Source organism: Crotalus tigris, unplaced genomic scaffold, assembly GCF_016545835.1.
Source record: "Crotalus tigris isolate CLP2741 ecotype Arizona unplaced genomic scaffold, ASM1654583v1 scf7180000024386.1433019, whole genome shotgun sequence".
NCBI lineage: Eukaryota > Metazoa > Chordata > Lepidosauria > Squamata > Viperidae > Crotalus > Crotalus tigris.
This window is the reverse complement of record NW_024100556.1, coordinates 1,327,630-1,433,019: the sequence shown is the minus strand read 5'-3', so window position 1 is coordinate 1,433,019 and position 105,390 is coordinate 1,327,630. Positions and strand designations below refer to the sequence as shown.

Below are 105,390 nucleotides of genomic sequence, written 5' to 3'. Positions count from 1 at the left end.
CACCCTGAGGGATTCACCTGGGGCAGGGCGTTTCCCATCAGAGAAACTGCTGAATTGAGAGGGGGAGCAATTGTGGTACTTCTCCTTTTGGGTTGGGTTTTTTTAATTCCGCCTGCCTAAATCAGGGACACTTTAAAGTGTTTGGATGTGATGCCACCCCCCCCCCAAGATTTGAGGGGGCTAGAAAAGGGCTCTTGAGGGGGGGAGGGGGCCCATGAGAGAGAAGAGAGGGAGGCCTAATTAGGACTCAGACTGAAAGGAGTCAGGTCCATCCTTGGGAGCCCCAGAACCTCAATGGTGGTGCTTCCCTAGGGGGACCACTTTCCCCTCCCCCCAGCCAGCAAAGAGGCTCCTCTCACCCCTCCAAGGACTGCCTTTTCCTGCTTCACTGGAAGGGGGGGTGTCAGAAGAGGAGGGGTTTTGCAACATCCTGCCTCACCCTCAGCCTTTTCTCCAACGTCTCTTCGGGAGAGGGGTCGCAGTCCCTTTCTCCCCCCCCCCGGACCCCCAGCATCAATGGGGCTTTCCCCCAAGTGTGGCCCTGCTCCTTTATGAGTTGGGGGGGCTGCCTGAATCGGAGACACTTCAACGCCTTTGGACAAAATGGCCCCAAGAGTCACGAGGAGGCTGGAAAAGGATTCTGAAGGGACCCCTGAGGCAGAGGAGGGGCCCAGAAGGAGACCTAATCCAGTCCGACCAAGAAAGAGAACTCGAGGCCATCTCTGAGGCGCCCCGAAGAAGCCCGATGGCTGCGCTTCCCTCATAGCCGCGTCTCTCTTTCTATCAACGGTTTTTCCCGCCTGAGGGACTCGCATTGGGAAGGCCGTGCCCAGAAGGGGGAGGGGGGTCTTGCAACCTCTCGCCGTGCAGCCATTTCCCCAACATCTCTCTGGGGGGTCCCAGCCCTCTTCAGGGGGAAGCTGTATGGGGGTGGAGGGAGCCCCTGAAGGATAGGAGGGGCTCAGAAGGAGGCTTCATCCAGAGTCCGACGGAGAAAAAGAAGTCGAATCCGTCTGTGAAGAGCCCCGAAGAAGACCGAAGGCAGCTCGTCCCTCAGATCCGCGGCATTTTCTCTCAACGGCTTTTCCCGCCTCGCCGCTTGAGGGAATCGCACTGGGAGGGGCGTGGCCAAAAGGGAGGTGGGGGGAAGGGAGGAACCTTGCACGGTCCTGTCTCCCTTGCCCTGCAGCCTTTCCCCCAACGCCTCTTCTCGAGGTCCCAGCCCCCTTCTTCCTCTTCTGGGGGAGTGTCTCCTTCCTCCCTTCCCTTCCAGGGACCCTCGCCAGCTGACCCACCAGCAGTAACAGGGGCACCCCAGCAGAGCCCATGGAGGCTTCCCACAAGCCCCCTCCCAAGAGAGAAGGGAAGTGGAATAGGGAGGAGGGGTGTCTTGACAGGGATTCCTAAGAGTTGGCCTACCAGGAATAAGTTGCGCCAATGGGAATCCTCCCTTCTCTTGAGTCATCAGTCTCTGGGTAGAATGTCTCGTCATTTCTCCTTATTGGAGAAAGCCTTTGGAGCCCCCAAAGGCCCTTTTTTTCAGAAGGCAATTGGACTTTCCTTGAAAACCTTCAGCTCTCACTGGATGGTGGGGAGTAGTCAGAGCTGAAGAAGCTTCTTGGATGAGAAACGTCTTCAAAGGAAAAAAGAAGTAGAAAGGCCAGTTGCCTCCTGGAAAAGCACCTTTGGGTCAACCATAGCTGGATGACTGGGAGACTCCATAGTTTCTTTGGAGCAGAAGCTGAGAAACCGGGACGCACCATTTTGTCTTACCCACATTATGTGCAGCCACAACTGGAGGGGACCTTGGAACTGCAGTGATTCTGATTCTTATATTATTTCTATCTTCTAGGCAGTGGCTGCCCTTTTCCCCTCCGCATTTTTCTTACGCCCCTTAATTACATAATTATTACAAATTATATAAATACTGAAACTCGATTGATCCATGACTGAGTCTGCATTCCCATTTTTTGGGGAAATATCAGCAGGTGTCAAGCTCTCAAAATATACCAAAAGCAGCACCAGGTGTCAAGTTCTGCCAGAACGTTTGTTTGCTTGTTTGTGTGTGTGTGAGTGAGTGAGTGCGAGAGAGAGAGAGAGAGAGAGAGAGACTGACAGACAGACAGAAACACACACACACACAAACATAGTCACACAGAGAGGGGGGAGATGAAGGGAGAGAACGGGAGAGGAACAGAAAGAGCAAGAGAGGGAGAGACAGAAGGAGAGAGAGAGAGAGGCGGAGGAAGACGAAGTGGGAAAGAAAGGGAGAAAAGTAGAGGAAGACAGTGCGGCAGGGAGAGCGAGTGGGATAGAGAATCGATCGGCTCCCAAAAGGACAGAACCGGCATCCCCTCCGGGTGACTTTCTGCAAATCGGCATTAGCGCAAGGGCAAGGGGAGGCCTGTTACCTCCCCGTGGCATTTACCAGAAGCTAAATGGCAGAGCTCGTCCTCCAGGGCAGATCCGGCGCCGATCAGAGGGTTGGGCTGGATAGCCTCCAAGTTCCTCCACAGCCGTGATATCACCGCAGCTCCCGGCAGGGGGCGCTCGCTGGACTGCAGACTGACTGTATGCCACAGCGCATGCTCGACTCTGTCTGCATGGTCGGGAGACTGCCGCCTCTGAGTTCCTCGGGAATTTGGGGGAGGGGGGTGGGCAAGGGGGGGTTCCGCGACTCAGATCCTTCCCAGGGAAGGAGAAACAGACTCCGAATCCCGAGGCTTGGAGGGAGCGGGGAATCCACCCGTTAACTGCTCCGGGCTGTGCATGCAGAAGATCTAACAACGGAGGAGGGGAAGAGAGTTGGGGGGGGGGGGAGAGGGAGCCTAAAGGGACCACTTGCTCAAGTCTCCTTCAGATTCAGCTTCCAAGACGGGAAGGGTCTTCGGAGAGCCAGCGGAGACCAGTTGCCGGGCGGTGCCAGTGGCTGAGAGATTCCTGGTGAGCGTGGCAGAGGAGAAGCAGGAATAGAATGAAAGGGACCTTGGAGGTCTTCTAGTCCGACCCCCTACTCAGGAAGTGCCCCAGGTGAGAGATGCTTCTTTTGGGAAATATGAAGGGAACTTTGCATGCTTGAATTCTTAAATACCTTCCTGATAAGAGTTTTGGGTGATTGATAATGCAAGTAGATCATTTAAAGAGCCTCATTAAAGAAATTGTCCTTGCATTCTTCCAAAGAGTATCTCATTTGGAGCAATTCTCCCATGGGCCTCCATCCATCCCCACCGATGGACAGGAGGGTTTGGCCACCTTGTGGAAAGAACATAAAATCCAGATCCTCTCATGTCCTGTATCTTCAGCCCTCTCCATTGCTTCTATTTCACGTTCTGAGGTCCTTCCAGGAATGGGGACTAATTGGGTGGATCCCACAAATCTTTCTCATGATCTGTCTTTCAGAGGGATCCCCAAGGAGAAAAGTCAACATCAGGAAACCTCACTAGGTAAGGGAAGATCGTTCCACTGGATTGGAGATTTTCTGGAAAGATTCTAGTTATTGTTAATTCTCTGTGTCTTCTCATGTCTTGGCCATTGGATTTAGTAGAAGGTGACCCAATAAAAAAAGCAATAACTCCCTCTTCAAGCTAGAAGACTTAAGGCGCACAAAGGAATTTCCATCCTTAAGATCCACTCTATGGTTTCCCTTTTGCAGAAGACCCACTTTTCTAGGGACCACCTTGAGTTGTAGTCTGGCTCCTCCATCATGAAAGATTTCTCTTTGTTCTCAATGATGCGGAAGACAGCAAACCTGTTTTTTGGCCTTCCTCAAGAGATAATTTCAACTCAATTCCTACACAGATCCCTGCTGGACCATTTCCAACTCCAGCTGTCCTTGCAGGCATGTTCCTGGGTTGCTAGAATTTCACAAATTGCTCTTCCATGATGGTTTTAAGCCGCAGGGAATTGGAGGGAGGGAGAGAATTTATAGTGATTGAGGAAATGCTTTGGTTGCCAAGAATGTACTTCCATATGTTGTTCCAGAAGGTCAGGAGAACAATCCAATTGAGGTTTGTTCTTCAGTATGTGGTGGGGTTTGGTCTTCTCTTTTTCTTCTTGGCTCCCATGATGGTGCCTATGAAAGGCCACCAAAAGGAGAGTGTAGAAGAGCCCAATGGAGGTTTCCTGGGCAGGTCTTCAAGCTAGAAAAGATGAAGTTGCAGCCTTTCCTGTTTCCATCCTGTCTCTCTCCTTCCTAGTGAACGAAATGGAGTTGCCATTAACTGAATCATCTCCGTCTATTAGTGGAGCTGAAAGAGCAGCAGGATTCTCAACTCAGGTAGGAAGGAAGAGATCAGCAACTAATATGGGGGAGCAGTAGGGAACCTCTAGTTTCCTTTGGGGACTCAACATATGATATTGCTATTCCTAAGCAAAACACAACAAGAAAATTAGAAATCTAAATTCATGATCAATCAAACCAAGCCTACCTCTCAACATTTAAGATTTAAAAATGTATGGAATTCCTTAGTAGTTATATCATTCTGGTTTCACAAAATGCCACCTGGCAGGTCATGTTGTCTATCATCAAGAAAAGCAGACAGGAGGCACGAATAATTAGGCTAAGTCTGCTTTACTTAAGTATTATCTGTTTTCCAAGCAGCCAAAGTTTAACATGGCAATAGCGTAACAATAGCATTTTATTTATTTATTTATTTATTTATTTATTTATTTATGAGACTTATATACCACTTTAAGTGCAAGCACTCTCTAAGCGTTGTACACCAGTAAGCAATGTATATATATATTTACATTGCCCCCAACAATCTGGGTCCTCATTTTACCTACCCCGGAAGGATGGAAGGCTGAGTCAACCTTGAGCCGGTGAGATTTGAACCGCTGACCTGCTGAACACAGTCAGCTAAAGTGGCCTGCAGTACTGCACTCTAACTACTGCGGCACCTCGGCTCATTGGTTAAACTCCTTACCAATCCTTAAGAATAGAAAGCCAGGAGGCCCAAAACAAGGAGCAGTTTGCTGCAACATCCTGTTGGTGTAAACTAGCTGATATCCGGCAGGTGAGGTCATTGTACCAGCCTGCTGTAGTTTCCCACATCGCCATGGTGATGTGTAGGGATGAGATCGTGTAGAGAGAAGAGGCATGCAGGCTTTGGAGGGGCAGTTTGCTGCTCACGACCTCTACCTGGCCCCCATCTCTACAGGATTCTTCTTTGTTCAGGGTCCTGTGTCCTTTGAGGAGGTGGTCGTCCATTTCAGTGGCGAAGAGTGGTCGCTGCTGGATCCCAGTGAGAAAGCCCTGCATCGAGAAGTCATGTTGGAAATGTCTGGGATGGTGGCCTCTTTAGGTAAGCGTTCCTCTGGAGGAAAATTATGTCAGACCAAGGGGTCACTAGACATTTTAGTCACAACTTACATCTATATGTATCTTGTTAAAAATGATTTCATCTCTTCTTTTGTCCTCTTACGTTAATTCCAGACTGCTTTCATGGTCTTCTAAGTAGCACGATTTCATTGAGAAGAAAGAGATCAGTGGGGTGATCAGTCATTCTGGCAAGGGTTGACATTTGGTCTTGTGGTCATTCTGGGCCCTGTGTCATCACTGCAGAGCTATTGGGAGAGGATGTTTTTGCCTATTGCAGTTGTCCTAATCGGGAACAAATTTTGTCTTGCTTCATGTTGCAGTGACATATCTTTTCTTATTGACTGTAACTTAGGTGCATCATATGTGAGACAATATGTGTGCCATGTCCTGATGTCACGACCTGTTCTTGCTTTAAATTTTTAACTGCCAAGAATGAGGGTTAGGTCAGCAGTCACGGTAGTCTTTTAAGTTAATAACTAATATTCATGCTGTCCTTTCCCCCGTTTCTTTCTCCGCAGATTCCCAGTAATAGATAAATCTATGCACTGGGACTGCAAACTGTACGTTGTGTATTATTCTAATTTATTTTTCTTCCCACTCAAGCATTAGATGCGCAGAAGGAAAATAACCAAGAGCCAAATTTAATGCCGTTGCAAATCATCCAAACTGAAATACCTGAAGAGACACCTACAAATCAACGGGAGAGGAGGAAACATGAAAAGAAGAGAGAAAAATCTATTCTTGAATGTGTGGAAATCGATTGCTTGCTGACCAAAGGTGACTCCAAAGAAAATACGGGGAAATATCAAAGTAGAAAAAGATTCAACGCAAACCCCAATTTTAGTAACCACTACAAAACTGGAAAGACCTTCAGCAGTAATAAACTTACTCCCCATAAAAAGACCCAGGCAACGGAGAAGCCCTACAGAGGTGTGGACTGGGGAAAAAGCTTTGGATGGAGAGGTAATCTAACTTCCCATAAAAGAATACAGTCAGGGGGAAAGCCCTATAAGTGCACGATCTGTGGGAAAAGATTCCATTCAAACAGTTCCTTTACTTCTCATAAAGAAATCCACACCAGAGAAAAACCCTATGAATGCCTAGAGTGTGCAAAGAGGTTCAGGAACAAGGAGTGTCTCAAATCCCACAAAAGGATGCATACAGGCAGAAAACCTTATAAATGTGTGGACTGTGGTAAAAGGTTCAATGTGAAGAGTTCCTTTACTTCCCATAGAAGGATCCATACTGGAGAAAAACCATTTAAATGCCTACAGTGTGCGAAGAGCTTCAGTACTAGTAGTTACCTGATATGCCATAGAAGGATCCATTCAGGGGAAAAACCCTATAAATGTGTAGACTGTGGAAAAACCTTCAGGACGAATACTGCTTTTACTACACATAAATTGATCCATACGGGAGAGAAACCCTTTAAATGCATGGAGTGTGGGAAGAGCTTTATCCAAAGTGGTGTCCTTGCTTCCCATACAAGGATCCATACAGGAGAGAAACCCTATAAATGCCTTGTGTGTGAAAAGAGCTTCCGTGAAAAGAGTTCTCTTACTTGTCATAAACGGGTCCACACAGGAGAAAAACCCTATAAATGCCTGGAATGTGGGAAGAGCTTCAGTATAAAGAGTTCTCTTACTTCTCATTTACGGGTCCACACAGGAGAAAAACCCTTTAAATGCATCGAGTGTGGAAAGAGTTACAAAAACAGCAGTCACCTGAACCTCCATAAACGGATCCACACGGGAGAGAAACCCTATAAATGCATGGAGTGTGGAAAGAGCTTCACTATAAAGACTTCTCTTACTTATCATGAAATGATCCACACTGGAGAGAAACCTTACAAATGCATGAAGTGTAGAAAGAGGTTCAGGACCAGAAATTGCCTGAAATCCCACAAAAGGATCCATACAGGGGAAAAACCTTATAAATGTGTGGACTGTGATAAAAGGTTCAGTGTGAAGAGTTCCTTTACTTCCCATAGCAGGATCCATACGGGAGAAAAACCCTATAAATGCATAGAGTGTGGAAAGAGCTTTAGCCAAAGCAGTGGTCTTGCTTCCCATAAAAGTATTCATACGGGAGAGAAACCCTATAAGTGTATTGAGTGTGGAGAGAGCTACAGAACTAGTAATCAACTGACCTCCCACAAAAGGATCCATTCAGGCCAAAAACCTTATAAATGCACGGAGTGTGGAAAACCCTTCAGGACATGCAGTTCCCTTGCTTCCCATAAACGGATCCATACAGGAGAGAAACCCTATAAATGCCTGGAATGTGGGAAGAGCTTCAGTGTAAAGAGTTCTCTTACTTCTCATTTACGGGTCCACACAGGAGAAAAACCCTTTAAATGCATAGAATGTGGGAAGGGCTTCACGCAAAGCTGTGCCCTTGCTTCCCATAAACGGATCCACACAGGAGAAAAACCGTATAAATGCATGGAGTGTGGAAAGAGCTTCAGAAACAGCAGTTACCTGACCTGCCATAAAAGAATCCACACAGGAGAGAAACCCTATACATGCCTGGAGTGTGGAAAGAGGTTCTCTATAAAGAGTTCTCTTACTTCTCATGAAAGGATTCACACAGGAGAGAAACCCTATAAATGTCTAGAGTGTGGAAAGAGCTTCACCCAAAGCAGTCAACTTAGTTTCCATAATAGGATCCACACAGGGGAAAAACCTTATAAATGCACAGACTGTGGAAAGACCTTTGCTGGCAGTGGTTATCTGACTTACCATAAAAGGACCCACACTGGTGAGAAACCCTATAAATGCCTGGAATGTGGAAAGAGCTTCTGTGATAACCGTGTCCTTATTTCCCATAACAGGATCCACACGGGAGAGAAGTTGTATGTATGCAATGAATGTGGGAAGAGTTTGAGTTCAAGCAGCTCCCTTACTTACCACATTAGTTCCCACACACGGAAGAAATTGCATCTGTGCACAGAGTGTGGGAAGAGCTTCAGATTAAAAAGACACCTTACTTCCCATAAGAGGATCCACAAAGCAGGGAAATAGAAATGTATGGAATGTGGAAGGAGCTTTTGTGATAGCTGCACCCTTACTTCCCATAACAGAATCCATACAGGGGAAAAATAGAAATGTTTGCAATGCGGAAGGAGTTTTGGTGAAAACAGGATGCTTCTCAAGAAAGAATCCATAGAGGGCGGAAAAATAGCCTGTGTAAAGCAATCAAATTATTATTTTTATATCAGGGATACATACAGGATGAGAGAGATCCCTTTAGATCAGGGCTAGGCAATCTTGCTCTTTTATGACTCGGGGACTTCAACTCCCAGAATTCCTGAGCCAGCCACACTGAGGGGAAAGGGATTCTGGGAGTTGAAGTCCACGAGTCATAAAAGAGCCAAGGTTGCCTACCCCTGCTTTAGAGCAAGGGATCCTAATCTGTGGGCTGTTTCCGACTGTTGGTCATGGCCTATTGGCCACAGGTCTACCTGATGGCTGGCCATTGTGTATGTGTGTGTGAGTGTGCGCCCATAACCCCACTCACGTGAGCATTTTGAAAGTCGGCGTTTGTGGCCACACTCACACAAGCCTTGTCACAAGCTTCGCAGGTGTTTGCCGCACCAGTCGCACAAGTGTCACCACAAGCATCGCAGGCATTTGGTACCCCACTTTCAAGAATGTCATCTCGGGCACTCAAAACTGTACCCAGAAAAGCAGTGGGTGTTTTTGTGCATGTACACCCAATGTTCATCCCCCCACAAAACCATCCTTTTCCCCTCTGAACTCTGCTTTAGGGACTGAAGTGTCCTTAATTTGCATAAAAGGATCCACTATGACGTGAAACCATCTAAAAATATGGAGTGTAAAAAGAATAACATTTGTGTAAAAATGTGGAGAACACTCTTCCTTCTTTCAGAGAATTGCCATAGGAGCAGTGAATAAATGTATTTGGATTTTGGAAAGCTGCCAGGATAGATTTCTTAATTTCAGAGGTATTACCCATTTGATTAATTTTCTCAAGAAAACCTGTTAAACAATTGCCCCTCTCATTACTCCAAAACCTCTACTTGGTCAAGCTGCTTTATTTAGGCAGAAGCAATCTGAAGTGAGTCTGAGATCAACCTCCCGGCATTGTAAAGATGTAGTGCAGTGGTTCTCAACCTTTTTAATGCCACGACCCCCAACCGGCCGTACATCGAGGACTACCCAACCGGTCGTAAGTTGAGGACTACCCAACCGGTTGTAAGTCAAGGACTTTCCCTGCCCGGGAGCACCGCACATGCGTGGTGCCGCCCCCTGCGCCGGCCGAGGCGTAGCTGGCAAGGAGCAGCGATGGGGCAGGGCGATCATCGGCTGGGCCACCAGCTGGCCCAGCCAAAGGGAGGTAAGGCACCCGCCGGGCCCCATGCGCGCCAGCAACCCTCCCTGCGCCTGCCGGCCTCCCACCCCTGGCCCTCTTTTACTTACATTTTTAGTAGTTGCTCAGCAGGGAGGGGTGGAAACTTCCAGACAGCTCACCTTCGCTGTAGACAACTTGCAGTACCGTTTGCAGAATGGGACTTTTGGCGGGCTCAGCAGGGCAGAGACAGCCTGGACAATTCCTATTGGCTTTTCAAAGCCAATAGAATTAGACTCTATTCAAGAGACTCTATTCTATTGGCCTTCAAAAGCCAATAGAATAAAAGGGAGTAGCACAGCTAAGGAAAAGGGGGGGAAATGGCGGACTGCGCTGTTTGGCAATCCCCATAAAATGGTCGTTCGACCGCAAATGGGGTCGCAACCCACACGTTGAGAACCGCTGATCTAGTGTATGCAAGCGAAAAAAGGGAAAGTGTGTCTCTGTGTGTTCATTTTTGTTCCAATTGGGTTAAAAATACTGGCTTTCTTTAAACATATAGTTGTCAAATTCACAAATGAGCCTAGCTGCAGCCATTTCCCCCCTCATTTGAAGTTGCCACATGAAACAGGAAGGGGGACTTGTCCAGGTGTTTTGCTAGTCAAAACAATCAGATGTCCCATGGGAATCAAGGTCATCTATTGCTCCCGCAATTGGGGATTAGGCGTAGTATAAGAAAGCCCACCAAACTATTCTATTGGGAAATGTAGTTGATTGCATAATACTGGGGTGGGAACTTTAACTTTGTAATAATGTAACTTTTTGGAGGGAACTTTACTGTTGGTTTCACTTTTGACTCTTTATAGTCTGTAACAATAAACATGTTTTTTGAGGAAATTGCTCTGCTTTATTCCTCTTTGTTGGAACCATGACAGTAGCAAGGTATTAAGCTTTTTTCTTCATATACGTATGGGTACAAGTTTGGTTTACAAGTGAAAATGTCTCCCAAACGTTTATATGTACGGTCTACTCTGGTTCAAAATTGCATTAACCCAGCTGAAAGGGACTTTATAAATGGCTTTATTGATCCAACAGTGTACTATATGAGCAATGTTTTTTTAAATATTTCCTGATTATTAACAAGGTTTCTAATTTTGAAAGGCTAATAAATTATTGGAAACAATTGTGGCACATTGTAAATCATGCCCTACTTAATACACATTGAACAAAAAAGCTAAACGAAGAAAACAGATGAATACATAGAACCTATGGGGGGAGGGTGTGTGTGTGTAATAAAAAGTTATAAAGTGGTAGAAGGAGGTGGAATGAATTCAGATTTGATTTAGTTTCACATTGCACAATGATGCGTAGAAAACCATGGAATGACAAAAGCATTAGCAAGGTAGATTTCTCTATGAAAAGAAATTGTAGTCTATAAAATGTGGGAACATTCCACATTCTAAAATCTTGGCATTTTTTAGAATTTTCCTAATTGTACAGTTTTACATCTGTGGAGATAATCCATGCAGCATTGATAGTACTTCAGTCAACAATATCTTCTTCCTTTACGTCGAAGGACCTAAATGGGAATTAGAGAACTGAAATCCTTTTGCTGTTTTCTAGTCTGAATGGACATTTGGCTTTTGAGTGGTAGGCAAGGATTTGTGTTTCAAGAGTGTGTATGAGTATTAAGTGAGAAGACATTTATTTTCCCATTCTATACAATTAAATAATATATAAATTTAATAAATCAAATAAAAGCATTTCTTATTCTCCAGCCAGCAATTCCACCTTCTCTTTGAAGACCTGTAAGAGATACCATTATTATTTTTTTGAAGGGTTTTGAGGGGCAAATGGAAGCCAAGGCCTTGAATGGGATCATCTCCCGGGATCTGGGGATTCTCCCAGTCATTCCGCCTCAGCCATGGGGTGGCCCCAAGGGATTCACGGGGGGGGGGGGGGGAGGTTTCCCATCAGACAACTGCTGAATTAAGTAGGTGAAAATTGTGGTAGTTCTTTTTGATTGGGGTTTTTTAATCTGGCCTGCTTAAATCAGGGACACCTTAAAGTGTTTGGATGCGATGCCCCCCCAGACATTTGAGGGGGTAGAAAAGAGCTCTTGAGGCAGACTGGAGGGGGGCCCTGAGGGAAAAGAGAGGGAGGCCTAATTCAGAGTCAGACTGAGAGAAAGGAGTCAGGTGTGTCCTTGGGAGCCACAAAGACCCCCAATAGTGGTGCTTCCCTAGGGGGACCTCTTTCCCCTCCCCCCAGCCAGCAAAGAGGTTCCTCCCACTACACAAGGACTGCCTTTTCCTGCTTCACTGGGAGGGTGGTGGTCAGAAGGAGAGGGGTCTTGCAACCTCCTGCCCCTCCCTCACCCTTCAGCCTTTTCCCCAATGTCTCTCTGGTAGAGGGCTCGCAGTCCCTTTCTCCCCCCCCCCCCGGCTGCCCTCCCCAAGTGTGGCCCTGCTCCTTTTTCAGTTGGGCTGCCTGAATCCGAGACACTTCAACGCCTTTAGACATAATGGGGCCCCCAAGAGTCTCGAGGGGGCTGGAAAAGGATTCTGGAGGGGGGCCCTGAGGGAGAAGAGGGGCCCCGAAGGAGGCCTCATCCAGAGTCTGACCAAGAAAAAGAAGTCGAGGCCATCTCCGAGGAGCCACGAAGAAGTCCGATGGCGGGTCTTGCTTCAGAATCATGTCTCTCTTTCTCTCAACGGTCTTTCCCGCCTTTTCCCACCTCGCTGTCTGAGGGAATCGCACTGGGCGGGGCATGGTCACAAGGGAGGGGGGAGGGGAGGAGCCTTGCAAAGTCCTGCTCCCCTTGTCCTGCAACCTTTCCTCCAACGCCTCTCCTGGGGGCCCAACCCCCCTTCTTGGGGGGAGTTCTCCTTCTCCCCCCCTTCCCTTCGAGGGATTCTCGCCAGCTGACCCACCAGCAGCAACAGGGGGACTTTGGAGTTGGCTTGCCAGGAATAGGTTGCGCCAATGAGAATCCTCCCTTCTGTTGAGTCATCTGTCTCCGGGCAGAATGTCTCTTGATTTCTCCCTGTCGGAGAAAGCTTTTGGAGCCCCAGAAGTGCTTTTTTTCAGGAGGCAACTGGACTTTCTTTGAAGAAAAGCTTATTCAGCTCTGACTGGATGGTGGGGAATAGTCAGAGATGAAGAAGCTTCTTGGATGAGAAGCAAAACGTCTTCAAAGGAAAAAAAAACCCAGAAGTCCTTTGAAGCAGAAACTGAGGAACTGGGACTGGGGTGGGGGAGTCTTACCCTCATTATGTGCAGCCAAAGCTGAAGGGGACCTTGGAACTGTGAGTGATTCTGATTCTTATATTATTTCTATCTTGTAGGTAGTGGCTGTCCTTTCCCCCTCCTTAATTACAAAATTATTACAAATTATATAATTACTGAAGCTGGATTGATTCATGATTTGAGTCTGCATTCTCATTTCTTAGGGAAATATTGATGTATCGCCTGGGATTTTTATATGGATAGGTATAAAAAATGATCTGGGTGAAATCTGTCACTTCAGGCAGGCTTTTATGGGATGTTTGGATGGAAATAGGGATTGCTGCTCCTGGCTTCTTCATCTGGTCTGGAAGGTGAAGGAGGAGAAGACGAAAAGGATGTGGTCCTGACAACTCTGATCACAGTTTTATGAGGATGTGGTTACAAAAGAGGGAAACATCAGCAGGCATCAAGCTCTCAAAATATATCAAAAGCACCACAAGATGTCACGTTCTGCCAGAGGTTGTGTGTGTGTTTGTGTGAGAGAGAGGGGGGGGGAGAGGGAGGGAAAGAGAATGGGAGAGAGTTAGGGAGGGAGAGAAAGAGAGAGGGAGAGAGAGAACAAGTGGGAAAGAGAGGCAGAGAAAGAGAGACAGACAGACAGAAGGGAGGGAGAGAGGGAAAGAGAAAGAAAGTGAAAAAAAGTGAGAGGAAGAGGGAGAGACCAAGAGAGAAAGCTAGTGGGAGAGGGAGAGAGAGAGAGAGAGAGAGAGAGAGAGAGAGAGAGAGAGAGAGAGAGAGAGTTACAGAGAGAGGAAGCAAGAAAGGGAGAGGAAAAGCAAGAGGGAGACAGAGGCCTAGCGAGACACACAGACAGACGGAGGGAGGGAGGGAGCGAAAGGGAAAGAGAGAGAGACCGAGAGGGAGGGAAAGAGAAATGGAGAGGAAGAGAGCGCGGAAAGAAGGGGGGACAGAGAATCGATTGGCTCCCCAAAGGACGGAATCCCTATCCTCTCCGCGCTCGATTCCTTCTGCGTGGTCCGGAGACTGCCGCCTGTGAGTTCCTCCCTGGGAATCTGGGGGCAGGGGGGAGGGCAAGGGGGGAGGTCTAGTGACTCAGATCTTCCCCAGGGAGGGAGAAACAGACTCCGAATCCCGAGACTTGGAGGGAGCGGGGAATCCACCCCATAACTGCTCTGGGCTGTGCATGTAGAAGATCTAACAACGGGGGAGGGGAGAAAGTTGGGGGGGAGGGGAGAGGAAGCCTAAAGGGACCACTTGCTCACGTCTCCTTCAGATTCAGCTTCCAAGACGGGAAGGATCTTCGGAGAGCCAGCGGAGACCAGTTGCCAGGCGGTGCCAGTGGCTGAGAGATTCCTGGTGAGCGTGGCAGAGGAAAAGAAGCAGGAATAGAATGAAAGGGACCTTGAAGTTCTTCTAGTCCGACCCTCTGCTCAGAAAGGGCCCCAGGTGAGAGATGCTTCTTTTGGGAAATGTGAAGGGATCTTTGCGTGCTTGAATTCTTAAATGCCTTCCTGATAAGAGTTTTGGGTGATTGATAATGCAAGTAGATCATTTAAAGAGCCTCATTAAAGAAATTGCCCTTGCATTCTTCCAAAGAGTATCTCATTTGGAGCAATTCTCCCATTGGCCTCCATCCATCCCCACCGATGGACAGGAGGGTTTGGCCACTTTGTGGAAAGAACATAAAATCTAGATCCTCTCATGTCTCGTCCTCTTCAGCCCTCTCCTTTGCTTCTATTTCACGTTCTGAGGTCCTTCCAGGAATGGGGACTAATTGGGTGGATCCCACAAATCTTTCTCCTGAACTCTGAGAGGGATCCCCAAGGATAAAAGCCAATGTCAGGGGATCTCATTACATGAGGGAAGACCATTGTGCTGGACTGAAGATTTTCTGGAAACATTGTCGTTATCCTTAATTCTCTGTGTCTTCTCGTGTCTTTTTCACTGGATTTAGTAGAAGGTGACCCAATAAAAAAAGTAATAACTCCCTCTTCAAGCTAGAAGACTTAAGGTGCCCAAAGGAATTCCCTCCATGATGAGAGATTTTTGTTCTCAATGAGGCAGAAGAGAGCAACCTGTATTTTGGCCTTAAGAGATAATTTTGACTAAATTCCTACACAGATCCCTGCTGGACCATTTCTAACACCGCCTGTCCTTGCAGGTATGTTCCTGGATTGCTAGAATTTCACAAATTGCTCTTCCATGATGGTTTCAAGCTGCCAGGAATGAGGGGCGGAATTTGCAATGATTGAGCGAATGCTTTGGTTGCCAAGAGTGTACTTCCATGTGATGATGATAATGATGATGATAAAGTTGGAAGGGACCTTGAAGGTAATTGGGTCCAATCCCTTGCTCAGGCAGGAAACCCTACACCATTTCGGAGAAATGTTCTAAAAGGATAGGAGAACAATCCAATTGAGGTTTGTTCTTCACTGTGTGGTGGGGTTTGGTCTTCTCCATTTCTTTTTGGCTCTCATCATGGAGCCTATGAAAGGCCACCAAAAGCAGAGTATAGAAGAGGCCAATGGAGGTTTCCTGAGCAAGACAGGAAGAAATCTTCAGTTGGGTCTTCAAACTAGAAAAGATGAAGTTGCAGCCTTTCCTGTTTCCATCCTGTCTCTCTCCTTCCCAGTGGATGAAATGGAGTCACCATTGTTCAGCGAATCAAGCAATTTAAATTTTAAAAAATCCTTTAAAAAAAAAAAAACATTGTTCATATGGTACACTGTTGGAGCAATAAAACCATTTATAAAGTCCTTTTCAGACGGGTTAATGCAATTTGGCACCAGACTGAACTGTACATATAAACATTTGGGAGACATTTTTACTTGTAAACCAAACTTGTACGTATACAGTATATGAAAAAAAAGCTTAAAATTCCTTGCTACATGATTAATGGCCAGTATTTTCAACACAATTAGAGCTAAAATGAATATACGCACATACATTTCCCATTGCTTTGCTTGCATACACCAGCTCTTCACAAAACGTGGAGGCTGATCCCAGACTCACTTTAGATGTTGCTTCTGCCTCAATAAAGCAGCTTGACCAAGCAGAAGTTTTGGAGTAATGAGAGGGGCAATTGTTTAACAGATTTTCTTGAGCGGGACCTTACCTCTCACTAGATAATACCTCTGGAATTAAGAACTCTATTCTGGGACCTATCCAAAATCCAAATACATTTATTCAGCTGCTTCTACAGCAATGGCCTGAAAGGAAGACTGTTCTCCACAATTTCTCACAGATGTTATTCTTTTTACAGTCCCATATCTATAGATGGTTTGATATCCCTCCCGTCCTGTATGCATCCATGATGTGGATCATATTAATACAGGAAATAAGTTGATTTCTTAATTTTCCACCCTCTGGATTCTTTTTTGAGAAGTATACTGTTTTCACCAAAAATCCTTCCGCATTGCAAACATTTCTCTCCTGTGTGGATCCTCTTATGGGAACTAAGGTGTTTTTGTAATCTGAAGCTCTTCCCACATTCTGTGCTCTGATGGAATTTCTTCCGTGTGTGGGAACTAATGTGGTAAGTAAGGAAGCTGCTTGAACTCAAACTCTTCCCACATTCATTGCATACATACAATTTCTCTCCCATGTGGATCCTGTTATGGGAAGTAAGTGCACGGTTCTCACTGACGCTCTTTCCACATTCCAGGCATTTATACAGTTTTCTCCTGTGTGGGTCCTTTTATGGTAAGTCAGATAGCCACTGTCAGGAAAAGTCTTTCCACACTCTGTGCATTTATAAGGTTTTTCACCTGAATGGATCCTTTTGTGGGAGGTCAGTTGATCACTATTTCTGTAGCTCTTGACACACTCAATACACTTATAGGATTTCTCTCCCATATGAATCCTTTTATGGGAAGCAAGGTCACCACTTTGCCTGAAGTTCTTCCCGCACTCTAGGCATTTATAAGGTTTCTCTCCCGTATGGATCACTTTATGCTTAGTAAAAGAAGTGTTAATCCTGAAGGTTTTTCCACAGTCTACTCATTTATATGGTTTTCCACCTGAATGGATTTTTCTATGGCATCTCATGTAACTACTACTGCTGAAGCTCTTCCCACAATGTATGCATTTAAAGGGTTTTTCTCCTGTTTGGATCCGTTTATGTAAGAGAACACTTTACACGGAAACTCTTTCCACACTCCATGCATTTATACCGTTTCTCTCCTGTATGGATCCTTTTATGGGAAGCAAGGACACCACTTTGCCTAAAGCTCTTCCCACACTCTATGCATTTAAAGGGTTTCTCTCCCGCATGGATCAATTTCTGCTTAGTAAAAGAAATGTTTGTCCAGAAGCTTTTTCCACACTCTATGCATTTATACAGGTTTTCCTCTGAATGGATCCTTCTATGGCATATCAGGTAACTACTAGTGCTGAAGCTCTTGCCATGCTCTATGCATTTAAAGAGTTTTTTTCCAGTATGAATCCTTCTATGGGAAGTAAAGGAATTCTTCTCACTGAACCTTTTACCACGGTCCACACATTTATAAGGATTTCTGCATCCTTTTATGGGATTTGAGACACTCACTGTTCCTGAAGGTCTTTGCCCACTCTAGGCACTCATAGAGTTTTTCTCTGGTGTGGATCGATTCTTGGCAAAAAATTTAAAAGCAAGAACAGGTCTTGACATCCGGATGTGGCACACAAATTGTCTCACATATGATGCATCTTAGTTATATTCAATAAGACAACGTATGTCATTGCAGCATGGAGCAAGACAAAATTTGTTCCTGATTAGGACAACTGCAATAAGCAAAAACATCCTCTCCCTCAACATCTTCTGCTCTGCAGTGATGACACAGATCCCAGGATGACCACAAGACCAAATGTCAACCCTTGCCAGAATGACTGGACACCCCACTGATCTCTTTCTTCTCAATGAAATTGTGCTACTTAGAGGACTATGAGCACAGTAAGGCTGTCACTAAAGTGTCTAGTAATACCTTGGTCTGACTTAATTTTCTTCCAGAGGAACCCTTACCTAAAGAGGCCACCATCGCAAACATTTGCAACATGACTTTTCGATGCAGGGCTTTCTGGCTGGGATCCAGCAGCAACCACTCTTCGGTACTGAAATGGACAGCCATCTCCTCAAAGGACAAGACCCTGAACAAGGAAGAATCCCTGTGAGCAGACTCGATAGAATTTGCGAGATCTCCTTTCATCCGCAAATCCAACTAGCACAAAGGGAAAATTCTTCATTGGACATTTCCCTAGCCGGACTCAATGTATTACATGCTAATATAGGCAGAATTCACAGCCTACCCCAGACAGCCAATTAGGGCATGACTGACTCTGCGGACCTTGTGTTATCAACCCGCCTTGATCAAGTGGCAGAGTGTGCCTTAGACACACCATCTACCAATGGCTCCACCATTTCATGATATTTGCAAGAGATTCTGTGGGATTTCCGTCTGACACAGTAACCAAAAGGTCTTTGTGGTTCTTTGAAGGATCAGCCTTGTTCCCAGTCGTGAACATTCATGAAAATACAAGGAAGGCACTTTTGGCCGTCAAGATGCAGATGATACACAAAGTGATTTCTGCTCCTCCTGTTTTTATCGCTTTCCCCAATGATACGAAAACAAGATAATACTTAAATAGGTTTAACCTAACTATTTGTGTGTCCTATCTGCTTTACGTGGGTTAGACAACATGACCTTCCAGGTGGCATTTTTTGAAACCAGAATGATATAACCACTAAGAAATTCCATTTCCAAAATTTAAATGTTGACACATGGGCCTAGTTGACTGATCATGAATTTACATTTCCAATTTCCTGCTCAGGAATAGCAGTATCGTATGTTGCATCCCCAAAGGAAACTAGAGGTCTCCTACTGCTCCCTCATATTAGCTGCTGATCTCTTCCTTCCTACCTGAGTTGGAAATCCAGTGACTCTTGCAGCTCCACCAATAGAACAACACGACTCAGTGACCAACAGTGACTCCATTTTGTCCACTGGGAAGAAGAGAGACAGGATGGAAATAGGAAAGGCTGCAACTTCATCTTTTTTAGCTTGAAGACCCAACTAATCCGTTTCCATCCTCCAAACATCCCATAAAAGCCTGCCTGGACTGACAAATTTGACCCAGATTATTTTTGCTATCCATACATAAAGCCCAGGAGATACATCAATATTTCCCCCAGAAATGAGACTGCAGACTCAAGTCATGGATCAATTGAGCTTCAGTATTGATATAATTTGTAATATTTATGTAATTAAGGTTCATGGGGAAAATGCAGAGGGGGAAAACGACAGTCACTCCCTAGCCTAGAAGGCAGAAATAAATTTTCAAAACATCCTCATCACCTGATTCTTATCAGAACAGAACTGGAAGGGACCTTGGAGGTTTTCTATTCCAGCCTTCTGCTCAAGCAGATCTTATAGCATTTCAGATAAGTGGCTGTCCAGTCTCTTCTTTAAAATCTGCAGTGATGGAGCGCCCATAATTTCTGAAGGCCAGCTGCTCCACTGGTTAATTGTCCTCCCTGTTACGAACATTCTCCCTAATTCCAGATTGCTTCTCTCTTTGATTAGTTTCCCACCCTTGTTTCTTGTCTAGTTTTCTGGTGCTTTGGAAAATAAATCAACCCCCTCTTCTTTGTGGCAGCCCCTCATATACTGGAATACTGGCTATCATGCCCCCCCCCCAGGCCTTTTCTCTAGACTGGACTAGACTTTTCTCTAGACTTTTCAGACTTCAAATTTCCCAGTAGGTCAGGGAAACGGGCTCCCCATGAAGCAGAAGATGTTGCATTTGAAGGAGGAGAAGCATACAGATAGTCCTCTAGAAAGCCAGAGTTGATCATGCACTGGAAGGTTGGAGATAGGTGTCACGGAAAGGTCTTGTGAAAAACAAGTGAGCTGTGTCTAGATGAGACTGCTACATTCTGAATCGGCTAAGAATGGGATTTCCACATCTCAGCAATTGTTGTCTCCCGTAGAGATTGCTTCACTCAGGGCCCATCTGTGTTCTCTTTGGGACAACCTAGTTCCAAAGTCCCCTCCAGTTGTAGCTGCACACAACACACACACACAGACACAGACACACAAACACACGAACTTTCTCATTTTCTGTTCCAAAGGCTTTCTTCAACAGGGAGAAATCACAAGAGATTCTGCTCAGAGACAAATGACTCAAGAGAAGAGCGGATTCTTATTGGCGCAACGTATTTCTGGCAGGCCAACTCCAAAGCATCCCTGTTAAGACCCCCTGCCAATTTCATTTCTCCCCTTCCTCTCTTGGGAGGGGGCTTGCGGGAAGCCTTCATGGGCTCTGCTGGGGTCACCGTTGCTGTTGGTGGGTCAGCTGGCAAGGATCCCTCGAAGAGAAAGGGGGAAGGAGAACCCCCCCAGAAGGGGGCTAGGACCTCGAGAAGACGCGTTGGGGGAAAGGCTGCGGGGCAAGGGAGACGGGACGTTGCAAGGCTCCTCCCTTCCCCCCGCCTCCCTTCTGGCCACGCCCCTCCCAGTGCGGTTCCCTCAGGCGGCGAGGCGGGAAAAGCCGTTGAAAGAAAGAAGGACGCGGCTCTGAGGGAAGCGTCGCCATCGGGCTTCTTCGGGGCTCCTGAGAGACGGCCTCAACTTCTTTTTCTCAGTCAAACTCTGGATGAGGCCTCCTTCTGGGCCCCTCCTCTCCCTCAGGGGCTCCTCCACCCCCACACAACGTCGTCCCCAGGAGCCCCTTTCTAGCCCCCTCAAGGATCTTGGCCCATCACATCCAAATGCATTGAACTGCCCCTGATTCAGGTAGCCCCCAACCGAGAAAAAGCAGGGCCACGCTTGGGGGGACAGCCCCATTGAGGCTGGGGGGGGGGGGGAGAAGAGGACTGGGACCTCCCCCCCGCGGAGATGTTGGGGAAAAGGCTGCAGGGCAAGGGAGACGGGACCTTGCAAGGCTCCTCCCCCATTTTCCTTCTGGCCACGCCCCTCCCCGTGCGATTCGCTCAGGCGGCGAGATGGGAAAAGGCGGGAAAGGCCGTTGAGAGGAAGATGCGGTCCTGAGGGAAGAGCTGCCATCGGGCTTCTTTGGAGCTTTTCAGAGATGGCTTCGACTTCTTTTTTTCGGTCAGACTCTGGATGAGGCCTCCTTTGGGGCCACTCTTCTGCTTCGAGGCTCTTAGGGGCCCATCATGCCCAAACACATCGAGGTGTCTCCAATTTAATGCATAGAGTGTGGGAAGCAGGAAAAGGTAGGAAAAAGTTCCAAGAGACGTGGGAGGAGCCTCTGTTGGCAGGGAGAGGGGAGAGAGAGAGACACACACACGGCTCTGAGGGAAGCACCGCCATCGGGGCTCTGTGGGGTTCCTCAGGACTCGACTCTTCCTTTCTCTTGGCCTGACTCCGAATTAGGCCTCCTCCATCCCCTCTTCTCCCTCAGGGGCCCCCTCCACCCGCACACAGCAAAAGGCTTCTCTGGTTCCCCTCTGAGTTCTCAGATATAAAGAAAGATAAAATTGGCCAAAGCACCATCAGTGCTGCATGGATTATTTCCACAGATGTCAAATTACATAATTTAGGAAAATTCTGGAAAAAAAACCCTCGCATTGTGAGGAACGTAATGAATCTTCCTACATTTTTAGAGGCACTGCTTTCTCCCCTTTGTTGCTTCATTTATAGGTTCATCTGCCTTGGTGCTGTTTTTCTCATATTCCATGGATTTCTATACATTCACCATCTGTGGAGTGGGAATCCTTTGATACTGAGTTTGATGTGAATTCCTTCTACCACTTTCTAGCACTTTCTGTCTATTCCATTTCTCTCCACTCACTGAAGCTTCTCCCACATATTCATTTGTTTTTTTTTCTGGGCAGTGACCCCCAACCTGTTGGGCACCAGGAACGGGTTCCATGGGGAGGTTTTTCTGTGGACCAGAGGGGTCATAGTTTTGTATGCTACCTGCATTCTGCAGATGGGGTTTCACTTCTTTGTGTGGCCTGGTTTCTGGCATGCCGTGACCCAGTGCAGGTCCACGGAGGTTGGGAACCCCTGATGTAGAGGCATCATCTGTATTGTGCAACAACTCTTTCCCATAATTTATTATAATAACCCTCCAAAATGAGAAATACAGTTAATCAGAACATACAGAAACATTTTTTAAAAGCTATAGTAAGGTAAAAAACACAGTCACAATCACACCAACACAAGATATCTCCAATTGGCAGTGCCACGGTCCTCTAAAATTTCAAATAGGATTGACCTTTCTGATTACTTTGATATCACCAAATATACAGTGGTACCAAAGTGATATTGAAATCCTTGACAAATTCAGTGGTCTGGAAATGTAACAAATCCAGAAAGGATTCTTTTTGATATGAATGATATATATATTTAATAATAAGGTTAGAAAATATGATCCTGGTTAGAAGACACTGAGTAATTTAAATCAAGCTGTTTAGTTCCCTTCTTAAAAAAATATTGTTCATATGAGTACACTGTTGGATTCATAAAAACATTTTTAAAGTAATCCCAAAGGTGTTTTTTCAAGAGGCAACTGGACTTTGTTTTTTCTTTGAAGATATTTCACTTCTCATCCAAGAAACTTCATCTACTCTAAGTTCCTTGGATGAGAAGCGGAACATCTTCAAAGAAAAAAAAAAGAAAGCCCAGTTGCCTCTTGAAAAAGCATTTTGGGACAACCATGACCTGGATGTCCATAAACATTTTTAAAGTAAAGAGGCAATAGCTGGCAATCATAAACTCGCTGGCCACACTTCTCTTTACAGCAGGATTAATGTGATTTTGCAACCAGAAACATACTCAACCAAACGGGCATGTACATATAAATACCTGGAAAAGATGTTTCACAGATAAACCACAACTAATGTACATCATGATACATAAAAAACAAAGAACTAAGAGCTTAAATACTTGGCTATATATTGAAGGAAGGCGGGTATTTACAATTAGAGCTAAAGTACACATACACGTACAAACATACATTTCCCCCTGCTTTGCTTACATATGTAGCTCTCCACAAAGCCTGCAGCCTGATCCCAGAACAACTTAAGATGTTGCTTCTACCTAAATAAAGCAAACTGACCAGGCACAGGTCTTGACAAATACTGGCATAATAATAAGCAGGACAGTTTAATAAAAGATTCTTGTGAGCAGATATAACTAACTAGGTTATATCTCTGGTATTTAAAAAAATCTATCTTGGGAGCTCTTTCCATAATTCATACATTTATTCAGTTTCTCCTATGACAATCCTCTGTTCACTTTTTTCTGTGGGATCATTGTACTTACTGGACCCTTAAGAGTTGATTCTTTTACAGGAAATAAGACAAATAATAATAATAATAGTAAAGTTGGAAGGGACCTTGGAGGTCATCTAGTCCAACCCCCTGCTCGGGCAGGAAACCCTACACCATTTCGGACAAATGGCTGTCCAGTCTCTTCTTAAAAACTTCCAGTGTTGGAGCATTTACTGCTTCTGGAGGCAAGCTGTTCCACTGATTAATTGTTCTCACTGTCAGGAAGTTTCTCCTTAGTTCTAGGTTGCTTCTCTCCTTGATTAGTTTCCACCCGTTGCTTCTTGTCCTGCCTTCAGGTGCTTTGGAGAATAGCTTAATTCCCTCTTCTTTATGGCAGCCCCTGAGATATTGGAACACTGCTATCATGTCCCCCCTTGTCCTTCTCTTCGTTAAACTAGACATACCCAATTCTAGCAACCGTTCCTTATATGTTTTAGCCTCTCTTGGTGTTCCATGTATTTATATCTACATTCTCTCTCCTATGTGAAACTTTTTCTGGGAAATAAGAGCGCCTTGTACTGAAGTTCTCCAGACACCTACTTGATCATTCTTCTCCCAGACACATGTATCTGTGGTTCTTCCATATGGATCCTTTCATGGGAATTAAGGAACCTGTTTTTGCTTAATTTCTTCCATTCTCCCTGCATTTATGGATTCCTTTCCCAAGTAGACATTTCCTTCTCAAACTGTTCCCACATTCTATGCGTTCTAATGTTTCTCCCACGTGTACCTACAGTAACTTATTTTCCAAAAATAAAGTTTCTATTCCACTTGAAAAAGCCAGCATGGTGCAGTGGTTAAGAGACCAGGCTGGAAACTGGGAGTCCCACTTTAGACACTAAGTGACTTTGGGCCTGTCACTTTCTCTCAGCCCTATGATGGCAGCAATAGCAAAGCACTTTGAAAAACCCTGCCAAAAAAACCCTGCAGGGACTGGTATCATCAGAAATTTAAAAAAAAAAAAATCTATCTGCAAGGCACATGCAGAAAGAAAAGCATTTGAAGCTCTTTCCACACTACATGCTTACATGCTATTTCCCTTGTATGGAGCCTTTAGACACATCAGTTCATAATTCTTGAGTGAAGTTCTGCATTTACTGTATATGTTTGATATTACAGCCAATCCTTTTACAGGAATTCAGAACACTTCAATCCCAAAAGACATGTTCTCCATGTGGGTCCTTTTATGGAAAGTAAGTTGATTGCTCCACATAAATTTCTTTCCACATATCATGCATGTATATTTTTTCCCCATTTCTGTTAGGCAGCATAAGAGTTTCACAAAAACTCTTTCCATATTCAGAGCATATTTATCGCTTCTCCCGTGTGTGGACTCGTTTATGGGAAGTAAGGTAACGGCTCTTGCTAAATCTTTTCTCACACTCTGTGCATTCATAGGGTTTTTCTCCCGTATGGATCCTTTTATGAGAAGTAAGGAAACTGTTCGCTTTTTCCACAGTCCATGCATTTATAGGGTTTCTCTCCTGTATGCATCCTTTTATGAGAAATTAGGTGACTTTTCCACCTGAAGCTTTTCACACACTCCGTACACTGATATAGTTTCTCATCTAGGTGGATACAAACATGATTCGTCAGGGAGATGTTAGAAACAAAACTCTTCCCACATTCCTTGCATATGTATGGTTTCAACCTTGAATGGATCTTCTTATGAGAAGTAAGGGAACTATTGATACTGAAGCTTTTTCCACAGTCCGTGCATCAATAGGGTTTTTCTCCAGTATGCATTTTCTTGTGGGAAGTTAGGTGACTATTCAGTTGGAAGCTTTTCCCACACTCTGTACAAGTATATAATTTCTCCCCCGAGTGGATACTAATGTGTTTCGTAAGGGAGCTGCTTGAAATAAAACTCTTCCCACATTCATTGCATATATAAGGTTTCAACCCTGAATGGATCCTTTTATGGCAAGTAAGAGAACTGCTGCTGCTGAAGCTCTTTCCACACTCCGTGCAGGTATAAGGTTTCTCTCCTGTATGGATCCTTTTATGAGAAGCAAGGGAACTGTTCAAACTGAAGCTTTTCCCACACTCTATGCATTTATAGGGTTTTTCCCCTGTATGGATCCTTTTATGGGAAGTTAGATAACTGCTGCTGCTGAAGCTCTTTCCACACTCCAGACATTTATAGGGTTTCTCTCCTGTGTGGATCCTTTTGTGATATGTAAGAGAACTATTCATAATGAAGCTTTTCCCACATTCCAGGCATTTATATGGTTTCTCTCCCATGTGGATCCTTTTATGAGAAGCAAGGGAACTGTTCAAACTGAAGCTTTTCCCACACTCTATGCATTTATAGGGTTTTTCCCCTGTATGGAACCTTTTATGGGAAGTTAGATAACTGCTGCTGCTGAAGCTCTTTCCACACTCAGGACATTTATAGGGTTTCTCTCCTGTGTGGATCCTTTTGTGATATGTTAGAGAACTATTCATACTGAAGCTTTTCCCACATTCCAGGCATTTATATGGTTTCTCTCCCATGTGGATCCTTTTATGGTAAGTAAAGGAACTTTTCATACTGAAGCTTTTTCCACAGTCTACGCATTTATATGGTTTTTCCCCTGTGTGGATCCTTTTATGGGAGGTCAGATAACTTTTGGTGCTGAAGTTTTTTCCACATTCCAGGCATTTGTAAGATTTCTCTCCCATATGGATTCTTTTATGAAAAGTAAAGGCACTGTTCATAGTGAAGCTTTTACCACAGTCCGTGCATTTATAGGGTTTCTCTCCCATATGGATCCTTTTATGATAAGTCAAGGAACTGTTCATATTGAAACTTCTTCCACATTCTGCGCATTTGAAGGGCTTTTCCCCCAAATGGATCTTTTTATGATAGTGAAGATTACCTCTCCACCTAAAGTTCTTTTCACAGTCCAAACATTTGTAGGGCTTCTCCTTTGCATGGATTATTTTATGTGGGATAATTTTAGTGTTATAGTTGAAGTTTTTTCCAATTTTGCAGCAGTTACTGAAATTGGGTTTCGGTTTGAATCTCTTCCCATTTCCTCGACACTTTCCGATACTACTTTCTTTGAAATCATGTTGAATCTGGAAATTATCCATTTCCACACATTCAAAGGTCAAGTTTTCTCTCCAAGTGTAAGATTCTTTTTTCTCATATCTCCTTCTTCCCCACTTATCTGCACATTGCTGTTCTCGTATTTCAGTTTCGATTATTTGTGATGGCACCACACGTGGCTCTCGATAATTTTCATTTTTCTGTGCATCAACTGCTCGGGGGAGGAGAAAAAGATATCAGAAACTCTACAACATATAGTTTGCAATCCCCATGACAATCCCTAGCCTACACCTATTCCTGGACATCTGGAGGGAGAACAAAAGGAAAAATGACAGCATGAATGCTATTTCTTAACTTAAAATGTTGGTGTGGCTGCTCAACTCGTATAATTCTGGGTGTCTGACAACAATTTAAATGCAGAACATAAGACAACATAATAACTAATGCAGTGTCCTGCAGCCTAGATCTTGACAGGATGTAGCATACACCCTTGTGTCAGATGTGCTAAAGCCACAACATACCTATCATTGCAGTATCACTCCAAGAAAAAAATATGGCTAATTAGGACAAGTGAAATAAGCAAAACCACCCTTCTCTGATTATATTCCCAATAGTTCTGCAGTATTGATGTAGAAGATCACAAGACTGCTTGTTAACTCTCCAGACCAACTATCTCTAACCAGTTCCTTTCTTCTACATGATACTATGTGTCAAGAGTGAAAACCTGGCAGCTACCTGCCTTATTGTTTTCACGTTGTCATTAGAGTAAGGGGCGGGGTGGAGATGAGGCTTCAAATGGGTTAGTTACAGAAACGAAACCTCTCCAGTTCTGCAGACATTTGTTGAGAAAAGATGTATGGAAACTTTTGAAAGACATTCTAACCACTGTGAAGAAGATAGCAGACAGTTATCTAAACAATGAGAATGTGTTTACATGAACTCTGTGGACATCTGGGAGGTTTGGTTGGGAATGTCATTGATATATGCTTTGATTAGATGTCTTGGGATTTTAGAGTTAGTTTTCCTCCGCCTATACTATGTCATGTATTCAATAAACCAGTAAGATTTTCAGAAATGGAAGAAATCCTGGACTTTATTTGGATATTCGAGCTGGAGGTTGATACTATGGTACTTAGAAGACCACAGAGGTGGACTGGAATTGATATAAAATGAAAAGAGAAAAGAAAAGAAACCATTTTAACAAGTTCTGCACAGATATCCTAAGCTGTAAATAAACAGTCCAATGACTCCTCAGTCTTACTTAATTTTCTTCTAGATAAACCCTTACCTAAAGAGGTTACAATCCTAGACGTCTCCAACATTATTTCTTGGTACAGGGCTTTCTGGTCGGGATCCAGCAGCGACCATTCTTCATTGGTGAAATGAACATCCACCTCCTCAAAGGACACAGGACCCTGAACGAGGAACAATCTCTATGAGCAGAGTCAGGAAGAATGTGCAAGATCTCTTTTAATCTGCAAATGCTAAAAACATGGAGTTATAATTCTTAGCTGGACTTTTCCCCAGCTGGATTCAACATGTTATGTGAAAAAAACATCCCCTGATCTCTAAAGGGGTTGTTACATACACCATCCTCTCCATCTAAGCCAGTGGTGGTGAACCTATGGCACGCGTGCCAGAGGTGGCACTCAGAGCCCTCTGTGTGGGCACACAGACCATTGCCCCAGCAGTTTGCCAGAGTGTCGAGCATGTGGCGTTTGGAAGTGACAGGCAGGAAGCGAGCAAGCAAGTGGCTTTGGCCCCAGAGATGGCGAGGGACTGGCCCCCACACACCTGGCCGCGGCCACAGCCTGCCATGACCACTGCAGCCACGCTCACCTATTGGGCCATGCCCCCACACCTCCTCAGGGCACCACAATGCTGATGCAGCCTTGGCACTTTGCGATAAATAAGTGGGTTTTGGGTTGCAGTTTTGGCACTCGGTGTCTAAAAGGTTCGCCATCACTGATCTAATAGGATGTAGGACAGCAGGTTCTCCCTGAAGGTTATTAAAGTTATTGTATGTGCATTAACTGTATTCCTATCTACTGAAAAATTTCATGTGGTTGGTTACTATAAATTGGATTCTATCAATTGACAACTCCAGCCCTCAGTTGACTTTCTCAGCTAAGCAGGTTCACTCCTGATCAGTCAAAGAATGAGGGACCACTTTATTTCTTTCTTTTATCTTATCCTTTTATCTCTTTTCTAATCCAAAGTGTTAAAAACACCAGGACATAGGCCAATAGAAAATCACTTGTCTAATGCAGCCCATGGGTTCTCCCTCATTGAAGACTTTAAGAAGAGTCTGGACAGCCACTTGTGGTATAAGCTCTCCTGCTTGAGTAGAAGGTTGGACTAGAAGACCTCCAAGGTCCCTTCCAACTATATTATTCTGTATTCTGTTATTCTGCAGTTTCTAAAAGCTAAGATGAAGTCAATATTTTCTCCAGTCTTTACCCTTTTTTTAAAATCGGCTTAGCTCAGGAAAAAAAGTTTTAACAACAACAACAATAATAATAATAATAAAGTTGGAAGGGACCTTGGACGTCATCTAGTCCAACCTCCTGCTCAGGCAGGAAACCCTATACCATTTCAGACAAATAATGTTGGAGCATTCACCGCTTCTGGAGGCAAGTTGTTGCACTGGTTAATTGTTCTCACTGTCAGGAAGTTTCTCCTTAATTCTAGGTTTCTTCTCTCCTTGATTAGTTTCCATCTGTTGCTTCTTGCCCTGCCTTCAGGCGCTTTGGAGAATAGCTTGACTCCCTCCTCTTTGGAGCAGCCCCTGAGATACTGGAACACTGCTATCATGTCCCCTCTTGTCCTTCTCTTCGTTAAACTAGACATACCCAATTCCAGCAACCGTTCCTTATATGCTTTAGTCTCCAGTCCCCTAATCATCTTTGTTGCTCTTCTCTGTCCTCTTTCTAGAGTCTCAACATCTTTTTACATCGCGGTGACCAAAACTGGATGCAGTATTCCAAGTGTGGCCTTACCAAGGCATTGTAAAATGGTATTAATACTTCTTAACTCTTTGAAAACAAGGAATAATTCTCAATGTATGCCTTTTCTTCTAGAATTATGGTATTTCACTTAATGATGGTTCAGAATGAGAACTGTCTTTGAAAAAGTCACTTAAGACCATTGGAAACAGTCGCACCAATACCCACGGTCACAGAATTGCAATTCATGCACTTTGAAACCAGTTCACTTTTATGTTTTCAGGCAAAAAAAAAGCCATTGGTTAAGTTGGGTTCTGTACTTATGACACTTGACTAGCTTAATAATCATGATCTGTTACATAACTGGTTACTCAACTCAATTGGTTACTCAACAGCCTCAACAACCACAGTGTTTTACAATGGAAATTCCTGTCCCAACTGTGATCATAAACTGACTAGCTGTATTTATGCAAGTGAAGCTGGCAGCCTTATTACTGGTTTTCCAAAAATGATAACAGCTGGCACTGCTTCAGACGTCCCTATTGCTTTGCCTAACAGTTTTTTTTTACAGCTTTTTACGTTTCATAGCGTGAACTATATATTTGGACTCCAGCAGTATAACCATTAAAGTTATGGATGCATTTCCAAAACCATCCTGAGAGTTAAGCCTTTGGAAGAATTGAGAAGAGTAAGAGTTTGGAAGAGTTGAGACTATGGGAATACTGCAGAGAAGAGCAACAAAGATGATTAGGGGACTAGAAACTAAAACATATGACGAAAGGTTGCAGGAACTGGATATGGCTAGTCTAGTGAAAAGAAGCGCCAGGGGAGACATGATAGCAGCGTTCCACTATTTGAAGGGCTGCCACAAAAAAGAAGAGGTTAATCTATTCTCCAAAGCAGGGCTTTTCAACCAGTGGTATGGGTACCACCTGTGGTACATTGGCACCTGGTATGTGACCATCTTAGAAAAGTAACGGGGGAGGGGAATAAACTGAATCGGTGGCAGCACCGCACAAGCCTGAGCGAGAGATGGCTGGAGCTGCAGGGCTGTCAGGGCTCAGCAGAAGCGCCAGGATCAGCACTTCTTCAGGACTGTCAGGGCTCAGTGGAAGCGCCAGGATCAGCACCAGGCTCCAGCTGGAGCTCGGCGCTGATCCTGGCGCTTCTGCTGAGCCCAGAAGAAGCGTCGATAAGCTGGAATGTTGCAGAATCTCCAGGGTCTTGTGATTGACATTCAGATGCTTGGCAACTGATTCATATTTATGACGGTCACAGTGTCCCAGGGTCATGTGAAGTGACCAAAACCTGCTACAATCAAATCGCCAGGACCAGATGGATTACACCCCAGAGTTCTCAAGGAACTGGCAGATGTGATATCGGAGCCACTGAACTATATTTTTCAAAGATCCTGGAACACAGGGGAACTACCAGAGGACTGGAAAAGAGCCGATGTAGTTCCCATCCTCAAAAAAGGAAAAAAAATGGATCCAGGAAATTACAGACCTATCAGCCTGACCTCAATACCTGGGAAGATCCTGGAAAAGATAATCAAACAACGAATCAACGAACACCTAGAGGCAAACAAAGTCATTACTAAAAGCCAACATGGGTTTGTCAAAAATAGATCATGCCAGACAAATCTTATTGCATTCTTTGACCAAGTGACAAAATTAGTGGATCAGAGGAATGCTGTGGACATAATTTACTTGGACTTCAGTAAGGCATTTGATAAAGTAGATCACAACCTACTACTTGACAAGATAGAAAAATGTGGGGTAGACAGAACCACTACCAGATGGATCCGTAGCTGGCTGACCGGCCGTACTCAGCGATGGTCCTCAATGGAACTGCAACTATATGGAGGGAAGTGTGTAGTGGGGTGCCCCAGGGCTCTGTTCTGGGCCCAGTACTCTTCAACATCTTCATCAACGATTTGGATGAAGGGATAGATGGGGAACTCATCAAATTTGCAGACGACACCAAGCTGGCAGGAATAGCCAACACTCCAGAAGACAGGCTTCAGATACAGAAGGATCTGGACAGACTTGAACACTGGGCACTAACTAACAAAATGAAATTCAATGGTGAAAAAAGCAAGGTTCTACATTTAGGCAAGAAAAACCAAATGCACAAGTACAGCATAGGTGGCACCATGCTCAATAGTAGTAACTGTGAGAGGGACCTCGGAGTCCTAGTAGACAATCACTTAAATATGAGCCAGCAGTGTGCTCAGCTGCCAAAAAGGCCAACACAGTGCTAGGCTGCATTAACAGAGGGATAGAATCAAGATCACGTGAAGTATTAATACCACTCTTCAATGCCTTGGTAAGGCCACACTTGGAATACTGCATCCAGTTTTGGTCACCACGATGTAAAAAAGATGTTGAGACTCTAGAAAGAGTACAGAGAAGAGCAACAAAGATGATTAGGGGACTGGAGGCTAAAACATATAAGGAACGGTTGCTAGAATTGGGTATGTCTAGTTTAACGAAGAGAAGGACAAGGGGGGACATGATAGCAGTATTCCAATATCTCAGGGGCTGCCATAAAGAAGAGGGAATTAAGCTATTTTCCAAAGCACCTGAAGGCAGGACAAGAAGCAACGGGTGGAAACTAATCAAGGAGAGAAGCAACCTAGAACTAAGGAGAAACTTCCTGACAGTGAGAACAATTAATCAGTGGAACAGCCTTACCTCCAGAAGCAGTAAATGCTCCAACACTGGAAGTTTTTAAGAAGAGACTGGACAGCCATTTGTCCGAAATGGTGTAGGGTTTCCTGCCCGAGCAGGGGGTTGGACTAGATGACCTCCAAGGTCCCTTCCAACTTTACTACTATTACTATTACTAAATGCTCACAACAATGAAAACCTTGGACAGGAGGAAGAGCGCCACCGGATGGGCAGACAGGTGTCTTGCTCGGCTGTGGCTTGGGGGGCACTTTTTCAGTGCCATTGTAACTTCAAACCGTCACTAAGCGAACTGTTGTAAGTCGAGGACTACCTGTACTTTATCACTTTTTTCCTTTTTTTTTTTTTTTTTGATCATCAACGTTTTGACACCTTGCTAGACGACTGGTGGTACTCGGATGTTGCCATATCCTAAAAGTGGTACAATGGGTGAAAAGGTTGAAAAGCCCTGCTCCAAAGCACCTAAACCAAAGACAAGAATTAATGGGTGGAAACTAGTCAAGGAAAAAAGCAACCTGGAATTAAGGAGAAACTTCCTGACAGAACAATTAACCAGTGGAACCGCTTTCCTTCAGAATGTCAATGCTGCTAACATTGAATGTTCTTGCTTTGACAACATGGAGTTTCAGCCTTTTTCTTTCTTATGCTTTACTCTTAGAATTAGATTATACTGGGGGAGGAGGAGGAATGTGATGGGAGTTAGTTAGACATAACAATATTGTACTAGTGTGTGAATTCAGAGCTTGAAATAAGAGATGATAAATGGCGGGTTGGAGAACAGGAGGGAAAGCCTGCAGTTCAAACTAATTGGAGAATGTGATTTATGACTGTTAATTAGAGGAGGGAATTGTGTTTGATACTGTGTGCTAAGGGGAGGGGAATCCAGATTTTGGCTTTGACTATATACGATGCTGAAGCTATGCTGCTCGAATAAAGATTCTTTAAGGTAAAAAATGCCTCAAAGTTCTTTGAAGAGTTTCATCTGTTGGAACCATGACACAGAAGTTATGGTTGCTTCATCACTGGAGACTTTTAAGAAAGGGCTAGATAACCATTGTCTAAAATGGTACAATGTCTCCTGCTCGAGCAGGGGGTTTGACTAGATAGAAGATCTCTGAGATCCCTCTCAACTCTGATATTCTATGTTCTGTGTTCTAAATCGAGTGTTTATACTTGAATCCTAATTTTCCTGTTCCACATCACTCAGGAACAGCAATATCATAAACGGAAACCCCAAATGAAACTGGAGGTCTCAACTGTTTCCCCATATTAGCTTTTGATCTTTTCTTTCCTACCTGAGCTGAAGGTCCAACTGTTCTTTCAGCTCCACCAGTACGTGGAGATGAGTGGATGAATAACAGCGACTCCATTTTGTTCCCTGGGAAAAAGACAAGAGAGCAGGGAAGGGATCAACTCCATCTTTTCTAGCTTGAAGCAACAACTTAGTATTTCTTCCTGCCCTGGGGAGGAAACCTCCATCCATTACCCCCTTCTTTTGGCAGTCTTTCATGGCTCCATCTTGGGATCCAAGAATAAAAAGAGAAGAGTACAGCCCAACCATGCACTGGGACACAAACCCCAATTGGGCCTCTGTCTTAGCCTTTTGGGCAAGGACACACAAGTATATACAAGTACACTCTTGCCAACCAAAGCATTCACTCAACCATTAATACAGTAGTGGCCAAAATTGTGGAAACCTTTTGGGAAAAGTAAATTTTTGAGATTTGATGGCTAATAACACCACTTTTTTTGGGGGGGGGAGTAGTACCATAAAATTATATATCAATGGAAATATAATTTAATCAAGAATGTAATGCAACATATTGTGTTCAATTATCTGTACTGTATTCTATGAAAAGGTATAGCCAAATAACCAGAAAAAGGAAGCACAACTTGCTTAGGTCGATATCAGGTAGCTTCCCTTCATCTGATTGTAGCCAATGAGCATGAGTGTTTAGAGAGCCAATCAGCTGTCATCTTGTTTTGGCAATGAGCCAATCAGATCGCAGTAGGATTCAGTTATTGATGTCATGTACTGAAGCTGAGAGGAGGACATTGGTCAGTGTGTTATGTGATCGCTATCAAGTTGGTTGGGGTTTTTTGTGTTCTTTCATTTAGTGACCTTGTAAAACGTAATAAAATTAAATTCATGGTGCAAAGAGTTGACTGGTTGCCCAGAAAGCGATGTAAAATAGTATTATTAAGTGAACAAGGCTACCGTTATAAAGAAATCACAAGAAAAATTGGTGGAAACTTAACCAAAGGTGGCATTTCTCCTGTACACTTTTCCCAAAAGGCTTCCACAATTTTGGCCACCACTGTATATGCTCCCACTACCCCTTGAAAACAACCCGTTCCACATAGATGGACAAATGATGTAATTCTAGCATCCCAAGAACACACTTGCAAGGCTAGAAAGTAAGAATGTTAGAGGGGGTCCAGCAGGGATATGTGTCAGAATTTTCTCCAAATTATCTCTCAAGGAAGGCTAAAGATAGGTTACTCCCCTTTCCATCTCTGATGGAATGAAGAATAACTAGAATCTCTTTGGAAAATCTCCAACCTTGTAGAATGACCCCGTTACCTAGTGAGGTGTCTTGACATTGACCTTCCTCTTTGTAGAGTCCTCTAAAACATGGCTCCCGAGAGGGATTTGTGGGATTCACCCTTTCCTCAGGACAATTAGTCCCTACCTCCATGAAGGACCTCAGAACCTGAAATTTTGATGAAAAAGGAATTAAAAGAATATAAGAACTACATTTTCATTTTCAACGTAGCAAGCGCTGTGTCCTGAAATCAGTAAACAGGGATTATTAAGATGTATCAATCTCCAAAACTGTTAGGAATCCATTGAAGAATTCCACACCTCCATATTTCCCAAGAGGAACATCTCTCACCTGGTGTCCTCCCTGCTCCTTCTCTACTTGGGTCAGAAGGAAGCCTTCAGCCAGGGCCACCGCCTGGCAACTGGTCTCTGCTCGGCATTCCCGCACCCAGCACTGCATCTCCCCAGGCAGGACAGCCAGAAACTGCTCCAAAATCACCTGGTCCAACATCTGAGCCTTGGTGTGCTTCTCGGGCTGCAACCACCCCCGGCAAAGGCGGTGAAGGCGGCTGCAAAGCTCTCGTGGTCCCTCAGCCTCCTGAAAGGGGCTGTTCCTGAAGCGCCAGTGCTGAATCTCAGAATTAAGAGCTTCCTCCAGGATCTTTTGCCCAGGTCCTGCCCAGACCTCCTCACAGCTTCGCAGCTGAGCAGCAGCAGGGCCTTTTCCCACTCGCTTCCCAGCTGGCTGGTTTGCATCCATTTCCAGTCTCTTCTCTGACAGGGATCCAGAAGGGCCCTGTGGATCTCCTGAGTCTGAAAAGGTTTTTTTCAGTCCCGGGATCTGAGGGAGTTGCCCAGAGAATCCCAGAGAAGAGTTTCAAGCCATTCAGCTCTCGAGAGGCCTCCAGTTTTTTACATCTAAAGTGGAAAAGGAAAAGAAATTTCAGAAATCACACAGACTGTTCTCATTCAGAAAGTGACAGTTTCATCAAATTCAGGACAGTTTGGAGAGGGGCAAAATCCTATTGGTTCACTCTTAGTGGAAGGTGTCTCCCTCCTTCCCATCAAACTCTTGACATACAGCCCCCCCTCCCCAATTCAGGGAAGGTCTTCTCTGGAGGTGCCGTTCAGCTCCACTGAGAAAAACTCCTGGGGGTCTTTTCAATCCCTCCCCCAAAAGCTTGAAGGGGGTCCGTTTGCAGAGGGTGGAGGAGCGCCAGACAGGGAAGCCCCCCGCTTGCCAAAATTCTTTTTTTGCATGGAAATGCTGGGAAGCAAACCTGGTTTATCCACATGTGGTAGCTCCTTTAGCCTTCCCCCCAGCTACTTCCTTCCCCGGGGAGACTCGGGGTTGGGGGACCCCTTCCTGCCCGTTTCCCCTCCCCAGATTTCCAGGTCACAGCTCACAGCCGCTCCTCCCCAGCTGGGCAGACGTGGCGGAGCGTGCGCAGTGGCGCTCAGCCCCTCGACATTGAGGTGGGCGCCCCCTATGGCTCCCTCTCCGATTGTCTTTTCCGCAGCTTTGCGGGATCGACCCGGGATCCAAAGCAGATCCCAGCAATGATTGTCTCCCCCCCTTCCCCCTCCCCCGATCCAGACCGACTGATCATCGGATTGATTCCTTTCTTCTAGCTGAAACTGCGGCAATTAGAGGCCTGGAATTAATAGGAGGGGGTTGGACTAGAAGACCTCCAAGGTCCCTTTCAACTATTCTATTCTAAGATGCAAAAGAATCATTTTAACAAGATCAGCACAACCTCACAGGGCGGTTGTTCTGAAGTTCGCCGCCTTGAATTGCTTACAGGGTAGCAAAACGGGGAATAAATAAATAAATAAATAAACTCCTTGAATTTGCAATCCAAAAAAACCCTCCCTCTCCCTTCCCCGAGGCTTTTCCCAGGAAAGGTCTATGGAGATTCTCCGTCCTCCAGGTCCTGGTTGTCCCAAAGATGTATTTTTCAGGAGGCAACTGGACTTTCTTGCTTTTCTTTGAAGACGTTTCACTTCTCCTCCAAGGAGCTTCTTCAGCTCTAACTAATCCTTCCATTCCCCACCATCCGGTCAGAGCTGAAGAGAACTCTCTCTCTCTCCCCCCCCCCCCCGCCTCCTTTGGTCCCTGCGATTTCTTTGCCGTCTGCGGATATGAAGGGGTTACAGCAAGCGAGCGCAGAGTCCTAGAGAAGCCAGTCCTCCTCAGAGCGAGCGAGGCTGCCCCGCCCACCTCTGGGCGCCTGGCATTCGTGTGGGAGGGCGGGGCTCAGGGTGTGGGGGGAGCACTCCGGGTCACGTGAGCCTGGCGAGAGCCAATGGCAGGAGAGAAGCACCTGTCAGGTTTGGGCGGGAAGGGAGTTGCTGGGTCTCTTCAGCTGCTTCTGTGCTGGGCGGGAATCTCCTTCTCCCTGAGGATAGACTGACTGACACACACAACACACTCACACACACAATTCTCCTTGAGGAAAGACTGACTGACAGACACATACGCGCGCACAGGCACACAAACACACACAGAGAGACACTTCGCCCTGAGCCAATGGCAGGAGAGAAGCACCTGTCAGGTTTGGGCGCGAACAAACACACAGAGACACTTCGCCCTGAGGAAAGACTGACTGACTGACACACACACACGCACACAGAGACACAATTCTCCCTGAGGAAAGACTGACTGACACACAAACCCTCGAGGCGAGGCAACAACTGGGCTTGAGGCCTCAGAGCCAGAAAAGCAGGAACAGAAGTGATCCTCTGGGCTGGGGACTTCCTGGATCTTGACAAAGGGATCCCAGTGCTTCCCCTCAGACCCTGGAAAGCCTTTGGCAGCTTCCCCTTGTAGACATAGAATCTCCTGGTGGTCTCCCAACAGAGAAGAGAGGCTGAATTCTTGTTCTGGGTTGGGGCTCCCCTTTCTCAGCTCCCTCCAGGCTGAGGGTGGAGGAAAGAGATATTTCTGGAACCCACCAAAAAGCAGAATTGTGCTCTGTAAAAGAGGACAATAAGCTCCAAGTGAATGGACAAGGCTTAACGGCAGTGGGTCATCACTGGAAAAGAAGCCAGTTAGAAAGAGATTGTCCTGGACAAAATCTGTTGAGCCTGACTTGATGGCACAGAAGGCAAGTCAAATGTCAAACTGTCTGTTGATCTCTGTCCTACATCCCAGCACTTGTTATGATACAAAACTCAGAAACAGCCTCAATTTTAGGCCTTAAAATGAGAGAAAGTTGGCTTTTCTTTACTCGAGACAAGGATGTCCACTAAAATATCCTACCCTATGCTTCCAGCTTTCCAATCAAGTCTTTGCAGCTATATTCACTTTAGGCCCTCATAGATTTTTTATCTTGTTGTATTTGGAGACAAAAAAGGATTGGAACAAATGTAAACTCAAAATAATGAGTTTTCTTGCACATCCTTCCTCTTAAGCCTAAATGAAGTTTTATTAGAAGACCAAAAGGAGGGTTTTTTTGCATGCTGTTCTAAACAAAACATTTAAGATGCATCATTTTTCAGGTTGGCCAAGATGAAAGAGAGATAAGCGATGTTTCGGGAATGGTTTTTTTTTTAATTGTATGATGAATAGTTGAGAGAGCTAGGAATGTGTAGCTAGCTATCAAAGAGAAGGATTTGGGGGGGGGGCATGATTATTGTCTTCCAATGCTTGAAGGGCTGTTACAGAGAAGAGGGGATTGACTTATTCTCTAAAGCAGGGGTCCCCAACCCTCAGTCCGTGGACTGGCACCAGCCACAACATGCCAGCAACTGGGCTGCACAAACAAGTGAAGCCCCATCCGTGAGATGCAGGCAGCACATGAAACAACACCCCCTCCGGTCCACAGAAAATCTCTCCACGGAATCAATCCCTGGTGCCCAAAAGGTTGGGGGCCACTGGTCTAGAGAAGAAAGACTAGGGGTAGTCATATACCAGGTATATAATTATTAATGAAATAAACCTCTGAATCTTAAAGTAAGAATTATTGTTTTGTGTTGCTATCTCTTGTTTCTTTTATTGGGTTGGGGGGCGCTGCTCCAAAGCACCAGCTGCCCAAAAGGTTGGGGGGCGCTGCTCCAAAGCACTAGAGGGCAGGACAAGTAACAGATGGAAAATCATTAAAAGAGATCCAACCTGGAAATAAGGAGAAATTTTCTGACAGTGAGAAGAAATAATAAGTTAAATAGCTTGCCTCCCAGAGTTGTTGCTGCTTCATCACTGGAGGTTTTCAAAAATAGATTGGACAATCATTTGACCAGGATGGTATAATGTTTCCTGCCTTCAGGTTAGATTAAAGGATCTCTGAAGTCCCTTCCTGCTCTATGATTCTATATTTCCACATGCAATTTTTCCTTGTAGTTTTTTTAAGCTTCCTCAACAAAGAGTTACCACAAAATTCTTATTCTTCTCTGAGGTGAAGACTTCTTAGAGAGGAGACAATTTTGTGTCATAAGAGTGGACTAATCTGGGTCTCCCTGTTCCTCCTCCTCCATTTAATCACTGCATTGCAGAAATAGGCAGTGACTATAATGCAAATACTACACAACTGAACATATATTGTACAGGGCCAAGACTTTATTAAGCATGTAAGACAGTTGTTAGTTTGAAGATCCTACTGTCCTTTAATTTTTTTAAATTACCCCATTATATTCTAGTGAGCCACCAAGTCTTTCCAGTTGCAACGGGGGGAAGGAATGGTACTTATGAGTTCACCTATTGCAAAATCCCCAGTCATGTAATTGTGACTTCCAACATTCCCTGCTGGATTCCCAGAAACAAAGTCAATGGGGAATGAATGATCATACATTACTAAAGAACAATCATTATTTGATTTGTACCAATCAGCAATTCATAAGGATTATGTCAATATTTGGATTCAGTATTCCTCCACCACCACCCCCAACAAAAAGGAAGGTTTTGGAGTTGTTCTATCTATCTATTAGTTTTTTCCTCTGCTATTCTGATTATTTTGAAATTATCTTTGTTCCATATTTGTATACCTTTGTTAATCAGTTTGGTATATTAATATTTAAATATATATCCTTTTGTCTTTTTTAATCCTTTCCTCTAACTTGCACTTTTAGAATAATACCTAAGTTCCACTTGCTTCTATTGGTATTTGTTTCACAAGTTCTATATATTTAAAAGGGGCTTATTTTGTTCATATAACATTTTTATATTTCCTATAACCATTATTATCTTTATTTTCTAAACTTCCACATCATGCTTTGTGATAAGATACCTGAAGTAACCTGAAAGGCTCTCATGTGAAGTAGAGTGTTTCCTGAACCCGATCAGTTCTAGTATGTTTTGGCCAGTAAAACATGAGCATGACCAAAACCCAGTTCTGCTCCATGCAGACTCAGGAAAGCCAGGATTTCTAAAATTTAAGTGACAGTTTTAGGAAGCTACCGAACTGCTTTTCCAAAAGCTTTTCCCACACTCAGTGCATGAGTACAGTTTCTCCCATGTGGATCCTTTTATGAGAACGCAGGGTAACAACTCTACATTAAATTTTTACCACACTCCGTACAACCATATGGTTTCTTCCTGTGTGGATTCTTCTATGTCAAATAAGGTAATTGTGCCTTCTGAAGCTCATCCCACATTTCATGCATTCATAGTGTTTTTCTCATGTGCAGGCTTTTATGGAAAATTAAGTCCACTAGTAGCGCAGTAGCTCTTCCCAGACCCCATGCATTTATGTTTTCTCCAGTGTGGCTTCTTTTGTGGAAAAAAAAGCTTCTTCTGCTGAAGCTCTTCCCACAGGTTTCTCTCCTGCATGGATCTTTTATAGGAAGTCAGGTCACTGTTCCACTTGAACTTTCCACACTCCATGCATTTATTTAGTTTTTCTCACCTGTATGGATCCTTTGATGCAAAATAAGGTTACTTTTTTGACAGAAGTATTTTCCACCCTCTGAACATTTATATGACTTCCCCCTTGTATGGATTCTTTTATTGTAAGGTTACCACCTATGCTGATCTTTTTTCCATTCCATGAATTCATTTGTTTTCTTTTCTGTGCTAACATTGTCTTATACCAGCGGTTCTCAACCTGTGGGTTGGGACCCCATTTGGGGTCGAACGACCATTTCACGGGGGTCGCCAAACAACGCAGTCCGCCATTTTTTCCCCCTTTTCCTTAGCTGTGCTACTCCCTTTTATTCTATTGGCTTTTGAAAGCCAATAGAATAGACTCTCTTGAATAGAGTCTAATTCTATTGGCTTTCAAAAGCCAATAGGAATTGTCCAGGCTGTCTCTGCCCTGCTGAGCCCGCCAAAAGTCCCATTCTGCAAACGGTGCTGCACCAGTTGAGTAGTCCTCGACTTACGACCGGTTGGGGGTCGTGGCATTAAAAAGGTTGAGAACCACTGTTTTATACAGATATATTCAACATTGAATTGTAAAAATTTTTTTGTTCTTCTTGTGCTGATCCTTTTTCTTGTAATATGGGTTTGGTAAAGCTTTTTTGAATCTCATTTGGCTTTGAATATTTTTATGCTTTTTAGCTCAACTACTTTCCACTGATAGCTTACAGTTATAGAGAGGAGGAGCAAAAGGAGGAGCAGCTGAGTGGATTCCTTTGTGGAAGTGTCAGCCCTTCGAGGTAGACTAGACAGGAAATATGACTAGAAGAGTTAATTCTATTTTAATATAAGCCTAGATTAACAGAATCCTGCAAATCTGAAGGTAGAAACCTTTTCCTCTGTTATCTCATTGATTCCTAGGAAACATCTCTTCCACTCATCCACTAAGGCAGGGATGTCAAACTCGCAATGTCACGTGACATGTCACGACGCATCATGACTTTTTTGCCATTGCCGGCAATGGGGTGGGTGCGGTTTCGCTATGATGCATCCGGCCTGTGAGCCGGCAGTTCGACACCCCTGCACGAAGGTCATCCACGCAGTTCATTACAGGAAATGAGGCAGACTCTGTTTCATGCCTGTATATATTTCCCTATCACAGTGGAGCCTTTTACAGGAATGAAGGACAAATAAAAAAGAACACATAGGCACTTCCCCCGTGTCCCATTTTATTTATTGTTTTTATTTATTTGCATCCCAACTTTATATAAACTTAAGATGTTATTTTAATGTATATACCTATATATACAGCAATACTCCTCTGTCCTTTTTGCCCACCATAACAACTTTGTGCGGTGAATTGGGCTGAGATTGAGTGATTGGCTTATAGTCACCCAGTTGGCTTTCATGCTTAGGGTGGGGCTAGAACTGTCTCCCCTCTCTAGCCTGATGCCTTAACGATTAAACCAAACAGGTTCTTTATGGGAACTATGTTGTTTGCTCTACCTGACATTCATTCCGCATCTCATGTATTTATATTTTTTCTCTCTTCTGTGATTCCTCTTATGAGGAGGAGTCTTTTACAAAAATACTTTTTACACTGAGAATATATCTATACAGGTAGTTCTCAACTTAGGAGTGGTCACTTATCAACAGTTTAAGTTCTGACGGACATATCTGGTGAGGACTCTTGACTTGGATTCAAAGTTCCAATGGTTGGACTCCCTTGGTCACATGACACTTGGCAACCAGGGTGTATTTGCAGCCTCTTACAGTGTCCCATTGTCATATTACATTTTATGTTGGTTTTGCACCAAACTGGAAATGCTGGTTTTCAGAAAAACTGCACTCATAATGACCTATTAGTTCACTTAACAACTGCAGCATTTGTGCAACGATCATGAATTCACTTAATGACCAGTGATTTGCTTAAGGACTACTGCAAAAAAAGTTATAAAATAAATGACCCACTTTGCAACCATGACGAGCAGGTTACCTTATGGTCATAATTTGAGAACTACCTGTAGTTGCTCCTCTGTGTGAACTCTTTTATGGGAAATAAGGTCACTGCTATTTCTGAAATTCTTCCCACAATCTATGCTTTTATAGGGTTTCTCTCCCATATGAATCCTTTTATGGGAGTTAAGGTTACAAGTTTGTCCTGAAGCTCTTTCCACATTCTACTATTAGCAGAGAACACTGCCAATGGCCCAGGTAAAAGTAAGCTTGGAAATCTAGTTTGCTACTTCACTGCCACATTGTAAAACAGTCCGAGATGCTCTAAATATTTGTTTCTCAACCGTGGCCACATTCAGATATCAGGAATTCAACTCCCAGAAAATTTTGCAAAGCCAGTGGCAGTTGAGGCATGTGTAGCAAACAGCCATGGCAGAAGTTGCGCACAAGCCTTGGTGAATGGAGCAATTGACACTGCTGCCCAACACTCCTCAAGAATTGCCATGTAATGCTTACCTTCAGGCATTTTTCCTTCTACTGTTGAGAGGTTCATGCAGCCTGTACAAGGCAGCTCCTGGTCGCACCAGGCCTTCTTTCCCGAAGCAGCCTTGGAGCCAGTTCTTGCAGGCAGTCAGAAAGCTTTTTTTTTTTTTTTTTTGCAGAAAAGTTCAGAGATCTGGAAAAAAAAAAACCCAGACTGTAAATTTGATTCAACGTGAATTTAATTAGGTGAATTTATTAAATATATTTTTAATTTGTGAAGCCAGAGTGTTAGTTACTCTTGATGGCTTCTCTTCCCTTAGGAAGGAACTTGCCTGTCATCTTGATGAACCAGAGTTTGTAATGCCTTTAAGATTTCTTTTGGCAGCCTTGGAGAGCATCGCCCAATGGCAGGGCTGCTCGGGCTGTATTCCTGGAAGGAAAATGATGGAAGCTTGTGGCGAATGAGGTTTTTCTTTATTAAAAGAGCTCCAGCACAGCAAGCACAGCATCCCCCTATCCCTCTTTAGGCTTTCCTTGGACTCTTTTTAAGTATCTGCGTCTCAGCAGGGAGAGAATGAAAGTCTTCCTCCCAGCTGAAGAGTGACTTCTGTTTCCCCTCATCTCCCTCAAATGGTCTCCCTTCTAAAATGGTGTCACTTTGGCTCAAAAGTCTTTTTTCCTAGGCATTGCCTCTTCCCACGCCACCTTTAAGGGAGGCCATCATTTCAGGGCCCTCACTGAAGTTGAAACATTCAGCAAAAAAACCCCAAAAACCATGGAGGTGTTTTTAGTAACGAAGCAACTTCTTCAGGTCAGGGAACCCAGGATTGTTTCTTGGGCTGGTGCAGTCTCTCTTCTCCCAGGAGGAAGTTATGATTGTGAGGGTGTTTTCTTGTGTGTCAATCAGTGTTTTGCTTTGGGCCAGTGCAGCCTCTCGTCTCCCAGAAGGAAATTATGAGTGCGAGTATGTTTTGTTTGTACGTGTGTCAGTCAGTCAGTCAAAATGTCAGCACTTTGGGCCAGTGCAACCTCTCCTCTCCCAGGAGGAAATTATGAGTGTGTGTTTTGTTTGTGTGTCTGTCAGTCTTTTGTTTTGGGCCGGTGCAGCCTCTCCCAGGAGGAAATTATGAGTGTGAGTGTGTTTTGTTTGTGTGTGTGTCAGTCAGTCTGTCTGTCTGTCTTTTTCTCAGGGTGAGGAGGGAGATTCGCGCCCAGCAGAGAAGCGGCTAAGGCGACCCAGAGACTCCCGTTTCCCGCCAAAACGTGACGGGCGCTTCTCTCCAGCCATTAGAACTCACGTGACCCGAAGGAGTCACCTCCCCTCCGCCCCGCCCCCTTCTAACGCCAGGCGCCCAGAGCCTAGGGCAGAAAGGGGCAGCTTCTCCCGCTCGCAGGGCGACTGAGCATGCGCCTCATCGCGGCGGGGGGGGGGAGAGAATAGTCGCCGAATTCCCCGGCCTCTCTAGGACACAACTCTCTCGTTATAACTCCTTCACCCCCTCGGGCTGCACAGAAACCGCCGGGGCGTCTGGAAGGCGGGGCGGCAGATCCGCTCGTGGGAAGGGGAAGCCGGAGGGGCAAGGGGCTTGGTCAGGGTCAGCCTTCCCACTCCTGGAGGCGGGAGAGTCCGGGGTCCCCTTTATATGCACGGGCCAACGAAGACACTCCCTCCCAAAGGAACTTTCTGTGCCAGGAGGGAAAATGGCCTCCCTGCCTCCGTCTCAGCAGGGACGGGCAGTGGATGGAGATTTCTCACCTGCCCAATGAGGCGACCCCCCCCGCCAAACAATCTGGCTTTTATCTGGCCGTCCGTACATCCCACCAGGGGGCGCTCTCGCTGCCGGGCTCGCTGAGCGCCACTGCGCATGCTCCGCGTCCGGCCTCTTATCTGAGGAGAGCCGGCTGTGAGTTCAGCCCTGGGGATCTCTTGGCTGGGGGAGAGGGGGGGAGGGGGTGTCTCGCGAGCCAGTCTCCCCAGGGGAGGAGAAACAGCTGGATTGCGAATGCCCAGGCTTTGAAAGGCGCGCGCGCACACACACACACAAAAACCACACATTCCTGCTCCTGGCTGTGTATGCAACCCTACTGAAAGGGGAAATGTTGGGGAGGGTTCACACTGTGCATTAACCAGATTTGCTTCCCAGCTTTTCTAGCCCAAAAAACCCCAAGAATCTGGGGAAGGGACTTTCCTGCCTGTGGCTCTTCCACTCCCTGCGAACGGTCCCATTTCAAGTTTTTTTGCTGGGCAGGTTGGAAACACAACCAAGACACCTCCAGATGGCCTCAAGGACTCTCTAAAAGAATGCAAATGACCAGCTGTCTGCAAGGAGTATAAATACTTCCATTTCCCCACCATCCAGTCAGAGCTGAAGAAGCTTCTTGGATGAGAAGTGAAACGTCTTCAAAGAACAAACAAGAAAGTCCAGTTGCCTCTTGAAAACGCACCTTTGGGAAAACCATGATCTAGAGGATTGAGAATCTCCATAGACAAGACACCCAAGAGTTTTTCTGCTGCCAGAGGAGTTTAACTGTGCCTCTGCAGAAGACCCTCCCCAGAATGAGGGCTGGTCTTCAATGGGGTGTTTCCACCAAGCCTGATTTTGATTAAAATGTCACAGTTTTTGAAGGAAAGCGTATTGTGATTGATTACTTTTCCATCTCACATGTAAAAGCTGCATGCCACTTGAGAGCAGAATCCTTCTGGTTCTCTGTAAGAGAAGAGAGTGGAAATGGATGGAGACCAGCCAGTGTGGAAGAAAGTGGGAAAAGGTCCCGCTGCTGCCCAACTTGGGAGCTGTGGGGAGGTCTGGGCAGGAGCCAGGAAGAAGATCCTGGAGGAGGATCAGGAAGCCCTCAGTTCTGAAATCCAGCATTGGCGCTTCAGAAACAGCTTCTTTCAAGAGGCCGCAGGACCACGAGACCTTTGCAGCCACCTTCACTGCCTTTGCTGGGGGTGGTTGCAGCCGGAGAAGCACACCAAGGCTCAGATATTGGACCGGGTGATTTTGGAACGGTTTCTGGCTGTCCAGCCCAGAGAGATGCAGCACTGGATGCGGGAATGCCAAGTGGAGACCACTTGCCAGGCGGTGGCCCTAGCTGAAGGCTTTCTGCTGAGCCTGGCGGAGGAGGAGGAACAGGGAGGGTGCCAGGTGAGAGACACTCCTCTTAGGAAATATGGAGGGATCTTAATGTATAGGTAGTCCTTGAGTTACAACAGTTCATTTAGTGACTGTTCCAAGTTACAATGGCAGTGAAAAAAGTGACTGATGACCATTTTTCATATTTATGACTGTTGCAGCATCCCCACGGTCACGTGATTTACATTTGGATGCTTGACAACTGGCTCACATTTATGATGGTTGCAGTGTCCCGGAGTCCTGTGATCTCCTTTTGCAACCTTCTGACAAACAAAGTCAAATGGGGAAACCAGATTCATTTAACAACCATGTTACTAATTTAAGCACTGCAGTGATTCACCTGTGTGGTAAGAAAAGTTGTAAACGGGTAAAACTCAACACATTTCTCAGCAACATAAATTTTGGGCTCAGTTATGGTCGTAAGTCGAGGACGACCTGCAGTTGAAATCTTAATTGTCTTACTAAGAATTTTGGAGATGAATAATGCAATGAGATGGTTATAGAACCTTATCAGCAACATTGCTCCTGTGTTTGTCCAAACACCATATTTGGAGCAATTTTTTCATCGTCTTCCAGTCCAAATTATGGACACAAATGTCTAGCAATATTGTGGGCAGAAATTTGAAATCCCAGTTCTTGTTTCTTAACTCCATTTCTTTGCTTATACTTCAGGTTCTTAGGTCGGAAGTGGGCACTAATTATCCAGACAGAAGCACACGTCCCTCTCAAGAGTCATGTGGCAGAGTGATCTCTAAGCAGGAAAGTCAATCTCAAGATGCCTCACTTGGTAAGGGAAGGTCATTCTACATTCTACATTTCATTGAGGGCCACATCAGCATTGCGGTTGCCCTCAGGGGGCCGGGTGGATGTGGCCAGGGTGGGTGTGGCCTACTGGGTGTGGACTGGGCAGGTGTGGCCTACTGGGTGGGTGTGGCCAGCTCTACATCGTTCGTGTCAAGGGTGCCTGTGGGGCCCTGGGCAGGAGTGGGATAGATCTGAGGGTCTCTGGCAGAAGGGGGTGGGACTGGGGCAAGTGCCAAAGCGTGGTCCACTGGAGGAGCCTCACTGTTCCTCTCAGGCCATGCGGGGGGGGGGAGCTTATGGAGCTAAGACTGAATGCATTTCAGCATAGAGGGCCACCACAAAATTGTACATTGGCTCCCGGCTGGCCAGGGCCAAGGCAGAGGGGGCCGTTCCCTCACTGTTTCCAGGATGGCTTTGCGGGCCATATGAAACCACTTCGCGGGCCGCATCTGGCCCCCGGGCCTTGTGTTTGACATGTCTGTTCTACATAGTTGGAGGCTTTCTAGAGCTATTCCAATTTTTCTTAATTCTCTCTATCCTCTCATGTCTAGTTGTTGGACTTACTAGAAGGCGACCCAGCAAGAAAGAAACTTGAAGGCTTAAGTCCATCAAAGGATTTCCCTCACTTCATTCCACATGCTATCTTTTGATGATCTCTGCTTGACGAAAACTGACTCTTTTGGGGGGTTGGTCCGGGATTGCATTTTGCCTACATCATCCTGAGATATTTCTGTTTGTTCTCAGTGATGCAGACAGAAGCAACCTGTTTCCAGCCTTCCTTGATAGATAATTTCAAGTAAATTCTGACACATATCTCTATTGGACCATCTCCACCAACATCTGTCCTTGCAGGCGTGTTCCTAGGGGGCCACAATTTCATCATTCACATAGAACAGGATTGTTTCAGCCTGCAGGGGTTGGGGGAGCATCTGCCATGGTTGAGTGAATGCCTTGATTACCAAAAGTATATATTTTTTGTCTTGTTGGTGACCAAAAGCTTAGGAGAGACGTCCAGTTGGGTTTGTTTCCCAGCACATGCTGTGGATGTGGTCTTTTCTTCTCCTTTTATTCTGGGCTCTCAAGATGGAGCCCGTTAAAGGCAACTGAAGGTGGAGGCTAGGATAGAGGTTTCTTTTGCAGGACAGGAAGCCTTTGAGCTAGAAAAAAATGGAGTTAATCTCTTTCCAGCTTCCATTCCTCCTTTCCAGGGAACAAAATGGAGTCACTATTATTCATTCAATCATGTCCTGGTACTCGTGGAACTGAAAGAGCAGCTGCATCTTCAGCTCAGGTAGGAAGGGAAAGATCAGGGGCTAATTTGGGGGAGCAGTGGGAGACACCCAGTTTCATTTCGGGTCTCAACATATGATACTGCTGTTCATGAACAACTCAGGATAGGGAAATTAGAATTCAGATTAATGATCATTCACATTCCACCTGCCTCCCAAGATTGTTCTGGAAATGTATTGAATTCTTTGGTGATTGTATCCTGCTGGGCTCGAATGCCACCTGGCAGTTCATACTATAAAACATAAAAATGAAAAAATAAAAAAACAACTAACAGACATAATTACAATCTCCTCTGGAACAATGCCAACTTTGATCATTTTTGGAAGATCAATAAAAAGCTGCCAATTTAATTTGCAGAAATGCAGTGGCATAAAAGATCTACAGTGAGAGTTGTTCCTTCTTTTCAAGATCAGAGTTTTTTTCTTCTGGGTATTAAGGAGGTTTACAAAAATGAGTAAAGGCTGAAGATACTCATGACTGCAGCTTGGCTTTTAAAGAACTGAATCTATGCTAGTGTTTGGTTATAATATAGAAGTGATTTTACATTGGCCTCTTCCCAAAATTTTCAGTTTAAAGGCATTAAGTGGTCTCTCATCCTGTGACTAACCAGGACTGAACCTGAGAAGATCAACTGTGGGAACCTGAACTTGCCACTAGCTGAGGCCCAATTAAAATGGTTAATAGCATGAAATCAGGAATACAGGTAATACACATATAACAGCTTTGATCATCTTTCGGGAGAGTCTGCCATATTATATGGCCTAGATGGAGATGATCCCCTGGTTCTTGAGATCAGGGGATAGGTAGTTTTGTCACATAACATGTTGAGTCCAGCTGGGGAAATATCCATTTAAGAATTATAACTGTGCGTTTTCTGGATTTGCAGATTAAATGAGATCTTGCAAATTGAGTCTCTTCACAGGAATTCTTCCTCCTTCAGGATCCTGTATCCTTTGAGGAGGTGGCCATTCATTTCACAAGTGAAGAGTGGTCACTGCTGGATCTCAACCAGAAAGCCTTGCACCAAGAAGTCATGTTGGAGATGTGTAAGATCATGGCCTTTTTAGGTAAGGGTCCTCTGGGGGAAAATTAAGTCAGAGCGAGGAGTCACTAGGTAGTTTATACACATTTTAGGAGATCTGTGCAGATCTTATTAAAATTATTTCATCTCTTTTCTCTTTTGTATTAATTGCAGTCCACCTCTGCAAAATTCTAAGGGCCACAATTTCAGTTAGAAGAAAGGGATCAGTGGTGACCAGTCAGTCTGGACATGTAGTCTTGGAATTGTCTTTGGGCCCTGTGTCAATACTGCAGAAGTGCTGGGAAGATAATCAGGGAGGGGATGTTTTTGCTTATTTCAGTTGTCCCAATCAGCACTAGTATTTTCTCTTGCAATGATATTGAGATTACATCTATGTTGTGGCATTAGAACCAACGTAAGTGAATCACATACATTGCTCAAATAATTGTAGATGCAATATCACAAAGACCAGGGCAACAGAAAATTGTACTGGTTATTTTTAGTTTGTGTTTTTTTAAAAAAAAAATTGTTAAGCACCCAGAATGATACAAGGTGAGCAACCACACTAGTCTTTTCCCTTGTGTTTCCCCTGCAGATGCCCAGGAATAGATATAGGACATGTCATGGGGACAGTAAATGGTGTGTTATATATATTTTTGATGTTTCTTTCTCCCCCTCAAGCAGATGAGCCGAAAAATGAAAATGACCAAGAGCCAAGTATGTTGACATCACAAATAATGAAAATTAAAATACTAGAAGAGTTATCTGCAAAGAAGTGGGAAAGGAAGAGATATGAGAAAAAACAATCCTATTTGGAGAGAAATTGGAGAGAAAAGGCGAGTTTTGAATGTGCCAAAAAAGATCTCTTCCTGACCCAATGTGATTGCAAAGAAATCAGTACAGAAGAGTGTCATGGAAGTGGGGAAATAGCTCAAGCAAAACTCAGTTTCAGTAACAACTACAAAACTGTAAAGAGCCTCATCGATAATAGCACTATTATTTCTGATAAAATGGTCCATGCAAGAGAGAAGTCTTACAAATGCACGGACTGTGGAAAAAGCTTTAGGTGGAGAAGTAATCTAACTGCCCATAAAAGGATCCATTCTGGAGAAAAACCCTTTAAATGCCTAGAATGTGAAAAAAGCTTCCGTATGAACAGTTCCCTAATTTTTCATAAAAGGATCCATATGGGAGAGAAGCCTTATAAATGCGTAAAGTGTGGGAAGAATTTCACCACAAGCAGTGAGCTTACGTCCCATAAAAGGGTCCACACAGGAGAGAAACCCTATAAATGCCTGGAGTGTGGAAAGAGCTTTAGTCATAATGGTTCCCTTACTTCCCATAACGATTCATTCAGGGGAAAAACCATATAAGTGTGTTGAGTGTGGAAAAAGCTTTAGTATGAACAGTTCATTTACTTTTCATAAAAGGATCCATACGGGAGAGAAACCCTTTAAATGCGTACAGTGTGGGAAGCGCTTTAGCACAAGTAGTGAGCTTTCTTCCCATAATAGAGTGCATACAGGAGAGAAGCCTTACAAATGCGCAGATTGTGGAAAAGGCTTCAGTCATAGTAGTTCTCTTACTTCCCATAAAAGGATGCATTCAGGGGAAAAACCATATGAATGCAAGGACTGTGGAAAAAACTTTACTACAAACAGTTCCTTTACTCTGCATAAAAGGATCCATACAGGAGAGAAACCCTATAATTGTCTAGAATGCGGGAAAAGTTTCAGTCACAGTGGTTCTCTTACTTCCCATAAACGGGTCCACACAGGAGAGAAACCGTATAAATGCACAGACTGTGGAAAGAACTTTAGAAATAGCAATCACTTGACTACCCATAAAAGGATCCATTCAGGGGAAAAACCCTATAAATGCAAGGACTGTGGAAAAAGCTTCAGTGTGAACAGTTCATTTACTTTTCATAAAAGGATCCATACAGGAGAAAAACCATATAAATGCCTAGAATGTGGAAAGAGCTTCAGTCACAGCGGGTCCCTTACTTCACATAAAAGGATTCATACAGGAGAGAAACCCTATAAATGTAAGGACTGTGGAAAGAGCTTTAGCAACAGTAGTCACTTAACCTCCCATACAAGGATCCACTCGGGGTTGAAGCCATATATATGCAGGGAATGTGGGAAGAGTTTTATTTCAAGCAGCTCTCTTGCTAATCACATTAGTATTCACACAGGAGAAAAACTATATCAATGTACAGAGTGTGGGAAGAGTTTCAGGTTGAAAACTCACTTAACTTCCCACAAAAGGGTCCACACAGTGGAGAAACCATACGAATGCATAGAGTGTGGAAAGAGCTTTAGTCATAGTGGTTCACTTACTTCCCATAATAGGATCCACACAGGGGAGAAAAAATATGCATGCATGATGTGTGGAAAGAACTTTAGGTGGAGGAATCAACTTACTTCCCATAAAAGGATGCATACAGGAGAAAAACCTTATAAGTGCAGAGAGTGTGAAAAAAGCTTCAGTATGAACAGTTCGCTTATTTCTCACAAAAGGGTCCATACCAGAGAGAAACCTTATCAGTGTACAGATTGTGGGAAAAACTTCAATACAAACAGTGACCTTAGTTCTCATAAACGGGTTCACACAGGAGAGAAACCCTTTCAGTGTATAGAATGTGGAAAGAGCTTCAGCATGAATAGTTCCCTTACTTGTCATAAGAGGATCCATACCGGAGAGAAAAAATATGTATGCATGGTGTGTGGAACAGACTTCATGTGGAGGAATCAACTTACTTCCCATAAAACGATGCATACAGGGGAAAAACCTTATAAATGCAAGGACTGTGGGAAAACCTTCAATATGAACAGTTCCCTTACTTCTCATAAGAGGATCCACACTGGAGAGAAACCCTATAAATGTATAGTGTGTGGGAAGAACTTCAGCACAAGCAGTGACCTTTCTTCCCATAAGAGGACCCACACAGGAGAGAAATCCTTTAAATGCTTGGAGTGTGGAAAGTGCTTTAGTGCAAACAGTTCCCTTACTTCTCATAAAAGAATCCATACAGGGGAGAAACCCTTTCAATGCACAGAGTGTGGAAAGAGGTTCAGTATGAATAGCTCCCTTACTTCTCATAAAAGAATTCATACTGGAGAAAAGCCATATTCATGCATAGAGTGTGGGAAGAACTTCAGTACAAGTTGTAACCTTACTTCACATAAAAGAATCCACAAGGAGCATCTGTAGCATTGCTCTGAATGTGGAAATTCTTTTGTGAAAACAGTTCCCTTACAACCATATGTTCAGAGATAGTTTATTTTGACAGCGCTGAGTGATGGGACTCATCATCCTTGCCTGACATAGCTGCTGCAGCACTTCTGGGTCATGTGAACAAAATTCCAACTGTTGGCAATCTGCCCTTAAAATAAACAGTGGTTCCACTGCAACAGCCCCTTTGCTATCTTTCCTCAATGCTGCCTTGTTGGGTTCCACACCCTCCTCATTTCCCATCAAAGCTCATTCCACTTGCCTTTTCTGTAGATCTTCACAAAGCAGCTGATTTATTGACTGGCCTTCCTACATGGAGATTGCATAGGCCCATCTCTGAAGAAGGCCTAAGGCCTGTAGGAACCCTGTTGATTGGGAAATGGAGTATGAGGTTCCTTGGGCTTTGAGAAAGTGGAGGCAGGCCATGTGTGAGCCGGGGGAGGTTCTATAGCATGGACCTAGGTGTCAACGCTGCAAATATTGTATATTCTTGCTTTTGACAATATGCAGAATTGTCTGGTAATTATGGGGTTAATACAGAGCAGAGTGGGGGTGGGGGTAAAGCCCGGGGAAAGAAAGAGGAAGAAAACCTTTGACCTTCACACTAATTGGATAATGTGATATATGACAGCTAATTTAGGGAGGGAACATGCTGATAATTTAACTGCTCAGAGGAAAACTTAAATCCTAGCATCCATCCGTTATGCATGTGCCGACATTTTGTAACAATCACTGACTTTTAGGAAAATAAATGCCTGGAAGTTCTTTGAAGTGTTTCATTAGCCGGAACCATAACGCTAGGTATGTTCTAGTTTTTTTACTCCTGGTGCTACTAGTCTCTGCAGATTTTTCAAAGTGTTTGCCATTGCCGCCATTGTAGGGCTGAGAGAATGTGACAGGCTCAAAGTCACCCAAATGGATTTATGCCTAAGGTGAGTATCCTGGTTACTAGCTTGTGCCTTAACCACTCCACCAAACTGGCTCTTTCAAGTGGAATAGAAATTTTATTTTCTGTAAATATGCTATTGGAGGTATATGTGAGGAAAACATTAGAACACATAGAATGTGGGACAAGATTGAGAAGGAATTGTCCACTTGGGAGAGGAATCTATAAATAGCAAGAGCACATAGACTTATATACCGCTTCATAGTGCTTTACAGCCCTCTAAGCAGTTTACAGAGTCAGCATGTTGCCCCCAGCAATCTGGGTCCTCATTTTATCGACCTTGAATGGAAGGCTGAGCCAATCTTGAGCTGTTCAGAATCAAACTCCTGGAGTGAGCAGTGAATTAATCTGCAGTACTGCCATTCTAACCACTGCACCACCATGGCAATAAATGCAAGGAGGATGAGAAGAGGATAAGCAAAAACAGATTCCTTAATTTCCATGGTAATGTCCACATGGGAGAAATCTAGAAATATGTGTCTGGGAGAAGAATTAAAGAACAGAAGTCTTAAGAACTTCAATACAAGGAGCTCTCTTATTTCCTAAAAAAAGGTTTGCATACGAAAGAATAAATACATGGAATGCAAGGAGAGTCAGCCTGCTGACCTGTCTTATTTCCCATAAAAGGATCCACATTTAAGAATCAAGTAAGTACAAGGATCATGTGAAAAGATGTAGTTTTCCTTTCAGAGGATTGTCCAAGGAGAAAATAATATATAGATTATGGAAAAAGCTCCCAGGATAGATGTCTTAATGCCAAAAGTATTACCTAGTCCAGCAGTCCCCGACCTTTTGGGATGATTTTCCATGGATGGCAGGCATGGTTTCACGTGCTACTTAGATTCCTCACATACACAAATGAAGTTTCACTTGAGCATCTTGGCAGGGGCTCGGGACCTCTGACTTAATCTGTTTAGTCTAGCTCATGAGAATTTTTTATTCTACTATCCCAATCATTATGCAAAATTTCTACCTGGTCAAGTGGGTTTATTTTGGCTGAAGTAATATCTGAAGCAAGTCTGGGATCAGGTTCTAGACTTTATAGACAGCTGGCATATGCAAGCAAAGCAGAGAAAAATGTGTGTATTTTTAGTTCTACTTGTGTTATAAATATTGGGACTTGAACTATTTAAATTCATATAATCCGATGTACATAACTGTTGTTTAGCAGGAAAAAAATCATCTGATTATTTATGTACGTGCTTGTTTAGCTTAGTACAGCGGTTCTCAACCTATGGGTCGCGACCCCATTTGGGGTCGATCGACCATTTTTCGGGGGTCGCCAAAGGCGGCGATCCGCCATTTTCTCCCCTCGGGGCGCCGCCGCGCATGCGCACCACGCATGGGGCAGCACCGCACATGCGCACCGTGCATGGGGAGCCCCCCGCATGTGCCCGCGCATGGGGTGCCCCTGCATGCGCCTGCGCATGGGGTGGCCCCCCACATGCGCCCACACCGCGCATGGGGCGCCCCGCGCATGCGCCCACACCGTGCATGGGGCGCCCCCGCACATGCGCGCCGCGCATGCGCAGAACGTTTGTGTGACGGGGGTCGCCGTCACACAAACGTTGAGAACCACTGGCTTAGTAGATCTCTGGGTGCAAAATTGCATTAATCCTGCTGAAAGAAGTGTAGCCAGTGAGTTAATGATTGTCTCTTGAGGATTGCTGATGCCTTTTTACTTTGAAAATGGTTTTATTGATCCAACAGTGTATCACATGAGCAATTGTTTAAAAAAGAGTTTGATCAAGTTATTTCTCTTTATGTCTTCATTTCCTACATAACCAGAACCATATTTTCTAACCCATTCAAGGGAATTGTTATGGATTTTTTTTGGTTAAGATTCCAAAACCACTGCATTTCTCAATTTTTTCAGTGGTACTTATAGTGTTGCAGTATTAGTTTAAGCAGATAGGTCAATCCTATTGAAATTTTAGGCGACCACAGCATGGCAAATAGGAGAAAACTCCTCTTACTGGCATGATTGTGACTGCACTTGTTATCTTAATACAGCTTTAAAAAAAACATTTTGGTATGTCCGGTTAGTAACTATTTCTCATTTTGAAGGGTTAATGCAATAAATTATTGGAAACAGTTTTTGATCGGTGTAAATGATGCCCTTACTAAATATACATTGAAGAAAACTAAAGGATGAAGCCAGATGAATATGTAGGAGAAATTTTAGTGAGGGGGAAGGAGTGGAATAGATTTAGAAGATGCTAGAAAGAGGTGGAATGATTCCAGATCCGACTCAGTATCAAAGGATTCACACTGCAGATGATGATGATGCAGAGAAATCTGTGGAATATTAGAAAAGCATTAGCAAAGCAGTTATTCAGTCAGTAAGTTATGTCTGACACTTCACAACCCTATAGCATGCCAGGCTCCCCTGTCTCCTGGAATTTGCCAAAATTCATGCCTACTGCATCAATGATACTATTTAACCATCTCATCCTCTGCCATCCCCTTCTGCTTTTGCCTTCATCTTTCCCAACATCAGGGTTTTTTCCAAGAAGTCCTGTCTTATTACATGGTCAAAGTATTTGAGCTTCAACAATTTTCCTTCCGAAGAATAGTCAGGGTTGATTTCCTTCAGGATTGACTGATTTGATCTCCTTGCAAGGGACTCTTAAAGAGTCTTCTCCATCACCAAGAAAGCAGACCTGCCTATAAATGAAGCAACAAAGAGAGAGAAAACACATCATGTGAATTACCTTCTGAAAATTAGGATCTTCTTAAGTGAACTACGTAGCTTAGTCTCACTAATGACAGAATAATCAAGAGCTGAGGATTGAATTGTGATATTGATGTCAATTGCATTGACGTCTCCTTGTTTTGGATCACGTGCATTTGCAGTTCTCTGAAGTGAACCCATCTCTCCCCCCCCCCTTTGACTTTGTTGGAAGCTGTCTGGGAACGTTGCAAATGATCACATGACCTCAGGATGCTGCAACTATCCTAAATAATGCTGGTTGCCAAGTGCCCAAATTTTGATGATGTGACCATGGGGATGCTACCAAGGTGAATCCAACATAACTCACATCCATGGAGATTCTCAGTCATCCAGCTCATGGTTGTTCCCAAAGGTATTTTTTTCAAAAGGTTTTTCCTTGAAGATATTCCATGTATATGTATACATTTGAACTAGATTGTGATGTTTCTGTGTCATATGTGTGGGTGTATGCATAATGGTATTTTTTTTTAGCTGAATGCAATGAAATTTCATTTTAATGTATGCTGATTAGTGTACATTTAAAGTAACAATGAAGGTTTTGTTTTGTTCTATTCCATATTTTCTATTCTATTCTCATCCAGGAAGCTTCTTCAGTTCTCAGTTGTAACTTTGGTCACTAAAAATGAATGGAAGTTGAGGACTACCTACATTAAACTTTTCAGATATGTTACGGTACCTCAAAGTGCGATGAGGAAGCGTAAAAACTAATAAAGACACCCCCCCAAAAAAATCCCTCAGGGTGAAGATGGCAAAGTTGCGACGAGCAGCAAAGTGGCTGAGGAGACCCGGCGATTTTCTTTTCCCGCTCAAACCCGATGGGTGTTTCTCTCCCGCCATTGACTCACCAGGCTCATGTGACCCGGCAGACACTCTCTCCCCTCCCCTCCCCTCCCTGAGGGTTTCCTCCTACCGGTGGCCGAGGAGGGAGGGGCAGCTCCGCTCTCCAATGCAGGGTGGCTGTGCATGCGTGCTTCCCAATGGAGGTCGCCGAACAGGTGGCATCTGTTAGAGACTCCACGCACGCGCTCCGCCCAGTCCTCTGCAGGCGCCTGGCAGGGAGGGCGCCAGGCACATGCAGAGTCGTCTCGTGGGGAACCGGGGTGAGGGGGACGCGCGAAGGGCTCAGCTAGGGATAGGCATGACGGTGCGGGGGGGGGGAAGAGTCCAGGCTTCCTTTGCATGCACGTGCCAGGCGATGAGGGAACGAAGACCGCCCCCCAAACATGGCTGGGAGGGGAAAACTCCAGGCTTGCTGCCCATTTACTACTATAGAGTGTGGAAAAAACTTGGAACAGGAGTCACCTGACCTACCATAAAAGGATTCATACCGGAATAAAACCCTATAAATGCCTAGAATGTGGAAAAAACTTCACTAACAGCAGTTCCCTTCTCATAAAAGTATCCATACAGATGAAAAACCATAGTTCTCTTACTTGTCATAATTTACACATGAGAAAAACCGTATAAATTAGGGGCCCCCAATTCGAAGGCCATGGACTGGTAAAGGTCCATAGCCTGTTAGGAACTAAGCCACACTGCTGGAGATGAGTGGCAGGCAAGCGAAACTGGGATCTAGGTTGTGTGCTTGTCCTCCCCCTCCCTGGTCCATGGAAAAAGTGTCTTCCACCAAACTGGTCCACCAAACTGGTGCCAAAAAGATTGGGGACCACTGCTAGAAATGCCTGGATTGTTGAATGAACTTCTTAGTACTGCAGAAAAAAACAATTGCAACCAGGCTACCTTCTATAGAAGATCTGTATATTACTCATGTCATAAGGAGACCTAAGAAAATATCTAGACTCCTCACATCCTGGACATAAAGTTTCAATTCCTTTCACTTGCAGTCTTGATATTCTGGGAAACCAGCAGAGAAGATTTCAAAGGAGTATCACCTTAGCAACGAGTCCTAGTTACAAATAGGTTGCTGAGTGTTTAATGATGTGATGGGGCAGCATAAATTACAATGGCTGGAGCACTGGTTCTGAGGCCATTGTAACTACAAAACATCATTAAAGGAACAGTTGTAAGTTGAGAACCCCCGTATCTTTTTAACTATAAGAGTAAGGGAATCCATATATTTTGTCTTGTCAAATTCCATTTGGTGGATCTATCCTTTCAAAGAACATTGCCATCTGAAAATTTTAGTTTTTCTTCCAGAATCACATTTACGTAACCCACTATGTCCCAAAGATCCCTTTCCACGAGGCAACTGAACTTTTTCTTGTTTTTCCTTTGAAGACGTTTCACTTCTGATCAAAGTTTCTCTCAGAAACAGCTTCTTGGACGAGAAGCAAAATGTCTTCAAAGAAAAAACAAGGAAGTCCACTTGCTTCATGAAAAAGCATCTTTGGGACTATGACCATAGATGTAACCTACTACTTTCTCGCAAAACATGTGTTATAGAACATTACACTTGTATTTTTATATTTATTATTCCACTATTAAATCTCCAATAAAAAGGCTGTCTTGCAGAGGCCTTTCCTATAGAAATGTAATACAGTTCAATATACTCCATTATTTTCCATAACTGCTTCCCCTTTTTTTCTTGCTATCGCCGCCTCCCATCCATTAATGAAACCTCTCTTTCCCCGCTTTTTTTAAAAAAAGAAATCGCTTCCTACTGTCCTACTAAATGCAATTAAGGGGCCTTTCAATTGCTTCTAACTACAGAAAGGCTAATAAGAAATTCCGGACCAAAAAAGAGATTCGAGCACAGCAGAGAAGCAGCTGAGACGACCTAGCGACTCCCCGCCAAAATCTAACAGGCGCTTAATATCTCTATTAAGCTTTTCAGATATGTTAGCACAGAGCATGATGAGGAAGTCTAAAAAATATTTAATAAAGACCTTCTTTTTCCCCCTCCCCCCCCAAAAAGTCCTCAGGGAGACGAAGGAGAGTTGCGCTCAGCAAAAGAGCAGCAGAGGAAAACTGTTGATTCTCTTTTCCCGCCGAAACCCAACAGATGTTTCTCTCCCGCCAATGACTCGTCAGGCTCACGTCACCCAGCGGGCTTCTCCCTCCCAGTCGCGGTTTTTTTACATAGACAACAACCGGATGGAGGGCGATTGAGCATGCGCACCTCCCAACCGACATCACCGAACGCCTGGCCTCTCTAGGACTCCGCGCTCGCTCGCTGCAACCGTTTTTTTCGCAGGGTCGTCTGGCACAGAGCCAGACATGCGCAGAGCCACCTGCGGAAGCCAAGGTGATGCGCACTCAGTAAGGGATAGTCAAGTCAATGATGCAGAGGGAGAGTTCGGATTCGCAAAGCCGGTCTAGTCTTGTGGGGAAAATATCTTCTGTCCTTAGCAGTTCTTAAAAGTAGGCAAATACAACCTAAGATGAACATGACATATTACATCAGTCATCTGCTTCAGCCATAGGGTGAACCTAAGGGGTCCACTGTCAAAGAAGCCACTGAATTGGCTGCCCCTCCAATTGGCCCTGATCCTTTTTGGGTTGGGTGCTGCCTGAATTGGGGATACTTCGATGTGCTTGGGCATGATGGGCCCCTAAGAACCTCGAGGGAGAAGAGGGCCCCCGAAGGAGACCTCATCCAGAGTCTGACCGAGAAAAAGGCCGTCCCTGAGGAGCTCCGAAGAAGCCCCATGGCAGCTCTTCACTCAGAACCGTCTCTTTCTCTCAACGGCCTTTCCCGCCTTTTTCCACCTCGCCGCCTGAGGGAATCGCACTGGGAGGGGCGTGGCCAGAAGGGAGGCGGGAAAGGGAAGGACTCTTGCAAGGTCCCGCCTCCCTTGCCCTGCAGCCTCAACGCCTCTCCTGGGGGTCCCAGACCCCCTTCTTCCCCTTCTGGGGAGGGGTTTCTCCTTCCCCCCTTCCCTTCCAAGGATCCTCTCCAGCTGACCCACCAGCAGCAACCGGGAGACTCCAGCAGGGCCCATGGAGGCTTTCCACAAGCCCCTCCTAAGAGAGGGAAGAACTGGACTTGGGAGGTGATCTGGACTGGAGGGGGGGAATGTTTTGGAATTGGTGTGTCAGGAATAAGCAGGAGCACCAATGAGACTCCTCCCTTGTTTGCGTCATCTGTCTCCGGGTAGAGTCTCTCGTGATTTCTCCCTGGGGAGGATTACTTGGAGCTGAAGATGAGAAAGTTGTGGGGCTCCGATTCATAGCAGCTCCAGCTGGACATTCACATGCTCATAGTTTGTGGGGAAACTGCATCATGCAGTTGGAGTTTTCTGAAGATTTATACACAAGCCAACACTCATATCTCACTGGATTTTTATCATACCTATCATCTCTTCCCCATCTCGCTCTCTAATCATCTATCATTTCTATCTTTTATCTATCATCTATATCATTTACCTATATCATATTTATTCATTCTTATCTCTAACATCTCTGTGTGTATGTATACAAACACAAACACACACAGAGATACTATCATCTCCATTCATCTTGTCAATCATCTCCATCCATATCTATCTATCTATCTATCTATCTATCTATCTATCTATCTATCTATCTATCTATCTTTATATATCTTATTTATCTACGGTATCTTTATCTATCAAGAGACAAGAGATAATCTATTATCTATCTATCATCTATCAACTCAACTCATTCCAGCGTTTATGACAGTATAAAATTTATTGTTTTATATTAAAAAAAGCAAAAGAGTTGAATTGGGGGAGGACAGCATTGTGGATGAAGCTCCTGTGGATTTAAAGCAGGGAGAAGAGATAGAGAAACTGCAGGGGGAGGGGTGAAAGGTTTGGGGCTCTGCTGGGCAAAGAGCAGTTGATCCCTGACATCACTTCTCAGGAATGGGGAAATCCCAGAGTGACTGGTACATGCAAAGCATCTGGGATGTCACTGGATATGTTGGCCCCCAGTCTTGGTCAACCACCAGATGGATTTCGGGTTAAGCAGCTGTCGGTGGATGGTTCCAGCCATTGCTCTGAATGGGAGCCTCTACTGAGCAGGAGAGATTTGGGGGCGGGAGGGGTTGGAGTGACAGGCAGTCCAAGGGTTCCTGAGGGCAGACTACATGGTCTCCATCCCTCCCTGTTTCCCCTCCTTCAAAAAGAAGAGAGCCTTTGAAGCCAACTGGTGGGTCTCAGCAGAAGAAGGTCCAGGCTACGATTTTCCTCCTCTCCCCAGTCCACCATGTTGAACGTCCAATTACCAAAGGGGAAATTCACCAGTGATTCCTAAAAAAAATTCTTTCCCATCAGAAAACAGGAAGGGACGCCAGGATTAACTCATGAATGCTGAGGAAAAAAAGAGACAGACTATATAGTAAAACCTTTAGTGTAAATAAGTTCTTTTTTTTTGGAGAGTCTGCAGGCTAAACACAGGGTGGGCTTCTCTTCCCCCTCCCATTCAGCCCCCCCCATACATACACACATTGTTAGATCACTCTGCAGGAGGGTGGTTGATAGGCAGGGCTAGAAGAGAGGGAGAATCCATCCTTTAATGAGAAGGCTGTGAAGGACCAGGGATCCCTCCCCATTTCATTTCCTGGGACATGAAGGGGATCTGAGTTCAGGGGCTGCAAAGGGAGGGCTCCAGGGTGACCTTGAGAAGATGGAATTATCCCTAATTGATTTAATTAGGGTGTTAATCAAGAGAGGAAGACCTCCCTCCCTGCAGATATTTCATATTAACAAAAAACAGAATCATAAAATCAAAATCATGTGAAGTATTAATACCGCTTTATAAAGCCTTAGTAAGGCCACACCTGGAATGCTGCATCCAGTTTTGGTCACCACATTACAAAAAAGATGTTGAGATTTTGGAAAAAGTGTAGAGAAGAGCCACTAAGATGATTAAAGGCCTGGAGACTAAAACAGTGATGGCGAACCTTTTAGAGACCGAGTGCCCAAACTGCAACCCAAAACCCACTTATGTATCGTCGGGCGCTGGGTGGGCGTGGCCCATTGGGTAGGTGTGGTCAATTGGGTGGGCATGGCCCCTTGGGTGGGCATGGCTGCAGTGGTAACGACAGACTGGTTGGGACTAAAAAGTTCAATCAATCAATTCCAACTTTGCGAGATCTTTTTTTCCCCCCGCGAGAAGTTGAAATTGATTGATTGAACTTTTTTTTTTTGCACACGGTGGCAGAGGCCTTAAGGGAAAAGGTTTTATAAAACCCAACTGAAGGTCTAGAACTGGGGTGATGGCGCGCGTGCCCACAGAGAGGGCTCTGCATGCCACCTGTGGCACATGTGCCATAGGTTCGCCACTACAGGACTAAAACATATGAAGAATGGCTGCAGGACTTGGATTTGACCAGTCTAGAGAAAAGAAGGACTGGGGAGGGGGGGACATGATAGCAGTATTCCAGTGTTTGAGAGGGTGCCACAGAGAAGAGGTGGTCAACTTATTTTCCAAAGCACCTGAAGGCAGGACAAGAAACAATGGATGGAAACTGATCAAGGAGAGAAGCAACCTGGAATTAAGGAGAAACTTCCTAATAGTGAGGACAATTAACCAGTGGAACAGCTTGCCACCGGAAGTTGTCGGTGCTTCATCACCGGAGGTTTTTAAGAAGAGACTGGGCAGCTATTTGTCCTGCTTGAGCAGGGGTTTGGACTAGAAGACCTTCAAGGTCCCTTCCTGTTCTATTCTGATTAAATTAAGAAGATGGTGCTAATTCTAACCCTGGTGTCACTTTGTGCAAAATGTCACAAAGCGGCAAGGATGAGGAATGGCAGCCCAAAACTCAGGGTGCTCCCTCCCACTAATGACAGGGATAGCCCCATGTTTTAATGTTGTATGTATTTTGTGTTTTATTGCACTGTGTTTGGGGGTCTCTGTAAGGAAAAACTGACTAAAATTTCAGCAGTTTGCCTTCTCCCCAGCATGGACGCTTTGAGGGGTTCACTGAAAGTATGATTCAGTTAGTTCAGACGCATTTTTTTTTAGAAAAGGAAGAATTAAAAAAAATCTATAACTTGTGGGAGGGGTTCGTTTGAGGGGAATAGAAAAAAACTCACCTGCAGGGGGTTGGATGGGAGTTGCTGGAAGGAGAAAAAGACCCAATCAGGACCCTTCGTGGGCTGGAGGACTCAGCCCCCCCTCCCCATCGATAGCCCATAATAGATTCCATAATGTGCCATTAAAATAAATGATCCCAAATTTTTCCGGGGACCACCGGGTTTAGGCTTCAAATGAACCTGCTTGGCCAGCTACTCACTAAGCTTGATGAGACGCCTCCCTTTTCATCCAGTCGCCCAGACTCACCTTTCTTGCTCTTCAGGTGGAGGGAGAGCCCCACAGCCAGGAAGGCCACCCCCAGCACAGCCCCCATAATCCCCGTCCAGTGTTTGATCCTGGCAGAGTTGGAGGAACGGGGCTCTGGGGAAGGAGAAGGAGCTCCCCTGAGCAGGAGGATCAGGGCCAGCTTCCCCCCCCCCAGAGGGTCACCTCCGGAGCCCCCCACAGAGAGGGTCTCTCCCCCCTTCTTGGGCAGGATGCTGTCCCCAGACCAGGAAGGAAGGGAAGGGAGGGACTCACCCCACTGGACAGTGATGGGAGCCTCCAGGCTGGCGTGCCCCACCTGGCAGGCGTAGACGTCCCCCCGCTGGGTCTGGGTCTCCAGCAACACCTGGAGCTGGTAGGTCCAGTCTCCATTCTGGAGCTCCTCCCCAAAGGCCACGCCCTCCTCTTCCAGCCGCCCATTCTTCAGCCACCAGACCTCGATCTCCACGGGGTAGAAGCCCCTCACGGTGCAGAGGAGGATGGTGTTGGGGGAAGCGGGGTCCAACTTGGTGGAGGAGATGGAGACGGTGGGCTTGACTGGAGGAAAGGAGGAGGAGGAGAGATGTGAGAGACACAACAGGGTCCAGAACAGGAGACCAAGTTGGTCCCTTCAGGCCAAGACCCCTTTTTACTCCTAAAAATATTTTGTGTTAAAGAATAGGATAATAAACGAAGCAACGTAGTCATTCCATACATTGCAGGAATAACGGAAAAGCTTAGGAGGATCTTCAGCCAACACAATATACGTGCACACTTCAAACCCAACAAGACAGTAAGGCAGAAGCTTATCTACCCCAAGGATAAAACACCCAGACACAAACTGAGCAATGTGGTATATGTAGCACAGTGCAATGAGCCATAGGCAGATCTGTACATTGGGGAAACAAAACAACCACTTCACTAACGAATGGCACAACATAAGAGAACAAACCCATCTGGACAAGATTCAGCAATTCATCTGCATTTAAAAGACAAAGGCCGCTCTTTCGAAGACAGCAAAGTCCTCATTTTGGACAGAGAGGGCCGCTGGTTTGAAAGAGGGGTCAAAGAGGCCATCTAGGTCAAAATTGAACAGCCCTCCCTCAACAGAGGGGGAGGAATACGACATCCTCTATCTCAGTGGTTCTCAACCTGTGGGTCGGGACCCCATTTGGGGTCGAACGACCATTTCATGGGGGTCGCCAAACCATGCTGTCCACCATTTTGTTCCCTTTTCCCTAGCTGTCCTACTCCCTCTTATTGGTGGCCACACCCACTTGGGGGTCACCACAACATGGGGAACTGTATTATGGGGTCACGGCATTAGAAAGGTTGAGAACCACTGCTCTATCTCCAGTCTACAACACAAATCCTTTCAGCAGTTCCAGGAAGGCTCCACACCCATTTGCACCACTCAGGTGACCCTGAGGACAGAGGTAAACCTCCAAACGGTCCCGATGACTCTCTAAAAGAAGGCAAGTGACCAGCTGTCTGCAAGGAGTATAAATACTTCCATTTCCCCACCATCCAGTCAGAGCTGAAGAAGCTTCTTAGATGAGAAGCGAAACGTCTTCAAAGGAAAACCAGAAAGTCCTGTTGCTTTGTGAAAAGAACATCTTTGGGACAATCCTCTGGTGGTAAAAAGATTTCAAACTGCATCTCTCAAATTGAAAAGGATATTATTTATTTATTTTCTAAATTGTTATATTACATGGCAGACCCTTCTAACCCCCCCCCCCCCCGCAAATCGGAACCCCTTCCAAGTATGAAGACTGCCATGATCTGGTTCAAGGTGAAGCAGAAGCTGTTACCAAAAAGCGGGTTTCAAGGGACCCCAGACCCTCCAAAATTGGCTGAACAAAATTTCTCAACCTTTGAATTCTGTATGATTGGGATTTATATTTTCCTTTAAACACTGAATCATGATTATAAATTTTAGTGGGCTTCCTTTATTTACTTGTTGGTTGGATTTAAAAGCTGCCAGACTGCAAATGATTCTGAATACAGAATAGAGCAGTGGTTCTCAACCTTTTTAATGCCACGACCCCAACCGGTCGTAAGTCGAGGACTACTCAACCGGTCGTAAGTCGAGGACTACTCAACTGGTGCAGCACTGTTTGCAGAATGGGACTTTTGGCGGGCTCAGCAGGGCAGAGACAGCCTGGACAATTCCTATTGGCTTTTGAAAGCCAATAGAGTTAGACTGTATTCAAGAGAGTCTATTCTATTGCCCCCCTTTATGGATTACTGCCTTGTCGTGGCGAAGGGGCTTGCGTAACTCAATGAAGCTATAAGCTATGCCGTGCAGGGCCACCCAAGATGGACAGGTTATAGCAGAGAGTTCTGACAAAATGTGATCCACTGGAGAAGGAAATGGCAAACCACTCCAGTATCTCTGCCATGAAAACCCCATGGACAGTACTAAAAGGACAAAAGATATGACGCTGGAAGATGAGCCCCTCAGGTCGGAAGGTGTCCAATATGCTACTGGGGAAGAGCCGAGGGCTAGTACTAGTAGCGCCAGAAAGAATGAAGCGACTGGGCCAAAGCCAAAAGGACACTCAGCTGTGGATATATCTGGTGGTGAAAGGAAAGTCCGATGCTGTAAAGATTTTTTCTCCATATGAACCTGGAATGTAAGATCCATGAATCAAGGCAAGCTAGACATAGTCAAAAAAGAGATGACAAGACTGAACATCGACATCTTAGGAATCAGCGAACTAAAAGGGACAGGAATGGGTGAATTTAACTCAGATGACCATCAGGTATACTACTGTGGGCAAGAATCCCTCAGAAGAAATGGAGTAGCCTTCATAGTCAATAAAAGAATAGGAAAAGCAATACTGGGATACAATCCCCAAAATGACAGAATGATCTCAATTCGAATCCAAGGCCAACCATTCAATATCACAATAGTCCAAATCTATGCCCCAACCACTGGTGCTGAAGAGGATGAAATTGACCAGTTTTATGAAGCCCTACAGCACCTTATAGAATTAACACCAAAAAATGATGTTCTTATCATCATGGGGGATTGGAATGCTAAGGTAGGAAGCCAAAAGATAACCGAATAACAGGCAAGTTTGGCCTTGGAGTACAAAATGAAGCAGGGCACAGGCTAATAGAATTTTGTCAAGAGAATACGATGGTCATAACAAACACTCTTTTCCAACAACCCAAGAGACGGCTCTACACATGGACATCACCAGACGGTCAACATATAAATCAGATTGACTATGTGCTCTGCAGCCAAAGATGGAGAAGCTCTATACAGTCAGTAAAAACAAGACCAGGAGCTGACTGTGGCTCAGATCACGAGCTTCTCATTGCAAAATTTAGGCTTAAATTGAAAAAAGTAGGGAAAAGCACTAGGCCACTCAGGTATGAACTAAATCATATTCCTAATGAATATACAGTAGAGGTGACAAATAGATTTAAGGAACTGGATCTGATAGACAGAGTGCCTGAAGAACTATGGATGGAAGTTCGCAACATTGTACAAGAGGTAGCAACTAAAACCATCCCAAAGAAAAAGAAATGCAAGAAAGCAAAATGGCTGTCTGAGGAAGCTTTGCCAATAGCTGAGGAAAGAAGGGAAGCGAAAGGCAAAGGAGAAAGAGAAAGATACACCCAATTGAATGCAGAATTCCAGAGAGTAGCTAGAAGAGATAAGAATGCCTTCATAAATGAACAGTGCAAAGAAATAGAAGAAAACAACAGAATAGGGAGGACCAGAGATCTCTTCAAGAAAATTGGAGATATGAAGGGAACATTTCATGCAAAGATGGCATGATAAAGGACCAAAATGGCAGAGACCTAACAGAGGCAGAAGAGATTAAGAAGAGATGGCAAAATTACACAGAAGAACTATACAAGAATGAGCTTAACCTCCCAGATAACCACAATGAGATGGTCACTGACCTCGAACCAGACATCCTAGAATGTGAAGTGAAATGGGCCTTAGAAAATCTGAGCAACAACAAAGCTAGTGGAGGTGACAGTATTCCCGCTGAGCTATTCAAAATCTTAAAAGACGATGCAGTAAAAGTGCTACACTCAATTTGCCAGCAAATTTGGAAAACTCAACAGTGGCCGCAGGATTGGAAAAGGTCAGTTTACATTCCAATTCCAAAGAAAGGCAATGCCAAAGAATGTTCAAACTATCGCACCATTGCACTCATTTCACATGCTAATAAAGTTATGCTTAAAATCCTACAAGCTAGACTCCAGCAGTATGTGGATCGAGAACTACCAGAAGTACAGGCAGGATTTCGAAGAGGCAGAGGAACTAGAGATCAAATTGCCAACATACGCTGGATAATGGAGAAAGCTAGGGAGTTCCAGAAAAACATCTACTTCTGCTTCATTGACTATGCAAAAGCCTTTGATTGTGTGGATCACAACAAACTGTGGCAAGTTCTTAAAGAGATGGGAGTACCAGACCATCTCATTTGTCTCTTGAGAAACCTATATGCGGGTCAAGAAGCAACAGTGAGAGCTGGACACGGAACCACTGATTGGTTCAAAATTGGAAAAGGAGTCCGGCAAGGCTGTATACTGTCGCCCTGCCTATTTAACTTGTATGCAGAGCACATCATGAGAAAGGCAGGGCTAGATGAATCAAAAGTTGGAATTAAGATTGCCGGGAGAAATATCAACAACCTAAGATATGCAGATGATACTACTCTAATGGCAGAAAGTGAAGAGGAACTAAAGAGCCTCTTGATGCGGGTGAAGAAGGAGAGTGCAAAAGTTGGCTTGAAACTCAACATTAAGAAAACCAAAATTATGGCAACCGGCCCTCTCAATTCCTGGCAAATAGATGGGGAAGAAATGGAGGTAGTGACAGATTTTATTTTTCTGGGCTCCAAGATCACCTCAGATGGGGACTGCAGCCAAGAAATTAAAAGACGCTTGCTCCTGGGGAGGAAAGCTATGGCAAATCTAGATAGCATACTAAAAAGCAGAGACATCACCCTGCCAACAAAAGTGCGTATAGTCCAGGCCATGGTTTTCCCAGTTGCAATGTATGGCTGTGAAAGTTGGACCATAAGAAAGGCTGAGCGCAAAAGAATTGAGGCCTTTGAATTATGGTGCTGGAGAAGACTCCTGCGAGTCCCTTGGACTGCAAGGCGTTCAAACCGGTCAGTCCTAGAAGAGATCAACCCTGACTGTTCTTTAGAAGGCCAGATCCTGAAGTTGAAACTCAAATATTTTGGCCACCTAATGAGAAGGAAGGATTCACTGGAAAAGGGCCTAATGCTGGGAAAGATTGAGGGCAATAGAAGAAGGGGACGACAGAGAATGAGATGGCTGGATGGAGTCACTGAAGCAGTAGGTGTGAACTTAAATGGTCTCCAGAAGATCGTAGAGGACAGGAAGACCTGGAGGAACGTTGTCCATGGGGTCGCGATGGGTCGGACACGACTTCGCAATTAACAACAACAAATTCTATTGCCTTTCAAAAGCCAATAGAATAAAAGGGAGTAGCACAGCTAAGGAAAAGGGGGAAAAAATGGCGGACTGCGTTGTTTGGCGACCCCCGTGAAATGGTCGTTCGACCCCAAATGGGGTCCCGACCCACAGGTTGAGAACCACTGGAATAGAGGAAGAAAAAGAAGCAAAACATCTATATAAAAGGACGCAACAGGCGAAAGGACCTTTCACTAATTCTCTTTTTCAGACTTTTGAAAATTTATGTTTCATTCTAAAATGCCCAAAACACCATTTTTTAGATCCAGGAAGAGGGAATTCAGCTTCTGGCAGGAAAGTGGGAAGGGGAGCCCTTCTACCACTGCATGTTATGGGGCCAGGTATCCCTCTTGCTCCTGTTACATAAGCCCCTCCCACCCAGTCAGGCAACGAAGGCAGCTTGTGAACCCTGTGAGCCAAATTGAGGGGGGGGGGTGTCCAGACTGGAGAGTTCCAGGAAGAGAGCCCCTCCCAACCACGCCCTATGGATCATTTCCCACCCAGGTGAAGTGAGACCCCACCCTCCTGGCCTTCCGAAAAGATGCTAAAAACATTGGGTCTCACATAGGATCACTTTTCATTAACTTCCATACTAGGTTTAATTCATCCTTGTCTTTAAAATTTTAAATTATATACACTGTATATATGTATGTATTTATTAATTTGTTGCTCAAACTTCTTAACCTCCCATCTCCAGAGGGGCTCTGTGCAACAATTTGATATTTCGTCTGTACACGGGCCACAGTCCCCCTGTGAGAGATATGCAGTTTTAACATTGGATGTAAATGAATGTTGGGGAGGTTCTAGCATCCCCCTCCTCAGGAAGCCCACCTGGAACTCACCTCTTCGGCAATCAAACGCTCGGACCTGGGTGCGTTGTAGTTATACACCCTGTAGTTGTACCTGCAGAAGAGATCCACAGTGGCTGTCGCGTCCTCCAGGATGCGCTTATCTTTGTTCCAAGTGTCGGCGTCCACTTGGCCCAACTCTGTGATGGCCACGAACTTCCCAAGGTTGCTGTCGAAGCGGAGATATTCCTGCTGGTCATAGAAGTAGCTCTGCAGGTAATACACCTGCCGTGTCCCATTGAGGAAGTGGCACTCAGACTTCCCCTGCACCAAGAACTGGACTAGGAGGAGGAGGAGAAGGAGGAGGGCCATCAAGAGGGAGTCCAGGGCCCATCGTTCCCAGGTACTAGTAGAGAAGGGACCCCCCCCCCCCGGCAGGAAGAGGGAGCTGGGAAAGACTGATGGAAGATGCCCTCTGGAGGAGGGAGAGGGAACTTTCTCAGTCCCAGTGGGATGCAACTTACTGGGAGTCTGGAGGGGGGGAAGGAAAGAGGGGGAAGGGGAGGAGCTTCCTGAGGGACCTCCTCCATCCTCCCAGGGTGGAAAAAGACAGGCAGAAGCTCAAATGGTACAGCACACCCTCTCTCTGCATAAACAGCAGAAGGCATGGGGGAAGTGGGCTGAATAGATTACCACAATATCTCTCTGGGTTGGAGAGAAAGTAATATCCACATGTTCCTCTTCTGGGGGGGGGGATATTGGGAGGGTGGGGCACCATCAGGACCTTTGAATTGATACTCCTAGGATCTCCCAGCCTTTCCACCCCCACCTGTTCTGGTCACCCCCAAACGTTTCTTCTCCCCCTTAGTCTTCAGCCCTACTACTTGCCTTGTAGGTCACCTGGTAGGGAGGGGGGGGTGACATAATAAATAAATAAAATAAAAATATTCAGGAGTTCAGGCCTCTTTCCTGCCACCCCTCCCCAAAGATACTCTGCTGCAGTATAATGGGAGATTAAAATTCAGATACCCCCATTTCCCCCCCCCATCAGTTTCCCCCTCAACTTCAGGCCTCCATTGAGCAATGGGGAATTGTGGAGGGATGGGTCTCATCCCCAGATTCAGAGTCTCTCCCAAGAAAGGATCAAAGCTCAACTCTTGCCTGAACCTCACATTTGAGATTCAGAAGAAAAACTCAAGTTTCTGAAGAAACCAAAATACTTTTGTCACATTTTGTTATATATTTTTTTCTTGCATTGGTGGACTTAGGTCTCAAAATGCCTCTCTTTCCCTTTCCGTCTCCTTCCTCTTTTAATGCAACCGACCAGAGAGTCTCCTGCTTGAGCAGGGGGCTGGACAAGAAGACCTCCAAAATCCCTTCCAGCTCTATTCTGATTGATTGATTGATTGATTGACTTTTGGGGGCTCCAGATTCGGGTCTAATTCGGGGCCCGGAAGGTCCCACTCCCACTCAGGCACGGGGAGAGGTGAGAGAGGGGCTTGGCTGCGTCTCATCCCTGATCAGCTGCCTTCCCACGACCCTCGCCCCACCACAGTCCCAACGAGAGAAGCGAGAGTCTCTCCAAGTCCTCCTGGCAAAATGTGGGGAGGGGACGGAGACCACTCGGAGATCGAGGCTCCTGCAGGCTCTCGCCTCTCTTGCCCTCGACCCCTTTCCACAGTCCTTTCCAAAGGGAGTCCTCTTTCTTTCCTCTCCCCTCCACCGGTATCGGAGGTCCTTCCCAACCCCTCCGCCCGACGAACCCCCTCCTTACCGGGGGTCTCCTTGCCCCCTTCGCTTCCAGGGATCCGGGCCAGCGCCCCCGCCAGCAGCAGCAGCATCAGGGGAAGCCCAGCGGAGCCCATGGATGCCGTCCCACAAGCGCCCCAGAGAGAGGGGAGAAAAACCCAGATGGTCCCAGCTCCAGAGGCGGAATCGGTGGGTCAGGATTGGTGGGGAGGAAGCGTTTATTTCTTGTCAAGTCAGAGTTGGGAGAATCCAGAGAAGCGAAAGCACCAATGAGAAATTCTCCCTTCTGCAACGTCATCGGTTTCCGGGCAGAGCTTCCCTTGACCTCAGGGAAAGAAGCGGCTTTAAGAGACGGGAGAAAATGCATTTTCCTTTCTTGAAACACGTGTCTCTCTTGCTCAAGACGCGCCCACGATTCAGCTCCTTCACATTTCCCTTTTTTACATATGCATGTGAAAAAAAGGTATAATTTTAAAAACATTCTAGAATCCTGTTTGGAATTTCTGGGCAAAGAGGGGGGCAAAATTTGAGTTTTCTCCCCAGAGCCAGCGCTGCGCATGGAGTGGTCTGTGAGTTCTTTTATACCACTATTGCAGTGGGTGACATAATGGAGTTTACACAATTGCACAACAAGGCTTGTGATGTCCCGGTGGTGTCTATGTAACATCTCTTGGTAGAGGTCGATCTTTCTGCGCTCCTAGATGCCACTTGGCAGGCGAAGGGGACAGAGAAAATGTCCCATGGACCAAGAGGGACTCAGTTCTCCCTGCAGGACAAAGACCAGCAGGTGAAAAATCTAAGGAAGCAGCTTCAGACGAGTAGTCGGAAGAAATTTTCTGACCAGACAAGGCTTTGGCCAAGGGAACAACCTGCCACCTGAAGCACTTGAGGTCTTTTGCAGGAGTCACTTCAAACAGATGGGGGGGGGACATCAGGCAAATGCCCCAGCACATCCACTTAGTGAGCAGGGGTTGGACTAGATCAGGGGTCCCCAACCACAGATCCGCATCCCACTACCAGGCCTTGAGCCCTTTGGAACCGGGCTGAGGAAGTGGTGGGTGCGCATGCTCACCACTCCCGCAGAACCTTCCTTTCTTTTCCCCCCACCGCCAGTCCACAAAGCTGGAAAAGTTGGGGAATTCCAGACTAGATGGCCTCTGAAGACCCAGCCTCCTGTGAAGAATAAAGCATGAACATCTAGTACTGGTAGTCCTTAACTTACGACCGCAATTGAGCCCAAAATTTATGTGGCTAAGGGAGATATTTGTTAAGTGAGTTTTGCCCTGTTTTACAACTTTTCTTGACATATTTGTTAACTGAATCATTGCAGTTGTGAAATGAGTAACATGGTTGTTAAGTGAATCTGGCTTTCCCCATTGATTTTGCTTCTTAGAAGCTTGCAAAAGGGGATCATGTGACCCCGGGACACTGCAATACCATCACAAAGATGAGTCAGAGCATCTCAATTTTAATCACGTGACCAAGAGGGATGCTGCAACAGTTATAGGTGTGAAAAATGGTCACAAGTCATGAGTTTTCAGTGCCGTTGTAACTTCAAATGGTCAGTAAATGAACTGTTGTAAGTCAAAGGCTACCTGTGTGATCCAACAGCTGAGAAAATTATAGGAAGCTCGCTTTACGTTATTCAGGGTGCTGCTTATAAGCGCTATGTGCTTAGAGCTCAAAGCATTGTTAGAGACCCTCCACACACCCACTTTGTGGTCTGTTTCTGTTGCTCCTCTCTAGGAGGATGTTTCGAAGTATTTCTAGCAGGACTACCCGATAGTGTAATAGCTTGGTTCCCTATGCCATCCATCTGGTAAACTCGCAAGATTCGTTTCTCTCGCCATGCACATGTATACATCCGAACTAGATTGTGTTCTTTCTCTGTGTCACATAATATGTGTGGGTATATGCATAATTCTGTATTTATTTATTTTTGTCATATTTATGTAGTGTATATTGGAGTGGTGACCCTTTGAGAGCTGTATGCAATGAAATTTCATTTTAATGTATGCCCATTAGTGTACATTTAAAATTATTCTATTCTATTCTATATTCTACTCTACTCTACTCTCCCTTCCATTCCATTCTATTCCATTCCATAACATTACATTACATTCCCTATTCTATTCCATATTCTATTCCTATTCTATTCTGTTCCATTCAATAACATTCCATTCCATTCCTTATTCCATTCCATATTCTATTCCTATTCTGTTCCGTTTCATTCTATATTCTGCTTTACTCTACTCTACCTTCCGTTCCGTTATATTCCATTCCATAATATTCCATTCCATTCCCTATTCTAGTCTATTCCATTCCGTATTCTATTCCTATTCTCTTCTGTTCCGTTCCATTCCATAATATTCTATTCCATTCCATTCCTTATTCCATTCCATTCCATTCTTTGTGCAATGCCTCCGTGTTCTACAATGACTTCCGACCAGCATAAATGCCATCAGAGATGTCACTGTCTGGAAAACAAAAAACAACAAAGCAACAAAAAAGCGGGAGCGTCATCTAACCGCGTGTCCGGCCCCGAGCAGGGGATGGGCTGGGTAGCCTGCCCTTTAAGGTCCCCTCACGATTTTCCAGGAGCCACCAGGGGGCGCTCACTGCCGACTCGCTGAGCGCCACTGCGCATGCTCTGCCTGGTTCGGGTGGACCGCTTGCGAGCAGGGCGGTGTGGCTCCGCGGGGCTCGGGCAGGAGAGGGTCCGTCGACCCAGAGCCTCTTCCGGGAGGAGCAGCCTCCTTCCATCCGGAGACGGAGCCTCCCCGGCCGGTTCTCGCGGACGGGGGAAGTCCGTCTCTCTCCCATCAAACCAGCCAGTGGAGGGATGGAGGGGCTTTGCTGGACTGCGAATCTCGAGGGTAGGGGAGACCCCCCCCCAATCCTACTCCTGGCTGTGCATGCAAGGGATCCGATATTGGGGGGCGGGGAGAGTTTGAGAGTGGGGGGAGAAGCCCACGGGAACCAAGTGCTCACATTACGCGTAGACCAGGTTTGCTTCGCAGCGTTGCTAGCATAAAAGAATCCGGGGCGGAGGTGGGGGCATTGGAAATCTCCCAATTCTGAGCCTCGGATGTCATTTCTGGTGGATCTGAAGACCCTCAATGTTTTTTCCTGCAGTCAATGAAGCTCAGCTGCACTTCTGCAGAAGATCCTCCCTCTCAAATAATGGTGGGTTTCTGAGGGGAGGAGGGAGGGACAGAGACGGAGAGAGGAGCAGAGCTTAGAAATGTGCTTTTTCGCAAAGCAACTGGACTTCCTGGTTTTGCTTTTAAGACTTTTCACTTCTCATCCAAGGAGCTTCTTCAGCTTTGACTGGATGGTAGGGAATAGAAGGATCCAGTGAGAGCTGAAGAAGCTTTTTCAAAGAAAAGGAAGTCCAGTTGCTTCTGGAAAAAGCACCTTTGGGATAACTATGACCTGGATGACTGAAAATCTCCATAGACAACAGGTCTTACACTGGGCCCGAAATATCTGGTTTGGCCCCCACCTCCAAAATGTCCCTTTTCCCTTGTTTTGATTAAATCAGGGGTAGGCAACCTTGGCTCTTTTATGACTTGTGGACTTCAACTCCCAGAATTCCTGAGTCAGCATGGCTGGTTCAGGAATTCTGGGTATAGAAGTCCACAAGTCATAAAAGAGCCAAAGTTGCCTACCCCTGGATTAAACCATCACAGTTTCCTAATGATAAGTCTGTATAATTCTTAAAAGTTTATTTTCCTTTTCTACCTCAGATGTAAAAGCTGGAGGCCTGTCGAGAGCCGAATGGTTTGAAAATCTTCTCCAGGCTTCTCTGTGCAACTCCCTCAGATCCCAGGACTGAAAAGACTTTTCCAGACTCAGGAGATCCACAGGGCCCTTCTGGATCCCTGTCAGAGAAGAGACTGGAAATGGATGCAAACCAGCCAGCTTGGGAGGGAGTAGGAAAAGGCCCTGCTGCTGCTCAACTTGGAGGCAGTGTGGAGATCTGGGCAGGACTCGGGCAGAAGATCCCAGAGAAGAAAGCTCTCAGTTCTGAGATTCAGCATTGGCACTTCAGGAACAGCCCCTTTCAGGAGGCCGAGGGACCGCGAGAGCTTTGCAGCCGCCTTCACCACCTTTGCTGGGGGTGGTTGCAGCCTGAGAAACACACCAAGGCTCAGATGTTGGATCAGGTGATCTTGGAGCAGTTTTTGGCCGTCCTGCCCAGGGAGATGCAGCACTGGGTGAGGGAATGCCGACCGGAGACCAGTTGCCAGGCGGTGGCCCTAGCCGAAGGCTTTCTGTTGACCCAAGCAGAAAAGGAGCAGAGAGAACACCAGGTGAGAGACATTTCTAAAATAGAATAAGAGTTAGAAGGGGCCTTGGAGGTCATCTAGTTCAACCACCTGGTCAGGCAGGATACCCTATACCATTTCAGACAAATGGCTGTCCAATCCCTTCTTTAAAACTTCCAATGTTGGAGCATTCACAACTTATGAAGGGAAGTTGTTCCACTGGTTAATTGTTCTAACTGTCAGGAAATTCCTCCTTAGTTCTAGGTTGCTTCTCTCCTTGATTATTTCTTGCTTCTTGTCCTGCCTTCTGTTGCTTAGGAAAATAGGTTGACTCCCTCTTCTTTGGGGCAGCTCCTCAAATATTGGAACTCTGCCATCATGTCTCCCCTAGTCCTTCTCTTCGTTAGACTAGACATACCCAGTTCCTGCAACTATTCCTTATATGGCTTAGCCTCCAATCCCCTGATCATCTTTGTTGTTCTTCCCTGTACTCTCTCCAGAGTCTCAACATCTTTTTTACATTGTGGTGACCAAAACTGGATGCAATATTCCAAGTGTGATCTTACCAAGACATTGTAAAGTGGTATTAACACTTCATGTGATCTCAATTCTATCCCTCTTAACGCAGCCTAGAAGTGCATTGGCTATTTTGGCAGCAGCAGCACACTGCTGGCTCATATTTAAGTGATTGTCCACTAGGAATCGCAGGATTCCTCTCACAGTTCCTACTATTGAGCCAGGTACCACCTATACACCACCTATACTTATATTCTCTTGGGAAATGTTGAGGGATCTTAATATGTCTGAATTCTTAAATGTCTCCTTTTAAGGGATCCCTCCTTTTGAGGGATTAATGACACATGATGTTAAGAGAATCACATTAGAGGAATTGTTCCTGTGTTCTTCCAGAGGGTATATATATATATGAAGCAATTCTTCCATTGGCTTCTTCCATCCCCACTGATGGACAAAGAAGTCTTGCAACTTTGTGGACACGGAATGAAAATTCAGTTTCTCTTATCTCCTGTTCTCTTAACTCCTTTGCTTTTATTTCAGATTCTGAGGTCCTTCCTGGCAGAGGGGTGTAACTGGATGGATCCCACAAATCCCTCTCAGGAATCATGTTTCAGAGGGATCTCCAAGGAGGAATGTCAACATCAGAATGCCTCACTAGGTAAGGGAGAATCCTTCCACGTGGTTGGAGATACTCCAGAGAGATTCTGGTTATTCTTAATTCTCTGTATCTTTTCATATCCTAATCGGACTTTCTTCCTTCAGTCCATGTGCCACTTTTCCATGGTTGCCCCTTTGCAGAAGACTGGGACTCTTCTGGGAATCACCCTGGAGTGCATTCTGGATCTCTTTGTTTTCATTGGTGGGGATTGGAGCAATCTGTCTGTGGCCTCTCTTGATGGATAATTTTTAATAAATTCTGACACAGATTATCTCCAACACCATCTGTCTTGCAGGCGTGTTTCCGGGCTGCCAGAATTTCAGTGGGATGGTTTCCAGAATGGTTGTCTTCCTGCAGGTGCCAGAACAGAATGGTTTCAGTCTGCAGGCAATGGGGAGAGGATAAACGGTGTTTGAGTGAATGCTTTGGTTGCCAAGAGTATACTTCCTTGTCTCCTTCCTGCCCAAAAGAGACAGAAACAAGTAGGGTTATTTCCCCAGTACGTGCTGGGATTGTGGTCCTCTCTTCTTATATTCTTGCCTCTCAAGATGAAGCCCAGGAAAGGCCACCAAAGCCAAAAGGTAGGTTTCCCTTGTAAAAAAAAGTCTTAAGTGATGCCTTCACGCTAGAAAATTATCCGTCAGGTCCCTGTCAGAATGCCAATATGCCGAGGGGAGGGGGACTGTTACTTAGGGATAGAAGAATTTGTTGCTTTCGCTTTGATATATCTGTATAAGAAATAGGGAGGGAAAAATGGGTCACGCCAGTGGATTGGCTCCTGATGGATTGGGGCCTTTGGGTAGAATTTGAACAATGAGAAATTAGCTTAATGATTCACACGGGAACTTCAGATTCCGCCTAATATAAAGTCCTGCCTCAGCTATCTTCTGCTTCCATCATGTCTCTCTTCTTCCCAGATAACAAAATGGAGTCATCATTGTTTATCGGTTCCTCTCCTTGTACTGGTGGAGCTGAAAGAGTGGCTGGACTTCCAGCTCAGGTAGAAAGGAAAAGATCTGGGTCTAATATAGGGGAGCAGTTGGAGACTGCTTTGGGGTCATTTGAGGTCTCAGCGTGTAATACCGCTGTTCCTGAGCTACATGGGATAGGGAAATTAGGATTCAAATTAGGAATCAGTCACACTTTGCCTCTCTCTTGACTGTTTTGGAAATGCATTGAATTCTTTAGTTTATATGTTGCTGGACTTAAAAAATGGTAGTTCACACTTTAAAATAGGCAAAACAATAGGATAGTGCCATCCTTGATCATTTTGGAGGGCTAATAAGGAAGTTGCTAACCTAATTTGCAAAAATACAGTGGCATAAAAGATCTCCACTGAGAGTTATTCTTTCTTTTCAAGAGTAGCTTTTTCTTCTGGGCTTTAAGGAGATTCCCCAAAAGAACAAAGACATCCCTGGTTCCAGCTTGGCTTTTAAGAATTTCCATTGGTGCCAGTTTGCGATGCATTACAGAAATGCTTTCAACATGGCCTCTTTCCAACTTTTTGTCTAGGAAAGAGATAAAGGGGTTAGTGGTCCCCTTTATGGGCTGTTTATGTTGTGGGTTTTTAATGTAGGTCACCTGGAGTCATCTTTGTGTGAGTTGGATAGCCATATAAATTTGTTAAATAAATAAATAAAAACTTCCACATAGAAAGGATATATTGTATAAGACACATAACACACACATACAAGAGATCAGGGAATGGTGTTATCACATAACATCTGGAGCCCAGCCAGGGAAATGTCCAAATAAGCATTATAACACTGTGTTTTTAGGATTTGCAGATTAAAGGAAATCTTGCAAATTCTTCCTGAGTCTTCTTACAGGAATTCTTCCTTGTTCAGGGTCTTGTGTCCTTTGAAGAGGTGACCGTCCATTTCACCAGTGAAGAGTGGTCGCTCCTGGATTCCAGACAGAAAGCCTTGCACCAAGAAGTCATGTTGGAAACACGTAGGATTGTAGCCTCTTTAGGTAAGGGTCCCTCTGGATCAGGAGTCCTCAACCTGTGGACCATAGCCCACTACTAGTCTTTGGCCTATTTGCAACCGGGCCATGTGGCTGGCGCATGATTGTACATGCGCACAGCTCCACGTGTGTGTCACAGGTGTTCGGGGCCTCACTTGCTGAACATTGCAGACACTTGCAGCCCCACTTGTGTGACCATCACGGGCACTTGAGGCCCCACTCGTGAGCATCGTGGGCGCTCAGGGCCTGACTTGTACAAGCGTTACGGTTGCTCATGACCCCACTCACATGAGCATCATGGGCACTTGGGATCTCTCTTGCGCAAGCGTCGCAAGCGCTCGGGATTACACTTCCACTAAACCATCCCCTCTTTCCCCCCTCCCCTCCTTCGGGCCACCAACCCAGAAAGATTGGGGAACTCTGCTCTGGAGGAAAATTATGTCAGAGTAAGGAGTCATTAGACAACTTATTTACATCTTGGGAGATCTGTACAGATGTTTTTGCTTATTTCACATATCCTTATCACCATATATTTCATACAATTATTTTACAATGATATGTATATTCTGTGATCAGACATCTTGACATTTCTGATTTCCTTTCCCCCCCCCCCCAAGCAGTCAATGAGCAGAAGTATGAGAATTACCAAGAGCCAAATCTGGTGCCATTGGAAATAATAAAAATTGAAATACCAGAAGAGACATTGGCAGATAAGTGGGGAATGAAGGAACATGAAAAAAGCCAAACTTACAATGGCAATGAAATATTCACTCTTCAGTGTGCGGAAATTAATCACTTTCTAGCCCAGTGTATTTGCAAAGAAAACAATATGTGCAACACACAAGAGAGTGGGGAAATATACAAAGGAAAATCCATGTTTGGTAATGACTTTGAAATGGAAAAGAGCTCCAACAATAAAAGTGGTAACATTATTCCCCATAAAATGATCCATATGAAGGAGAATCCCTATAAATGTGAGGACGGGAAAAACAGTTGCAGTTCAATTAATTCCCTTACCTACCAGAAAAGGATCCATATGGGAGAAAAACCTTATAAATGCCTGGAGTGTGGAAAGAGCTTCAGCAGCAGTAGTTACCTGACCATCCACAGAAGGGTCCACACAGGAGAGAAACCTTATACATGCATAGACTGTGGGAAAAGCTTCAGTATGAAAAGTTCTCTTACTTCTCATAAACGGGTTCATACAGGAGAGAAACCTTATAAATGTCTGGAGTGTGGGAAAAGCTTCGGGAACAGAGATCATCTGACTTCTCATCAAAGGACCCATACAGGGGAAAAACCTTATAAATGCACAGACTGTGGAAAGACATTTAATTGGCATGGCCACCTGACTTCTCACAAAAGGATTCACACGGGAGAGAAACCCTATCAATGCCTGCAGTGTGGGAAGAGCTTCAGTATGAACAGTTCCCTAACTTCACATAAAAGGATCCATACCGGAGAGAAACCCTATCGATGCTTGGAGTGCGGAAAAAGCTTCAGTATGAACAGTTCTCTTATTTCTCATACAAGAGTTCATACCGGAGAGAAACCCTTTCAGTGCCTGGAGTGTGGAAGAAGCTTCAGTATGAAAAGTTCCCTTACTTCTCATCAAAGGATTCACACTGGAGAAAAACCCTACAAATGCGTAGACTGTGGTAAAAACTTCAGTATGAAAAGTTCCCTTACATCTCATCAAAGAGTCCATACAGGAGAGAAACCCTATCAATGCTTAGAGTGTGGGAAGAAGTTCAGCCATAGCAGTCAGCTTACTTCCCATAAAAGGGTCCACACAGGAGAGAAACCCTTCACATGCACAGTGTGTGGAAAGAGCTTCAGCAACAGCAATCACCTGACTTCCCATAAAAGAATGCATACAGGGGAAAAACCCTATAAATGTACAGATTGTGGAAAAAGCTTCAGTATGAACAGTTCCCTTACCTCTCACAAAAGGATCCATTCAGGAGAAAAACCCTATAAGTGTGTTGAGTGTGGAAAAAGCTTCGGTATGAACAGTTCTCTTAGATACCATAAAAGGATCCATATGGGAGAAAAACCCTATAAATGCATAGAATGTGGGAAGAGCTTCATCCGACGCAGCGATCTTGCTTCCCACAAAAGGATCCACACGGGAGAGAAACCCTTTAAGTGTACAGAATGTGGAAAGAGCTTCAGTATAAATAGTTCTTTTAATTATCATAAAAGGCTCCATACAGGAGAAAAACCCTACCAGTGCCTGGAGTGTGGGAAGAGCTTCAGCAAGAGCAGTGTTCTGGCTTACCACAAAAGGATCCATTCAGGGGAAAAACCTTATAAATGCACAGACTGTGGTAAGACTTTCAATTGGTATGGCCACCTTACTTCTCATAGAAGGATTCACACGGGAGAGAAACCCTACAGATGCCTGGAGTGTGGAAAAAACTTTAGTCATCGTGATTCCCTTACTTCCCATAAGAGGATCCACACAGGAGAGAAACCCTATAAATGTATGGAATGTGGGAAGAGTTTCAGTCACAACAGTCACCTTACTTGTCATAAAAGGATCCATTCAGGGCTGAAGCCGTATATATGCAATGAATGTGGAAAAAGTTTTGTTACAAGAGGTTCCCTTACTAAACACATTAGTATTCACACAGGGGAGAAACTGTATCATTGCATAGAGTGTGGTAAGTACTTCCGGTTGAAAAGTCATCTAAATTCCCATAAAAGAATACATAACAAGAAAAAAGCAGTCGAAATGCTTTGAAAGTGGGAACTGGAGTCTTACAGAGGAGGGAACTCATGCATAGTGTGTGGGTAAACCTTCATATGGAGAAATCAAGTTAATTTCCATAAAGGGACTAATTCAAGTTTCTGGTAAGTACAAGGATCCTGTGGAAGATACCTGAGATGAACAGTCCATCTTTTTTTTTTTAGAAAATTGCCTGCCATAGAAGAAACTGAATAAAAGTATGGATTTTGGAAAGGATAGGATAGATTTCTTAAGACCATTTTACCACAGTGAGGTCCAACTCATGAAAATATATTATTAAATTAACAGAGTAACAGAATAACAGAGTTGGAAGGGGTCTTGAAGGTCTTCTATCCCTGGTCAAGCTGGAAACCGAATATCATTTCAAACAAATGGCTATTCAATGTCTCCTTAAAAACCTTCAGTGGAGGCAAGTTGTTCCACTGCTAAATTGTTCTGTCAGGAAATTTCTCCTTAGTTCTAGGTTGGTTTTCTCGTTGATTAGTTTCCATCCATTGCTCCTTGTCTCACCTTCAGATGCTTTGGAGAATAGGTGGATTCTGGACTAGAACATCTTCAAGGTCGCTTCCAACCCTATTATTCTATGCTCCATGTTCTTTTTTGTAGCAGTCCCTTAGATATTGGAACACTGCTATCACGTCTCACCTAATCCTTCTTTCCATTAAACTAAACATACCCAATTCCAGCAACTGTTCTTTATATGTTTTAGCCTCCAGTCCTCTAATCCAGAGGTCCCCAACCTTTTGGGCACCAGGGACCAGTTCCGTGGGGAAAGGTTTTTCATGGACCGGAGAGTGTGTGGTTTTGTGTGCTGCCTGAAGCCCATGGATGGGGCTTTGCTGTTTCTGTGGACTGGTTGCTGGTATGCCATGGACCGGTACTGGTCCACGGACCGGGGGTTGGGGACCCCTGCCCTAATCATCCTTTTTGCTCTTCTCTGCACTCTTTCTAGAGTCTCCACATTTTTTTATATTGTGATGACCAAAACTGGATGCAATATTCCAAGTGTGGTCTTTATACGTAAATTGTTGCATTCATTATGTCAAATCTATCAAAACCTGCCTGGTCAAGCTGCTTTAGTGGTTCTCAACCTGTGGGTCGGGACCCCATTTGGGGTCGAATGACCATTTCACGGGGGTCACCAAACCATGCTGTCCGCCATTTTTTCCCCTTTTCCCTAGCTGTCCTACTCCCTCTTATTGGTGGCCACACCCACTTGGGGGTCACCACAACATGGGGAACTGTATTATGGGGTCACGGCATTAGAAAGGTTGAGAATCACTGATCTAGGCAGAAGCTACATCTGAAGTGAATCTGGGATCAGGCTCCACGGTTTGTGAAGTTGATGAATGCAAGCAAAGCAGGGGAAAATATATATATGTATGTGGATTATAGATCTAATTGTGTTTAAATTACTGATCTTCTTTAAACATGCTATTCTTTTTTCATAAATGTGCATAGGTTTCATTTACAAGTGAATGTTTTTTCTAAATATTTATATCTACATGTCTGTTTAGTCTTGTATTTGTTTGGTGCAAACTTGCATTAACCGAATTGAAAGGAAGAATATAGCCAGTCATTTTATGATTGCAGCTGTTGCCTCTTTACTTTAAAAATGGTTTTATTGATCTAGCTGCAGTATACCATATGAGCAATGTCTTTTTTTTAAAGAGGGACTTAAATAGCTTGATTTAAATTGTTCAGTTATTCATTTCTCCACATAAAATAACCAGAACCACATTTTCTATTTGTTAAGGTTTTAAAATGTCACTTTAGTGCCACTATTTTATTTTGTGATATCAAGGTGATCAGAAAGGTCAATCTCATTTGAAATTTTAAGGGACCATGGCATTTCAAATTAGGAACAACTCTTTTTATTAGCATGATTGTGCATTTGTGCTTTTTAATCTTAGTATAGCTTTTAAAAAATGTCTCCATGTATTCTAATTATTAACTATATTTCTTGTTTTGCAAGGTTAATATAATAAATTATTGGGAACAACTGTTACACAGTTTCCTAGTTAATATGCATTGAAGAAGAAAATTAAATGAAGAAACAAGATGAATATGCAGATTTTCATGGGGGGGGGGTTAGAAGACTGGAATACAATGTTCAAAAGAGTGAAATGAGTTCAGATCTGATTCAGTTTCACACTGCACAGACAACGATACATATAAATCCACAGAATATGAGAAAAGCATTTGCAAAGCAGGATCCACCTATAAAGGCAGCAACAAAGAGGTGAAACCAGAGCTTATAAAATGTAGGAAGATCATTTCCTTATAAACATACAGAACTTGAGCAGAACTTCCTAATTATGTAATTGTACATCTATAGAGATAATCCATGAAATGTTGATTGTGCTTTGGCCAATTTTATCTTCTTCCTTTACACCAGAGGACTCAAAGGGGAACCAGAAAACTTAAGCTTTTTGCCTCTTTCTACAACTTGGAAGATACTTTTTGTCTTTAAGGATTTGCACTTCAAGGAGTAGAGAGGTCCGGCAGTCTATATTTTATCTTCCCATTCTGTGGAATTAAATAATTTTTTAATTGAATGAGTCTATTCAATAGCTCTTATCCTCCAGCCAGCAATTCGACTCTTTGCCTTTGAAAATGAAGACTTACCATTATTTTGAAGGGTCTTTGGGGCGAGTGGAGGCTGAGGCGTTGAAGGGGATCAGGGGCCGGGGTCTGGGGATCCTCCCAGTCGTTCTGCCTCAATCATGAGGTGATCCCAAGGGGTCAACTGGGAGGTTTCCTATCAGAGAAACTGCTGAATTGAGGGGGGCTGCCCCCCAACAGTGGCCCTTCTCCTGTTGGGTTGGGGGCATTTATCCGACTTACCTAAATCAGGGACGCTTAAATGCATTTGGACGTGATGCCCCCCCCCCCCCAGAGCTTCGAGGAGGCTGGAAAGGGGCTCCTGAGGGAGACACTGTGGGTGGTGGAAGAGGGGCCCCCAAGGGAGTATAGGGAGGCCTGATTCGGAGTCAGACCGAGAGAAAGGCGGAGTCGGGCCCGGCCCTGAGGAGCCCCAAAGACCCCCGATGGCGGCACTTCCCTCAGAGCTGCATCTCTCTGTGTCTCTCCCCTCAAGAAAAAAGGCTCCTCCCACCCTTCTCGAGATTGCGTTTCCCGCTTCTCTCCGCCTGAGAGGGAATCGCGCTGGGAGGGGATTGGCCAGAAGAGAGAGAGAGAGAAGGGGAGGGGTCTCTTTCAACCTCCCGCCTCCCTTGTCCTGCAGCCTTTTCCCCAACGCCTCTCCTGGGAATAAGCTGCGCCAATGGGAATTCTCCCTTCTGTTGTGTCATCTGTCTCCGGGCAGAATCTCTCGTGATTTCTCCCTGACGGGCGGGGGAAAGCCTTTGAAGCAGAAGCTGAGAAACGGGGGAGGGGTGTGGTTGTGTATGTGTATCTCTTACCCACATTGTGTGCAACCGCAACTGGAGGGGACCATTCCGGGTTAAACTGGGGTGTCCCGAAGAGGACACAGAAGCAATGTCTAGGGGAGGCAGTGATTGCTGAGATGTGGAAATCCCAATCTTCTCTGGCTGATGACGTCCAAAATTGTAGCGCTCTCCTCCAGCCACAGCCCACTTGTTTTTCACAAGACTCGCCCCCCCCCCCGTGACACGTATCTCCAGTCTTCCAGCTGCATGATCGACTTTTGCTTTGCAGAGGACTCTCTGTATGCCACCCCTCCTTCAAACTGGTTCTGCTTCATGGTTAGCCCGTTTCTCTGAGCTACCTGTGAGAGTGAGAAGTTGGATAAGAATCAGACTGCTCTTTAGAAGGCCAGATCCTGAAGTTGAAACTCAAATTCTTTGGCCACCTAATGAGAAGGAAGGACTCACTGGAGAAGGGCCTAATGCTGGGAAAGATTGAGGGCAATAGAAGGGGACGACAGAGAATGAGATGGCTGGATGGAGTCACTGAAGCAGTAGGTGTGAACTTAAATGGACTCGACTTTGCAATTAACAACAACAAAGAATCAGATGAGGATGTTTTTAAGTCTATTTCTGTCTTTTAGAGTACTGGCTCTCCTTTCCACTTCCCCTTTTTTCTCACGATCCTTAATTACATAATTATTACGAATCGTATAAATACTGGAGCTGCATGATCGAGGACTGAGTCAGCATTCCCGTTTCTTGGGGAAATATTGATGAACAAGAATATGATTTTGAGCCATCTCACTGTCCATTGCACTCAGCTTGCAAAGCTGTCTCTCCTGGGATTTCTTTATGGATATGTAAAAAACAATCTGGATCAAATTTGTTGGTCCAGGCAGTCTTTTATGGGATGTTTGGAGGATGGAAACAGGGATTACTTCTCCTGGCTCCTTCATCTGCTCCGGAAGATGGAGGGTAAAACTAAAAGGATATGGTCCTGGGAAGTTTGCTCAAAATTTTATGAGGATGTGGCCTACAAAAGGGGGAAACATCAGCAGGTGTCAAGATCAAAATATCAGAAGCAGCACAAGGTGTCATGTTCTGCCAGATTTGGGGGAGAGCCTCAATACCACCCCTCTCTGACCTAGAAAATCAGTCCCCCGTTGCCCCAGAAAGGCTCTTAGCATGCTGAAATACTACTTATGTGTACACCTTAGGGTGGAAAACTGGGAGGATAAGGAAATCACCTTAGATGCCTGTGCATTAACAAATAACTGAATTACAGTACTTTGCTAATATCCTGTGAAAAACTACAAAAAGTCATGTATGACTCTGTTGGGGGTTCCTCCTTTTGCGCATCAAAGAATTTCTCGTGTCCAGTGGACTTAAATGGGCATTGTCTCTGGGAATGGATTACAAAGGACATAACCAAAATCACCTCCTGAATCTTTCTGCAGGTCAGAATCAGAATCAGAATAGAGCTGGAAGGGACCTTGGAGGTCTTCTAGTCCAGCCCCCTGCTCAAATAGGAGTCCCTATATCATCATTTTAGACAAGTGACTGTCTAGTCCAGTGGTTCTCAACCTGTGGGTCGGGACCCCATTTGGGGTCGAATGACCATTTCATGGGGGTCGCCAAACAACGCAGTCCACCATTTTTCCCCCTTTTCCTTAGCTGTGCTACTCCCTTTTATTCTATTGGCTTTTGAAAGCCAATAGAATAGACTCTCTTGAATAGAGTCTAATTCTATTGGCTTTCAAAAGCCAATAGGAATTGTCCAGGCTGTCTCTGCCCTGCTGAGCCTGCCAAAAGTTCCATTCTGCAAACGGTGCTGCACCAGTTGAGTAGTCCTCGACTTACGACCGGTTGAGGTCGTGACATTAAAAAGGTTGAGAACTACTGGTCTAGTCTCTTCTTAAAAATCTCCAGTGATGGAGTGTCCACAATTTCTGAAGGCAAGCTGTTCCACTAGTTAATTGTCCTCACTGTTAGGAAGTTTCTCCTTAATTCCAGGTTGCTTCTCTCTTTGGTCAGTTTCCATCCATTGTTTCTTGTGGTGCTTTGGAAAATAATTTGACTACCCTCTTCTTTGGGACAGCCCCTCAAATACTGGAATACTGCTATCATCAAGTCGTCATTTACACGGGGAGGACTGTCATATCCCCATGGCTTTTACCGGATGCTAAATGGCAGAGCGCGATTTCCACGGCAGACCCGGCTCCAACCAGAAGTTGGGGTGGATAGCGTCCAAGGTTCCTCCAAGGCCGTGATTTCACCGCAGCTCCCAGCACGACGCGCTCTCTTGGCAGCCGGCTGATTGTATGCCACTGCACATGCTCGACTCCGTCTGCGTGGTCTGGATAATGCAGGCTGTGAGTTCCACCCGGGAATTTGGGGGAGGGGGGCGGGCAAGAGGGGGTCCCGCGACTCAGGTCCTCCCCAGGGGAGGGAAAACAGACTCCGAATCCCGAAGCTTGGAGGAAGCTGGGAATCCACCCCATAACTGCTCCTGGCTGTGCATGCACGAGATCCAATAACGGGGGAGGAGGAGAAAGTTGAGGGGGGGGAGGGAGGGGAGAGGAAGCCTAAAGGGACCACCTGCTCACGTCTCCTTCAGGTTCAGCTTCCAAGATTGGAAAGATTTTTGGAGAGCCAGCGGAGACCAGTTGCCCGGTGGTGCCAGCGGCTGAGAGGTTCCTGGTGAGCGTGGCAGAGGAGAAGAAGCAGGAATAGAATGAAAGAGACCTTGGAGGTCTTCTAGTTCGACCCCCTGCTCCGGAAAAGCCCCAGGTCAAAGATGCTCCTCATAGGAAATAGGAAAGGACCTTCGTGTGCTTGAATTCTTAAATATCTCCCTGATGAGAGTTTTGGAGATTAATAATGGAAGTAGATAATTTAGAGCACCTCATTAGCGAAATTGTTCTGGCGTTCTTCCAAAGAGTATCTTACTTGGAGCAATTCTCCCATAGGCCTCCACCCATCCCCATCCATGGACACGAGGGTTTGGCCACCTTGTGGGAACAACATAAAATCCAGATCCTCTCATGTCCTGTTCCCTTAAGCCAGGGGGGTCAAACTCAATTTCATCGAGGGCCACATCAGCATTGCAATTGCCCTCAGGGGGGCCGGGTGGGTGCGGCCTACTGGGTGGGCGTGCATGGAGTGGGTGTGGCCTACTGGGTGGGTGTGGCCAGCTCTACATCATTCCGTCAAGGGTGCCTGTGGGGGTCTGGGCAGGAGTGGGACAGATCTGAGGGTCTCTGGCAGAAGGGGGTGGGACCAGGGCAAGAGCCAAGGCATGGCCCACTGGAGGAGCCTCACTGTTCCTCTCAGGCCATGCGGGGGGGGGGCTTATGGAGCTAAGACTGAATGTGTTTCATCATAGATGGCTACCACAAAATTGTACATTGGCTCCCAGCCGGCCTGGGCCAAGGCCAAGGCAGAGGGGCCGTTCCTTCACTGTTTCCAGGATGGCTTCACGGGCCACATGAAACCACTTCGCTGGCTGCATCCAGACCCCGGGCCTTGTGTTTGACATGTCTGTCTTAAGCCCTCTCCTTCGCTTCTATTTCAGGTTCTGAGGTCCTTCCAGGAATGGGGACTAATTGGGTGGATCATACAAGTCTTTCTCGCGATCCGTCTTTTAGAGGATAAAAATCAATGTCAGGGCACTTCACTAGGTAAGGGAAGACCGTTCCACTGGATTGGTGATTTTCTAGAAAGATTCTAGTTATCCTTAATTCTCTGTATCTTCTCGTGTCTTCGTCCTTGGATTTAGTAGAAAGTGACCCAATAAGAAAGAACAAAGGAATTCCCTCCCTTCAGATTAAGCCTATGGTTGGTCTTTTGCAGAAGATTGACTCTTCTAGCATTGTCACCTTGAGTTGCATTATGGGTCCTCCATCATGAGAGATTTCTCTTTGTTCTTGGTGTTGCGGAAGAGAGCAACCTGTTTTTGGCTTTCCTTAAGAGGTAATTTCGACTCAGTTCCTGCACAGATCCCTGATGGACCATTTCCAACACCACCCATCTTGCAGGCAGTTTCCTGGGTTGCTAGAATTTCATATATTGCTCTTTTACATGGAATATGATGGTTTCAAGCGGCAAGGAATTGGGGGAGAATTTGTAGGGATTGAGTGAATGCTTTGGTTGCCAAGAATATACCTCCATGAGTTGTTCCAAAAAGGAGAACAATCCAATTGAGGTTTGTTCTTCAATGTGTGCTGGGGCTTGATCTTCTCCTTTTGTTCCTGGCTCCCGTGATGGAGCCTATGAAAGGGCACTAAAGGCAGAGTGTAGAAGAGGAAAATGGAGGTTTCCTGGGCAGGACAAGAAGAAATATTAAGTTGTACCTTCAGGCTAAAAGAAGAAGTTGAACCCTTTCCTGTTTCCATCCTGTCTCTCTCCTTCCTAGTGGATGCAATGGAATCACCGTTGGTCCCTGAATCATCTCCTTCTATTGGTGGAGTTGAAAGAGTCACTAGATTCCCAACTCAGGTAGGAAGGAAGAGATCAGCAGTTAATATGGGGGAACAGTAGGAGACCTCTAGTTTTCTTTGGGGACTCAACATAAGATAGTGATACTCCTGAGCAAAGCACAAGTAAATTAAACATGTAAATTTATGATCAGTCAAAGTAGGCCCACCTCTCAACAAAGTTTTGGAAATGTATGGAATTCTTTAATGGTTATATCATTCTGGTTTCAAAAATGCCACGTAACAGTTCATGTTGTCTATCCTAAGTAAAGCAGACAGGACACACTTATTGTAAGTGTAATCCTGTTTTCTAATTGTTGGGGAAAGGGAGAAAAACAGGAGAGCAGAAACTGCTTTGTGTATCATCTGCATCTTGATGGCCAGAAGTGCCTTCCTAGTATTTTCATGAATGTTCATGAGTGGTGAGCAAGGCTGGTCCTTCAAAGAACCACAAAGACCTTTTGGTTACCATGTCAGACAGAAATCCCACAGAAGTTCTTGCAAACATCATGAAATGTTGGAATTATTGGTAGATGGTGCATCTAAGGCACACTCTGCCACTGGATTAAGGCAGACTGATGACACTGAAGATCAGCAGGGTCAGTCAAGGTGATCAAGCATGCTGTAATTGGCTTTCAGCCTTAGGCTGTGAATTCTGCCCATTTTATCATGTAATGTGTGGAGTCCAGCTAGGAAAATGTCCAATCAAGAATGTTAAACACTTTGTGTTTTTTGGATTTGCGGATGAAAGGAGATCTTGCAAATTCTATCGAGTCTACTCACAGGGATTCTTATTGGTTCAGGGTCCTGTGTCCTTTGAGGAGGTGGCCGTCTATTTCAACAGCGAGGAATGGTTGCTGCTGAATCCCAGCCAGAAAGCCCTGCATCGAGAAGTTATGTTGGAAATGTCTGGGATCATGGCCTCTTTAGGTAAAGGTTCCTCTGGGGCAGTGGTTCTCAACCTGTGGGTTGGGACCCCATTTGGGGTCGAACGACCATTTCACAGGGGTCGCCAAACAACGCAGTCCTCCATTTTTTCCCCCCTTTTCCTTAGCTGTGCTACTCCCTTTTATTCTATTGGCTTTTGAAAGCCAATAGAATATACTCTCTTGAATAGAGTCTAATTCTATTGGCTTTCCAAAGCCAATATGAATTGTCCAGGCTGTCTCTGCCCTGCTGAGCCCGCCAAAAGTCCCATTCTGCAAACGGTGCTGCACCAGTTGAGTAGTCCCCGACTTACGACCAGTTGAGTAGTCCTCGACTTGGGACGGCAAATTGTATGTTGTACATTTTTTTAATTTATTTTTCTTCCTCCTCAAGCCTTTGATGCTCAGAAGGAAAATCATCAAGAGCCAAATTTAGTGCCGTTGCAAATAATCAAGACTGAAATACCAGAAGAGAAACCTACAAATAAGTGGGGAAGGAGGAAACATGAAAAGAAGCACAATTGGAGAGAAAAATCTATTCTTGAATGTGTGGAAATGAATCACTTCCTGACCCAACATGACTCCAAAAAAAATATATGGAAATATCAAAAGAAAAAAACATTCAAAGCAAACCCCAATTTTAGTAACTACTCCAAAATTGGAAAGAGCTTCAGCAGTAATAAACTTACTCACCATATAATGACCCAGGCAACGGAGAAGCCGTACAGAGGTGTGGACTGGGGAAAAAGTGTTGGGTGGAGAGATAATCTAACTTCCCATAAAAGAATACAGTCAGGGGGAAAGCCCTATAAGTGCACGGTCTGTGGGAAAAGATTCAGTTCAAACAGTTCCTTTGCTTCTCATAAAAGGATCCATGCCAGAGAAAAATCCTATGAGTGCCTAGAATGTGCAAAGAGCTTCAGGAACGGGGAGTGTCTCAAATCCCATAAAAGGATCCATACAGTGGAAAAACCTTATAAATGTGTGGACTGTGGTAAAAAGTTCACTGTAAAGAGTTCCTTTACTTCCCATAGAAGGATGCATACTGGAGAAAAACCTTTTAAATGCATACAGTGTGGGAAGAGCTTCAGCACTAGTAGTTACCTGATATGCCATAGAAGGATCCATTCAGGGGAAAAACCCTATACATGTGTAAACTGTGGAAAAACCTTCAGAATGAACGCTTGTTTTCCTAAGCATAAATTGATCCATGTGGAAGAGAAACCATTTAAATGCATAGAGTGTGGCCTTGCTTCCCATAAAAAAGATCCATACGGGAGAGAAACCCTGTAAGTGCATTGAGTGTGGAGAGAGCTACAGAAATAGTAATCAACTGACCTCCCACAACAGGATCCATTCAGGTGAAAAACCTTATAAATGCACTGAGTGTGGAAAACCCTTCAGGACATGCAGTTCCCTTGTTTCCCATAAAAGGATCCATACAGGAGAGAAACCCTATAAATGCATGGAGTGTGGAAAGTGCTTCTGTGTAAAGAGTGCTCTTACTTCTCATAAACGGATTCACACAGGAGAAAAACCCTATAAATGCATAGACTATGGGAAGGGCTTTAGACAAAGCTGTGCCCTTGCTTCCCATATACGGGTTCACACAGGAGAAAAACCGTATAAATGCATGGAGTGTGGAAAGAGCTTCTCTATAAAGAGTTCTACTTCTCATGAAAGGATTCACACAGGAGAGAAACCCTATAAATGTCTAGAGTGTGGGAAGAGCTTCAGCCAAAGCAGTCAACTTAGTTTCCATAATAGGATCCACACAGGGGAAAAACCTTATAAATGCACAGACTGTGGAAAGACCTTCGCTGGCAGTGGTTATCTGACTTACCATAAAAGGACCCACACAGGAGAGAAACCCTATAAATGCCTGGAATGTGCAAAGAGCTTCTGTGATAACCGTGTCCTTATTTCTCGTAACAGGATCCACACGGGAGAGAAATTGTATGTATGCAATGAATGTGGGAAGAGTTTGAGTTCAAGCAGCTCCCTTACTTACCACATTAGTTCCCACACAAGGAAGAAATTGCATCTGTGCACAGAGTGTGGGAAGAGCTTCAGATTAAAAAGACACCTTACTTCCCATAAGAGGATCCACACAGCAGGGAAATAGATACGTATGGAATGTGGAAGGAGTTTTTGTGAAAACAGTATGCTTCTCAAGAAAGAATCCAGAGGGCAGAAAAATATTCTGTGGCATGCAATCAACTTATTTCCCAAATTAATATGACTCACATCAGGGAGACATACAAGTTGGGAGGGAGATCCCTTTAGGGACTGAAGTGTTCTTAATTTATGTAAAAGATCCATTGTGATATAAAATCGTCTAAAGCAAGGCTTTTCAACCAGTGGTACGGGTACCACCTGTGGTACATTGGCACCTTGCAGGTGGTACGTGACCATCCTAGAAAAGTGGTAGAGGGGGAGGGGAATGAGCTGAACTAGTGGCAGCACCGCACAAGCCTGACCGAGAAATGGCTGGAGCTGCAAGGCTGTCAGGGCTCAGTGGAAGCACCAGGATCAGCGTCCTGGCACCAGCTGTAGCTCAGCGCTGATCAGCTGGAATGTTGCAGTATCTCCAGGGTCTTGTGATTTACATTCAGATGCTTGGCAACTGATTCATATTTATGATGGTCACAGTGTCCCAGGGTCATGTGAAGTGACCAAAATCTGCTGCAGCCACCCAGCAGACGGGGGGAATAAAAACCAAACACCCCCCCACCCCACCCCCACTGCCAATCCTCAACAAAGATGCTCACAACAATGAAAATCTCAGACAGGAGGAAGAGCGCAGCCGGGCAGACAGACAGGTGTCTTACTCGGCTGTGGCTTAGGGGGGCACTTTTTTCAGTGCCATTGTAACTTCGAACAGTCACTAAGCGAACTGTTGTAAGTCGAGGACTACCTGTACTTCATCACTTTTTTCCTTTTTTTTTGATCATTTTTTGACACCTTACTAGGTGACTGGTGGTACTCCAATATTGTCATATCCTAAAAGTGGTATAATGAGTGAAAAGGTTGAAAAGCCCTGGTCTAAAGATATGGAGTGTAAAAAGAATAACATCTGTGGAAAAATGTGGTGAAAGTCTTTCTTCTTTCAGAAGATTGCCATAGGAGAAACTGAAGAAATGCATAGATTTTGGAAAGCTCCCAGGATAAAGTTCTTAATTCCAAAGATAAAATCTGTTAAACAATTGCCTCTGCTTTATTTAGGCACAAGTAGCATCTGGTGTGAGTCTGAGATCAGCCTCCGGGCTTTCTAAGAGCTGGTGTATGCAAGCAAAACAAGGAAAAATGTACCATGTGTATAATCATTTTAGCTCTAATTGTGTTTAAAATACTGGTTTTTAAACATGTAGCAAAGTATTTAAGCTATTTTTTTCATATACTGTATGTCCACAAGTTTGGTTTACAAGTAAAAATATCTCCCAGGCAGTCTGGTGCAAAATTACATTAACCGAGCTGAAAGGGACTTTATAAATAGTTTTATTTATCCAACTACCACATGAGCAATTTTTTTTAAAAAAAGGACTTAAATTGGTTTATTTAAATTATTCATTGTTCAGTTTCTAAGATTAAAGTAATCGGTACCATATTTTCTATTTCTCAAGATTTTCAAATGTCACTTTAGTGCCTCTATTTCATTTTGTGATATCAAGTTGATCAGAAAGGTCAATCATGCTTAACCTGTTAGGGGATCGTAGCATTGCTATGGTTTTGGAGAAAAGTTACTAGCATCATTGCAACTTTGTGCTTCTTAACTTAATATAGCTTTTTGAAAAATGTATGTCCTGATTATTAACAACCTTTCTCATTTTGAAAGGTTAATAAATGGTTGGAAACAGTTGTGCAATGTAAGTGATGCCATACTTAATACACATCGAACAAAAAAGCTAAATGAAGAAACCAGATGAATATGTAGGAGAATATAGGGGGGGGGAGAGGGTGAGTGGAATTAAATGTTAGAAAGTGGTAGAAGGAGGTGGAATGGGTTCGGATATGACTGTTTCACATTGCACAATGATACACAGAAAACCATGGAATGAGAAAAGCATTAGCAAGGTAATCTTTGAAAGAAGCAAGCAATGAGAGAAATTGTAGCCTATAAAATGTGGGAACATTCCTCATTATAAAATCTTGGCATTTTTTTTAGAATTTTTCTAATTGTGTAATTTCACATCTATGAAGATGATCCATGCAGCATTGATCGTGCTTTGGCCAACTTTACATCAAAGGACTCAAAGAGGAATCAGAGAACTGATAACTTTTTTGCTGCTTTCTACAGTCTGAACATACATTTGGTCTTTGAGTGGTAGGCAAGGATTTGTACTTCAAAGAGTGGGGGGTCTGGGTAGTAAATGAGAAAATATTTCTCTTCCCAGTTAATACAATTAAATAATATATTAATTGAATACATTAATTCATGAATACATTAATTTCTGATTCAAGAACCAGCAGTTTTACCCTTACCCTTTGACTTTAAGAAATACCATCATTATTTTGAAGATATCCCAACCTAAAAGGAACAGGACCACAATTGCGGGAGAGTGGAGGCTGAGGCCTTGAAGGGGATCAGGTCCCAGGATCTGGGGATCCTCCCAGTTATTTCACCTCAGCCATGGGGTGACCCCGAGGGATCTACTGAGGGTTTCCTATCAGAGAAGCTGTTGAATTGAGGGGGCTGCCTCCCAAGTGTGGCCCTGTTCCTTTTAGGTTGGGGGCTCTTATTCGGTCTGACTGAATCGGAGACATTTGAATGCATTTGGGTGTGATGGGCCCCCAAGAGCCTCAAAAGGGCTGGAAAGGGACTATTGAGGTGGGCACTGTGGGGGTGAAGGGGGCCCCTGAGAGAGAAGAGGGGCCCAGAAGGCCTAATTTGTAATCTGAGAAAGGAGTCAAATCTACCTCTGATGAGCTGCAAAGATGCCCTCCCACCCCTCAGAACCCCTTTTCCCACTTCACCACTTAGCAAATCAGAATGGGAGAAGTGTGCTCAGGAGGGAAAAGGAAAGGGAGGAATCACAAGCTCCTGCATCCATTGTCCTTGAGCCTTTTCTCCATCTCCTGAGGGTCGCAGCCCCCTTCAATGGTGCCCCCTATCCCCCTTCTTACCTGGGAGCAGGGCTCTTTCCCTCCTCACTTCCAAGATTGGGACAGCGCCACCACCAGCAGGAACAGGGAACCCCAGCAGAACTCATGAAATGTTCCATACAAGCCCCCTCTCAAGAGGGGGGGAGAAGTGGAATTGGGAGGGGGGCATTTTGGAATTGGGTTGCTAGGAATAAGCAGGAGCACCAATTGCAATCCTCTCTTATGCCATGTCATCTGTCTCTAGGTTAAGTCTGCAGGCCCAACTTGAAGGGACTGTTCCATGTTAAACTGGGGTGTCCTGAAGGGGACACAAGTGGGTCCTGAGTGAAGCAATGCCTAGGGGACACAATGATTGCTGAGATGTGCAAATCCCATTCTTCTAGCTGAAGATACCCAAAGTTGTAGAAGTCTCTTCCAACCACGTCTCATTTTTCACAAGACCCCCTGACACATAACCCCATCCTTCCAACTGCATGATCGACTCTTGCTTTTCAGAGGACTACCTGTACGCCTCCCCTTCAAACTTCTTTCACTTCATGGGTAACCGGTTTCCCTGACCTACTTGTGAGAGTGGAAAGTTGAAGTTGGATAAGAATCAGATGAGGATGTTTTTAAAATCTATTTGTCTTCTAGTGTATTGGTTGCCTTTTTCCCCTCCACATTTTTCTCACGTTCCTTGATTACATAATTATTACAAATCATATAAACACTGAAGCTTGATGATTCAAGACTATATTCCCATTTCTTGGGGAAATATTGATGAACAAGAATATGATTTTGAGCCATTTCATTGTCCATTGCATTCACCTAGGTTGCAAGTCAAAATTTCTTGTAATTCATTTACAGATAGATAAAAAATAATCTGGATCAAATTTATCACTCCAAGCAGGTTTATGGAATGCTTGGACAATGGCAATAGGGATTGGTCCTTCTGGCTTCTTCTATCTGCTCTGGAAGGAATGTCTATTTTACCTCCTGGGAAATCTTTACCTTTTTCCTATATTTTTCTTTCTAAGGTTAGGGAGAGGATCTCCCATGGAAGGCAAGGCTAAACACTTGTCTACTTGGAGCTCTCTCCCCCCTCCACCTGCATTGCTTTTCCAAAAGGCAACTGGACCTTGTTTTTTTTCCTTGAAAACATATTGTTTCTCATCCAAGGAGCTTCTTTAGAACACTACCTGAATTTTTCTACACTCTGGCCAGTATTAGCTTTGATGATGTCCAGCCACCATGTTATTCTGTGGCCTATAAGAACACAGCACCGATTATTGCAGCCAAATTCTTGCTGTTTCTCTTCCAGCAGAGAATAAACAAAAGCTGCTTCTCTTACTGTGTGAATAGAGATCAAAACATTTTTGTTTAATTTTGAACTTAAAAAAATATTTCTTTAAAGAGGTGTTCCGCTGCGATCAGGACTCTTGGTGGCTTACCTAGAATATAATACATTTCAAAGTTTCTTGTGAAGATAGACTTTCTAAACTAGCAATTGTCTACTTGGTCTAGTGGCTAGACAGCAAGAGACCCTGAGTTCAAATCCTGCATTGACCATGAAAGCCAGCTTAGGCCAGTCACTCTCTCTCTCTCTCTCTCTCTCTCTCTCTCAATGCAGCCTACCTCACAAGGTTGTTGTTATGGGGTAAAATAGGAGGAAGTGTGTTGGAGATGTTTGCCTTGTTCACTTTAAGTTTGCCTTGAATTGTTTGTAATAAAGGCAAGATGTATTGAAAAAAACTGTCTTGCAAGATAAATACTTAGCCCTGTACAATGTACTTACGCCCGTTCAATCATGTAGTACTTATATTATGATATACTGTAACATTATTAATATTTGATAGTATAGTATACTACTAAATATGCATTTTTGTATTCTGAGTGTGTCAGTCAGTCTTTTACTTTGGGCCAATGCAGCCCCTCTTCTCCCAGGAGGAAATTATGAGTGTGAAGGTGTTTTGTTTGTGTATGTGTGTGTGTCAGTCTTTTGCTTTGGGCCGGTGCAGCTTCTCCTCTCTGTGTGTCTGTTGTGTCAGTCCTTCCGTCCGTCCTCCCCCGCCTTCCTTTCCTCAAGGCTAGGAGAGAGATTCGCGCCCAGCAGAGAAGCGGCTGAGGCGACCCAGAGACTCCGTTTCCCGCCAAAATCTGTCAACCGCTTCTCGCCCATCATTGGCTCGCCAGGCTCACGTGACGCGGAGGTCTCTCTCTCTCTCTCTCTCTCTCTCTCTCTCTCTCTCTCTCTCTCTCTCGTGTCTTCGTTCCCTTCCCAACCACGCCCCGCCTGGGCCAAATGGAAGCGGGCGGGGGAGGGGAGGGAAGCGAAGCGGGGTTGCTCTCGATGGGCTCCCGAAAGGACGGAGGCGGTCTCTCTTCCGGGTGACTTTCCGCAGACTGCCATTCGCACAAGGGCGCGGGGAGGAGGCCTGCGATCTCGCCGTAGCTTCTCCCGGATGCCATTCGGCAAGAGGGCGAGCTCCACCGCAGGTGCCACCCCGAGCAGAGGTCGGCCTGGATGGCCTCTGAGATTGCCCCCCCCCCCCCGCGCTGCCATGGCCGCGAGCGATTTCCCAAGTCCGGGCGCTGTCCTCTGGTTCCAGCAGAGGGCGCTCTATTCGCTGTCGGCCGACTGGAAGCTACTGCGCATGCTCGGGTCTGTCTGCCCGTGGGTTGGTACCGCCTGTAAGTTGCTGCCTGGGGAATCTGTGGGGAGGGTGGCGGGCAAGAGGGGGGTCCCGCGATCCAGATCCTCGCCAGGGGAGGGGAAATAGCTGGATTGTGAATCCCCAATTTGGGTTGGAGCCGGAGAGCCACCCCATAACTGCTCCTGGCTGTGCATGCAGGAGATCAAACAGTGGGGGAGGGGAGAAAAAAACTGAAAGGACCACCTACTCCTGTCTCCTTCAGGTTCAGATTCCAAGACTGCAAGGATCTTCCTGGCAGAGGAGAAGAAGCAGGAATAGAATAGAATGACGGAGTTGGAAGGGACCTTGGAGGTCTTCTAGTCCGACCCCCTGCTCAGGAAGGGCCCCAGGTCAGAGATGTTCCTCCTGGGAAATAGGAAGGGATCTTCATGTGCTTCAATTCTTAAATATCTCCCTGAAAGTTTTGGAGTTTTGGAGATTAATAATGGAAGTATATAATTTAGAGCACCTCATTGGTGAAATTAATAATAATAATAATAGTAATAATAATAATAATAAAGTTGGAAGGGACCTTGGAGGTCATCTAGTCCAACCCCTGCTCAGGCAGGAAACCCTATACCATTTCGGACAAATGGCTGTCCAGTCTCTTCTTAAAAACTTCCAGTGTTGGAGCATTCACCGCTTCTGGAGGCAGGCGGTTCCACTGGTTAATTGTTCTAACTGTCAGGAAGTTTCTCCTTAGTTCTAGGTTGCTTCTCTCCTTGATTAGTTTCCATCTGTTGTTTCTTGTCCTGCCTTCAGGTGCTTTGGAAAATAGGTTGACTCTCTCTTCTTTGTGGTAGCCTCTGAGATATTGGAACACTGCTATCATGTCCCCCCTAGTCTCTCTCTTTGTTAAACTAGACATACCCAATTCCTTATATGTTTTAGCCTCCAGTCCCCTAATCATCATTGTTCTGGCATTCTTCCAGAGAGAATCTCATTTGAAGCAATTCTCCCATTGGCCTCATCCATCCCCACGGATGGATATGAGGGTTTGGCCACATTGTGGACAGAAAATAAAATCCAGATCCTGGATTTTCTTAACTCCTTAACTCCCTTTCTTTGCTTATATTTCAGGGGTGGGGACGAGAGGAGGGAGGAAGCCTAAAGAAACCACTCGCTCACATCTTCAGATTCAGATTCCAAGACTGGAAGGATCTTCAGAGACCAAGGAGAGCCAGCGGATACCAGTTGCCTGGTGGTCCCAGTGGCTGAAAGGTTTCTGCTGAACCTGGAAGAGGAGAAGAAACAGGAAGGACCCCAGGTCAGAAATACTCTTCATGGGAAATACGAAGGGACTATATAATAGTAGGTATATAAAAACACGCGTATGCGAATGCAACGTTGTGTCAAAATTTCAAAGCAATCGGTGAAGAACTTTCGGAGATTTAAGATTTTGAACAAACAAACGTTTACATTTTTATTTATATAGATTATAGACCCTAATAGAAGGTGACCCAGCAAGAAAGATATAATTCTCTCCTCAAGCTAGAAGACTTAAATCCCATGAAGAAAGTTCCTCCCTTCGGTCCACCTTCCAATGAGTCCTCCTTTATAGAAGATCTATGGGGATTGCCTTGGGTTGCATTCTGGATTCATCATCGCGAGAGTCTTCTCTTTGTTCTCATTGATGGGGAGGAAAGCAACCTGTCTTTGTCCTTGCTTGCTAAATAATTTTGTATAAATTCTGACACAAATCCTTGCTGGATTATCACCAGTAGGCATTTCCTGCAGTACCAGCATTTCACGAATTGCTGTTTTACATAGACTATGTTGGTTTCAAGCTGCAGGGGGTGGGGGGAGACTCTATAGTTAAGTGAACTCTTTGGTTGCCAAGAGTATGCTTCCTTGATTTGTTACTGTCCAAAAGGTAGGAGAGCACTCTGACTGAGGTTTGTTCCTTGGTGCGAGGTGGGGTTGTGCTCTTTTCTGAAGGCAGAGTGTTGTACTGTTGGATGGAGATTTCCTCTGCAGAACAGGAAGAAATCTTAAGTTGTGCATTCCAACTAGAAAAGATGGTTGATCTCTTTACTATCCTGTCTCCTCCTTCCCAGTGAACAAAATGGAGTCGCTGTCGTTCATCAAATCATCTTCTTGTACTGGTGGAGTTGAGCGAGTCCCTAGTTCCCCAACTCAGGTAAGAAAGGAAAAGATGAGCTGGTAATGGGAGACTTCCACTTTCCTTTTGGGGCTCAAGGTATGATACTGCTGTTCCTGAGTGAAGCATCAGGAAATTAGAATTCAGTGATCAGTCAACACTAGGCCTGCCTTTTGAGATTACCTCTTGCAAATGTGAAATGTTGGTGCCATTGGTAGATGGTATGTCTAAGGCCCACTCTGCCACTTGATTAAGGCAGGTTAGTGGCACTGGAGGTCATCAGTCAGTCAAGGTGATAAGATAACCTTTATTGTCATGTTTTAGTGTGAGCCTACCGGCACACAGTATAAATGAAATTCTGTTGTTCGCTCTCAAAAGAAAGTATATACCCTTACACATACATAACACACACATACAAATGCTACGTACATGAATGCATACGCACACACACACATATTAATCACATATATAGCAGAAAGAGGAAACTTGAGAGTTCACAAGGTTGATATTATATGGAACAAAACTAACTGAATCTCGAAGTTCTGCTTCAGATACCATGAAGCCTCCTCCCAGAAGGCAACAAGATAAAGCAGGTCATGAAGAGGATGTGTAGCATCCCAAACAATCCTACGGACCCTGCTCAAGCAATGCTTATGTGCTATATCCTGTGGTAGAAGGCAGTAATAATCTTTTCTGCCATCCTCACCACTCTCTGCATCGCCTTCTTGTCCGAAGCAGTAATGATTCCAAACTAGACAGTAATGTAAGGACAGGAGAAGGAAGATGTACTTTTCTCGTGCGACATAGAAAATGCAGGTGTTACTATGCCCACTTCATCAGTGTCTCACTGTTGAGCGACCAAGTTAGCCTACTTGTTAGCTATACACCCAGAAACCTGATGCTGCTAACGACCTCCACAGGTGAATTGCTAATACATAGGTGTGTGGCTGTGTCTGCCTTTTCTGAAATTGACAATGATCTCTTTAAATGTGCCCTAATTGGCTGTCAGCCGTCTGCTGTAAATTCTGCCCATTTCATCATATAATGTTTTGAATCCAGCTAGAGAAATGTCCAATCAAGAATTATAACTGTGTGCCTTTACCGTTTGCAGATTAAAGGAGATCTCGCAAATTCTTCCTGAGTCTGTTCACAGTAAATCTTCTTTGTTCAGGGTCCTGTGTCCTTTGAGGAGGTGGCCGTTCATTTCACCAGTGAAGAGTGGTCGCTGCTTGATCCCAGCCAGAAAGCTCTGCATCGAGAAGTCATGTTGGAAATGTCTAGGATTGTAGCCTTTTTAGGTAAACGTTCCTCTGAAGAAAAATTGTCAGCTTAGAGATTGTGCAGATCTTCTTTTAATATTTTATCTCTAAGATTCTTTCCCTCTTAACATTAATTCCAGTCCATCTGCATGGTGTTCTAAGTACCACAATTTCAATTAGATGAAAGAAATTAGTTTTATAACCAGTCATTCTGACAAAGTCTCTTCTTTGGGACCTGTATTAATATTGCAGAGTTACTGGGAAGATAATTACAGGGGAATGTTTTTGCTTATACCATGTCGTCTATTCTTGCAATGATATTGCAATGTTATGTATGTTGTTGCAACTTAGATGCATCATATATATAGAAAAAATATGTGCCACATCATGATGTCAAGATCAGTTTTTGCTCCAAACTTTTAACTTCCAAGAGTGATAAAAGATGAGCAGCCAGGCTGTGTTTTAAGTTAATAACTAATATTCATGCTGTCATTTCCCCCGTTGCTTTCTCTGCACATGCCCAGTAATAGATAAATGTAGATTTATATATTGTACATTGTAGATTTTTCTAATTTCTTTTTCTTCCCCCCCCCAAGCATTTCATATACAGAAGAATAAAAATTACCAAGAACCAAGAGTAGTTCCATTGCAAGTAATCAAAACTGAAATACCAGAAGAAACATCTGCAAATAAGCGGGAGAGGAGGAAACATGAAAAAAAACAACCTTACAATTGGAGAGAAAAATCCATTCTGGAATGTGCAGAAATGGATCACTTCCTCACCCAACGTGATTCCAAAGAAAACAGAACAGCAAGCTGTAGAGGAAGTAGAAAAAGATTCAAAACAAAACACAGCTTTAGTAACCATTGCACAATTGAAAAGAGCTTCAACAGTAATAATCTTACTCCCCATAAAATGACCCAATCAAAAGAGAAGCCCTACAAAAGTCTGGACACTGTAAAGAGCATTGCGTGGAGAGGCAATCTAAATTCCCATAAAGGGATCCATACAGGGGAAAAGCCCTATACGTGCATGGTCTGTGGAAGAAGATTCAGTGTAAAGAGTTCTCTTACTGCTCATAAAAGGATCCACACAGGAGAAAAATCCTATAAATTCATGGAATGTAGAAAGAGGTTCAGGAATAGAGAGTGGCTGAAGTCCCATAAAATGATTGGTCTCCAGGAAAAACGTTATAAATGTATAGACTGTGAGAAAAGCTTCAGTGTAAAGAGTTCCCTTACTTCTCATAAAAGGATCCATACTGGAGAAAGACCCTTTAAATGCCTGGAGTGCGAAAAGAGCTTCAGGCGAAGTGGTGACCTGGCTTCCCATAAAAGAATCCATACAGGAGAGAAACCATATAAATGCCTGGAGTGTGGAAAGAGCTTCAGTATGAATTGTTCTCTTACTTCTCATAAAAGGATCCATACAGGAGAGAAACCCTTTAAATGCATAGAATGTGGGAAGAGCTTCTGTCAAAGCAGTGCGCTTGCCTCCCATAAAAGGACCCACACAGGGGAAAAACCCTACACATGCCTGGAGTGTGGAAAGAGCTTTAGGAACAGCAGTTATCTGAACTCTCATAAAAGGATTCACACGGGAGAGAAACCCTATAAATGCACGGAGTGTGGGAAGAATTTCAGTTTAAAAAGTTATCTTACTTCTCATAAAAGGATCCATACAAATGAGAAACCGTTTAAATGCATAGACTGTGGGAAGGGCTTCAGCCAAAGCTGTGGCCTTGTTTTCCATAAACGGGTTCATACAGGAGAGAAACCCTATAAATGCATGGAGTGTGGAAAGAGGTTCAGGAACAGCAGTTATCTGAACTCCCATAAAAGGATTCACACGGGAGAGAAACCCTATAAATGTCTGGAGTGTGGGAAGAGCTTCAATCAAAGCAGTCAACTTACTTCCCATAACAGGATCCACACAGGGGAAAAACCTTATAAATGCACAGACTGTGGAAAGACCTTTATTGTCTGTGGCCAGCTGACTTACCATAAAAGGTCCCACACAGGAGAGAAACCCTATAAATGCCTGGAATGTGGAAAGGACTTCTGTCACAGACGTTCCCTTACTTCCCATAAGAGGGTCCACACGGGAGAAATCATATGTAATGCAATGAATGTGGAAAGTGTTTGAGTACAAGCAGCTCCCTTACTTACCACATTAGTATGCACACACGGAAGAAATTGTATCAGTGCATGGAATGTGGGAAGAACTTCACGTTGAAAAGTCACTTTACATCCCATAAGAGGATCCATACAGGGAAGAAATCTTAGAAATGTATGGAATAGCGATAGGACTTGGATGTATATTTAATGGCGCATAGTGCTTTATAGCATTCTGTGGGTGGTTTACAATGTCAGCATATTGCCCTGGCAATCCGGGTCCTCATTTTACTGACCTTGGAAGGCTGAATCAACCTTGAGCCCGTCAGAATTGAACTCCAAGTATTTCCCATTGAATGTGGAAAGACTTCTCGTGAAATGTGGACCCTTTTCATGAAAGAATCCAGAGGGGAAAAATATCCATGCATGGTGTTTGGAAAGCAATCAACTGATTTCCCATAATATGACTCACATCATGGAAATGCCTGTAGGGACCAAAGTGTCCTTCATTTCTGTAAAAGGATCTACTGCGATATGAAACGATATAAAAGTATGAAATGCAAAAAGAAGCTCAGTAAAGTCTGGAAAAAGATTGAGGTGAACAGTCTTCCTTTTTTTTTCAGAGGATTGCCATTGGAGAAACTGAATAAATGCAATGATTTTGGGAAGAGCTCCCAGGATAGATTTCTTAGTTCTGGAAGTATTATTTAGTTAGGTCTGATTCAAGAAAATTTGTTACTAAATTGTCCTATTCATTACTCCAAAACCTCTCAAATGCTGTATCTGGTCAAACAGCTTTAGGTAGAAGCAACATCTGAAGTGTCAGGCTCCGAGCTTTGTGGAAAAGTGGTATATGCAAGTTAAGCTGGGAAAACAGTTTTAATCGTATCGAAAATGTTGGGATTTAAACATTAGTAAAGTATTTAAGCTATTGTTTGCTTTTTTATATAATTGATTTGCATAACTTGTTTACCTGAGAAAATCTTCCAAATGTTTACACGTACATGCCTGCTTAATTGGGTATTTATTTGATGCAAAATCTCAGTTCCCCTGAAAGCAGAAAAGTAGCGAGTTTATGATTGTAGCCGTTGCCTCTTTAATAGTAGTTTTTACTGTTCCAACAGTGCACCTAATGAGCAAGATTTTTTTAAAGTATTTAATCGCTATTTCTTTTTATGTCCTCCTTTCCCTAAGTAATTAGAACCTTATTTTCTGTTTATGATGAAGATATACTATTTAGTTCCAAGGGATTTTTTTACTATGTTGTATTGCCAACTCACTGCATTTCTCAAGGTTTTCAGTGGCACATTAGTGCCACAGTAGTAGTTAAAGCAAATACCTGAATCTGTGATATCAGAGTGATCAGAAAAATGGATCCGATTGACATTTTAGGGGATCATAGCATTACAAATTTGAGAAAACTGCTCTTATTGGAATGACCTTGCACATTTTTTTTCTATACGTAGCTTTAAAAAACTTCTGGTATATCCTGAATATTAAGTATATTTCTCATCTTTGATTGAAAGATTGAATTTAACGTGTTTGAAAGTCGTACAAAAGTCAGCATTTAGTTCCCTTGGCTGGATGTCACAGTGGTGTGGGATTTTTTTTCACATGGTCTTTGTAGTGTTTGCATGGTTGACCTTGATGTCTCTTCCCAGACTCCAGTACATTGTAGAGCAGTGGTTCTCCACCTGTGGGTCGGGACCCCATTTGGGGTCGAACGACCATTTCACGGGGGTCGTCAAACAACGCAGTCGGCCATTTTTTCCCCCTTTTCCTTAGCTGTGCTACTCACTTTTATTCTATTGGCTTTTGAAAGCCAATAGAATAGACTCTCTTGAATAGAGTCTAATTCTATTGGCTTTCAAAAGCCAATAGGAATTGTCCAGGCTGTCTCTGCCCTGCTGAGCCCGCCAAAAGTCCCATTCTGCAAACGGTGCTGCACCAGTTGAGTAGTCCTCGACTTATGACTGGTTGAGTAGTCCTCGACTTATGACCGGTTGGGGGGGGTCGTGGCATTAAAAGCTTGAGAACCACTGTTGTAGAGCAACTGGCATGGCATATTACCGTTGTCCATTCTTATAATGTATCTCACCCATCTCGTACACCCAAATTCACACACACTGGCGTGAATGGAGAATGCGGGCATGGCCGATGCATCTAAGGTTACTTCCCACCCTGTTCACAGTGTACAT

The 105,390-nt window shown here is 44.7% G+C and overlaps 4 protein-coding genes and 2 pseudogenes across 5 annotated transcripts; 3 read left to right on the top strand and 3 right to left on the bottom strand.

Moving 5' to 3' along the window:
* Positions 1-2,808: 2,808 nt before the first annotated feature.
* LOC120301576 (zinc finger protein 493-like) lies at positions 2,809-9,770 on the top strand. 2 transcript variants are annotated; one of them, XM_039328986.1, is made up of 5 exons: positions 2,809-3,030; positions 3,400-3,443; positions 4,197-4,276; positions 5,177-5,303; positions 5,924-9,770. In XM_039328986.1, exons 3-5 carry the CDS (start codon positions 4,205-4,207, stop codon positions 8,341-8,343), a joined length of 2,619 nt encoding a protein of 872 aa, XP_039184920.1. In that variant the 5' UTR covers positions 2,809-3,030; positions 3,400-3,443; positions 4,197-4,204; the 3' UTR covers positions 8,344-9,770. The 2 variants fall into 2 exon arrangements, with proteins under 2 accessions (XP_039184920.1, XP_039184921.1); XM_039328987.1 differs by having other exon boundaries at positions 2,810-3,030; positions 5,160-5,303.
* Positions 9,771-13,032: 3,262 nt separating this feature from the next.
* On the bottom strand, positions 13,033-17,985 carry LOC120301575 (annotated as a pseudogene).
* A 5,489-nt stretch (positions 17,986-23,474) lies between these two features.
* LOC120301563 (zinc finger protein 737-like) lies at positions 23,475-36,272 on the bottom strand. The gene is made up of 7 exons (XM_039328970.1): positions 35,651-36,272; positions 34,723-35,288; positions 34,410-34,539; positions 33,121-33,203; positions 32,198-32,236; positions 27,479-27,605; positions 23,475-26,401 (listed from the first exon to the last, which is right to left on the bottom strand). Exons 2-7 carry the CDS (start codon positions 35,128-35,130, stop codon positions 24,876-24,878), a joined length of 2,313 nt encoding a protein of 770 aa, XP_039184904.1. The 5' UTR covers positions 35,131-35,288; positions 35,651-36,272; the 3' UTR covers positions 23,475-24,875.
* Positions 36,273-44,574: 8,302 nt separating this feature from the next.
* LOC120301584 lies at positions 44,575-52,672 on the top strand (annotated as a pseudogene).
* Positions 52,673-60,413: 7,741 nt separating this feature from the next.
* Positions 60,414-71,129, bottom strand: LOC120301574 (H-2 class II histocompatibility antigen, E-S beta chain-like). The gene is made up of 7 exons (XM_039328984.1): positions 71,010-71,129; positions 69,290-69,576; positions 64,730-64,757; positions 63,252-63,533; positions 62,979-63,092; positions 62,732-62,755; positions 60,414-61,003 (listed from the first exon to the last, which is right to left on the bottom strand). The coding sequence occupies exons 1-7, from the start codon at positions 71,098-71,100 to the stop codon at positions 60,990-60,992; spliced, it is 840 nt and encodes a 279-aa protein (XP_039184918.1). The 5' UTR covers positions 71,101-71,129; the 3' UTR covers positions 60,414-60,989.
* A 2,503-nt stretch (positions 71,130-73,632) lies between these two features.
* On the top strand, positions 73,633-103,784 carry LOC120301573 (zinc finger protein 208-like). The gene is made up of 12 exons (XM_039328983.1): positions 73,633-73,860; positions 74,734-75,300; positions 76,312-76,429; positions 77,347-77,429; positions 78,277-78,403; positions 79,015-81,142; positions 86,823-86,913; positions 88,841-89,038; positions 89,820-89,946; positions 90,337-91,193; positions 91,255-91,960; positions 102,079-103,784. The coding sequence occupies exons 2-12, from the start codon at positions 74,890-74,892 to the stop codon at positions 103,221-103,223; spliced, it is 5,991 nt and encodes a 1,996-aa protein (XP_039184917.1). The 5' UTR covers positions 73,633-73,860; positions 74,734-74,889; the 3' UTR covers positions 103,224-103,784.
* Positions 103,785-105,390: the final 1,606 nt, after the last annotated feature.

Excerpts from the sequence above, each read along its gene's own strand:
- LOC120301574 (XM_039328984.1), bottom strand. The coding sequence starts at position 71,100 with ATGGGCTCCGCTGGGCTTCCCCTGATGCTGCTGCTGCTGGCGGGGGCG. Across the intron at positions 69,577-71,009 it reads AGGGGGCAAGGAGACCCCCG|TCCAGTTCTTGGTGCAGGGG; the intron begins GTAAGGAGGGGG and ends TCCTCCTCCTAG. Across the intron at positions 63,093-63,251 it reads TCCCATCACTGTCCAGTGGG|AGCCCCGTTCCTCCAACTCT; the intron begins GTGAGTCCCTCC and ends CTCCTTCCCCAG.
- LOC120301563 (XM_039328970.1), bottom strand. The coding sequence starts at position 35,130 with ATGGATGCAAACCAGCCAGCTGGGAAGCGAGTGGGAAAAGGCCCTGCT. Across the intron at positions 33,204-34,409 it reads ATGTCAAGACACCTCACTAG|GGAACAAAATGGAGTCGCTG; the intron begins GTAACGGGGTCA and ends TCTTTTTCCCAG. Across the intron at positions 27,606-32,197 it reads ACCACCAGTCGTCTAGCAAG|GGTCCTGTGTCCTTTGAGGA; the intron begins GTGTCAAAACGT and ends TTCCTCGTTCAG.
- LOC120301573 (XM_039328983.1), top strand. The coding sequence starts at position 74,890 with ATGGATGCAAACCAGCCAGCTTGGGAGGGAGTAGGAAAAGGCCCTGCT. Across the intron at positions 77,430-78,276 it reads TGGCTGGACTTCCAGCTCAG|GGTCTTGTGTCCTTTGAAGA; the intron begins GTAGAAAGGAAA and ends TTCCTTGTTCAG. Across the intron at positions 91,961-102,078 it reads CTCCCTTACTTACCACATTA|GGATCCATACAGGGGAAAAG; the intron begins GTTCCCACACAA and ends ATTCCCATAAAG.
- LOC120301576 (XM_039328986.1), top strand. The coding sequence starts at position 4,205 with ATGGAGTTGCCATTAACTGAATCATCTCCGTCTATTAGTGGAGCTGAA. Across the intron at positions 4,277-5,176 it reads CAGCAGGATTCTCAACTCAG|GGTCCTGTGTCCTTTGAGGA; the intron begins GTAGGAAGGAAG and ends TTCTTTGTTCAG. Across the intron at positions 5,304-5,923 it reads TGGGATGGTGGCCTCTTTAG|CATTAGATGCGCAGAAGGAA; the intron begins GTAAGCGTTCCT and ends TTCCCACTCAAG.